General features: G+C 50.0%; 2 protein-coding genes and 1 long non-coding RNA gene across 3 annotated transcripts; 2 read left to right on the top strand and 1 right to left on the bottom strand.

Moving 5' to 3' along the window:
* The first annotated feature begins 43634 nt into the window (after positions 1-43634).
* On the top strand, positions 43635-126014 carry FBN3 (fibrillin 3). Its single transcript, XM_049875805.1, has 63 exons — positions 43635-43780; positions 43907-43989; positions 44813-44911; positions 45023-45118; positions 45325-45420; positions 47430-47627; positions 47757-47882; positions 50730-50882; positions 50957-51142; positions 51721-51864; positions 52121-52240; positions 52778-52903; positions 54106-54228; positions 56968-57243; positions 57493-57546; positions 59011-59136; positions 59222-59347; positions 61151-61270; positions 61409-61546; positions 61719-61769; positions 62075-62200; positions 65077-65301; positions 65723-65848; positions 66869-66997; positions 68595-68720; positions 69837-69962; positions 70132-70254; positions 70440-70565; positions 72214-72339; positions 73664-73786; positions 73951-74073; positions 74911-75036; positions 75119-75241; positions 76177-76299; positions 77046-77207; positions 78126-78194; positions 79084-79209; positions 81338-81463; positions 81784-81933; positions 84070-84141; positions 86986-87111; positions 87425-87550; positions 88737-88862; positions 89365-89481; positions 91838-91966; positions 92496-92615; positions 93672-93797; positions 95342-95494; positions 95757-95822; positions 96054-96179; positions 97056-97175; positions 97278-97400; positions 101982-102116; positions 102274-102399; positions 103349-103555; positions 113784-113909; positions 114951-115073; positions 115211-115327; positions 117356-117484; positions 117752-117871; positions 119259-119493; positions 120419-120579; positions 125606-126014. Exons 1-63 carry the CDS (start codon positions 43635-43637, stop codon positions 125932-125934), a joined length of 8409 nt encoding a protein of 2802 aa, XP_049731762.1. The 3' UTR covers positions 125935-126014.
* A 215-nt stretch (positions 126015-126229) lies between these two features.
* CCL25 (C-C motif chemokine ligand 25) lies at positions 126230-132815 on the bottom strand. Its single transcript, XM_049875212.1, has 6 exons — positions 132743-132815; positions 130420-130537; positions 130188-130324; positions 129731-129866; positions 129362-129490; positions 126230-126290 (listed from the first exon to the last, which is right to left on the bottom strand). Exons 1-6 carry the CDS (start codon positions 132813-132815, stop codon positions 126230-126232), a joined length of 654 nt encoding a protein of 217 aa, XP_049731169.1.
* A 2093-nt stretch (positions 132816-134908) lies between these two features.
* LOC126071599 (uncharacterized) lies at positions 134909-138649 on the top strand. Its single transcript, XR_007516362.1, has 3 exons — positions 134909-135267; positions 138123-138182; positions 138289-138649. It is a non-coding gene; the product is annotated as an uncharacterized LOC126071599 (long non-coding RNA).
* Positions 138650-141917: the final 3268 nt, after the last annotated feature.

The raw sequence follows: 141917 nt of genomic DNA, 5'->3' as shown, positions 1-141917 counted from the left end.
AGGTGCAGAGCATGAGCAGTAAAGATCAACGTGGCCTATGAACGACCTTCCACATGAGACGAACATGAACAGGGACCCCTCACCAGGACTCGAACCAAGATCTAGAGGCATCACACATACACAACATCCCAGAATAAGTCCTGTTTGACATCCCAACAGCCTTTGTGACAGACTCCATCTTGGTTCCAGCAACATCTGCGAAGAAGTCCCTCTTAAATTCTAACTGCGCACGCATTTGATTTTCCTAATCCCACCCCTTCTCCTGGAAATCTCCACCCATCTAATGAATAAAGATAATAACTTTCCCCCCTAAGAACTTTTATAAGCTCTAAGAAATCCTTTGTTTAGTGAGAGACTGGAGGCTAGCGTAGGTGGAAACCCCTCTCCCTCTCTCCCTTGCAAGCCTTATATTTTCTTTCTGTCCATAATAAACCTTTGTTCATGTGGAACCTATGAGCCTCTCCTGGTCATTCTTGATCAGAAGAGGGTAAGAACCTAGGCAGGGCTTAGTCTCGAGCTGGAAAGCCTTGCCCTGGAACAGTAGTGGTAGCTGGGCACCATCTAGTTCTTCTGGTGCTGGGGTCTTGTAGACTGTGGTTCATGTGGTTCTTTAGTCCTACGGACGAATTGCTCCCTTGAGTCTTTGGTTTTCTTCATTCTCCTTTGCTGTGGACAGTAAGAGACCAATAGTTTATCTTAGAAGGCTGCTCTCAAGCTTTTAAGATCCCAGACGTTACTCACCAAAGTAGAATGCAGAACTTTGTCTTTAAGGACTATGTTGTGCCAACTGACATAGATGTCCCCAAGTCTATGGTCCTTTGTCTTCGAGCCTAGGAACTTTGTCCCGTGAAGTGTTTGCTTATGTCTAAGAAGTTGCCTTGTGTTCTCTATTGCCTATACTAACATATAAGCAGCACCTGTATCTCCAGGTGGGTGTGTTTCCTAACACCCTCCCACAGCTCTTGGCATACCTGTCTATTTATGTATCCACTCGTAAATTAGAGTTTGTTAATAATCTTGTTGCAAGATTGTCTCTGCTATAGTAGTTACTGTAGTTGCCCTTTGTTCTTGCATTCCTGTCTGTGTCTTCCCACGCCTTGGTCATGTTTTGCTGATTTTCCCCATATTGTGTGTTGCCTTTCCCTTTACCAATATTAATAAACGTCTTTTATCTATCTGGTAATTTTCCCTCCCCCGCCCTCCTATCCTTGGCAACCATTGAATAATTTTTTTTCCCTGTAAACCTTTTCTTGTTTCTTTACAATAATAATGGCCCCATACGATATTTGCCCATTTGTGATTGACTTATTTCACTCAGTGTAATGTCCCCGAAATTCATCCATGTTGTGGGATGTTTTGTGAATTCACCATTATTCTTTATCATTGCGTAGTGTTCGTTTATCCATTCATCTGTTGACGAGCGCTTAGGTTGTCTCCATCTTTTTGCTACTGTGAATAATGCTGCAATGAGCATGGGCATGAATATGTCTATTCATGTCCTGGCTCTTATTTCTTTAGGGTGTATACCTAGGAGTGGGATTGCTGGATTGTACGGTATTTCTATATCTAGCTTTTTAAGGATGCGCCATACCATTTTCCACAGTGGTTGTAGTATTTTACACTCCCACCAGCAGTATATAAGAGATCCAATCGCCCCACAACCTCACCGAGATTTGTTATTTTCTGTTCTTTTTTTAATTTAAATCAGTGCCAGTACAGTCAGGGTGAGATTGTACCTCATTTTAGTTTTGATTTACATCTCTCCAGCTGCTAATGATCACAAACATTTCTTCATGTGTTTGTCAGCCATCTGTATGTCTTCTTTGGTGATGTATCTGTTCATATCATTTCCCCATTTTTTAATTGGATTGTCTGTCTTTTTGTCGTTGAGGTGTTGAAGTTTTTAAAATAAATTTTAGAGATTAGACCCTTGTTGAATATATCATTGTCAAATTTTTTTTTCCCAGTCTGTAGGTTCTCTTTTTACTCTTTTGGAGAAGTCTTTTGATAAGCATAAGTGTTTAATTTTTAGGAGATCCCATTGATTCAGTTCATCTTCTGCTGTTTACGCATTTTTAGTTATGTTTGGTATTCTGTTATGCCATATATTAGGGCCCCTAGCATTGTCAAAGAGCCCAAAGAGCTCAGCTGCCAACCAACACGTCAGCAGTTCAAATACACCAACCGCTCCTTGGAAACTCTATGGGGCAGTTCTACTCTGTCCTATAGTGTTGATACGGATTGGAATCAACTTGATGGCAATGGGTTTAGCATTGTCCCTATTTTTTTCTTCCATGATCTTTATTGTTTTAGGTTTTATATTTAGGTCTTTGATCTATTTTGAATTAGTTTTTGTGAATGGTGTGAGACATGGGTCCCGTTTCATTTTTTTTTACAGATGGACGTGCAGGTTTGCCAGTACCATTTATAAAGAGGCTGTCTCTTCCGCATTCAATGGAATTTGGCCTTTTGTTAAAGATCAGCTGTCCATAGGTGGATGAATTTACATCTGAATTCTCAATTCTGTTCCATTGGTCTATGTGTCTTTTGCTGTGCCAGTGCCAGGCTGATTTTGACTACCATGGCTGTATGGTTCTGAGATCAGGTAGAGTGAGGCCTCCTACTTTGTTCTTCTTCAAAAATGCTTTTCTTAACTGGGGCCTCTTTCCTTTCCATATAAATTTGGTGATTAGTTTTTCCATCTCATTAAAGAATGTTCGTGGAATTTGGATTGGGATTGCATTATATCTGTAGATTGTTCCAGGTAGTATTTATGTTTTCACAATGTTGAGTCTTCCTATCCATAAGCATGGTATGTTTTTCCACTTACATAGGTCTCTCTTGGTTTCTTGCAGTAGCGTTTTGTAGTGTTCTTTGTATAGGTCTGTTAAGTCCCTAGTTAGATTTAGTCCTAAGTATTTTATTTTTTGCGGGACTATTGTAAATGGTATTGTTTTCCTGATTTCCTTCTTGAAGTTCTCTTTGTTGGTGTAGAGGAACCCAACTGATTTTTGTGTGTCGATCTTGTATCCTGCTACATTGCTGAATCCTTCTTTTAGTTCCAGTAATTTTCTTGTGGAATCTTTGGGGTTTTCTATGTATAGGATCATATCATCTGCAAATAGGGATAGTTTTACTTCTTTCCTACCAATTTGGATGGATTTTATTTCTTTTTCTTGCCTTATTGCTCTGTCTAGGACTTCCAGCACAATATTGAATAAGAATGGTGATAAAGGGCATCCTCGTCTGGCTTGTGTTCTCAGGAGGAATGCTTTCATCCTCTCTCCATTGAGAATAATGTTGGCTGTTGGTTTTGTATAAATGCCCTCTTTTATGTTGAGGAATTTCCCTTCTATTATTTTCCTGAGAGTTTTTATCAGGATGGGTGTTGAACTTCATCAAATGCCTTTTCAGCATTGACTGAGATGATCATGTGATTCTTTTGTTTTATTTATGTGGTAGATTACACTGATTGATTTTCTAATGTTGGACCATCCTTGCATACCTGGTATGAGTCCCACTTGGTTGTGATGTATTTTTTTTTTTTTTTTGACATGTTATTGAATTCTATTGGTTAGAAATTTGTTGAGAGTATTTGTATCTATATTCATGAGAGATATTGGTCTGTAATTTTCTTTTTTGGGGGTGTCTTTGCCTGGGTTTGGTATCAGGGTAATGGTCGATTGTGGCATTTAGGTCTTCCATGTCTTTACTGAGTTTCTTTCTAGCTATTCTGTCATTCCCTGAAAGTGGTGTGTTGAAGCCTCTTATTATTATTGTGGAGCTTTATTTCTTTTTTCAAAGCTATTAGAGTTCATTTTATGTATTTTGGAGCTCTACATTGGATGCATAAATATTTATTACGGTTATGTCCTCCTGGTGTATTGACCCTTTAATCACTATGTAACACCCTTCCTTATCCTTTATGGTGGATTTTGCTTCGAAGCCTATTTTGTCAGAGATTAATATTGCCATTCCTGCTCTTTTTTGATTGCTGTTTGCTTAATATATTTTTTTCCATCCTTTGAGTTTTAGTTTCTTTGTGTCATTGAGTCTAAGGTGTGTCTCTTGTAGACAGCATATAGACAGATTTTTTTTTTTTTTATCCATTCTGCCGCTCTCTGTCTCTTTATTGGTGCATTTTGTCTATTTACATTCCGCGTAATTATTGATAGATATCAGTTTACTGCTGTCATTTTGATGTACTTTTTTGTGGTGTTGACGGTTTCTTTGCTCCACTTAATTTTCTGTGCCGAGTTGTTTTTCTTCATGTATTTTATTTTCATCTTTTCATTATTGTTAATTTTGTGTTTACCACATCTTTATGTTTTTCTTCTTTTTTTTTTTGATGGGTAAATTTGTTAGTTTTCTTTGTAGTTACCTTAAAATTTACCTCTATTTTTATATGTTTAAACTGATCTTTTATTTTTAAAATTGCTTTAACTTTCTCTTCATATGAAAGTTCTATAACTACATTATTTAATCTTTTTTTTTTTTTTTAATGTTGTCATCATTTACATACTGATGTCTCTGTTTCCTTATTCTCAGTGTTTTTGCTTTGACTTATTTTTGTGATTTCCCTATCTGGGTTGATATTTGGTTGTTCTGTCCTGTGTTGTGGGTTTGGCTTGTTGTCTGATGTTGGTTCTCTAGCTGAAGGACTCCCTTTAATATTTCTTGCAATTTTGGTTTGTTTTTTGCAAATTCCCTTAACTTCTGTTTATCAGGAAATGCCCTAATTTTGCCATCATATCTGAGAGACTGTTTTGCTGGATATATAATTCTTGGCAGGTATTTTTTTCCTTCGATGCTTTGTATATGTCATCTCATTGCCTTCTTGCCTGCATGGTTTCTGCTGAGTAGTCAGAGTTTAGTCTTATTGACTCTTCTTTTAGGTGACTTTTCATTTATCCCTAGGTGCTCTTAAAATTCTTTCTTTTTCTGTGGTTTTGGCAATTTGGATTATATAGACTTTCTTTTGGGATTTACCTAGTGTGGGGCTTGATGAGCTTCTTGAGTAGGCATCTTCTCATCTTTTATGCTATCAGGGAAGTTTTCTGCCAACAAATCTTCAACAATTCTCTCTGTATTTTCTACTATCCCCCCTGTTCTGGTACTCCAATCACTCGTAGGTTATTCTTCTTGATAGTGTCCCACATACTTCTTAGAGCTTCTTCATTTTTTTAAATTATTTTATCTGATTTTTCCTCATATAAGTTGGTGTCAAGTGCTTTATCTTCAATCTCACTAATTCTGATTTCCATTGCCTCAATTCTGCTACCACAACCTCCTACTAAGTTGTCTAATTCTCTAGTTTTATTGTTAATCTTTTGGATTTCTATTTCCTGTCTCCCTGTTGTTTCTAGCAGCCTGTTAAATTTGTTTTCCTGAATTCCTCTATTGCTTTGTCTGTGTGTTCCTTGGCTTGGTCTGAGTTTTTCCTGATCTCTTGAAGAGCTCTGTATATTAATCTTTTGAATTCTAACTCCAATAATTCCAAGATTTTCTCTTCCTCTGGAAGGTTTCTTGGTTTTGTTTTGGTTGCTTGCTGGAGCCATCTTGACCTGCTTCTTTATGTTATTTGATATTGACTGTTGTCTCCGAGTCATCAATAAATTATTACATTTATTTATAGTATGTTTGCTTACTGTGTTCTAGCTTTTTGTTTTGTTTTGATATGCCCAAGTAAGCTGGGCATGTGAGCTACTTTGGTTGTTGGCATCTTTGAAGCTCCACGTCCTGTGACCAGGTAGTTAGAGCTGGTACTAGGTGGAACTAGGTCTGTTTACTTTTCTTGTGTGGATTCAGCTCTGGCGTCTAGGTCATCAGTCACTGAGTGCATGGTGCAGGCTGTCACCTACTGTCCTAGATGGGCAGGGCTATGTAGGGGTGATTGGGGCAGGCACAGGTATCTGGCTGCAGCAGGTGGCTATGTGCTGAGCAAGGTAGGGAGCTGATGGCTGCCCCTGAGTGCCTGGGTGGAAGGCATGTTCCTATCTCCTAGACCAAGTAGGTGGGTGGGTTTTGCAGCTGGACTTTAGGCACCCAGTGGTGTTGGCTGTAAGACTTGGAGGCACCACTTATTCTTGTACTCCTGTCGAGCATGGCTAGGTGGAATGAGTGCAATTGCCAGTCCTCAGGCCACTGATGTGTGTGGGCGAGGACCCTACTTAATGAGCAGGGCAGTGTCAAATGTCACGAGTCTGCCACTTCCCCTTGGATGCTGCAATTGAAAATAGACTTTGGGTATATACCCTGTTGTACAATGCTAATGAGGGTCTATGCTGTTGAATCGGCAGGGGCACAGGGCGCTCAAAATACATGGACCCCTTATGCCAGTGCCTAGGCAAAGGGCAGTGCCTGCCCTGAGTTCCTGACTTAGGGAGTGTCTTAGGTTGGGTTCTCTAGAGAAGCAAAACCAGGAAAGTGTATAAACATATATAGAGAGAGAGAGATTTATATCAAGGAAACAGCTCATGCATTTGTAAAGGCTAAAATGTCCCAAGTCCATGGATCAGGATAGAGGCTTCTCTCAATTCACGTAGCCTCAGAGGCTGTTGAACCCAAGATCGGCAGGTTGGAGAGCAGGGCTCCTGCTATCAGGCTGTGAAGAGCCACGAATTCCAAGATCTGTAGATAATTGATAGCCCAAGCCTGAAGAGCCAGAGGCCAGACAAACAGGAGGTAGCTGGAGGCAGCTGTGGGATCCAAAGTGAGCAAAAAAGCCAGAATATCTGCTTGTATTCGGATGCATGCCACACCCCCCCAAAGAAACTCCCTTTCAACTGATTGTCTACTTACAGCAGATTCATTCATGGAAGTGATCCCGTATAAACACTGAGAATCATGGCCCAGCCAAGGTGACACACAATCTTAACCATCACAGGGGGCATGGTGTTTCTTTGAAACCACAAGACTGAGTTCTTTAGTTCCTGGCTTAGGCTACTTGGAGGTTTTATTATTTTTTTCTAAAGCTGCGAGACGGCTGGGGCACGATAGCCCTTATTTCTGGCTTAGGGGGCATGGCAATTGTTGAATACTGCCAGGCTGGTGTCAGAGCAGAATGAGGAGGGGGGTGGATGAGGGGAAAGTGGCACTTCTCTGCTGCGAAGTCCCTGAGGGGGAGGGGTTATTTTGATCCCACGTGTAGGTTAGACACTTGAATTTAACTTTCACAGATCTAGCACCGCTTCCCCCTGGCTCTGGAGGCTTGTGCAGACTCTCCACTGTCTGGTCTTTCCTAATGTGTTGGAATGCATCCCGAGCGCTACTGCTTGCCTCAGCCAATATGCCCCAGCTAACCCAGCCTGCGGGTGGCTGGCTGCCTCAAGACTGGCACTTCTTCACTGCTTTTGAATGGTCTCTCCCTCCCCCGCTCAGTCTGACTCCTCAACTTTGTCTTTGACGATCAGAGCCCCTAGGCTGTCATATATAATCTATTCGCTTGTTTTTTCTGGCCTTTGTTGTAAAAGGAATCACAGGAAGTGCCTGCCTATTCTGCCCTCTTGGCCCTGCTTCCTTGGCAATTTTTTTTCTCAACTCTTTAGTATGTCATCCCATTGCCTTCTTGCCTGCATGGTTTCTGCTGAGTAATCAGAGTTTGGTCTTACCGGTTCCCTTTGTAGATAACTTTTTGTTTTTTCCAAGCTGCTGTTGGGATTCTTCCTTTGTCTTTGGTTTTGGCAAGTTTGATTGTCATATGTCTTGGTGACTTTTTTTTTTTTTAGGTCTATCCTGTACAGAGTTCACTGATCTTCTTGGATGGATATCATCTCATCTTCCATGATATTAGGGAATTTTTCTGCCAGGAAAACTTCAACAATTCTTTGTGTTTTCTATTGCTTTTCCTTGTTCTAGAATTCTGATCACACACAAATTTTTCCTCTTGACAGTGTCACACATAATTTTTAGGCTTTCTTCATTCTTTTTCTGATTTTTCCTTGAACGAATTGGTGTCAAGGAGTTTGTCTTCAAAGTTGTTGATTCCACCTTCCTTTCGTTTCAATTCTTCTCCTGTATTCTTCTATTGAGTTTTCTATTTCTGAAATTTTATTTTTAATCTTCTGAATTTCTAGTTGCCGTTTTTGTGTTGTTTGTAATTGTCTCGTTTTTTTGTTCCTGTAGTGTTTTCCTGAATTATTCTTTTGCTTTCTCTGTGTTTTCCTTGATTTGGCCTATGTTTTCCTTGGTTTCATCTGTGTTTTCCTTGATCTCTTTCTTGATCCCTTTGAAAGGCCTCTATATTAGTCTTTTGAATTCCTTATCAGAGAGTTCCATTGCCATTTCTTCCTCCAGAATGTTTTCTGGTTCTTTGTTTTAGTTACTTGCTGGAGGCATCTTGTCCTGCTTCTTTATGTGATTTGATATTGTCTGTTGTCTCTGAGGCATCAAGAAGTTATTATATTTGTTTATTTATTTTACATTTTGGTGCACATTCTCCTTAACCATTTGAGTGGCAACTCTACCCTTAGAAACACCATAAGCCATAGCTCCACCCTTTGAAACCCCTGAGGCCATGGCTATACCTTTCGAGACTGAGGCAGCTCAGCTTCTTGTGTTCCTTGTCTCTTCAGCTTCTGTTTCCTGGTTTCTTGGCCTCTTGGTTCATCGGGTCTTGTGCCCACATCTGCCCTGCTGGGGCAAGTGTTCCAAAGCTCTGTAGCTCCACTGATAAGTGTCTAGAGGCACCCCACTCTGCCAGGAAGCCTCCTGCTCACAGGTAGTCAGCTCTCTGGCTCCATGGATCAGAAATCCTAGTTCTCCCAATAAGTGCCTGGAGGCACCCCACTCCATCAGGAAGCCTCTTGTACACAGGCACTCAGTTCTTTCGGTTCATGGGTCAGCTCCAGCACCATCTCGCACAGGCCTCCTGGTTCTGCTGCTGTTGGTTCTCTGCTGTTGCCTCTTTTCTGCCACAGCAGGTTCTCTGCTGCACTGGTCCTCTGCCGCTGTCACAATTCTATCCATTCATAGTTTCAAAACCACTTCCACATTTTAGGTATCTGTTAGAGTGGCATCCCCACTCCTGGTACCAAAATCTGTCTTAGTCATCTAGTGCTGCTATAATGGAAATACCACAAGTGGATAGCTTTAACAAAGGGAAGTTTATTTTTCCACAGTAAAGTAGGCTAAAAGTCCAAATTCATGGAGTCAGCTCCAGAGAAAGGGTTTCTCTCTCAGTCGGCTCTGGAGGAGGGTCTTTCTCATCAATCTTCCCCTGGACTAGAAGCTTCTCTGCACAGGAACCCTGAGTCTAAAAGATGCACTCTGCTCCCAGTGCTTCTTTCTTGGTGGTATGAGGCCCCAACACTCTACTTGCTCCTCATTCCTTTTATCTCTTGGGAGATAAAAGCTGGTGCAGGCCACACCCCAGGGAAACTCCCTTTACCTTGGAACAGGGAGGTGACCTGAGTAAAGGTGGTGTTACAATCCCACCCTAATCCTCTCAACATAAAATTACAATCACAAAATGTAGAACAACAGTACAATACTGGTAATCATGGGCTAACCAAGTTGACCATATTTTGGGGGGGACATAATTCAACCCATGACACATTTGTTTGGTGCTTCCTGAATTTTTGTTTTGCTTTGATATATCCAAGTAAGCCAGGTGTGTGTGCTACTGGTCACTACTCTGGCTGCATTGAAGCTCTTACCTCCTGTCTCTGGGCTGGTGGGGCAGCAACTGGGTATATGAGTACAGGTCTCTGTTTGCTAGTCTTGCAGGGCTGCTGAGGACATAGCTGGCATTTCTGGTGAGGTGATATATCTATTCGGCCCATCACCTGGCTGTGGGTGCACAGGGCTTTTTCCCTGGTTGTTGGGTTGGATGTTGTTTGTGCTGTGCCGATTGCTGGGTGTTCTTGGAGAGGGTACCCATTGTCAGTCACTTGGTGGGTAATGTGGAAACTTTAATCGATGGTCCGGGGGTGGGGACAGGGTGGCGTGGGGGTGTTTGGAGCAGGTATAAGTGTCCAGCTGCAGGGATAGGGGGAGCAATGCAGGGGCAAGGTAGGGGGGATGTCAGCTTTTCACCAGTGCCCAGTTGAGGGCATGCCCCTGTCCACCAGATTCTGTCACAGGGGAGGCTGTGCAGCCACTCTTTGAGCCGCTGGCGCAGGTGTCTGTAGGGGGTAGGAGGCACCACCAGTCCTCAGGCTAACAGTGCAGGTGGCTGGAGGAAGTAGGAGGCACTGCCAGCCCTCAGGCCCCTGGTATAGGTGGCTGGAGGGAGTGGGAAGCATTGTCGGCCCTCAGGTCCCCAGCTGGGATGGCAGGATGGGGTGGGAGGCTTTGCTAGTCCTCAGGCCACTGGATGGGATGGCTGAAGAGAATGGAAGGCACCCCCAGTCCTCAGGCCCCCAGCTGGGTTCGCTGGAGGGAGTAGGAGGCACCGGAGGGCCAGTGGAGGTGGCTGGAAGGAGTGGGAGGAACCACTGGTCTTCAGGCCTTCATCCTGGGTGGCTGGAGGGAGCAGGAGGTATCACTGGCCGTTAGGTCATCCGTGTGGGTGGCGGGATGGAGTGGGAAGCACTGCTGGCCTTCAGGCCCCCGGGCACAGGTGGCGGGAGGGGGTGGAAGACACAGGTCTTTGGGCTCCCATTGAGTGGCTGAGTGAAGTGGCTGTCAATTCCAGTCTGCGGGCTCCCAACATAGGGGGCCAGACAGTGATGGGTGCCACTGGAGGGTTCCATGTAAGGGGAGAAGAAATGGCCAAGGACAGTGGGGAAACCCCACAGGCCCAACGGCCTCCAGCACAGGGGGGCTAAGGTGGGTATGGTAGGTGGGGTGTGTGCACTAAACTTTCGCAGGGTGGGAAGCACTCCTGCCTGGTTCTGGGCATGAGTACAGAGCTGGCCCTGTTTGGCTGCACCAGGTGACAGGGATTTTGTTGGGAATGATACTTGCTTTGTCTCAGTGTGGCCGCGCTGAACATAGTAAAGGGCATTTATATAAAGCCAACAGCCAACATCATCCTAAATGGAGAGAGTCTGAAAGCATTCCACTTGAGAACAGGAACCAGACAAAGATGCCCTTTATCACTACTCTTATTCAACATTGTGCTGGAGGTTCTAGTCAGAGTAATTAGGCTAGAAAAAGAAATAAAGGGCATCCAAATTGGTAAGGAAGGAGTATTTGTAGATAATATGATCTTATTCACAGAAACCCCCCAAAAATCCACAAAAAAACCACTGAAACTAATAGAAGATTTCAGCAAAGTATAAAGATACAAGATAAACATACAAAAATCAGTTGGGTTCCTCTGCGCCAACAAAGAGAACTTCAAAGAGGAAATCACCAAATCAATACCATTTACAATAACCCCCAAGAAGACAAAATACTTAGGAACAAATCTAACCAGAGACGTAAAAGGCCTATACAAGGAAAACTACAAGACACTACTGCAAGAAACCAAATGAGGCCTACATAAGTGGAAAAACATACCTTGCTCATGGATAGGAAGACTTAACATTGTAAAAATGTCTATTCTACCAAAAGCGATCTATAGATACAATGCAATTCCGATCCAAATTCCAACAACATTTTTTAATGAAATGGAGAAACAAATCACCAACTTCATATGGAAGGGAAAGAGGCCTGGATAAGTGAAGCATTACTGAAAAAGAAGAACAAAGTGGGAGGCCTCACACTACCTGATTTTAGAAGCTATTATACCGCCACAGTAGTCAAAACAGACTGGTACTGGTACAACAGATACATAGACCAATGGAACAGCATTGGGAATCCAGACATAAATCCATCCACATATGAGCAAGTGATACTTGACAAAGGCCCCAAAGCAGTTAAATGGAGAAAAGGCAGTTTCTTTAACAAATGGTGTTGGCATAACTAGATATCGATCTGCAAAAAAAGTGAAAGAAGACCCATACTTCACACCATGCACAAAAACTAACTCAAAATGGATCGAAGACCTACATATAAAATCTAAAACAATGAAGATCATGGAATAAAAAATAGGGACAATGTTAGGAGCCCTAATACATGGCATAAACAGTATAGAAAACATTACTAACAATGCACAAACACCAGAAGAGAAACTAGATAACTGGGAGCTCCTAAAAATCAAACACCTATGCTCATCCAAAGACTTCACCAAAAGAGTAAAAAGACTACCTACAGATTGGGAAAAAGTTTTTAACAATGACATTTCTGATCAGCATCTGATCTCTAAAATCTACATGATACTGCAAAAACTCAACTGCAAAAAGAAAATAACCCAATTAAAAAATGGACAAAAGATATGAACGGGCTTCACTAAAGAAGACATTCAGGCAGCTAATAGATACATGAGGAAATGCTCACGATCATTAGCCATTAGAGAAATGCAAATCAAAACAATGAGATACCATCTCACTCCAGCAAGGCTAGCATTAATCCAAAAAACACAAAATAATGAATGTTGGAGAGGCTGTGGAGAGACTGGAACACTTATACACTGCTGGTGGGAGTGTAAAATGGTACAACTACTTTGAAAATCAATTTGGTCCTTCCTTAAAAAGCTAGGAATAGAACTACCATATGATCCAGCAATCCCACTCCTAGGAATATATCCTAAAGAAATAAGAGCCCTCACATGAATAGATATATGCACACCCATGTTCATTGCAGCACTGTTCACAACAGCAAAAAGATGGAAACATCCTAGGAGCCCACCAATGCATGAGTGGATAAACAAATTATGGTATATTCACACAGTGGGATACTAAGCAAAGATAAAGAACAACAATGAATCCGAGAAACATCTCATAACGTGGATGAACCTGGGAGGCATTACGCTGAAATTAGTCAGTCACAAAAGGACAAATATTGTATGAGAGAAGTATTATAAGAACTTAAGAAAAGGTTTAAACACAGAAGAAAACATTCTTTGATGGTTTTGAGGGTGGGGAGAGAAGGGTATTCACTAACTAGATAAAACCAAAAAAACCAAACCCGCTGTCACTGAGTCAATTCTGAGTCATAGCGACACTATAGGACAGAGTAGAACTGCCCCATAGTGTTTCCAAGGAGCACCTGGTGAATTTGAACTGCTGACCTTTGGTTAGCAGCTGTAACTCTTAACCACTATGCCACCAGGGTTTCCAACTAACTAGATATAAAAAAAAAAACAAACCCAGTGCCGTTGAGTCGATTCTGACTCATAGCAACCATATAGGACAGAGTAGAGCTGCCCCATAGAGTTTCCAAGGAGCCCCTGGTGGATTCGAACTGGCAACCTTTTGGTTAGCAGCCATAGCACTTAACCACTATGCAACCAGGGTTTCCACTAAATAGATAGTAGACAAGAATTATCTTAGGTAAAGGGAAGGATAACACACAGTATAGGGGAAATCAGCACAACCGGACTAAACCAAAAGCTAAGAAGTTTCCTGAATGCAACTAAACTCTTCACGGGACAGAGTAGTAGGGGTGGAGGCCTGGGGACCATGGTTTCAGGGGACATCTAGGTCAGTTAGCATACCCAAAACCAAAGTTTATTAAGAAAATGTTCTGCATCCCACTTTGGTCAGTGGTGTCTGGGGTCTTAAAAGCTATCCAGCAGCCATCTAAGATGCATCAATTGATCCCAACCCACCTGGAGCAAAGGAGAATGAAGAACACCAAAGACACAAGGAAAATATTTACCCAAGAGACAGAAAAGGCTGCATAAACCAGAGATTCCATCAGTCTGAGACCAGAAGAACTAGATGGTGCTTGGTCCAATTCTTCAGCCTTGTCTTTGATGCTTAGGGTTCCAAAGTTGTCATCTATGTCAGATTCACTTGTTTTCTCTCGTCTTTGTTGTAAGAGGGACGTTATGAAGTGCCTGACTACTCCACCATCTTGGACTGCCCTCCATCAGTGCTTTTTTCTTGCTTTTTGAACAAGAGCTCCCATGTTTTCCTTTTACACTGGGTTACCTAAATTATATATCTGGCCCTACATAGTACCTATTGTTGTTCAAACCACCCAGAGGCGCCTTGGAAGACAGGCCTGGAGATCTGTTTCTGAAGGGCCACAAGCCTTGAAAACCCTATGGCGCAGTCCTACTCTGCACACATGGGGTTACAGTGAGTCAAAATCAACTTGACGGCACCTAACAACAACAACAATGTGGATACCACATGGAAGAGGAGGGTCAAGTCGTGCTAATAAAAGCAACTTAAATATTGCCTGAGTTTCCTAGGGCTGCCATCACAAATTTCCACAAGCGTGTGGCTTAAAACAACAGAAATTTATCATCTCAGTTCCAGAGGCTGGGCGTCTGGATTCAGGGTGTAAGCTTCCAATGGTCCCAGGCGTTTCTCGGTTTATGGGAGTGTCACTCCAATCTCTGCCTGTGTTGTTATGTGGTCTTCTTCCCTCTGTGTCTCTTCTCTTTTATAGGACATCACTCATGATGGGGTTGGTGCCTGACTCATGGTGATCCCACGTACAACGGAACAAATGCTGCCCCGTCCTTCGCTGTCCCCATGATCGGCTGCCAAGAAGGAATGTTGCAGATGTGATTAACATTTACAAAGCTCTTTAAGTAAAAGAGATAATGTGATTGGGCCTCATCCAATCAGTTGAAGGCCTAAACGTGGAAAAAAATTGAGGCTCCCTGGAGAAGAAGAAACTCTGCCTCAAGACTGTAACATAGAAATCCTGCCAAATTCTTAGACTGCCACCAGCCCTACAGATTTTGGGACCCAAGACTGCAACAACGACTTTTGCCTGAGTTTCTGCCTGCCCTATAAGCTCAGACTTGCCAGCCCCCCGCAACTATGGGAGCCATTTCCCTAAAATACATATCTTTGCATCTGTCTGCCTGTCTGTGTGTCTATGTGTCTGTCTATCTAGGACAGACAGGTGGTACAGTGGTTAAGTATTCTGCTGCTGAACAAAAGGTTGGCAATTTGAACCCACAAGCCACCCCTCGGGAGAAAGATGTGGCAGTCTGCTTCCCTAAGATTTACAGCCTCGGAAGCTCTATGGGGCAGTTCTACTCTGTCCTATAGGGTTGCTAAGAGTTGGAATCGACTCAATGGCAATGGATTTTATCTGTCTGGAAACCCTAGTGATGTAGTGGTTAAGTGCTATGGCTGCTAACCAAGAGGTCAGCAGTTTGAATCCACCAGGTGCTCCTTGGAAACTCTATGGGGCAGTTCTACTCTGTCCTATAGGTCGCTATGAGTCAGAATCGACTCAACAGCAACCAGTTTGTTTTGGTTTGGTTTATGCAGTTATCTGTCTAAAACCTATTGCAATTGAGTCGATTCCAACTCATAGCGACCCTGTAGGAAAGAGGAGAACTGCCCCATAGGGTTTCCAGTGCCCTTGCGGCACAATGGTCAAAGTGCTAGGTTGATAACCGAAAGGTCAGTGGTTCAAATCCAACAGCCCCTCCGCAGGAGAAAGATGAGGTAGCCTGCTTCTGTAAAGGTTACAGCTTTAGAAACCCTATGGGGCAGTTCTCCTCCTACAGGGTGTCTATGAGTTGGAATTAACTTGATGGCAATGTGTTTGGTTTCGGAATCTTTATGGAAGCAGACTGCCAAATCTTTCTTCCACAGAGCAGCTGGTAGGTTTGAACCACCGACTTTTTGGTTAGCAACTGAGAGATTAACCACTGTGCCACAAGGGCTCCCTATCTATCTGTGTATCTCCTATTGGTTCCGTTTCTCTACAGAAACCCAACCGATACAAGGAGTCACAAGAAAATGTAATCTACACATTTAACTCTCCACAGAATTAATAAGTACTCGATTTCTAGCCAAAAGGTTGGCAGTTCTAACCCACCCAGAGGTGTCCCCTAAGACAGGCCTGGTGATCTTTTTCTGAAAGGTCACAGCCTTGAAAACCCTATGGGGCAGTTCTACTCTGCACACATGGTGTCACCATGAGCCGGAGCCAACTCAAAAGCAACCAACAACAGTATTAATAAAAAGTGTTTATCTACATGTGCTACATTAAAGTAAACTCACCTCCTCCAAGAAGTCCTACCTGATTTACCCTCTGGGCCAGGTGCTGCCTCTGGGCTTCCACAACCCTGTGCTTCCTTCCCACTCCCAGCCCTGGACACCCTGGTCACCCGTGCCCCCATTTCCTTTCTGTGTTCCCAGCTAGGCTGCCTGTCCTGCATAGGGACTGGCCAAGAGCCAGGCTTCTGCTCCCATGGCTTACTAGGGCTAAGAGGCAGAAGAATCCAAACTAGCCGCCCACCTGGTACACCTGGCCTCCCAGCAGGCCCAGCTGCAAGACCTGGCACCTGGACCCCTAGCAGTACCTACTCACATCCCAGTTCAGTCCCCAGGGCCTGTGCCCCCCCTTTTGTGACCTCCTTAATAGATGGTGAAACTAGCTCAAGGATGGTCCACCCGGTTTTCTTGGCTGTAATCTTTAAGGACCCAAATCACCAAGCCTTTCTTCTGAGGCACATCTGGGTGGACCTGAACCTCCAACCTCTCGATTAGCAGCCGAGCGCATTAACCGTTTGTACCAACCAGGGACTCCATTCAATCCATTGTTGTTGTTGTGTGCCGTCGAGTCAATTCTGGCACATGGCAACCCCATGTGACAGAGTAGAACTGCCCCATTGGGTTTTGGAGGCTGTAATCTTTTTTTTTTAATATAATTTTTATTGTGCTTTAAGTGAAAGTTTACAAATCAAGTCAGGCTCTCACACAAAAACCCATATACACCTTGCTATACACTCCCAGTTACTCTCCCCCTAATGAGACAGCCCACTCTCTCCCTCCACTCTCTCTTTTTCGTGTCCATTTCGCCAGCTTCTAACCCCCTCCACCCTTTCATCTCCCCTCCAGTCAGGAGATGCCAACATAGTCTCAAGTGTCCACCTGATCCAAGAAGCTCACTCCAAACCAGCGTCCCTCTCCAACCCATTGTCCAGTCCAATCCATGTCTGAAGAGTTGGCTTCGGGAATGGTTCCTGTCCTGGGCGAACAGAAGGTCTGGGGGCCATGACCACTGGGGTCCTTCTAGTCTCAATCAGACTATGAGAATTTGGGGTCTGCATCCCACTGCTCTCCTGCTCCCTCAGGGGTTCTCTGTTGTGTTCCCTGTCAGAGCAGTCATCGCTTGTAGCCGGGCACCATCTAGTTCTTCTGGTCTCAGGATGATGTAGTCTCTGGTTCGTGTGGCCCTTTCTGTCTCTTGGGCTTGTAATCGCCTTGTGTCCTTGGTGTTCTTCATTCTCCTTTGATCCAGGTGGGTTGAGACCAGTTGCTGCATCTTAGATGTCTGCTTGCTAGCGTTTAAGACCCCAGACTGTAGGCTGTAATCTTCGGGGGAGCAGATCGGCAGGTCTTTCCTCTAGGGAGCTGCTGAGTGAGTTTGAACCTTCAACCTTTCAGTTAGCAGCCAAGCACTTATCCATTGTGCCATCAGGGGTCCTTCCAATCCAAGCTAAAGCCCTACTTTTAGATAGCCCACCTCCTGCTGATTAAGTGAATGGTAGCCAATGATTTTAAATTTCCCTTTTGGAAAACCCCTGTCTTAGACATCTAGTGTTGCTAAAACAGAAATACCACAAGTGGATGGCTTTAACAAAGGGAAATTTATTCTGTCACAGTCTAGGAGGCTAGAAGTCTGAGTTCAGGGTGGCAGCTCCAGGGGAAGGCTATCTCTCTCTGTCGGCTCTGGGGGAAGGTCCTTGCCATCAATCTTCCCCCGCTGAGGAGCTTCTCGGCGCAGGGACCCGGGGTCCAAAAGACGCGCTATTCTCCTGCTTTCAGTGCAGATTAGACTTCTTCCTTTAGTACCATTGGTTCCCGATCATATGCTACCTCCTGAAATGGTTGAACATTCATCAATTCTTTTTGGTATAGTAACTCTTTGTATTCCTTCCATCTTCTTTTGATGCTTCCTGTGGCATTTAATATTTTCCCCATAGAATCCTTCACTATCGCAACTCGAGGCTTGAATTTTTTCTTCAGTTCTTTCAGCTTGAGAAATGCTGAGCGTGTTCTTCTCTTTTGGTTTTCTAATCTCCAGCTGTTTGTACATGTCATAATACTTTGTCTTCTTGAGCCACCCTTTGAAATCTTCTGTTCAGCTCTTTTACTTCATTTCTTCCTTTCGTTCTATGTTCAAGAGCAAGTTTCAGAGTCTCTCTGGACATCCATTTTGATCTTTTCTTTCTTTCTTGTCTTTTTAATGACTTCTTGCTTTCTTCATGTAAGATATCCTTGATGTCATTCCACAACTCATCTGGTATTTGGTTATTAGTGTTCAATGCATCAAATCTGGTGTGAAGATCGTCTCTAAATTCAGGTAGGATATACTCAAGGTCATACTTTGGCTCTCCTCTACTTGTCCTAATGTTCTTCAGTTTCAACTTGAACTTAGATATGAGCAATTGATAGTCAGTTCCACAGTTGGCCCTGGCCTTGTTCTGACTGATATATCAAGCTTTTCCGTCATCTCTTTCCACAGATGTGGCCGATTTGATTCCTGTATATTCCATCTGGCAAGGTCCACATGTATAGTCACCATTCATGTTGTTGAAAAAAGGTATTTGCAATGAAGTCGTTGGTCTTGCAAAATTCAATCATGTGATCTCCAGCATCCTTTCTGTCACCAAGGCCGTATTTTCCAACTACCGACCCTTCTTTGTTTCCATCTTTTGCATTCCAATTGCCAGCAATTATCAATGCATCTTTATTGCATGTTTGATGAATTTCAGACTGCAGAAGTTGGTAAAAATCTTCAATTTCTTCTTCTTTGGCCTTAGTGGTTGGTGTATAAATTTGAATAATAATTGTATTAACTGGTCTTCCTTGTAGGCATATGGATATTATCCTATCAGTAACAGTTTTGTACTTCAGGATAGATCTTGAAATGTTCTTTTTTCCAATGAATTCAGTGCCATTCCTCTTCAAGTTTTCATTCCTGGCATAGTAGGCCATATGATTGTCTGATTCAAAATGGCCAATATCATTTCAGCTCACTAATGCTCAGGATATCGATGTTTATGTGTTTCCTTTCATTTTTGACAATTTCCAATTTTCCTAGATTCACACTTCGTACATTCCTCATTCCTATTTTAATGGATGTTTGCAACTGTGTCTTCTCATTTTGAGTCATGCCACAGCAGCAAATGAAGGTCCAGAAAGCTTGACTCCATCCGTGTCATTAAGGTTGACTCTACTTTGCAGAGGCAGCTCTTGCCCAGTCATCTTTTGAGTGCCTTCCAACCTGGGGGGCTCATCTTCTAACACTATATCAGACAATGTTCTGCTGCTATTCATAAGGTTTTCACTGGCTAATGCTTTTCAGAAGTAGACTGCTGGGCTCTTCTTTCTTGTCTTAGTCTGGAAGCTCAGCTGAATCCTGTCCTCCATGGATGACCCTGCTGTCATCTGAATACCAGTGGCATAGCTTCCAGCATCACAGCAACACGCAAGCCCCCACAGTACAACAAACTGATAGACAAGTAGGGGAAAGAATATATATGTTGTAGGAAAAGAAAAAAAAAAAAGAGTGGCAAAGTTTCCAACTTCATGGAGAAGCATAGAGATGCCACCACTGAGATATTAAAGGTGGAATATTTCATGAACGACTTCTATGTAAGTCAAATCTTGGATTCTTTCTGCCTGAACAGATGTAATTAAAGTCATAGTTTTGATTTGCTGAGGGTGGGGTGGGGTGGAGAAAGGGACTCTCTCCTCTAGTTGACCCTTGTATGAAAGGAAGCCAAGAGGGAACTTGTAAGCTTGCTGGAAAACAATAAAAATGTTTCAGATCAAAATCCCTGAGGCACAGAGAAAACTGTACTTGGAGAAATATTCAGGGCCTTAATTATCCTAATAGTAATGAAAACAAAAACAACAAAAAAAATGGAATGAAATACTTGTCTTAACAAATTAGACAACCAAAAAATGTGGTTTTTTTTTTTTTTTTTTTTTTGAGTTTTATGGGGCAGTTCTACTCTGGGGTTGGTTTTTTGGTTCGGTTGAAAATCAGGTAATCACCTCCCCTCTGTCCCTGTCCTTTCAGAATTCATTTTAGCCAACTTGTCATTGTAAATTCCTTCTCTTTGAAAAGAACATAAATCAAGAAGGTTTCCTTAGGGACCAGGGAACCACCTCTTCCGAAAAATAATCATCAAGGAAGATCACACCCCTACCTCCCAGTTTCCTGGAAGGAGATTAGCATGACCTCAGGCATCCTACCATGAAAAAAAAAAAAAATTTTTTTTTTTATCTAGAAAATCAGCCATTTCATCTTGAATACCTGAATGCGATGGTTGTATCCTCTCAGCTCCTTAAAAAAAAAAAAAAGACTTTGCCACCTAGTCAATTCTGACCCTATAGGACAGGGTAGAACTGTCCCTACTGCCCCTACGGAAGCAGACTGCTGACCTTTCAGTTAGCAGAGGAGCACTTAACCTCTGTGCCACCAAGGCTACTCTCAGCTGTATAAAGGGCCCAATTCCCTTCCGTCTTTGCAATCTCTTAGCAGATTGCCTGTGATGCGTCACATTCTGGTTTAATCTCAGTGAGATGGATTGACACAGTGGCTGCAACAATGGGCTCAAACATAACGATTAGGAGGATGGCGCAGGGCTGGGCAGTGTTTCGTTCTGTGTACGCAGGGTTGCTATGAGTTGGAAATGACTCCACGGCTCCTAACAACAGTAATAAAACTTTTCTTTCTCTTCTGTTTTTGTGGAGAGGTCTACTGGGTTTGGAGTAGATATTGTTTTTTGTAACTTTCCCCCAACAGACTACATGTACAAGCTGAGGACAAAAGAGGCCCTTATAACCAATATGGGAAACTCAAAGCTCTAAGACAGAGAAAGATGTTTTCCTGTTAAAAACTCTGCATGAAGCAAGATGTCACAAGGTTTTGAAGTCAATAATTCAAATGACACTTGAGATAATCTTTAAACCTATCTTCTAAAGGCCTCTTTAAACCAAACAATGTTGTTGTTAGGTGCCCTGGAATCAGATGCGACTCATAGTGACCCTATACACAATGCAACGAAACATTGCCCAGTCCTGCACCATCCTCACAATTGTTAACGCTTGAGCCCATTGTTGTAGCCCCTGTGCCAATTCCTCTGCTTGAGGTCTTCTTTTTCACTAACCCTCTACTTTACCAAGCATGAAGTCCTTTTCCAGGGACTGATCCCTCCTGATACAAAAACCAAAAACCAGACCTGCTGCCTTCAAGTCGATTCCGACTCATAGTGACCCTATGGGACAGAGTAGAACTGCCCCATTGAGTTTCCAAGGAACGCCTGGCAGATTCGAACTGCTGACCTTTTGTTTAGCAGCTGTAGTGCTTAACCACTATGCCACCAGGGTTTCCCCCTCCTGATAACATGTCCAAAATACGTGAGATGAAGTCTGGCCATTCTCACTTTTAAGGAGCGTTCAGCTGAACTTCTTCCAAGACAGACCTTTCTTCTGGCAGTCGTGGTATAGTCAGTATTCTTCACCAACACCATAATTCAAAAGTGTTAATTCTTCTTTGGTCTTCCTTATTCATTGTCCAGCTTTTGCATGCATATGAGGTGATTGAAAATACCATGGCTTGGGTCAGGCCCGCCTTAGTCCTCAAAGTGACATCTTTGCTTAATTAGTAAACAGTGCCTACCCTGAGCGTTGTGCTCTTTTCAAGAATTATCTCTGTGGGATCAAATTGACAGCAGCAACTGGAAAGGTTAGATGAGACACAGGGCAGTGAGTTATGTTAATGGTGGTAGAATAATTTGGAAAAGGATAGGGAGAATGGTGGCACAACTTGAAAAATACAATCGATGTCACTGAATTGTACGTGTAGAAATTGTTGAATTGGTGTATGTTTTGCTGTGCCTATTTTCCCCCAAAAAATATAAATTATTTTTTAAAAATCCTGTTGCGATAGAGTCAATTCTGACTCATAGTGACCCTACAGAGATTTCTTAAAAGTACATCAATTCACATAACAAAGAAAGATTACAAATTGATAAGAAAAAGATCTCATCTCATAGAAAAAAAGAGAGAAAGAAGAAAAATAAGCAGTACATGGAGGAACAAATCCAAGTCACCCTAGACCAAATGAAAAGTCCATAGTATGTTCTGGGCATCAGCGAAACGCAAATTAATGCAAAGTGAGATATCATTTTTTTGTTGTTGTTAAAAAGAATAATAATATTCATTGCTGGTGGGGATGTGGGGAAAAGGGCATTTGCTTGAGACTGGTGGGAATATGTTCTCCAAAAAGACAGCTACTTCACCTGGGCAACATCTATTTTGAATGCAAGTCCTTTATTAGGTTTGTGTTTTGCAAATATTTTCTCCCAGTCTGTGGCTATCTTTTTATTTTCTTAAACACTGTTTTTCCACAGAGCAGAAGGTTTTAATTTTAATAAAGTTCAACATTAATTTTTTTCTTTCTTGGATCATACTTTTGGAATTTTAACCAAAAACTCATTTCCAAACCCAAGGTCACCTAGATAGATTTTTGCCTGTTTCCTTCTAGAAGTTTCATAGCTTTGCATTTTACATTTAGGACTATAATCCATTTTGAGTTAGTTTTTGTGAAAGGTAAAAGATGTCTATCTAGGTTTTTTTTTTTTTTTTTTTTTGCGTATTGTCCAATTGTCCCAGCACTATTTATGGAAAACACTATCCTTTCTCCAGTAAATTGCCTTCGTTTCTTTGTCAAACATCAGTTGACTATATATATTTGTGTGGGTCTATTTCTGGACTTTCTGCTCAGTTCTATTGATCTGTGTGTGTGTTCTTTTGCCAACACCAGGCTATCCTGGTTACTGTAGCTTTATAATAAGTCTTGAAATGGGTAGTGTCAATTCTCCAGCTTCTTTCTTCTTCAGCATGATATTGGCTATTCTAGGTCTTCTGTCCATGAAACTATAGAACTAGTTTGTTGATATTGACAACCTGGCAACAGCTATTAAAATTAAAAACACATACTCCTTCATTCAGCAGTCTCATTCCTAGCAATATATCCTTTAGAAATATAATATTCAGTACATATGGACATAGGTATGAAAATATTTATTACAGAGTTGTTTTTTTATAGTGGGAGAATGAAATCTGCAAACCAAGCCAAAAGGCATCATTGAAGGCATGGTTGAATAAATTATGGTTTTCCCCCACCATGGAAGATGATCTAGACTTTAAAAAGAACGAATTAGGACCTTAATGGGGGGATCAGTGATAGAATTCTCACCTCCTGTGCAGGAGACTCAGGTTCCATTCCCAGCCAACACGCCTCATGCACAGCTGCCACCCGTCTGCCCGTGGGGGCTTCTGCGTTCCTATGATGCCGAACAGGTTTCTTCAAGACTAAGACAGACTAGGAAGAGGGACCTGGTGATCTACTTTCAAAAATCAGCCAACAAAAACCGTATGTATCACAATGCTCCAATCTGCAACCGACTATGCGGATAGTGCAGGCCCAGGCAGTGTTTCCTTTCTTTGTACATGAGGTTGCCATGAGTCAGGGGCCAACTCGATGTCAGCTAACAACATGACCTAAACAGGTGGTCTGAGCAGTTTTCATTAGGCAAATTAAGTCAAAATGCAGTGATGCAAAGAGTATCCAATATGATTCCATATTTTTACTACAATGACCCAAACCCTCTACTTTTGTCTATACATTTTTGTACATCTATCTTTATCTAGGAAACAGTGGCGGCGCAGTGGTTAAGAGCTACGGCTGGTAACCAAAAGGTCGGCAGTTGGAATCTACCAGGCGCTCCTTGGAAACCCTATGGGGCAGTTCTACTCTGTCCTGTAGGGTTGCTATGAGTCGGAACAGACTTGACGGCCACAGGTTTTATTTTTATCTAATAAGTGAGGAGTAAAACCTGGTAGGAAACAATGTAGATTGTTAACTTGAAGGATGACCGATACAAGAGGAAACAAGAGAAAAAGAGGGGACTCTTTGCCCGTATATGACTGATGAAAATTAACCTCTCTCCAAACCAACTCTATCCAAGAGAAATGTAATGTGAGTCACATTACATATGTAATTACACATATGTAATCTTACCTTTTTTGAAGCCATATTAAAAAAAAGTAAAAACAAGCAGATGAAAAATTTTTATTGTAGTAAAAATATGCATAACAGAACATTTGCCAATTCAACAATTTATACACGTATAATTCAATGACATCGGTTACATTCTTCACGTTGTGCAATCATCATTATCCTTGTCTGAATTATTCCACCATCTTTAATGTAAACTCAGTCCTAAGCAAGGACTCCTTCTTTCTCCCACACAATAGAGGGTCCTGGACAGAGCTGGAGAAAAATGTAGAATGAAATTCTAACTCAGAAAGAAAGACCAGACTTGCTGGCCTGAAAGCGACTGGAAAACTCTGAGAGCATGGCCCCTGGAGACCCTTTCAGCTCAGTAATGAAGTCACTCCTAAGGTTCACCCTTCAGCCAATGATTGGACAGGCCCATAAAACAAAACGAGACTAAAGGGGTGCACCAGCCCAGGGGCAAGGACTAGAAGGCTGGAACAGGAAAGCTGGTAATAGGAAACCCAAGGTTGAAAAGGGAAGGTGTTGACATGTCATGGGGTTGTTAACCAGTGTCATAAAACATTATGTGTACTAACTGTTTAATGAGGAACTAGTTTGTTCTGTAAACCTTTACCTAAAGTACAATTTAAAAAAAAATGTCACAGCCTTGCAAAACCTATGGAACACCAACTCAATGGCAACTAGCAACAACAACAGCATGGTAGTAAAACAGATGTAATTTTAATAATACATTTTATTTAGCCCAATGTATCCAAAATGTTATCATTTCAACATGTAATCAATATTTGTAAAGGCGTTAATGAGATGTTACTTTTTTTTCTTTCACTAAGTGTTTGGAAGAGTTACAACCAGAAGGTTCCTTAGAAGCAAGGATGGCGAGACTATGTCTCACATACATTGGACACCATGCTTGGTGAAGTAGAGGGTCAGCAAAAAAGAGGAAGACCCTCAACGAGATGGATTCACACAGTGGCTGCAACAACGGGTTCAACGTAAGAACAATCACGAGGATGGCGCAGGACCAGGCAGCGTTTTGTTCCATTGTACACAGGGTCGCTATGAGACGGAAGCAACTTGGCGGTACCCAACAACAGCAAGATTCTTTGGAATCTGGTGGGTATTTTATACTTACATCTCAATTCAGACTGGCCATGTTTCAAGCACTCAATAGCCAAGGGCGGCCAGTGACCTCCTTACTGGACGGTGCAGCCCAGAAGACAATATCTGTGGGAAGACTTGAGCGCCCCCTAGTGATAGGCTCAATTAACTCGACCTTTCTTTGGTCCCTGGGTGCTGCAAACGTTTCAAGTGCTGGGCTGCTAACCACAAAGGCTGAAGGTTCAAGTCCACCCAGAAACATCTCAGAAGAAAGCCTCGGGAATCTACTCCCAACAAATCAGCCATTGAAAACCCTATGGAGCGCAGTTCTACTCTGACACGCATGGGGTCGCCAAGAATCAACTCAACCAATGGAAGTTGGTTTTTCTCTTGGTAACTCCATTCTCAAACATAGATCAGATTTCATGCCTCTTTGTCTAAAACCCCGCATGGCTTCCTGCTGCCACCAGGACATGGCTACCCTCTCCAGCTTGGCTTTCAAAGCTCCTCTCAGTCTGACTCTTACCCACCTATCCACAGGCAAATTCCATTCCTTCCCCAGCCATGCTGGACTTACCAACCATTCATTCATTCAGCAAGTGTTTACTGAGTACCCTGGGGGTGACCTGGCACACATGCCTCTGAAAGCCAGTAATGTCGTTGAGTGGAAAGATCTTGGGCTTGTGGGTTCAGCGGTCTGCACTTATTGAGTCTATCCTTTGATCTCCATCTTCTCATCTGACCCTGGGCTTCATGCCTTCCTCGTAGGGTTATTGGGGGAACTCAATATGATAACAAATGTAAAGCACGCAAAACAAAAAACCGAACCTGTTGGAGTCAATTCTGACTCGTGGCGACCCACGCGTTACAGAGTAGAACTGCTTCATGGGGTCTTATAAGGGTGGCAAGAGGGTGTCAGACCTCCTTGTCTAACTTCACCAAGGGGAGAGCAAATCAGCATCATCCCAAAGCTGCTTCCTATGAAACAGATACCGCCCCTCTCCAACCTTTTTACCAATTCTGACACCAGCCAGCCCTCCCATGGCAGTCTCCACTTCTCTGCTGGGTTCAAGAATTTGTTGCAATGGTCACACAGAACTCACAGACAGTACCCATGATTAAGAGGTTTATTAGGGAACTAACAGGGTACTATCTTGAAAGAAGTACAGCCAGAGTGCTCCTTGGAAGTAAGGATGGCAAGACTTCTTATCATGTACTTTGGACATGTTATCGGGAGGGACCAGTCCCTGGAGAAGGACGTCATGCTTGGTAAGGTAGAGGGTCAGCGAAAAAGAGGAAGATCCTTGACGAGATGAACTGACACAGTGGCTCCAACAATAGGCTCAAAAATAACAACAACTGTGAGGATGGCACAGGACTGGGCAGTGTTTTGTTCAGTTGTACGTAGGGTTGCTATGAGTCGGAACCGACTCGATGGCACCTAACAACAACAAGAGGGTACAACTTAGGAACAGGAATGACTCAGAAGTAACAGGAACAACTCAGGATTCAGCTTTTGATCAGGATAGCTTCTTGTCCTCTGCTACTGGTCCCTGCTCAGGGCCTTGTCGGGCAAGTGTTACAGCTCTTAGCTCTGTGAGTCGGCAAGCTCCACTGTAGCCATCTTGTGATGGTCTCCTGGTTCCTACCGTCTTGCACCGCTATTGCTCTTGTTACTGCTTTGCTGCTGTCTCTCACTGTCTTCCAATTTACAGCTCCTCTGCTTTCCCCTGGGTCTAGGAAGTTCTCAGTGCAGGGACTCCAGGTCCAAAGGATGTGCTCCTTTCTCAGCTCTTCTTTCTTGGTGGTAGTAGGGTCCCCCTTTCTGCTTCTGGGGTGGCTTATTTTAAGTCTCGTGGGGTGGCAAAACTGACCAATCCCCTTGTTAGGGTTCCATACACCTTATTTGCATGGTCCCACCCCGACAAGCATTCCATACACTTTATTTGCATTCGCAGCAAACTTCCAATCTCCTTTGTGGGCCACAAGCACCTTATTTGCATAGTCTTACCCAATCCTTGTGTGGGAGTCACAAAGATTATGACTAGAAGGGCCATATTAAGTAATTCACTGCACCACAGCTTTTCTTCCTTTCTTCTTCTTTTTTAAATATTTTATTGTATTTTCGGTGAAAGTGTTTACAGAAAAACAGGTTCCCATTCGACAATTTCTACACATGTTGTTCGGTGGCATTGGTTACATTCTTTACATTGTGATGAATATAACTGCATTCATATCCTCATTATTTCCGTTCTAGCTGTAACCTTTATGGAAGCAGATTGCCAGTCCTTTCTTCCACAGTACCTACCGCTGGGTGGGTTCAAACTGCCAACCTTTAGGTTCGTTGTTGAGCGCAAACTGTTTGTGTCACCTAGGGACCTCACTTGGCACAAGTAGGTGCTTAATAATGTCAAAGGAACTAATGGCAGACTCAAGGTTTGGGGGCAGGGTAGGAAGTTGGAAATGAGCCTCAACCAGCAGGTGGGAGGATGAACAGGACCATGAGGAGAGAGAGACTGGGCAGATACTGAGTAACAGGAGCAGACAGCAGGGCTGGGATGAGGGCCAGCTCCTCCTTCCCCCAGCAAGAGTAATCCACACGTGACTCAGTGGTCCCAATCTTTGCAGAACACGCTTGCAATCACTCCTTGCAAAAACAGCTTCCAGTGGCTCCCCAGTGCTCTTAAAACAGTGAAGGGATCCCCCAGCCTCGCCCCTCAGTCATCTCTCGCTTTGTTCCTTGTGCTCCAGCCTCAAGGGTCTCAAACCCATACACTCCCTCCCACACGGGCCCTTTGCACATGCTGTTCCCTCTCCTGGACTGCTCTCCTCTCCATTGCCTCAGTTTAGGGCTTCTGTATCGGGCCAAGTTCAGAGCACGTGTCCCCACCTGGGAGAGGCCTTTCCTGACCCCCCAGCCTAAGTCAGGTCTACAGCACCAGGAGCCACCCTTCCATGGTGCTTACCCACCCGCCCAGGACGTGAGCTCCAGGGACCTCTGCTTTGTTTGCTGCTGCATCCCTCCAACATCTACAACAGTGCCTAGTATACGTAAAAAAATCAAACCAAACCTGTTGCCATTGGAGTCGATTCCAACTCATAGCAACCCTACAGGACAGAGTAGAACTGCCCCATAGAGTTTCCAAGGCGCGCCTGGTGGATTCGAACTGCCGACCTTTTTGTTAGTGGCCATAGCACTTAACCACTTCACCACTGGGGTTTCATAGTATACTCTAGGTTCTCAATAAATGTTGGTTACATAAATGTCCCCTAGACCATAATATACTGCAGCGGGCAGGACCCAAGTCTGTTTCTGCTCACCTTTCTGTACCCTGGTGCCTGGTATACATTAGGTGCTCAATAAGTGTTGGTTGCATGAATGTCCCACTGGATTCTGACATGTTTGTTGCAGGAGGGCAGGGCCCGAGTCTGTTCCTGCTTACCTTCCTGTCTCCAGTGCCTGGGACACAGCAGGCACTCAATACATGTTGGTTGCATAAATGTCTCCCTGGATTGTGATATGCTGCAGGAAGACAGGGTCTGAGTCTGTTTCCGCTCACCTTCCTGTCCCTGGTGCCTCATATACAGTAGGTGCTCAATAAATGGTTAAATGACTGTTTACCTAGATTGCGAAACATTACAGGAGAGTAAGGTCCAAGTTTGTTTCTGCTCACCTTCCTGTCCCCGGTGCCTGGTATACAGCAGGTGTTCAATAAATGGTTGCTGTAGAAGTGGATGCCGACCCCAGGCCTGGGTCACTGGGTGCCTATCTCTTCAGTTTTCAGGTAAAACTGACCACTGAACATTTCTGTCAGCCTGACATCCTACCCGTTTCTCCCCAGAACCATGCCTGAGGAGAGATTGTCTTTCTCATTTTGAAGATGAGGGAACTGAGGTGTGGAGGTTGAGAGGCACAGTCTCACTCAGGCTCTGTGTCTTGCTCATTCCTTTGCAGCTGATGGTGGGGCTTCTTCTCCATCAGAGAAACCCTCTGTGGTAGGCTGACTAATAGCCCCTCCTTCTCAAAGATGTCTGCATCCTCATCCTCGGGACCTGCCAATGTGGTACCTTACACAGCAAAAGGGACTTTGCAAATGTGATTAAGTTAAGAACCTGGGGATGGAGAGGAAATCTTGCATTATCCGGGCAGTCCAATGCCATCACAAGAATCATTTTAAGACACAGGCGGGAGAGTCAGAATAAGAGAAGGAGATTAGACGATGGAAGCAGAGGTTGGAGTGAGGTCATTGTTGGCTTTGATGGAGGAAGGGACCACAAGCCAAGGGATGTGGACAGCCTCTAGAATTTGGAAAAGGCAAAGAAACAGATGGATTCTTTCCTGGAGCCTCCAGAAGGAATGCAGCCCTGCCTCCATCTTGATTTTAGCCCAGTTAAAACCATTACCCACCACCTGTCTACCAGTCTGTTGTACTGTGGAAGCTGCGCATGAGGTACGTTGGCCAAGAAGCGACCTAGGTCTCCCGCACAGAAGGCAAGAATTCCACCACTGAACCACTGTACTGTGTGCGTATTTTCTCCTCTTATTATGTAATTTTTCATAGCAAAAGAATTTTACAAGGCTGGCACTAATCCAAAAAACACAAAATAATAAATGTTGGAGAGGTTTTGGAGAGACTGGAACGCTTATGCACCGGTGGTGGGAACGTAAAATGGTACAACCACTTTGGAAATCGATTTGGAGATTCCTTAAAAAGCTAGAAATAGAAGTTCCATGTGATCCAGCAATCCCACTCGTTGAACTATATCCTAGAGAAATAAGAGCCATCATGCCAATAGATATATGCACACCCATGTTCATTGCAGCACTGTTCACAATAAGTGGAAATAGATGGAAACAACCTAGGTGCCCATCAACAGACAAACAGATAAACAAATTATGGTATATTCGCACAATAGAATACCACACAATGATAAAGAACAATGATGAATTCTCAAAACATCTCATGACATGGATGAATCTGGAGGGCATTATGCTGAGTGAAATTGTTGTTGTTAGGTGCCATTGAGTCAGTTTTGACTCATAGTGACCCTGTGTACAACAAAACAAAACCCTGCCAGATCCTGCGCCATCCTCACAATCGTTGTTATGCTTGAGCCCATTGTTGCAGCCACTGTGTCAATCCATCTCATTGAGGGTCTTCCTCTTTTTTGCTGACCCTCTACTTTACCAAGCATGATGTCCTTCTCCAGGGACTGATCCCTCCCGATAACATGTCCAAAGCATGTGAGGCAAAGTCTTGCCATCCTTGCATCTAAGGAGCATTCTGGCTGTACTTCTTCCAGAACAGCTTTGTTCGTTCTTCTGGCAGTCCACGATATATTCAATATCCTTCGCCAACACCAAAATTCAAAGGCGTCAATTCTTCTTTGGTCTTCCTCATTCACTGTTCAGCTTTCACACGTATACGAGGCCACTGAAAATACCATGGCTTGGGTCAGGAGCACCTTAGTTCTTAAAGTGATATCTTTGCTTTTTAACACTTGGAAGAGTCTTTTGCAGCAAATTTGCCTAATGTCAGATGTATTATGAGGTAAAAAGAGCCAAGTACATTCGTAACAGTACTATTCACAACAACCAAAGGTGGAAACAACCCAAGTGTCCATCAGTGAATGAATGGGTAAACACAACGTGGTCCATCTGTACAGGGAACATTATTCAGCCGTAAAAAGGAATGAAGTATTGAGACATGCTACCATGTAGGTAAGTCTCACGTTACGCATTGAATTGTGTTTCCTGAAAAAATATGTCGAATTTCTAACTCCTTGGTACCTGTGAATGTGACCCTGTCTGGGGAAATAGGATCTCTCCTTGAAGATGCTGTCAGTCAGGTTCACATGAGGTCACGCTGAAGTAGGGTGAGTCCTGACCCCATATGAGTTAACAAAAAGCCATTGAGCTGATTCCAACTTCTGATGACTCCATGTACGTCAGAGTAGAACTGTGCTCCATAGAGTTTTCAGTGGCTGACGTTTCAGAAGTAGATTGCCAGGCCTTTCTTCTGAGGCATCTCTGGGTAGACTCAAACCACCAACCTTCCACTTAGCTGCCAAGCTCATTAACCATTTGCACAACCCGGGGACTTTTCCCATAGGAGTGCCCCCTCCCTCCCACACACACACATTGCAGTCAAGTCGATTCCAACTCGTATTGACCCTATAAGACAGAGTAGAACTGCCCCATAGGGTTTCCAAGGAGCGGCTGGTGGATTCGAACTGCTGACCTTTTGGTTAGCAGCTGAATGCTTAACCACTGCGGCACCAGGGTTCCCTCATACGAGTGGTGTCTTATAAAAGAGGAAAACAGACACAGAGAGAGACACACAGGGAAATATACCATGTGAAGGTACATGTACACGCCAAGGAATGCCAAGGATTGCCAGAAGCTACCAGAAGCTGAGAGAGAGGCACAGAACAGTTTCTCTCTCCGAGCCCTCAGAAGGAATCAACATGGCTGATACTCTGATTGGAACTTCTGGCTTTCAGAACTGTGAGACAATACATTTCTGCTCTTTAAAGCCACTCACTTGGTGGTGTTTGGTTACCTTAGCACTAGGAAATGTAGATAGCTCAAGACCATTATGCTAAGTGGACAAACCAAGCACAAAAGGTCACGTATTGTACGATTCTGCTTACATACAATGTTCAGAATAAGCAAATCCATAGAGACAGAAAGCAGATTAGCTGTTGCCAGGGGCTGGTGGGAGGAGGAACGGGAAGTGATTACTTACTAGACAAGGGGTTTCTTTTTGGGGTGATGAAGATGTCTTGGAACTAGATAAAGGTGATAGTTGGCCAACATTGTGGATGCACTAAATATCACCAAATTGTGTGCTTTAATATGGGTCATTTTATGCTATGTGAACTTGACCTCAAAAATACCCATTGCCATTGAGCTGATTTTGACTCACACAAAAGACAGCAAAAAAAAAAAAAAAATAGCCATTTAGAGATAGATAGGCAGATAGCTGCCATTCTATCGACTCTGACTCATGGGGGCCTTGTGGACAACAGAACAAAACATTGCCTCATCCTGCGTCATCCTCCCAATCACCAGCACGTAGGAGTCCATCGTTTCGGCTACTGTGTCCGTCCACCTCACCGAGGGTTCTCCCTCACCCTTGCTTGCCCTCTACTTCACCAAACATAATGCCCTCCTCCAGCGATGGCTCTCTCTTGATGACGCGTCCAAAGCAAGTATGTCGGACTGCACTCTGTTGTGAACCATAACGTTTTCATTAGCTAATTTTCAGAAGTAGATCTCCAGGCCTTTCTTCCTAGTCTGTCTTAGTCTGGAAGCTCTGCCAAAACCTGTCCACCATGAGTGACTCTGCTGGTATTTGAAATACTGGTGGCATGGTGTCCTGCATCACAGCAACACGTAAGCCATCACAACACGACAGACAGTAAACTGACAAAGCAAGGAAAAGTATTACAAAGTGAGGGGTAGGGGGGTGGGAGAACACAAGCACAGCACAATGCATATAAACCCACCCGTGTAAGTGCTAATATTTGTGTTTAGTTTTAAATGAAAAAGGATATACGTGTGTGTCTGTCAGAGCTGGGCGGGATTCCTCCACCTTCCCCTGCCAGGGGAGACGATGGTGTGGGTGGGGGTCCCAGGAACACGGGGGAGGCCTCAGGCTTCACGGCCTGGTTCAGATCTGCCTGTGCTCTTTACTGACTGTGGAGCAGTAAGTGACTTGGCAGCTCGGTGCCTCAGTTTCCCCATCTGTATAATGGGGACTATGGCACAGCCTGCCTCTGGAGTCTGTTAAGAGTATCCAGCTCCATAAATAGGCTGCCATTTCCAGAGAATGGGGACGGAGAAGCTCCCAAGACCCAGGCTCATGTTGGGGCAACCTTCTCTCCCAGCCCCTCCCGGGCTCCGGCCTGACCTTCCCAGGCCCTCCACCTCTCCAGACCAGCCACTCCCCCGTCTCATTCCCAGGCATCCGGCCAGACTCCTCACCATGTGCTCCATCGTCCCCGCACCAGCTGCCTCCTGTGCTCAGACAAAGAGGGCTCTGTCCCTGGGGCCATCCCGGCCTAGGAGGGCGGGTGCCCCCACACCCCATAGACTGCAGGCACCTCCCCCTCCGGCCCTTGTCGCTTTGTCCGCAGCCCTGCCCTGTGCTCCCAGCCAAGACCTGCCCGCCTGATGCCATCCCTTCCTCTTTGTTGTTGCTGGTGATGTTGTTGTTGTGTTGGCGTTAGGTGCCATGGAGTCAGCTCTGACACATGGCAACCCCATGCACAATGGAACGAAACACTGCCCAGTCCTGCACCACCTCCTCAGTCATCCGTATGCCCAAGTCCAGTGCTGTGGCCGCTGTGTATTCTGAGTGCCTTCCACCCTAGAGGCCGCATCTTCCAGCACTATACCGGACAACGTTCTGTTGTGATCCATAGGATGGCTGATTTTTGGAAGTAGGTCATCAAGCCTTTCTTCCTAGTCCCTTAGTCTGGAAGCTCTGCCGAAACCTGTCCACCATAGGTCACCCTGCTGGTATTTGAAATACTGCTGGCATAGCTTCCAGCATCATAGCAGCACGGAGGCCACCACAGTAGGACACCATGTGGGACACGGGGGGGCAAGTCCCTTCCTCAAGCACATAGAATGGGCATTTGGGGATCTCTTGCCCCTGGACACACACAGTCGAGTCCTGTCCACAAGAGTGGGCTCTGAGACAGCACAGAGAGTTAGATGGGGGCTACATGGGGGTGGGGGGAAAGGGTGGAATGACTCAGTGTGACCTTAACAAGATGACAGCAGTGGGGGACTCAGGATGACATTAATGGTGTGACAATGTGACAGTGATGGGTGACAATTAATAGGAACTAGTCCCCAGGTGGTGCAAACAGTTAAGTGCTCAACTACTAATCAAAAATTTGGTGGTTTGAACCAGCCTGTATGCACCTTGGAAGAAAGGCCTGGTGATTTGCTTCTGAAAGGTCATGGCCTTGAAATTCCTGTGGAGCACAGCTCTACACCGACACGCACGGGGTTGCCATGAGCCAGAATTGACTGGACGACAACAGGTTTTGTTTTGTTTTTAGGGATGACGGGGGACGGGTGTTAGTGATTCAGTGGTAGAATTCTCGGGTTTCGTGTGGGAGACGGGGGTTTGATTCCCAGCCAACGCACCTCACGCACAGTCACCAGCCATCTGTCAGTAGAGGCTTGTGTGTTGTTATGATTGCTGAACAGGTTCGAGTGGTGTTTCCAGACTAAGACAGGCTAGGAAGAAAGGCCTGGCGATCTCCTTCGAAAATCAGCCAGTGAAAACCGCATGGATCACGATGGTCAGATCTGCAACCTATCATGGGGAGGGTGCCGCACCAGGCAGCATTCTGTTCTGTGGTGGTGCACGGGGTCGCCATGAGTTGGGGACCAGTGCAAAGGCAGCTAACTATAAGGGTGATGGGGAGACACCGTGGACGGTGTGACAGCGACAGGTGACAAAAAGCAGACATGACAGTGACAGGTGACAATAGAAGCTAGGGTGCTGAAGAGACTGCTTGATAGCAACAGGTGCCAATGAGGAAAGTGTGGAAGTGACAGATGATAATGTAATAGGAACTGGAGGGATTGAGAGACAGTGTGACAGCAGCAGGTGACGGCTAACAAAAACTAAGGGCTGGTGTAAGAATGGTGAGGAGACTCATCATGGTGACAAAGAAAAATAAGTGGGCAGTGTTGGAAAGTGACAGGTGAGAGCAAGGAGACAGTTGCATGACAAGGAGACAGTCTGTGATGGGGGTGGGTGGCAGGTGAGGGATAATGTGACAGGGATGGTACCTGGTGACAAGATGACAAAGCATAAAGGACCTATACCATCTTTTCTGGCCATTGGGTGACTTAATCCTCCCCTAGGTCTGGAATCCCCCTTCCACGAGGCAGAACCTCAAGTCACCAGGCCCCTGTTTTCCCAGTCCCACTTGCAGCAAGGTGAGGCATGCTCCACCAACCAGACACCCCTGCCCGGACCTTGAGAGATGCTGGGTTGGAAGAAGGGGGCCCGTGGGACCCCATTTTGCTGAAGACGGCCCCCGTGTTCAGGATCAGCAGGCGGCACCTAGGCCTGAGATGTGGGGGGCGTCTGCGTCTGCTGGAGCTGCCACAACGAAACTTCACAAACCAGGCAGCTTATAGGAACAGAAATGTCTTGTCTCACAGTTTTGGGGGCTGGGAGTTCAAATCCAGGTTGTTGGCAGGGCCGCGCTCTCTCTGGAGGCCTGCCTGAGGGGAGGATCCTTTCCTGTCTCTCCCAGCTTCTGGCAGCTCCAGGTGGTCCGGCTCATGGCTAGCTAGCATCGTCACTCTATTTCTGCTTCCTTTGTCACACGGCCATCTTCCCTCAGTGTGTCTGTGTGTCTGCGCACTTTTGTAAGGATACAATAAGGACCCACCCTAGCCGGGTATAATCTTCTTAGCTAATTACAAGAGACTCTGTTTCCAAGCAGGGTCATGTTCACAAGTGCCAAGGGTTAAGGCTTCAACATCTTTTTGGAAACACCAATCCACTACAAGTGGTATCTTTGTGGGACCAGATCTGGGGTTACTTGGGGCAACTTGATCAGCTGCAGAACCTCCAGGCTTGGTTCTCCAGACTTGTGAGGAGTCTGCAAGCGACCAAGTGTCCTTTCTGCTGAGATTGGCCAGTGCTGATTCCTGTCACTCACAGTTTAACGATCTGAGAGACACTCTCAGTAATGATACCATAGCCAACAGTGACAATGTCACAACAACAAGCCATAAAGGTGATAGGAGACAACATGAATGTCACAGGCAATGGGGTAACTGGATAACAGCAAAGCGTCACTCTGACAGGTGACGATGAGTAGGGGGTGACAGCAACAGGTGATGGTGACAAGTGACCACGTAAGAGGAGCTTGGTGATGGTGCAGTGTTGACAGGGAGACTGTGACGTGGCCTGTCCTTGCAACAGTCGTGGAGTTACACTGATGCTGGAGGGGGGCTGAGAACCTAAATGTCCCTTCATGACAATGTAACAGAATGGGGTGACACACAGTCACATGATGTCTTAGTCATCTAGTGCTGCTGTAACAGGAATACCACAAGTGGATGGCTTTAACGAAGAGAAATTTATTCTCTCTCACAGTCTAGTAGGTTATGGGTCCGCATTCAGGGTGTCAGCTCCAGGGGAAGGCTTTCTCTCTCTGTCGGCTCTGGAGGAAGGTCCTTGTGATGCATCAGTCTTCCCCTGGTTGAGGAGCTTCTCAGGCGCAGGACCCCAGGTCCAAAGGATGCGCTCTGCTCCTGATACTGCTTTCTTGGTGGTATGAGGTCCCCCACTCTCTGCTTGCTTCCCTTTCCTTTTATCTCTTGAGAGATAAAACGTGGTGCAGGCCACATCCCATGGAAACTCCATTTATATTGGCTCAGGGATGTGACCTGGTAAGGATGTTAGATCCTGCCCTAATCCTCTTTAACATAAAATTACAATCACAAAATGGAGGACAAACACAGAATACTGGCAATCCTGACCCAGCCAAATTGAAACACACATTTTTGGGGGGACATAATTCAATCTATGCCACATGACCACATCTGTAATGAGCAGCGATGTAAGAGGCCAGGGTGGTGGTACTATCGGAATGCAGACACCACGTGATGTGATCAGACTAGATGATGTGACAGTATTGAGGGTGAAGTGAAAATAAGAAGTCCCCACTCTCTGCTGTCATCGACAACTTCTGGGGTCAGGGACTTTCAACAGCTCCTCACCTCCTTTATCCTTTTTTTTTTTTTTTTCCTATACCAATGCAACACTTTGTTTTTGGTGAAACTATATGCAACTTGTCATGGATTGAATTATGTCTTCCCAAAAACGTGTGTATCAATTTGCCTGGGCCATGATTTCCAGTATTGTGTGGTTGTCCTCCATTTTGTGATTGTAATTTTACTTTAAAGAGGATTAGGGTGGGATTGTAATGTACTTACCCAGGTCACATTCCTGATCCAATGTAAAGGGATTTCCCTGGGGTGTGGCCTGTACCACCTTTTATCTCTCAAGAGATGAAAGGGAAGCAAGCAGAGAGGGGGACCTCGCACCACCAGGAAAGAAGCACCTGGAGCTAAGTGCATCCTTTAGGCCCGGGGTTCTTGGGCAGACAAGCTCCTAGGCCAGGGGAAGATTGACGAAAGAGACCTTCCTCCAGAGCTGACAGAGAGAGAAAGCCTTCTCCTGAAGCTGACTCTCGGAATTTGGACTTCTAGCCTACTAGACTGTGAGAAAATAAATATCTCTTTGTTAAAGCCATCCACTTGTGGTATTTCTCTTACAGCAGCACTAGATAACTAAGACACTACTGTTACAGACTGAATTGTATCCCCCCAAAATGTGTGTCAACCCTCATTACCAGCAAGCAAGAAGAGCCAGGAGTGCGTGAGGCCTTTCGACCCAGAATCCCTGCACTGAGAAGCTCCTAGACCAGGGGAAGACTGATGACAAGGACATTTTCCCAGAACTGTCAGAAAGAGAAAGCCTTTCCCTGATGCTGGCACCCTGAATTTGGACTTCTAGCATCCTAAACAGTGAGAGATTAAATTTCTGTTTGTTAAAGCTATCTGCTGTGGTATTTCTGTTATAGCAGCACGAGGTAACTAAGACAGCGACAAAACATTCACCGCTTCAACAATTTCTACATGTGCAATTCAGGAACATTGGTTACCGTCTTCAATTGGGCCACCTTTCTTGACAACCATTTTAAAATTATTTCACCATCTTTGTCACAAACTCACTGCCCCCTAAGCTTCTCATCTATCCTTTCAAGTTGTTGTTATCAATTTAGTGCAGACATTCTTTTCTAATTAGGCAAAACTATTTTTTATTGTTTGGTTCAAGGAGCCCTGGTGGCTCAGTGGTTAAAGTACTTGGCTATTAACCAAAAGTTTGGTGGTTCAAACCCACCAGCTGCTCCGTGGGAGAAAGATGTGGCAGTCTGCTCTGGTAAAGATTATAGCCTTGGAAACCTTATGGGGCAGTTCTACTCTCTATGAGTCAGAATCAACTTGAAGGCAAGAGATATTATTTAGGCCAAAGACAACTTCAGGGGATAATTTCGGTTCAGGGTTTAAAGATTATCTCAGGGCCATAGTTTTGGCTGGGATCATCTAGCCTCAAATGGCTGCAGAAAGTCTGGATTCCATGAGAATTTGAAATTGTGTTCTCCATTTTACCCCTTTTGATCAGGATTCTTATTTAGACTCTTTGGTCAAAGTGTTCAGTAATGGTAGCAGGTACCATCCACTTCTGGTCTCATGGCAAAGGAGGCAGATGTTTATGGAGGCAACTGGACACGTATCCTCCTTTATCTTGCCCCATCCTACTGAGCCTCCCCCGGCACTTAGGGAGAACAGGCATGGAAACTTCTAGAACTGTATCACCACCTGATCCACCTCTCCTCCTGGAAAGCCTTCTTCCTGCTTTGCCATCACACCCTCAGCTATGCTGTGCCCCTGGTGTGGGACCATCCCTCCCCACCTTCCACATGCTGGGTCGCCTCTGGGCCCCGTGGTGTCTGCACTGGTGCCCGTATGAGATGCACTTGTTGGCTGATGACCTGGCCAGGGTGGACCCAGGCAAAGTCTAGCGGATGGAGGAGGCAGTACGAGAGTTGGCCCAGGAGCCTAGGAAGGAGTGGCAGAGATATCCCAAGAAGCTGGCCCATCCACAACAGCCCCTAAACCTCCCCCCAACTTGAACCGCACCCCTGACACTGCTGAGCCAACTTGGCCCTGGGGTTCCTTCCCCACCCACACCGCCTCCTGACCCTTCTTACAGGCCTCAAGGACCCCCTTCCCTCAGCCAGGCTGACCCGTTCTCTCCCCCTGGTCTTTCCCCAAAGTCTCCCTTTACCTCACAGGCCCCCAGCCTAGCCCTGGAGCCTTGATGCGCCCCCAACCCCAGCCCCCGCACTGCAGCCTCCGGGGTGACTCCCCTTCCTAGGAGCCCACTCATAGCTCCCCTCAGTGGTTAGGGGAGCCTACTGTGGTCTCCTGGTTGCTTCTGGCCTCTGCTAACCCCTCCATCCTCCTTCTTGGCCCTCTCCTCTTTTCCCCCTCTCAAACATAAAAAAACAAAAACAAAAAACCTGGTTGTTGTACAGTTGATTCCGCCTCATGGTGACCCCATGTGTTACAGAGTAGAACTGCTCCACAGAGTTCTTGGCTGTGATCTTTACAGAAGCAGGCTGTCAGGCCTTTCTTCCTTGGCACCACCGTGTGGGTGAACCACCAGCCTTTAGGTTAGCAGTCAAGCACGAACCATTTGTGCCACCCAGGGACTTTTCCAAAGCTCCAGCCCCACTCATTTCCAGCATCTTTCTTTGCTTGAGCTATTTCCTCTGTCTGCCCTTCCCTCTTCTTTTCTGGTTTGTTCCCTTCTACTGAGACTTCCTGAATCTCTAGGTGGTGCAAACAGTGAATGCACTTGGCTGAAAACTGAAAAGTTTAAGATTTGAGTCCACTCAGAGGCACCTTGGAAGAAAGGCCGCCTGGCAATCTACTTCTAAAAGGTCATGGTCACTAAAGACCCTATGGAGCAGTTTTACTCTGACACACATGGGGTTGCCATGAGTTGAAATTGACTTGATGGCAACTAGTTAACTGGTACTGAGCCTTCTAGATCAATCCCCAGACACAATGCTCCTTGTCTTCCCCCCTCCTGGGGTCCCGGCCTGTGGGCTGGCCTGGGAGGGTCCAGCTTTGCCCCCTAGGCTGGATCTGACTTCTACAAGGTTGGGGGTATGCTGGGCAGAAGGTTAGAGACATCTGTCTGGGGAGGGCACCTCCCTCCCTCACCCCTCCCCAGCAAAATCCACAGTGCTGCTCCCCAGGGACCACCTGTCTCCTCTAAAAGATGGAGATGAGCCTGCAGACCTATGGGGACCATCCAGGGGGGGTTACAGCCCTAGACACATCTGGGCTGGAATCCTAGCTCCACCACTTACAAGCTTTGTGATGTTGGACAAGCTACATGACTTCTGTGTGCCTCAGTTCACTCACCAGTAAAATAGGGATTATGAGAGTATCTTCCTCACAGGGTTGTCTGGGGAGTGAATGAGATAACGCGTGTGAAACCCTTAGCACGAAGCCTGGCACATTTTGGGTGCCCAATAAATATTAGATCTAATAGTTATTTGCTATTTATTTATTAACTACACTATAGAAGTTCTACAACGGAGGCATGATCAGCACAATCAGCTTTCGATAGGGAAGACTAACAATTTGGGTGTGGTGAGGGGATTTTTGAACTGGGCTTCACTGTATGCATAGGAGTTTGCTGGGTGGAGTAACAGCTTCAGGCCCAGCAAACATTTTCTGACAGATTCCCACATTAAGGGTCACCTGGTGTGTCAGTTTTCAAAGGTGGGCAAGTGGTGGGGGAGCCTAGAAATTTTGCTTGAGGTGTAAGCCCCAGACCAAAAAAAAAAAAAAAAAAAAACCAAACCCACTGCAGTGGAGTCGATTCTGACTCATAGAGACTCTATAGACCCCAGACAGGGAGCTGAAATTCTGAAGCCCAACTCCTTTAATAGGTGAAAAAACTGAGGCCCAGAGAGATTTAAAAGTCTAGACTTTTTGGATTCTTACATTTGTCATTCTCAGAATCAGATGAAAAATTGTGGGCCTTCTCCCCAGGAAACTCATCTCTGCTCAAAGTTTTCTTTTCTTTCTTTTTTTTTTTACTGTTGTTGAGAATATACACAATAAAACCTACATCTTTGCAACAGTTTCTACGTGTATAATTCAGTGACATTGAGTACATTCTTCAAGTTGTGCAGCCATTCTCATCCTCCTTTTCCGAATCGTTCCTCCTCCATTAACGTAAGCTCACCGGCCGCCAAGCTTCCTATCTAATCTTTTGGGTTGCTGTCGTCAATTTGATCCCATATAGATATTCTTCAAAACGGCACGCTGCTCAAGTTTACGCAAAGTTTTGCCTGCATTTTTAGGGAAATCTGGATTAAGAATCTTAGTCTGGTTAAGAATCCAGGGTCCAGACTCCAGTCGCCAGGTGAGTTTCCAACTTCACTCTCTGAACTCTCCTCACCCAAGGCAGAGGGTGCCGTGTGGCCGTGGGAGGGTCTCCCAGGTGAGTCCAGGCCACCCCAAATCCGGGAGCCCCACTTCGGAGCCACCTCCATCTCAACTCCAGGCCCCTGCAGCCCCCCGCTCCACGCGCCCCCCAAGCCCAGTCTCAGTCCCTGCGCTGGCTGTGCACCCCGCTCCATCTCTCCAGCCGCTCGGAGTCGCACCCGGAGCCCCAGGCTCTTCCCCAGCTCCAGCCCCTCCCTCGGCCCCGAGCCCCCCGCCTCCGCCCCGAAGCTTGGAGGTGCAAACGCGCCCTCCCCCAACTCCTCCCGTCCCCACCTCCCCCCAAGTGGCAGCTCCGGGCTCGGAACGCGGCGAGGTGGGCCTCTAGCCTTCGCGCTCCTGTCCCGGGCCCCGGCGCGGCGCCGAGCCTGCCCTCCCGCGCGGCTTCTCGCCGTGCCGCCTCCACGCGCGCCGGCTCGCAGGTAGGTGAAGGCGCGAGCGCGGTGGGGCAGGAGGGCGCGCGGGGCGGGGGACCCAGGAGGAGGAGGAGAGAGGGGGAAGGGACTCCTTTGTTTGCAGCCGCAGCCCCGGGCCCGGCCCCCTCCCCTCTTGGCGCCAGAGTGGGGCGCCGGATTCCGGCGACCGGCGTCGGGCTCGGCCCGGGTGCGGGGCGGCGGGACGCACACGCGGCCCAGACCCGCAGGTGAGGGCGGAGCCGAGCGCGGTCGGGGCCCCGGGGCCTGCGCCTTCGTTCTGTCCGGCGGAGAGCGCGGCCCGCGGGTCCCCGGGGCGCCCGTCCCGGCTTGCCGAGCCCCGAAGCCCTCTCCCGGCCCCGCCGCGCGCGCCACCCGCGCTCATTCATTCGACCCACTCCCAGGCGCAGCCACCGAGGCAGGGAGGGGGGCCGGGAGGGCCGGCCGGGGACCCCGAAGCGGGAATGGAAAAAAAGGGAGTTCCGAGGGCCCGGAGGCTGCCTGGAGAAGGCGCCCTCTCAGCCCAGATCGGCCTGTACATCTCGGGGACAAGAAGAGGGCACCCCTTCGCAGCCGGGCCCACCCTCTCCCCACTCCCTGGCAGGGTCTCTGCCTTCTCCGGCGGATCTTGGGACCACCCGGTCAGTCCCTCCTGCTCCCGCCGATTCCCCACCAAAGCCAGACCTCGCAGACCACTTGGTGTGGCTTCTTCCCGCTCCTCACCCCCCTCCCCCAAGTATTCTGCTTCCACCTTGCAAACCTTTGCCTGGGTCATGGCCTCCACCTGAGGTGGCCCTGTCCTCATCTCCTTCCTTCCTGGCCCAGGAGAAAGGCCGGTCACCTCCTGAGAGATGGAGGAGCTGCCCAATCCTCTTCCCTCCCTCCCTGCTGCCTGGGGTTCCAAAAAAACAAAATCCGCTGCCATCTAGTTATAGTCATTCTGACTCAGGGCAACCCCATCTGTTACAGAGCAAAAGTGTGCTCCATAGGGTTTTCTTGGCAGATTGCCAGGCCTTTCTTCCTAGGTGCTACTGGGTGGGTTCCAATCCTCAACCTTTAGGCTAGCATTCAGGGGAAAGCCTTTTGTGCCACCCAGGGACCTCAGCTCCTGCTCAGCCCCTTGACCTTGATTTGCTCATCTGTGAAGTGGGTGGGTGGGTGCACTCTGGGTTGGGAAGCTCCTGCCTCTCCCCAACAACCCTGCTCCTGCCCAGCATGTCTTCAGCCTCCCATAGACTGACCACCGACCCCCAACCCTTCCCTCACCAGGTACCAGGGAAATCCCTCCCCTTCCCCCTTGCCAGAGCTCTGGGAGTCTCCCCTCCACCTCCCTCTCACTTCCCGTCCAATCAGTCAACACCTGCTGATTCCAGCTCCTCATTATCCCTGGAATCCTCTCTTCCTTTCCTCCCTCTCATCTGGACGCCTGCCCCAGCCTCCTTACCTGCTTGCCTCCCCTTGGGCCCCAAAAGCCCTTCTCCACTCCACCTAACACTTGTTTCTGACCTTGTCCCTCTAACTTAAAGCCCTTCAAGCCCCCTCCATCTCTCTCGAGATAAGCTCCATTACACAATCACAATTTCCAGCAAAACCTGGCCCACCAGTCCCTCTCACCCCTCCATTCAACACCCAGCCCCTTCTTGCTTCTGCTTTTTCTCTTCACCCTCTGTCCTGGCATCTTCTCCTGGCTAACTCCATCTTTGAGACATCACACGTCCTCCAAGGAGCCTCCTTGGATTGTTCACCTGCTCCCAGGTCAGGGGTGGTGCCTCCCTGGGCCATCCCAGACACTGTTTTCCTCATCCCGGCAACCATTCCTTTGCTCCTGGTTCTGCCCTGTGGCCAGGGTGCTTATGAGAGCTGGGTTTGCCTGGGCCTGACTCCCACTTCCTCTCCACAGCCTCTAGGGACACTTCATGGCTCCAGGGGGGCTGTGCTTGGCAAGGAGAGGGGTCAGTGCCCTCACCATGGCTCCTGGCCCCCTGGCTCAGCTCCTGCTGGCCTGGATGGTGCTGTCGTGCGTGGCGGGTGGCCATGGCCGCTGGGATGGGGCTGCGGAGACTCCAGGTCCTGGACGGGTGCGGAGGCGAGGCAGCCCAGGCATCTTGCAGGGGTGCGTGGTTCCCTGGGATGCTGAGAAACCCCTGGGGGGTGAACTGGGCTGGGCTGTCCTGAAGGACGGGATGCCCATCTGACGCCCACTAGTCAGGGTCTCACCCACCCACATGCTCTCCTGAAGGCCCAATGTGTGTGGCTCTCGCTTCTACACCTACTGCTGTCCGGGATGGAGGACACTGCCCGGCGGGAACCAGTGCGTCGTGCGTGAGTGCTCTGGAGGTGGGGGGTGGGGCCCAGGGAGGGGACACTGGGCAGCTGGCTCTCTTACCTGCTGGAAAATCTAGCCCCCCTTTTTTTCTAATAGACTTTTTTTTGATAGAGCAGTGTTAGGTTTATGGAAAATTGTGCGGAAAGTCTGGAAAGTTTCCATGTACCCTTCACCACTGCACATCGTTTTTTTTATTGTCATTGGCTGCTTGCTATGGAGTCAGCCCCCAACTCATGGCAACCCCGTGCACAACAGAAGGGAACCCTGTTTGGTCCTGCACCATCCCCATGATCAGTTGTGGGTCAGACCGTTGTGATACATAGGATCTTCACTGGCTGATTTTCACAAGTAGATTGCCAGGCCTTTCTTCCTGGTCTGTCTTAATCTGAAAGCTCTGCTGAAACCTGTTCAGCATCCTTGCAACAAGCTTCCATGCATTGGCTGGGAATCGAACCCAGGTCTCCCACATGGAAAGAGAGAATTCTACCACTGAACCACTACTGCCTTCTTGCTTCTATCATCAGCCCGGTTATGAAGTGGAATGTAGTCGGGGGTGAGGGGGTGCTGAACCGGTAGAATGGCCCCTGCCTCCGTCCCAGGCTCCCAGGCCACCTTGCCACATTTGCTTCTTTTGCCATCTCTCTGGAACCTGACTGCACTCAGGCCCTCCGTTCTCTGCCAGCAACCCAGCGCCTCTAGCTGCTGTCCTGAGGCTCTGTAGTAGGGCGTGGTCCTGGAGCTTCCCGAGTACCAATGGAGCGGGGATGGTGCAGTATCCCAGGGCCTGGCCCTGACTGCTGCCCACTCTGCCCATTCCAGCTGTCTGCCGCCACTCCTGCGGCAAGGGCTTCTGCTCCCGGCCCAACCTGTGCACCTGTTCAGATGGAACGCTGGCCCCCAGCTGCGGGGCAAGCCGAGGTGAGTGGACCATGGCCCCCAAGGCAGGAGGAGAAGATTCCAGGCTTCTGGATGCACTAGGGGCCCAGGCTGGTTCCCCATCACCACCTGACAGTGTGTCCCTGTCCCCAGGGGCAGGGTGCAGTGTGAGCTGCCTGAACGGGGGCAGCTGCAGAGGGGAGTCCTGCCTGTGCCAGAGGGGCTACATGGGTACTGTGTGCGGGCAGCGTGAGTACTCCCAGGAGGCCTTCACCCCGTCCATGCATGCATGCATCTACCTGCTGTCCATGGGGGCTCTTCCATGACTGGGGTGGAGGGGACACCTTCTTCATCACAGTCTTGTTGGGGCTGGGCCAGGTCTCTGGGATTCTTGCTCTGGCCCCAGCTGCTCTGCCGCTTGGAGACCTCATGCCCCGTCCCTACTCCCTCCACAGCCATCTGTGACCACGGCTGTCACAACAGGGGCCGCTGTGTGGGGCCCAACCTCTGCGCCTGTGTGTATGGCTTCATGGGGCCACAGTGTGAGAGAGGTACCAAGGAGGGGGAGGGAGAACAGGGAGGGGGTGAGGAGGTTGGGGAGGGAGCCCTTGAGATACGACCAGGTCCTAGAACATCTGGCTGGCCTCCTTCCTGCCACCGCAGCTGCTGGGGCGGTCTCCAGATGTTGCTCTCATTTGCTCATCCTTTCAATTGTATCCCCCATAAATACGCATTGGAATCCTAACCCCTATATCTGAAGGAAGGAGCCCTGGTGAAGCAGTGGTTAAACACTCAGCTGCTAACCATAAGGTCAGCCACTGGAACCCACCAGCCTGTTTCACAGCTGTTCAACTCCACCAGCTGCTCCTTGGAAATCCTAAGGGGCAGTTCTACTCTGTCCTGTAGGGTTGCTATGAGTGGGACTCGACTTGACGGCAATGAGTTTAGTTTGGTTTAACCTTTAGGGAAGCCGACTGCCACATCTTCTCCCTCAGAGTGGCTGGTGGATTTGGACCGCCAACCTTTTGGTCAGCAGCCGAGTGCTTAAGCACTGTGCCACCAGGGCTCTTTCCCCCAGAGTTAAAAAACAAACAAACAAAATCCATTGCCTCAAGTGGATTCTGACTCATATTGACCCTATAGGACAGAGTAGAACTGCCCCATAGGGTTTCCAAGGCTGTAATCGTCACAGAAACAAACAGAATGCCACATCTTTCTCCTGAGGAGCAGCTGGTGGGTTTGAACTGCTGACCTTTTGGTTAGTAGCTGAGTGCTTAACCACTGCACCACCAGGGCCCCTGTCTCCTGTCTCATTCATAGGGACTGATAAAGGGGGGAGGGGAGGGGTTGAGGGGCGAAAAGAGAAGGGGTCTGGGCATTAAGCATGGGCAGAAAAAAATGGAGCCCACAGGAGGCTGAGACGGAGAACGAATGGGCCAGTAATGTTGGGAATGCCCAGGTTGCAAGGGCCTGGGATGCCCTGGGAGTGCCCTTCAAGATCCAGGAGCCCAAGAAGGCTAAGCGGGTGGAGCCCTGGGACTGATGGGGGTGGTCAGTGCTGGGGGCTGGGGTGTAGTGATGAACCAGAAGCTGGGATGACCTGGGAGGTTACCTGGGATCGAAGGTGGGCTTTTGGAAATGGAGTTTGACAAGAAAAAGGAATTGGAATTTGTGTCGTCAGAGGTGGAACAAGCTGGGGAGGCTGAGGGGGAAGTGAGGGTCAGTGAGGAGGGGCAGGAGAGGAGGCCTGGGGAGGGGGGTGGATAGTGAAGGCTCCAGGAAAGAGGCCAGGCTGGGTGTCCTGGATTCTAGGTGCTGAGTGAATTAGGTGATGTTCTGGGCAAGTTGGAACCAGCAGGGGTCTTTCTGAGGCCCCTCTTCCATACAAACCCTGGAGGGGCTGGGGGCTGCCTTTGCTTCTTCTGGGAGGGGCTTCCCTTGGTCGAGTTCCAGCCCCATTATTGGAAACATCTGGAGAGAGGAGACAGGAAGTCACATCTGGGCCCTGGCCCCCTTGCGCAGCATTGATGGGCGGGGCAGCAACATAGCCACCTTTGGCCCATGTGGAGGTTGGGGATGTGATGTTCTGAGCCCCGGGCATTAGGGCACATGCTGGGTCCCTCCCGAAGTCTGGGAGATCTGGTAGGGTCAGGTGTGTGGTTCGGGGTGGGGCAAGCTCCCCGGCCAGACATCCATGATTTCCTGCCCAGGCCCAAAAGGAGAAGTGTGCCTGGGGGAGCTCCATACATACCCTGGACTTTGTGGACTGGGTGGTCCTGGTCTCCCTTGGAGGTTGTTTGGGGAATGCTGTGGAGAGAAAGGGTTTTGCAGGGTGAATAGGAGTTTGTCAGAGAAGAGGAGGAAAGGCATTTTAAGAAGGGGCACACAGCATGAGGAAAGGCTTGTTGTCAGGAAGAACCCTGGTGTGTTTGGCGCAAGGAGGCTGGGAGGGAGGCGGGGGAGGTAGAGGCCTGAGCTGGGGCTGCAGGGATGGAGATGCAGAGGGTTCTGGGGCTGAGGAGGCCTCAGACCAGCTGCCCACACCCACTCTACCCCTCAGACTACCGAATGGGGCCCTGCTTTGGCCACATGGGCCCTGAGGGGTGCCAGCACCAGCTGACGGGCCTCGTCTGCACCAAGGCGCTCTGCTGTGCTACTGTGGGCCATGCCTGGGGCCTCCCTTGTGCACTCTGCCCTCCCCAGCCGCACCCCTGCCGTCGTGGTTTCATCCCCAATGTCCGAACAGGGGCCTGCCAAGGTGGGTGGTGGGGTTAGGGAGTGGGGTCGATGGCCCTGGGGTGTCAGGGCTGAGTGGGAGCTCTGGGCAGCCTTGGTTCCTCCCTCTGATGGACCTCTCTCATCCCCTTGGTGACCTTCACCCCTGCAGATGTGGATGAGTGCCAGGCTGTCCCAGGCCTGTGCCAGGGGGGCAGCTGCGTCAACACAGTGGGCTCTTTCGAGTGCCGTTGCCCAGTGGGACACCGGCTCAGCAAGGGTAGTGCCAAGTGTGAAGGTGGGTGATGGTGAGGGGGACCTCCTCTGTGTCCTGGGTGGCTCAGGGCCCTGCAGGGAGGAGGAGCGGCAGGGCTGGAGGAGGCCCCTGGCCTGACCGGCTGTTGTGCCTCCGATGTGGACGAGTGTCTCAGTGTGCCAGGCCTCTGCTCCGGGGGCAACTGCGCCAACACAGTTGGGAGCTACATGTGCACCTGTCCCCCTGGCTTTGCCGGCAGCCTGGACAGCACCCACTGCCTGGGTGAGCTGGAGCCAAGGGGCTGGCAGGGTAGAAGACCAATAGGAGACAAGCTCCTCCATCATCTATCTCCACAATGGATACCCCTCCTTTGGGCCCCTCTAGCCTTCCAATCTCTATGATCATCTGTCTTTCTAGGCCCCAGTCTCTGTCCCCTCTGCTTCTGTGCTCTCATAGACTCCTGCTCCTGCCTGTGAACGTCCCTGGCCTTTTAGCTCCTTACCCTTTAGCTCTCGGGTCCCCTGTCAACCTCTGGCTTCACTGCCACGTACCCCTTAGCCTCTATGCCCCTCTGGCCCTCCAACTTCCATCTCCATGCCCCTTTGACCCTCTAGCCTCCATCTCTGTGCCCCCCCTGGGCCCCTCTGGCCCCCTGTCTCTATGCCCCTCTCCCTATCCACAAAGACTATCCAAAAGTAAATACTTCCTCCCTCCCCTGGTTTTTGAGATGGGGAAACTGAGGCCCAGAGAGGGAAGGGGATTTGCTTGAGCCAACTCAACCAGTCCGGGGCAAGTGGATGGATACTCACACATAGGTTCCTGGACCCCTGGTCAGGGTGGACATCTCTGGTTGTGCCCCTTACTCCTGTGTGCCCACCCTCCTCTCTGAGGCTCGGCTCCCAGGCAGGGGGGCTCCTGGGCTGATGCTCCTGTCCACTGTCTTGATGAGCTGGTCCATGGGCATTAGATATTGCTTGTCAGCAGGGTTGGCAGGGAATACAGGATCCTAGGGGTGGGCAGAGTCCTAGTTTGGGGACAGGGGAGGGGGCTGGGCAGTTTGCCAGCACCACCCTGGCCCCTCAGGCAGGGCCTCTCTAAGGCAGAGCTGGGAATATTGTGTTTGGAGTTCTGCCAGCGTGCTGTGACCAACTACAGAGATTCTAGGCCTCCACCTCTGAGACCCATCGTGGCCAGCATGGAGGTTTCTCTGGACGAGCACCTCCCAGCTACTAACCAGCGGAGCCTGGATTTGAACCAAGGTCAGGTTGCTGCTGAGCTTCGGTTTTGGAGTCAGGCCTGCGTTCGAATTGCCAGCTGAGCTGGTTGAAAACTATGTGACCTTGGTCAAGTGGCTTCACCTGTCTGGGCCTCAGTTTCCTCATCTGTAAACTGGGGGTAATAACAGTACCTGGTGGAAGAAAGGCCTGGCGATCTGTTTCCGTAAAGTTAACACGTGGGGTTACCATGAGTTGGAATTGACGGCAATGGGTTTGGTTTTGGTTTAACAGTACCCACCTCGTGGAGTTGTGGTGAGGGTTCAACAAGGTAAAAGTGGTGAGGTGACTTGCACAAGGCTGGTTCATAGTAGGTACTCAGCACAGATCACGGAGATAAGGATAGCAGTGAGGTTGGAGCTGTGACATCTTCTCAAGGCCTGCTGTGGTTGCATTGTTGCCTTGGTTCTGACATTCCCTCTCTGTCTTGTCTTTGAGAGGCAGCTGCTTGGGTCAGATCACCCGGGGTTGGTGATGGGGAGGGGGGGCTGGTTTCCTGTCATTCTCCCCCTTCTGCAGCTGTGTGACCTTGAGCAAGTCTGTTGACCTCTCCAGCCCTGGCTCCTATCCAGGCCTGCAATGATGCTGAAATCTAAAGTCCCAACTCCCACACAGGCTCCTGGGGGGTCCCCAGGTGCACAGGGCGGGGGAGGTGGCATGTTGGCATCTTTTCCCAGCCTAGGGCAGAGAAAGGATGGCTGTCAGCGGCCCTCCTGACTGGCGGACGGGGTTTCTCAACTCTGGGCCCCCAGCCAAGGTTTGTGGGTTTTTAAATCTAAAAATATGCTGTTTGAGTCAGAGCCCGAGAAATTTGATCCCTGTGTAAAGCCTTTGGACTTGAGGGCACAGTGGGAAACCATAGAGTATCTGTGTTTCTCACACCTAGAAAGCCTCAGCCTCAGTTTCCCCAGGGACCCCCTCACATTCGCAGCCTGGTGCTGCAGTGGTTAAAGCAATTGACTAATAACCGAAAGGTCGGCAGTTCGAAACTACCAGTGGCTGTTTGGGAGAAAGATGTGGCAGTCTGCTTCCATAGAGATTTACAGCCTTGGAAACCCTATGAGGTTGCCGTGAGTCGGAATCGACTCCATGTCAGTGGGTTTGTTTTTTTGGGGGAGGCGGGGGAGTTCCCTGAAATGCGCAGGTTTGGCAGGTGAGGACATGTAGCCCCAGATCCTGGCATCCCAGTTCAACATCCAGTCTAATCTCCCACCAGGGCACCACCCTCATTAAGGTGTGTGCTAACTGTGGTTGGAGACCTGTGATGATGAGCTCACTTCCAGTGCCAGCTTGGGTGTTGGGACCATCTTGCTTGGAATGAGCCCGTATTTATCTCCTGTGATAATTAGGAGATCTTAGTTATAAGAGCTGGCAGTCCACAGACATTAGCCATTTGGCAGGCCCTGGGTGTTGCCCTTTACATCCTTGCAACAAGCTTCTAAGGTGAGGTGGGGGCTTCACGCATCCCCGTTTGGTGGATGGGGAAACTGAGGCATGGAGAGGCAGAGACCTGTCTTCCAGGCAGTGCTGGGGGGCTGGGATTTCAATCCAGGTCTGGTAGCCGTTGCTGCCTCCACCCCTCTGCTCACTGACCCTGGCCACCACCCTCTTGCAGACCACCGGGCTGGCACCTGCTTCTCAGCGCTGATTGGGGGTCGCTGTGTCAGGGACCTCGCTGGCCACCACACTCGCAGGCAGTGCTGCTGTGACATGGGCAGGTGCTGGGCAGCTGGCCCGGCACCGGAGCTGTGTCCTCCGCGGGGCTCTGGTGAGTGTCTGGGGGTCGCCTCCCTGCCCTCCTGCTCCTGAGTTCCAACTTGAACCCTGCTTCTGCCCTCACAGATGAGTTCCAGCGACTGTGCGCCCAGGGGCTCCCACTGCTGCCCTCCTACCCTGGCCCCTTCCCCAGCCTCCCTGGCTTTGGGTCCACCGGCAGGGGTCCTGGCCCTGGGGGGCCGGCGCGACACAGCCAGCCCGGCTCCAATGGGCGTGGGGTCCCCAGCCTGGGACCCCGTGACTCCAACATTGGTGAGGCCTGGGATTTGGGAGGAGGGGTCCAAGACAGGGATTGGTCTGGGCTGGAGGTGGAGGGCAGGCCACAGAGGGCGGGTCAGGGCTTTTGAGTGAGGGTCCTGGCCTGTATAGTGGGCATGAAAATACTGACAATGGTCTAGGGGTGGTAATAGATTGGGGATCTGGGCCTCAAAGTCAGGGTTTGGGTCTTGGATGGGGAGCTGTGCTTCTCTGAGTTTAAGATGGGGGATCTAAGCCTGGGGAGAGTGTCTGGGCTCCTCTGAGCCTGGGGTGGGGGTCTGGGCCCAGGGTGGGGTGTCTGGGTTTCTCTGAGCTTAGAGTGGGCCCCGGGTTGAGATCTAGACCTGGAGAGAGTTCTGGGCTTTTGTGAGCTTGGAGTGAGGGCCTGGGCCTGGGGTAGAAGTCTGAACCTAGGGCAGGATTTGGGCCTCGGGGGAGAGCCTGCACATAGGGCGGAGTCTGAGCAGGAGCAGGCTCTCAGCCTCAAAGTGGGGGTCTGGGCCCAGAGGCAGGGCTCCTACTGGGGACTGGGTCATCCCGTGCTTGGGCCCCTGCGCCGACCCCGCCCGCAGGCACCGCCACACTGAACCAGACCATTGACATCTGCCGCCACTTCACCAACCTGTGCCTCAATGGCCGCTGCCGGCCCACCCCCTCTAGCTACCAGTGCGAGTGCAACATGGGCTTCACGCAGGATGTGCGGGGGGAATGCATTGGTGAGGGGGGTGCATGGGTAAGGGGGCAGGGGTGCATTGGTGGGGGTGTGCATGGATGAGGGGGTGGTATGCATTGGTGGAGGCGCACAGGTGAGGGGGCGGGGTGCATTGGTGGAGGTGTGCATGGATGAGAGAGGGTGGGGTGCATGGATGGGGGGCAGGGGCTCGTGGGCAAGGAGGTGGGGGTGCATCAGTGAAGGGTGGTCTGGGGGGGCTGCACCCCACCGGGCCGGGGCTCAGTGTCTTGTGCACGCAGATGTGGACGAGTGTTCCAGCAGCCCCTGCCACCATGGCGATTGTGTCAACACCCCTGGCTCCTACCACTGTCGCTGCTATGGGGGCTTCCAGACCACCATCATCAAGCAGGAGTGTGTGGGTACGGTTCGTGCAAGGAGAGGGGCATGCGAGGGGTCCTGGCTAGGGATGCCTGCACCTGATACAGCCAGGCATGCAGCGGAGTTGTTGGGAGGTCCTGGCAGGGGGTGCTTCCATCTGTTACAGCCATGCACGGGGCGAGGGGGTGTGATGGGGGCCCTGGCCAGAGGCTCCTCCATCTGGTACGGCCAAGCATGGGGGGTGACAGGGATCCTGGCAGGGGGGGCCCTCCATCTGGTACAACCATGCATGGAGGGTGATGCGGGTCCTGGCCAGGGGCTCATCCATCTGGTACAGCCATGCATGGAGGGTGATGGGGGTCCTGGCCAGGGGCTTCTCCATCTGGTACAGCCATGCATGTGGGTGATAGGGATCCTGGCAGGGGGTGCCTCCATTTGGTACAGCTGTGCATGGTGATGACTGGGATGCTAGCTGCAGGTGCCTCCATCTGGTATGGTTGTGCATGGGGTGAGGGTGATGGCAGGTCCTGGCTGGGGGTGCCTGCATCCACAGTCTGGCTGCCCAACTCCCTCCCCAGATGTGGATGAGTGTATCATCAGCGGGGGCCTCTGCCACCATGGCCGCTGCGTCAACACCGAGGGCAGCTTCCAGTGTGTCTGCAATGTGGGCTTCGAGCTCACACCCGATGGCAAGAACTGTGTGGGTGAGTTGCGGGGGGGGGGGGGGTGGGCAAGGGCCCCCTGGCTGACCACCTTGGATCTTCACTCCTGCTGCATTGTCCACCACCCTCCCTACCACACATCCTCTGCTCACCTCCCAGAGCCCAGCAGCCCCCGCCCCCATCCACTCCCCCACTCCTTCCTCCCTTCCTTCATGAGTTCATCCCACGAGCCTGGAGAGGGAGCCTTGGGGGCCAGACCATGCTGCTAGCTGGCTCCAGGAGCTGCGTCACCCTGGGCCTGCAGCACCGCCCCTCACTTGTCCTAGGAGATCTGCCCAGGAGGGGCTGGCTGTGGAATAGGGCAGGATCAGGACCTTGGAGAGCGCACCCCCGCCTGCAGGCTTCCCCTGGAGTATGGATGTATTATCAAAGCTCTGCCCAGGACAGCTCAGTGGGGACCAGTGAGGGGGAAAAATAAAACCAGGGTTGATGCTGACTCCTGGTGACCCCATGTGTGTCAGAGCAGAACTGTGCTCCAGAGGGTTTTCAATCGCTGATTTTTCAGAAGTAGACCACCAGGTCTTTGTTCAGATGCACCTCTGGGTGGACTTGAACCGCCAACCTTTCAGTTAGCAGCTGAGCAGTTTACCTGTTTGCACCACTCTGGGAATCCCTTGTTCTCTTCTGTCACCTGTCTGAGGAGAACTGCCGAAAGACCTTCCTCCTCAGAGAAGTTTTCCTCCTTTTTACATTTGTTCGTTATTCATTCATTCATTCATTCTTTCAACTTCTAGCAAAATATTTATTGAGTACGTATCCTGTACCCATAACTAAAGTTGCAGACGTGAGCAAAACAGGAGACATATCTAAAAGGCCTCCTTCCTCAGGAAAAATTTCCTCCCTTTTGTATTTGCTGATCATTCTTCTATTCGTTCGTTGTTTCAACTTTTAACACATGTTTATTGAGCACCTACTGTGTGCTGAAACCAAAGATGTAGACGTGAGCATGATCCTGCCCCAATGGACCTCTTGTGCCTGCAGACAGGTTAATGCACCACCAAACATCACAGATAACCACATCTTGTCTGATCCCTACACACCAGGGAGGGGACCCTCAGAGGCTCAGCCCTCAGCCCAGGGAGGTGTGTTTGTGAGAGAGTGGCTGGTCAGCAGGGCAGGGCTGCCCAGGGTGGGCCTGGTGCCTGGCCTCACCTGCTGGCCCCAGCCCCTCCTGGTGCCCCCAGATCACGATGAGTGTGCCACCACCAGCATGTGCCTCAATGGGGTGTGTCTCAACGAGGACGGCAGCTTCAAGTGTCTCTGCAAAGCCGGCTTCCTGCTGGCACCCAGTGGCCGCTACTGCCTGGGTGAGGCCGAGGACGTGGAGCCAGGGAAGGAGAGATGCAAGAGGTTCAGAGGAGGAAAGGGGGGAGGAGATGAGCGATGGGGAGGAATGTGGGGAAGACAGGAGGAATAAGAGGAGCAGGGAAGAGATGGGGAGAGAAGAAGAAAGGATGCGATGGAAAGGGGAAGAAAGAAGGAGAAAAGGAGAAGAGAAAGAGATGGGGTGTATTTGTTTCCTGAGGCTGCTGTAACAAAGGACCACAAACTGGGGAGCTTAAAACACCAGAAATGTATTCTCTCACAGTTCCTGGAGGTTAGAAGTTCAAAATCAAGGTGTCAGCAGGGCTCTGCTCCCCGTCCGCTCTCAGGGAGGGTCCTTCCCTGCCTCTTCCAGCTTCTGGTGGCTACCCCGGTATTTGTGGGCTTGTGGCTGCATCCTTCCAGTCTCTGCCTCCGCCTCCACGTGGCTGTCTTCCCTCTTTGTGTATCTGTATCCAGACAAATTTCCCGCTTCTCACAGGACACTGGTCATTGGATTAGGGCCCACCCTGCTCCAGCATGACCCCATCTTTACGAGATTACATCTGTGTCTTAGCTACCTACTGCTGCTGTTTAACACAGATACCACAAGGGGGGCTTCAAAGACAGAAATCTGTTTTCTCATAGCTTTGGAGGCTAAAGGTCCAAATCAGGGTCTTGGCCGTGTCAATTTCTTCCTTGTCGGTTCCACAGTTCCTTGGCTTGTAGATGATTGTCTTAGTTATGTAGTGCTGCTATAACAAGTAAACACAAGTGGGTGGCCTTAACAAACAGAAATTTATTTTCTCACAGTTTAGGAGGCTAGAAGTCCAAATTCAGAGCGCCAGCTTTAGGGGAAGGCTTTCTGTTTGTTGGCTCTGGAGGAAGGTCCTTGTCTCTTTGGAGCTTCTGCTTCTGGGTGATTTTCATGTGGCTTGGCATTTCTCTTTCCCCTCCTCAGCTTTTGTCTCTTGCTTATTTAATCTCTTTTATATCTTAAAAAAGATTGGCTCAAGATACACCCTACAATAATCCTGCCTTGTTAACATAACAAGGGCAACTCATTCCCAAATGGGATCATAACCACGGGCATGTTGTTGTTGTTGTTAGGAACTGTCAGGTCGGTTCTGACTCATAGCAACCCTATGCACAATAGAACAAAATACTGCCCATCCTGCGCCATCCTCAAAATTGTTGCTACACTTGAGCCAATTGTTGAAGCAACTGTGTCAATCCATCTTGTTGAGGGTCTTCCTCTTTTTCACTGACCCTCTATTTTACCAAGCATCATGTTTTTTTCCAGGGACTGATCCCTCCTGATAATATGTCCTAAGTATGTGAGACGAAGTCTTGCTATCCTTGCTTTTAAGGAGCATTCTGGCTGCACTTCTTCCAAGACAGACTTGTTCGTTCTTTTGGTAGCCCATGGTATATTCAATATTCTTGGCCAAAACCACAATTCAAAAGCTGTCAATTCGTCAGTCTTCCTTATCCGTTGTCCAGCTTTTGCATGCGTATGAGGCGATTGAAAACACTGTGGCTTGAGTCAGGCGCACCTGAGTCTTCAAGGTGACGTCTTTGGCTTTTCAAAACTTTAAAGAGGTCTTTCGCAGCAGATTTGCCCAATGCAATGTGTCTTTTGATTTCTCGACTGCTGCTTCCATGGGTGCTCATTGTGGATCCAGGTAAAATGAAATCCTTGACAACTTCGATCTTTTCTCCGATTGTCATGATGTTGCTCATTGGTCCAGTTGTAAGGATTTTTGTTTTCTTTATGTTGAGATGTAATCCATACTGAAGGCTGTGGTTTTTGATCTTCATCAGTAACAAGCAAGGTTGTGTCATCTGCATAATACAGGTTATTAATGAGTCTTCCTCCAACCCTGATGCCCCATTCTTCTTCATATAGTCCTGTGGGATTATAACCACAGGCATAGAGGTTAGGAATAACAACACGTATTTTGGGGGGACATAATTCAATCCACAACAAAGATCCTCACATGATACCTGTCTTCCCTTGTGTGTGTCTCTGTATCTAACCTGCTGTTTTCATAACTCAGAAGTAATTAGGTTTAGGACCCACCCTACACTGATGTGGCCTCATTAACATAACAGAGAAAATCCTATTTCCGAACAGGATTTCATCCACAGGTATAGGGATTAGGATTCCAACATATTTTGAAGGGACACAATTCAATCCAGGTTTTTTCTTTCCAAAAAAAATTTCCAGTTGCCGTTAAATCAACTCCAACTGACAATGACCCCATGTGTGTCAGAGCAGAGCTGTGCTCCACAGGGCTTTCAATGACTGATTATTTGGAAGTAGATTGCCAGGCTTTTCTTCTGAGGCACTTCTGGGTAGATGCGAACCTCCAACCTTTCTGGCTCTCAGTCAAGCGTGTTCACTGCTTGTACCACCTAGGGACTCCGGTTTAATCAATAACAATCTGCAAAGACTGTATTTCCAATAAGGTTGCCTTCACAGGTTCCAGGTGGACATGAGTTTTGGGGGAACACTATTTGACCTAGTACATGGGGTAAAGAGAAGGATGAAGGGGATGGGCTGAGGAAAGAGGGCAGAGAGGAGGAGGAGGGAAAGAGGAAGGAGGAGGAAGACCAGGGAAAGGAGAAGGTGCAGAAGAAGAGAGGAGGAGAAGGAAAGGGCTGGGGTGAAAACCAAGAGATGGAGAGGGTGGGGGGCTGAGTGAGAAAGGGACCCATTGCAGTGCCTCCCTGCCCTGCAGACATCGACGAGTGCCAGAAGCCCGGGATCTGCATGAACGGCCACTGCACCAACACTGAGGGCTCCTTCCACTGCCAGTGCCTGGGTGGGCTGGCAGTGGGTGCAGATGGGCGTGTCTGCGTGGACACCCACATGCGCAGCACATGCTACGGGGCTGTTGAGAAGGGCTCCTGTGCCCGCCCCTTCCCTGGTGCCGTCACCAAGTCTGAGTGCTGCTGCGCCAGCCCAGACCATGGGTTTGGGGAGCCCTGTCAGCTGTGTCCTGCCAAAAACTCTGGTGAGTTCTGAGCTCCTGGCTCCTCCTTGGTTTGGCTTCCAGGTCATCCCCCTTTGGGGCAGAAGGTAGCAGGATCTCAACCTCCGTGGAGTGGGGACTTCTCTCTCCAAGAAGAGACTGCATGAGGGGAACATTGTGGTCCCAGGGTCTTGTCCAAGGTCCAGAGCCGTGTCCTAGGGCAGGGTGCAGGATCACCGTGGCATGGTGCCCTGACCCCTCTCACCCTGCTTCCTCCTCCCTCCACTGCAGCCGAGTTCCAGGCCCTCTGCAGCAGCGGTCTGGGCATCACCACAGATGGCAGAGGTGAGTGTTCCCAGCCCCTCGAGCAGCCCGCAGGGCCATTCCCCAGGGTGAGGAGGGGCGAGACGAGCTGTGCTCAGTCCCACATGTCATCTCCCTCCTCAGTCCCCTTCCTACTGAGCCCTGTGTCTGGCGGTACACACTCTGCAGCCTCCTGTGTGGTTTTCCTAGCTCCCCAGGTTCTCTGGCCAATCTTTGGCCACCCGGTCTCAGCCCAAAGTTGAAGCTTCAAAAGGAAAGGAAATTGCACACGTCTGCGCTTCTTGTCATTTGTTTGCTGATCAGACACAGACAGACGTGCACACACATGCATGCACACCCATGCATGCATACATACAAATATACATGCAAACATGCATGTGTACACAGGGCACACATGCGTGTGCAGCACACGTGTACATGCAACATACACGTACAGATGCACACAGAGACATGCATGCACACATGCACAAGTACAATGTACACACTGAGCATATGCAGATAAGCACACGTGCAACACATGCACATGCAGACAGACACAGTGAAACATGTCTGCACACTCACATGCACACACGCGCACACACATGTACACCCCCTCCCTTCTTGTTCAGTCTTTCTGCCCAAGTTTTTCACCGATTTCAGATCTCTCACCCCATTGTTTAAGGCACAGACCCTGGAGCCAGGCTACACGGGTTTGAATCCCAGCCCCGCCGTTTACTAATTGAATACCTTGGGCAAGTTAGTTACTCTCTCTGTGCCTCCGTTTTCTTGTTTATAAAACAGAACTGTTAATAGGACCCGTTTCGGGGATGTTGGGAAAATCAAATGAGTTAACATACTTAACGTACTCAGGAGAGTGCTTGGCCCAAAATAGTAAGTGCCCTGTAAGTGCTAACAATTATGAGTTGTTTTTTTTTTAAACTATGTTTCTGCTGAATAAATGTCCATCCCACTGGTTCTCAGTTTTCTCCCCAGGGGACACTTGGCCATGTCTGGAGATATTTTTCATTGTCACAACTGGGGGCGGGTGCTACCAGGAGTGAGTGGGTTTTGGCCTGGGATGTTGGTCAACATCCTGCAATGCACAGAACCCAAACTGGTAGGTGTGGAGTCGACTCCAGTTTATGGCCCCCTGTGTTCAGAGTACAACTGTGCCCCATAGAGTTTTCTATGGCTGGTTTTTTGGAAGTAGGTCATCAGGCCTTTCTTTCAAGGCATCTCTGGGTGGACTTGAACCTCCAACCTCCAACTGTTTGGTTAGCAGCTGAGTGTGTTAACCATTTGCATCACCCAGGAATTCCATGGCCAGGATGGCTCCCTGGAAAAAGGAATGGCTGGGCCTCAAATGCCAGCAGTGCCGAGGTTGGAAAACCTTGGCTTAGAGGGAAAGGGGGCAGAGCCTGAGCTGGAACTCTGACCTGGGGAACCCCTGGCCTCTAGCGGGCCCTGGTGGACTAGGGCAGCTCCTGACCCCTCCTTCTGCTACAGACATCAACGAGTGTGCCCTGAACCCCGACATCTGTGCCAACGGCATGTGCGAGAATCTGCGGGGCAGCTACCGCTGCGTCTGCAACGTGGGTTATGAAGCAGGCGTGGCAGGCAAGGACTGCGTGGGTGAGTGTCCTGCAGATGGGCAGACGGATGGACAGACGGGGCATCCCTGCTGCAGATCTCACCTCTTCTCCACCCCCACCTGCAGACGTGGATGAGTGTGCTCTCAACAGCCTCCTATGTGACAACGGATGGTGCCGGAACAGCCCTGGCAGCTACAGCTGCTCCTGTCCCCAGGGCTTCAGATTCCGGCAGGACACAGAGACCTGTGAAGGTACAGGACCCTGGGCATGCCACAGGTGTTGTGAACACACAGACATGCACACCTATGCCTGCATCACACACACTCATGCTTTCACACTTGGTTACACAGACTCAAAGACACACATACACTCACACTTAGGTGCTCCCACACAGATATACACACTCAGCACATGTATATGGACATTCACATACTCATTCTTGCACATTTACACATGTGTGCTCACAGCCACACAGTTATAACACTCAGGCTCTTACACACTTATATGCACCTTCACACACACTCATACATTTGCGCACATGTAGTCACTCACACACATACATTCCATACTCACACCCAGTTACACACTCATATACAAATACACTTAGACATATATTCATATTCACAGATGTGACCGCACAGTTATACACATTCACAGGTACACGCTCAAACACACATATACCCATATGTGCACACTCCCCCATTCTCATACTTTCACACACTTCTGCTAATAAACATCCACTCAGAGGCACTCACACTTACACACATTCACACACATTCATACCTTCACGTGCTTGTACTTATTTGTACTCACATAGTTATACAAACTCTCACAATTTCAAATATACTTACACAAATGTACTCAGACACTTCCACAGTTACATACATGTACACACACTTGCACACATATACCTACATTCACACACTCATTCTCACTTACATATGCTCGCAGCCACACACTCAAATACATTTATACACACTTACATGTACATTCACACATTCACATGCCTGTGCAGTCACACTCACATAGTTACAAGCTCACCGTATTCAAATCCACTCACACGTGCTCCCACTCATAGATGCTTCCACACAGTTATACGTACATGTACACACACAGTCACACACACACTTGCACACATGTACTTGCACTGACACTCCCATGCAGTTACACACTCACATGTACACATACTCAGACACACCCACATTCCCACTCACTCACACGCTCACACTTATGCTCAATCACATACTTATATGTACACTCACACACTCCTACCCCCATGTGTGTACTCACACTCACACATACAGAAACACTTGCCCATCCCGTCACTCACACTTGCACACAGTGACACACTTGGACCCACCACCCTCTGGCTCACACACTGATGTACACTCACACTCAGGCACACATTTGTGGTGAGGTCCTTGCCCATAGTGCAGCCCCGTCACAGACGTGTGCTCACGGATCAGAAACCACGCACCCTCTCTCTCTGCCTCCCACCCCAGCCCTGGGTCCTCACTCCCTGCTCCCTTCACCCCACACTTCTATCCAGTTCGCCATCCTCACCCCCCTCACCTCACTCTAGTGCCACTCTGTCCCCAGGTCACCAGTGCCCTCCATGTGTCCCCTCTCGGACCCCTTCCCCTTCACCCTCTGTCAATCACCTCCAGGCTCCACCCTCTCTGGTCCCCCTGCCGCCTCCATTCTACCCTCATCCTCTCTTGTGACAAGCCCCCCAGAGTGTCACTGCTCCCCACCATGACCAACCCTCTGTACTTTTTTTTCACCAGGCATGCACATGAGACTCTCTGTGTCGGCAGACAGGCATGGGCACACATGGCCCAGTGTGAACACACATGCATGCACACGTGTGCCCGGGAGAGCCACCCCCACTCGCTGGCACACGCATTAGGTTCCCTTGAGCTCTGTGCACACACATGTGCCTTGTCTACTCACACATACATGTGAACATGAGTCTCTAGGAAGAGGGCGGCCCTGGCCTGGTCGGGGTCCCCTTCCCACAGCTGAGAACCAGTTTTGGTGGGCTGTCCCCACAGACATCGATGAGTGCCTCTCCGTCCCCTGTGTGAATGGTGTGTGCCGGAACCTTGCTGGCTCTTACGCCTGTGAGTGCGCCCCCGGCAGCCGGCTGGGGCCCTCCGGTACCACGTGTCTAGGTGAGAGGCCCCCATCCCCGCGGGGCTCTGGTGACACCCCCGCTCCCCCCCCGCATCCTGTCCCAGGTTGGGTTGGCACACAGGTGTGGGACCAGGTGGCACCTGACAGGCGAGACAGGTGATCCCCTGCCTCCCCAGACAGCACCAAGGGCACCTGCTGGCTGCGGGTACAGGACAACCGCTGTGAGGCAAATCTCCACGGAGCCACCCTGCGGGCTGAGTGCTGTGCCACCCTGGGGGCTGCTTGGGGCAGCCCCTGCGAGCCCTGTGAGATCGGTAATGCCCTGGGAGCCCCCGGAGCCCGGCCACACCCATCAGGGCCTCTCAGGCATGGCCACGGCCTGCTTGGGTGACGATCGTCAGAATGGGGCTGAGGTGGGGGCAGAGGAGGTCCCTGGGGCTGGATGGAGAGTCACAGCTGTCCCCACTCGCGTTTTCCCCAACACAGACCCCACCTGTGCCCGGGGTTTTGCACACACAGAGGGCCTCACCTGCACAGGTAACACCCTGCCCCCTCTAGCTCACTCCCTGTGCCCCAACATGGGCAAGCGCCTATCACGAGTGCTGCCTGGGCTCTTCCTTGAAGCTCCTGAGATTGAGACTGAGATTCCTCTCCCCACCTTGGTACTGGGGCCTCCCCAGTCCCCCTTTCCAGCCTCTGAGAGTGACCATGTCCCCTCCTCGCCCCCATGAACCCCTGAGGACAACTAGGGTTTCCCGAGCCCCGGGAGGTGGGGCAGCCAGTACCTCCCACTCCTGGCCATCCCCAGCCCTCCCGTCTCCCCCTTGCCTGCTGCTCCCCAGATGTGAACGAGTGTGAAGCCTTCCCTGGGGTCTGTCCCAACGGACGCTGTCTCAACTCCCCCGGCTCCTTCCGCTGTGACTGCCCCCAGGGCCTGACGCTGGATGCCACGGGCCGGCTGTGTGTGGGTGAGTCCATGCGGTCTCCAGGTGGGGCCAGGTGTCCGTCCTTTGTTACCTCGTCCCCTTCTACTCCCAGCCACTGGAGACCCCATTTAGGAAGAGGAGAGATTTAGGGGTCATCTGGGACCCTCCACCTCCTGCCTCCTGCTGACATGTCTGAGAAGATGTTTGTGTTGGCTGTTCATTCCCTTCTGGGGTGCCCTTCCTCTCCTCCCACCCCCCGAGAATTTCATTGCAAACAAGAAAAATCTTGTATAATAATACAGTAAAGCCTGCAAAAGCTGGAGCCTGTGTAAGGCAGGAACTTCTCGGAAAAGGAAAACTCAAATATTTTCCACTAACAGAGAGCGATAGAAAAATGCTGAGACTGCACCCTTCAAGGACGGAAAGCTTGTGAGACCCAGAAAACCAAGGCAGTGCCGTTGTGCTCTGGCTCTCACAGGTTTCACTGTATCTGCAACTTTGGCTTATTCTCTCTTTGCCAAATAAGCTGTGTTTCTCCATTTGACGTTGAGTAAACTCCAACTCATGGCAACCCCGTGTCAGCAGAACTCTGCTCCATAGGGTTTTCAATGTCTGATTTTTCAGAAGTAGATTGCCAGGCCTTTCTTCCAAGGTGTCTCTGGGTGGATTCAAACTTCTAACCTTTCGGTGAGCAGCTGAGCACATTAACCATTTGTATCATCCCAAGCAATTGCCATTGAGTTGATTCCAACTCACGGCGAGCCCTGTGTGTCAGAGTAGGGTTTTCCATGGTTAATTTTTTTTGGACGATCACCAGGCCTTTCTTCTAAGGCACCTCTGGGAAGACTTGGCTCTCCAACTTTTCGGTTAGCAGCTGAGTGCGTTAACTGTTTGTACCACCCAGGGATTTCAAATAAGATTTACACTTCAGGGTGGATTTGAGGACAAAACCCCTTTAGTAGCAGTGCTAAGATGCATGCGGGGGCATTTGGCCTTGCCTGTGAATCTCACTTGGTCTCAAGGGGCCCAAAGTTCACCCTTAATGGCTTTCCCTCAAGGACAGAGACTTTGATATACTTTTTCTCTAGATCATGATTTCTTGACTTTGGCACTATTTTGACACCTTGAACTGAATCTTTCTTTGCTTTGGGGCTGTCCTCTGCACAGCATCCCTGGCCTCCACCCACTTGGTGGCAGGAGCAGCCTTGCCCCCCACCCCAGGTAGGACCATGACTGGTTCCGGTGGTCACTGGGGGTCAAAACTGCAGCTGGTTGGGAACCAGTCCTTTACATGTCAGCTGTTTCTTTCTTCTCTGGTTGGGGTCTTTTATCTTTCTGGCCGCTGTAGTTGTTCAGGCAGGGTCGCTGGCTTTCTCCAGCCTTTTCTTGGCCTCAGTGTTTCCTCCTACAGTTCCATCAACATATTTGTAGCCTCTCTGAGGGAGCGATGGAGATAATCCACCCTTGGCAGATGGGTTCCAATGACCCTCTCAACTTCAATTTCCTTCCAAACTGGGTTTCAGTGGGTCTTCTGACTGATCCCAAAATGTGGCCAAGGAAAGAGAAAAGAACCATTTCCTCACAGGAGACTCTGTGCTTAATTCAGGAGGTGGTCACTCCAGCATGTCTGGTCAGCTGTAAAGCTCAGCCCTGGACCAAGTCACTGGGTACAACAGGACCTAAAAAGGGTCCCTGTGTATGCCTTGGCACTTCCATTTATCCTAGAAATTCTATAACAAGATCTCATCCTCAAATTTATCCAGTTAAATATATGCTGTTTTTGTACTACTAGTAGTCCTAGACCAGGGGTTGGCAGACATTTTCTGTAAGGTGCCAGAGTAAATATTTTTGGCTCTGTGGGCTAGACAGTCTCCGTGGCAGTGATTCAGCTCTGCTGTGTAGTGCAAAAGCAGCCACAGACAACATATAGATGAATGAGCGTGAATGTGCCAATAAAGTTTTATTTACAAAAACAAGCGACTGGCCCACGGGTCATAAACTGCCAATTCCTATCCTATATCCTCATCTCTGGTGCCGAGGAAGACTTGGCTGTTGTCAGATTGTTCTGGGGGAGGTTAATGGATTAAGCACATGGAATCTGGAAACACACGGCCTGGGTTTGAACCCCATCTCTACCTCTTACTAACTGGGTGAACTAGGACAAGATACTTAACTTCTCTGTGCCTCAGCCTTGCCTGTAAAATGGGTATGATAATAGCGTTGTTCTCTTGGTGTGTTTTTGAGGATTAAGTGTTATTAATGAGCTGAAGAGCTTATAACAATGCCTGGTACACCGTAAACACCATAGCGGCGTGAGTTGCTGTTATTTAAGTGGCATTGTGTGATGACATTACACCACAGCAGGAAGTCCCTCCCATTTCAGTCTTCCCTTCTGCCTTAGCTGAAGGTTGCCATTACAAAATGCCACCAACTGGGTAGCTTTCAAGAACAGAAAATTATTTTGTGACACATCTGGAGGCTGAGAGTTCACATGAGGATCTCGGCCACATTGATTCCTTCTGTGAACCCCTTTCCTACTTTCTAGTGTCTGCCAGCAATCTGTGGTGTTCCTTTGCTGCTTATAGGCACCTTGGAAGAAAGGCCTGGCAATCTACTTCTGAAAAATCAGCCATTGAAAACCCTATGGAGCACAGTTCTACTCTGACACAGATGGGGGCGCCATGAGTCAGGATGGACTCAAGGGCAACTGGTTTTGACTCCAGTGTGGCTTCATTAACATAACAAAAGAAAACCCCTACTTCCAAACAGGGTCCCATTCACAGGTACAGGGGTTAGGACTTTGGGGGGACACAATTCAATCCAGCGCACACCCATCGGCTGTGGAGGAGGAAGTTTCAGGTGGGTGCCCTTGCATAGTCGTGTGGCGGCGGCACCAGTGACTGTGTCCCTCCGTGCAGACGTGCGCCTGGAGCCGTGTTTCCTGCACTGGGACGAGGATGAGTGTGGGGCTCCCCTGCCTGGCAAGTACCGCATGGACGTCTGCTGCTGCTCCGTCGGGGCCGCATGGGGCGCTGAGTGCAAGGCGTGCCCGGGGCCCGGCTCCCCGGAATTCACCCGTCTGTGCCCGCGGGGGCTGGGCTTTGCCAGCCGGGATTTCCTATCAGGCCGGCCCTTCTACAAAGGTGTGCGGGGGCGGGGCGGGGCGGTGGGGCGCTGGGAGGTGCAGGGAGCGGGGCCTCGGGGAGATGGGCGGGCCGGTCAAGGGGTCTGCAGGGGGTGGGCGGGGCCGCCGGGAGGTGGGCGGGGCCGCCGGGAGAGAGGTCTGCAGAGGAGGCCTACTGGAAGTGGGAGGGTCAAGAGGTCTGTGGGAAGGTTCGCTGGGAGGTGGAGGACAGGTCCGGGGGTCTGCACCGGGTGCGGCTGAGATGGGGAGAGCCAGTCTGATAAAGGCAGGAGGTGTGCGCGGGAGTCGACTGGCTGTCCTAGTCCTCAGAGGACATGAATGTTCTAGAAGAGGGGATGAGAGAGCTGGCAGCTAAGGACCGGGAAGGGCTTGGGGTCCGCTGGTGGCACAGCTGTCTGAGGTTCGTGCTCCGCCCCCAGACGTGAACGAGTGCAAAGCGTTCCCGGGCCTGTGCGCGCATGGCTCCTGCAGCAACACCGTGGGCAGCTTCCGCTGCTCCTGCGCTGGAGGCTTCGCCCTGGACTCCCATGAGCGGAACTGCACAGGTACACCCCACCTCGCCCGAAGAGTGGGGCCCTCGGGGCTCTCCTCATGTCCACATGCAGGCTGTGTGGCCCAGAGCAGGCCACTGCCCTCTCTGGGTCTCAGTGACCCTGGCTGTAAAAGGAGGGTTGCCAGAGGCGACCCCAGGGGCCTCTGGGCTCCAGGGGTCAGGGGCTGTGAGGACATTCAGGGCCCTTGGCCTCGTTTTCAGTTGAGGCACCTCTGTTTCTTGGCTCCAAAGCTTGGGGCTCCCATGCTGCCCCCTTGTATCTACAGGCATGGAGACCCCTGGCCCATGCCCCCTCATGTGCACAGACCCTTCCTCCCCTGGCCTGCACCCCCTGGTATGCAGATGAAGACTCCCTCCCTGGCCCATCCCCTCTTGTGTCCTCAGGCACAGACCCCTTGGCCCACACCCTCTGTGTCCACAGATACAGACCACCCGGCTGGTGCTACCTTGTCTGCAGGCAGACCTTGACTGCTCCTGTTCACTCATGTGCATAGATCACGCCCCCCCCCCCGGCTCGTGTCTCCTCATGTACACAGACCCGCCTCCTGTTCGTATCCCCTCGTGTACAGACAGAGCCCCCTCAGCTCATGTTCCCTCAAGTGCAGACAGACACCCTGGCTCATGTCCCTTCATGTACGCAGACCCCCCCGTTCGTATCCCCTCGTGTGCACAGAGCCCCCTCAGTTCATGTTTTCTCCTGTGTGAACAGACCCCCTGGCTCATGTCCCCTCATGTACACAGACCCCCCTCCAGTTCGTGCCCCCATGTGCACAGAACCCCCTCAGCTCATGTTCCCTTATGTGTAGACAGACATTCCCTGGGTCATGTCACCTCGTGTACACAGGCCCCCCCGTTCGTGTCCCCTCGTGTGCACAGAGCCCCCCCGCTCATGTCCCCTCATGTGCAGACGGACCCACCTCCAGCTCATGCTCCCACACATACACAGACCTCCCTCCTGTTTGTGTCCCCTCGTATGCAGACTGACCCCCCCCCCAATGTTTCTCTCCCACAGACATCGACGAGTGCCACATCTCCCCGGACCTCTGCGGCCAGGGCGCCTGCGTCAACACCCCGGGCAGCTTCAAGTGCGAGTGTTTCCACGGCTACGAGAGTGGCTTCATGCTGATGAAGAACTGCATGGGTAGGGGGCCACAGGGGAGGTGGGCGACCAGGGGAGGGATGTGCAAGAGGGACTGGAGGGCTGAGGGGGCGGACGCTGCTGTGATGGACTTGGGAGAAGCTGCGGTCTGGTTGGGTCTCAGCAAGTCAAGGAGGGAGGCCTGGGGACTAAGACCTGGGAGGGGCCAGTGCACTGCGAGTCGGGGGGGTCTCCCAGGGAGAGTGTGGTGGAAGGAGAGGAGAAAGCTTAGGAAAGTCCTAGAAGCCTGGGAAATGCTAGCCTCTGGTCACCCATCATTCACTGTTCCTTTTTTTCATCTTTTTAAATTAATTTTTGGGAATGTGAAAACATACATCACTTCAACAATTTCTCCATGTACAATTCAGTGACATTGGTTACATTCTTCAAGTTGCGCCACCATTCTCGACAATCTTTTCCAAACTGTTTCACCATCATTAACACAAACTTACTGCCCCCTAAGCTTCCCATCTATCTTTTTGAGTTGCTGTTGTCAGTTTGATCATATACAGATAAAAAAAACCCAGTATATACAGATAGCTCTTTAAAAAGCATCATGCTTAATACAGACATTCTTTTTCTAATTAGGCTAAACTACTTTTTTTTTTTTAATTCATTCAACAAACATTTTATGCGCATTGACTAAGCTTGGGCTCTGCAGAGAGCTCCAGAGGCAGGGCTCTGTCTTCTTGGTGCTCATGGCCTACTAGGGGAGACCAAAAAAAAAAAAAAAAAACCAAACCCAGTGCCGTCGAGTTGATTCCGACTCATGGCGACCCTACAGGACAGAGTAGAACTGCCCCGTAGAGTTTCCAAGGAGCGCCTGGTGGATTCGAACTGCTGACCCTTTGGTTAGCAGCCATAGCACTTAACCACTATGCCACCAGGGTTTCCAGGGGAGACCAGTGGTAGTAAAATGCAGCCCCAAAGAAATGAGGAGTTGCCTCTGCCAGAAGCGCTCAACAGGGCCACATGATTGGTGGAAATGTGAACCTGGGGCATGTATCCCATTCTGTGGGTCTTGAGAAGGTGACTGAGAAGAATGGGGTAAACAAGGTGAAGAGGAGCAGAAAGACTAGCCCTGAGAGGGAACAGCATGTGCAAAGGCCCTGGGGTTAGAGCTGGAGGGATGGAAGGAGCCACTCTGAGGAAAGCCAGACAGAGGGAAAAGCATGTGCAAAGACCCTGGGATGGGCCAGTGGGGTGGGGAGGAGCCACTCTGAGGAGAGCCAGGCATGTGCAAAGGCCTTAGGTGAGCCTGAGGGACAGAAGGCATAAGTGGCAGTCTGCTCCTTGCCCCGATGCCTGGCAGGACTGGGCCTTGGCTTCCCATGTGTTCTATGGGGGCTCCTGAGGACCTCCTCAGTGACAGTAGGAGTGTTGGCCTTGCAGCCCTGATTCTCCTAAGAATTCCTGCTTCCCTCCCCATCTGAACTGTCCCTGCTACTCCCAGCTCAGACTTGGCTCTCCTAGGTCATCCAGGCCCTGAGCTTCCAGATTCTCCTGGCTTCTTTGGGGGGGGGGGGCTTCCAGATGTCACATCATTCCACCTCAGGAAGGTTGGCATCTTCACCTCTGCTCTCTCTGTCCACATGCCCAGACGTGGACGAATGTGCACGGGACCCACTGCTCTGCCGGGGCGGCAGCTGCACCAATACGGATGGGAGCTATAAGTGCCACTGTCCACCTGGACACGAGCTGATGGCCAAGGGCACTGCCTGTGAGGGTGAGCGTGCAGCCAGTGTGTGTGCCCAGGAGGGTGCAGTTGGTGGGCATGAGAGTGGGGGTGTATGGTTGCGTGTCTGGGTGTGAGTACTTACCTGGGTGTGAGAGTACAAGTGGCTCTTAGTCTGTATCTGTGAGTATGTTGAATGGTTGCATGAGTGAAATGGGAGTGTGTGAGTGTGCAAATGAGAGAGCAAGTGTGCATCAGTGTGCGTGTGAACTATAACTATGCCTAGGAACAAAGTAGTGGGAGTATGTGTTTGTGTGAATGGGCATCCACACAAGGGCAAGTGTGTTTGCATGTGAGTGTGTATGCCAGCTCATGTGTATGTGAGTGGGTGTGAAGTGTTCGTGAGTCTGCGGGAGTGTGCAAGAGGGTATGACTATGCACCTGGATGTGAGTGTGGGTCTACACAGGATGAGTGTGTTCGTGTGAGGATGGGTTCAAGGTGTTGGTATGAGTCTCTGTGTGTGTAAAATATGTGTCTACACAAGGACAGGTGTGTTTGTGTGTGAGTGGGTGTTTGTGGGTCTCTGTGAACATGCATGTGGGTGTGGGTGTGAGTGTGTGCTTGGGGGTAAATTTGTGTCTACACAAGATGAATGTGTGTTGTGTGTGTGTGTGTGTTTATGTGAGTCTTTGTGAGTTGTGTACCTGGTGCGAATGTGCATCTACACAGGGCATATGTGTTCATATGGGACTGGGTGGAGGGTGTGTTTGTGAATGTATGCGTGTGCATGTGGGTGTGAGTGTGTATACCTACATGAGGTAAGTGTGTGGAGGGTGTGTTTGTCAGTCCGTGTGAGTACGTATCTGGGTGTGAATGTGTACATTTACACAAGGCAAGTGTTTTTGTGTGGGAGTGGGTGGAGGGTGTGATTGTGAGTGTGTATCTGAGTGTGAAGGTGTGTGTAAACAGGGCAAGTGTCTGCATGGGGGTGGTTGGAAGGTGTGATTGTGAGTGCGTGGACAGGCACCCATGGGGTGGGCATTCTTGTGGTTGATCTGAGTGGCTCTTGTGGTCACACGGAGGGCAGATGGGGGGAGGTGGACCCCCCTTCCTTTGGGCCCCCTCGCCCGTCTGGCATACTGGTCCCCAGCTGTGTGTCCCCACAGATGTCGATGAGTGTGCCCTGCAGGCTGGCCTGTGCCTTCACGGCCGGTGCGTCAACCTCATTGGAGCCTTCCAGTGCGCCTGCCACACTGGCTTCCAGAGCACACCCGACCGCCAGGGCTGTGTGGGTAAGACTGCATCGCTGGACCCCACCCTGACCACTGCCTCACCTCAGTTGCAATGGGCATTTGGCTCCAGACCTCACCCATGCCTCCAAATCAGCCCCTACCCAGTCACAACCCCAGCCCTGACCCCAGCTTCAGCCCCAGCCCTCCATCTCCACCCTGTCCCCTGCAGACATCGATGAATGCCGCATGGGGAATGGCGGGTGTGACGGGCAGTGCGTCAATACCGAGGGCAGCTACCAGTGCAGCTGTAGTCAGGGCTATTCACTGATGCCCAATGGGAGGACTTGTGCAGGTGGGTCAGCATGGCCCCCTCCCACCACCTGGGATGGGGAACAGGAGGAGGTGTCCCCTGGGCCCTAGCCTGACCTAGCTCTGCCCAGACCAGAGCCCAGGCACCCCAACTCAGCCTGCAGGAGGGACTTGGGGCTCTCCCTCCATCTGTGCCCACCTGTCCCTGCTCCTGTCCCTGTTCCCCAGATGTGGACGAATGTGAAGAGGACCCAGACATCTGTGACAGGGGCCAGTGCTCCAATGTGCCAGGCGGTCACCGCTGCCTGTGCTATGATGGCTTTGTGGCCACGCTGGACCAGAGGATGTGTGTTGGTGAGGACCAGGCAGGGGGCTGGGTAGGTGACAACATAACTCACACCCAGTCCTTCCTCCTGGGAGGACAGACAGACATCAGCAACACATGGAAACGTCTTTGGGTTTCTGGCTGGCGATCAGCTCCGGGAACTATTGGGGCCTGAGCCTGCACCCTAAAACCCATGGGATCTCGTTCACAGAAGTAGAGCTGCCCACACCTCTTCCCTTTTGAATTTGGTATTGAGCACTTTGGTTTCCTGGGGCTTCTGTAACACACTGTGCAAAGTGGGGGGCTTTAAGAAACAGATGCTTACTGTCTCACGGTTCTGGAGGCTGGGAGTCCAAGTCTGGGTGTCAGCCATGCCGATTGCTTCGGAGAGCTCTGAGAAAAGAACCAATCCCTGCCTCTCCCAGCTTCTCATGGCTTCTTTGGCATTCCTTGACTTGTAGACACATCTTCACATGGTATCTTCAGTCTTTCTCCCCACATCCATTCTCCCTTTTTATAAGACACTGCTCGGAAGGGGTTAGGACCCACCCTGCTCTGTACGACCTCACATGAACCTAACCAAAAATATCTTCAGAGAAAACCCCTGTTTTCCCAAACAAGGTCTCATTCAGAGGTACAGCAGTTAAGACTTCAACATCTTTTTCTGGGGGACACCATTCAATCTGTCACAAGCACACACCATTACCCAACATGTGTCAGAGGGTCGTCCTTGTTCGGGGGCTGCACTGTGAGATCAGTGCAGAGGAGGGGGCTCTATGTCCCTTCCCACTGCCTGGACTTAGGAAGGAGGAGGTATCTGCCAGGCCAGAACGTGGCTGAGCCCAGGCACCCCCTGTCTTTAGATCAGCGTAGGTGAAGGGGTTTTATGTAGAGGAGGGTCGGCAAGGTGGGGAACAGACTTGGAACTGTGTTCTCTGAGCTCTGGTTGAAGACCCTGGGCTGTTTGGGCAGGTAGTCACTGCCCGCACCTGGCGACAGGTGTTCACGGGGCAGGTGGTTGCCAGGCCTTCTGGTGGCAGGTCATCACAGGGTGGGTGGTCATCTGCGGGTAGGCCGTCACGGGACAGGTGGGGTGGGTGGTCACCATCCTCACCTAGGGGCAGGTTGTCACAGAGGCGTGGGAAACGGATGTGTCCTGAGTGCCCCCATCAGGGTAGAGTTGAGACCAGAAAGTCAAATTTTAACTTCCTGGAAAGAATTGTCCAGCCCAATGTATCATAGAGGGTTCCATCCAGCTCACAGGGGTCTCTGGAAGCAGTTAGGGGAAGGGCCCTGTGACTGCATACACTTAGGAAATGTCGTCTACCCCACATGCCTCTTGCAACTTCAATGGGCACATTGGCATCAAGGCTCTGACAAGTCCTGCAGTAGAAAAACCCAATTAGTTTTGTTTAACCTAGTATTCCCAAAACTAATTTGACCGTAAAGTCCTTTCTGGAGCACACACATAGTGCATACTATGTGGCATGCTGACAATCTTCACAGCTGCCTACAGGTGGGACAGAGGTAGCTGCCACCTCTGGGGACACGCGTGTAAAACCCCAGCAGAAGGCTCCGTGGGGCCAGGACACTCGACAGGGCTGATGCCCCCTCCTGCCATCTACCCCTTCAGCCCAGCACCAAGCCCTCTCCCACTTGCCCTCTCTCCCCCAACAGATGTGAATGAATGTGACCTAAACCCCCACGTCTGCCTCCATGGGAACTGCGAGAACACAAAGGGTTCTTTCATCTGCCACTGCCAGCTGGGTTATGTCGTCAGGAAGGGGGCCGCAGGCTGTTCCGGTGAGCTGGCGGGCATCAGAAGTGCAGGTGCAAGGTTTGGAAACGCTGGTTTAGAGGGGGCACGTTAGGCTAGAGTTCCCTTTATAGTCTACCCAAAGTCTCTCTACCCCTGGGGTCAGAGCATGGCCAGACACTACCCTTGTTGATCTCCACCGATGGTGCCTCAAGTTAAGGGAACAGGGACCAGATAAATACCCCTGAGCGTCCTTGTCCCTGGCTAGTGCAAACAGTGAAGTGTCCAACTACTAACTGAAGGTTGAGGGTTTAAACCTACCCAGAGGCATCTCGGAAGAAAGGCCCGGCTATCTGCCTCTGAAAGGTCACAGCCTTAAAAACCCCATGGTGCACAGTTCTACTCTGACACGTATGAGGCCACCAGAAATCAGAATGGACTCCATGACAACTGGTTTGGTTTTTCTGGAAGAAGGGAGTCTCCTCACTGCTAGGAGGAGCTCCGGAGCCTGAAGGACCCACATCAGCATTAGCAGAGCATGCAAACACAAAAACAAAAAGTTGTTGAGTCTGTTCCATCTCATGGCACCCCACGTGTGTCGGAGTAGAACCATGCTCCATAGGTTTCTCAGTGGCTCATTTTTCAGAAGTAGATCACCAGCCCTTTCTTCCAAGGTACCTCTGAGCGGACTTGAAGCGCCAACCTTGCTGTTAGCAGCCGAGCACCTTAACCATTTGCAACACCCAGGGACTTGCAAACCTGGTGATTTTAACCGATTCAGGAAGAACAAGTGGTTCTTTTAACGTGGACTAGAAACAAATGTTGCAAAACAGATGATCAGATTTTTGGTTTCTGAGGTATTGTAGCTATTGATATAAAATATTCTTTAAAAATACTCTAAGTGAAAACAGGAGGCGATTCAGTGAATGAATGCTCAGTAAGTAGTAGCCCACAGAGGCGCTGTATGAAAATTACAGAAGCGATAAGGGTAGAGGAGTGTTGACACAGGATTTGGAAACGCTGATTTAGAGGGGGCACGTTAGGATAGAGTTCCTCTTATCGTCTACCCTAAGTCTCTCATGCTGCCGTTTCAGACCATTTCCTGAGGGCTGCCAGGAGTTATGGCTGTTGAGTTTTGGGATTTTGCTCCTGGGCTCCCAGGGTGGGGTGGGGGGCTCTCTGGTCAGCCCCTTGCTAGGAAGGGTCCTTAATCTTCCCACTGCCACTGCACCAAGCCTCCCCACCCCTACCCGAAACCTTATTTCTTCTAGACCCAGGGCTCATGGGAGTGCGGTGTGTTCTCCCACCCCCTGCCCTGGTCCTGCCCCTCCTGTGACAGGTTCCTCCACCCAGCTGTCCCTCTCCCCTCAGATGTGGACGAGTGTGAGCTGGGGGATCACAGCTGTGACAGTCATGCCTCCTGCCTCAATGTCCCCGGGAGTTTCAGCTGCAGGTGCCAGCCAGGCTGGGTGGGGGATGGCTTCGAATGCCACGGTGAGTGCCTAAGGCATGGGGTGTGGGCAAAGCTGAGGAGGCAGGTAGGGGGCAGGATTGGGAGGATGGCTGGGCCCAGGGCTGTTGGCAGCTACGGTCGGGGTTGGGGAGGGCGGGTCTGCATCCCTGCAGCCTCCTGATGTTCCTGCCTGCATCTCCCGCAGACCTGGATGAATGTACTCTCCAGGAGCACCAGTGTAGCCCACACGCCACATGCCTCAACACCCCCGGCTCCTACCGCTGCACCTGCCGCGAGGGCTTCGCTGGGGATGGCTTCTTCTGCAGTGGTGAGACCTAGGCAGGGGACAGGGGCCCCAGAGGGACGGCCTAGGGGGCCTGGTTATGCTGTGGGCACGGTGGCCAGCGTGCTTCCCAAATCACCCTCACCCACCTGCCGCCCCATGGTGCTAGAGGGAGAGGATGCAGCTTCAGCCCACGGGGCCAGTGCTGAGCCACTGGGGTTGTCTCCTCCCTGGACTCTAAATGCCTGGAGCCTTCTGGGGTGGGGAGCAGGACCACTGTGACTCCCCAGTAATCGGAGTGGCCAGGGCTGCCCTGAGTCACCAGCTCTCCTGTCTCCCCACTGGCTGGAGTCAGAGCAAGCAGGACCATTCACTTGCTCCTTGGGACCTGGAGTGGCCAGGCCACCTGTCAGCTCACTCGAGGGAATCTGAGTGTCTAGGGCCACCTGCCCACCCACTAGTGCCCTGACTCTGTCACATGCCCACCAGACGGGAGTCCGAGTTCACAGGCTACCTGCCTGCCCCCTGGGGCCCTGATTCTGTCACCTGCCCAGCAGGGGAGCCTGAGTGTCCAGGGCTACCTGCCTGTTCCCTGAGGACCTGACTTTGTCACCTGCCTACTGGAGTGGGTCTGAGTGTCCAGAGCCACCTCCCTGCCTCCCGGTGCCCTGACTCTATCACCTGCCCACCAGAGGGAATCTGAGTCTTCAGGGCCTCCTGCCTGCTCCCTGGGGCCCTGATTCCATCACCTGCCCACTGGAGAGGTCTGAGTGTCCAGAGCCACCTGCCCACCCCCTGGCACCAGGGTGATGGTGTAGAGCCCTCAGGGCCCACTGTCCACCCAGCGTGGGTCCTGGCCCGGCTGATCCTTGGGCCCCTCAGACAGGGACGAGTGTGCGGATGATGTGGACCTCTGTGAGAATGGGCAGTGCCTCAATGCCCCCGGCGGGTACCGCTGCGAGTGTGAGATGGGCTTTCAGCCCACTAAGGACCACCGGGCCTGCCAGGGTGAGGGCTGGGGCCAGCAGGGTGGGACCGGGTGGGCAGGGGCAGGCTGTGGGTACCGCAGGCTGACCTGTGCTCCCCATAGACGTGGACGAGTGTGCTCTCGGGAACTTCTGTGTGTTGGGAAGCTGTGAGAACCTGCCCGGAATGTTCCACTGCATCTGTGATGACGGCTATGAGCTGGATCGAAGCGGCGGCAACTGCACAGGTGTGAGGCCGGCTGGGCTGGGGGGCGAAGGAGCGGGGGTGGGGCACAGCCCCTCTCTCTCAGACCTCTTCTCCTGTGTGTCGCCTCCTCGGGAGGCCTTCCCTGACCACCCGACCCCTGTTCCCCTTCCTGTTTTACCTGCTTTGCTTGCCTCTTATCATCATCTGAAAAGACGTCCTAGAATGAATGTGGAAGTGTGCTCCCTCAGCCACCAGTAAACCACTTGCCATCAAGTTGATTCTGACGCATGGCGATCCCATGTGCGTCAGAGCAGAACTGCACTCCCTAGGGTTTTCCATGGCTGGTTTTTCAGAAAAAGATTAACAGGCTTTTTTTCCGAGGTGACCCTGAGTGGACCTGAACCTCCAACCTTTTGGTCCGCAGCCGAGTGCGTTAACCATTTGCTCCACTCAGAGACTTTGCTCTGACCCACAATGGCACCCTATCTGTTTGTTTCAAACGGAAGTGGGCCAACTTTTCTGTAAAAGGCCAGACAGTAAATATTTTTGGCTTTGAGGGCCAGACAGTCTCTGTCGCAACTGCTTAACTTGGGTGTTGTACCTTGGAGCCAGCCGTAGACAGTACGTAAACAAATGGGTGTGATTGTGTGCCAATAAAACTTTTATCAACAGAATCAAGCGATGGGCCGGATTTGGTCCCTGGGTTGTGATTTGCTGACCCCTGGTTTAGAAGCATTTTCTAAACATTGGTTTCATAGGCTGGGTCTATGGAACCTGGGGCAGGGTGAGCTTTATAAGGCGCAAATCTTCATGTCAAGTGGAACAGAGTTGGGGAGGAATAGGGTTGGATGAGTGCAGGGAAGGTTCCAGAGAGTCCTGTCGTCTCAGGCTTTCTTCCCAAAGAAGGACTCAGTCTCGCCAAATGTGGAGGGAGGTAGGCCGAGGGAGGGTTCCAGCTAACACTGCTACTTGCAGATGTCAACGAGTGTGCAGACCCCGTGAACTGCATCAACGGCCTATGTGTCAACACCCCCGGCAGCTACCTCTGCAACTGCCCCCCGGACTTCGAGCTGAACCCCAGTGGGGTGGGCTGTGTGGGTGAGTCCTTGCTTGACTCTGGGCCGGGGCTCTGAAGTCAAGTGGACTTGGGCAGGGCCGCAGCCTGTCCAAATACGCCTGCTCCTGACAGACAGGAGTCTGCTGGCACCAGCTGGAGTAGTTGCCCCTGCCACCTGCTCAGATGCACCTTCTACCCCTGAAACACACATACATCTGCCTTGACTGGTGCCTGGGTGAGCGTTCTAGTCCACGTGTTCAGAAACACCCGTGTACCACACACACACACACAGTCACATGCATGCAGAGTCACACACATGTGGTTGTACGCACAGTTGCACCCATGCACAATCAACATACAGTCACATGTAGGCACATAGTCACACATGACCACACACAATTACATGCACACAGTCACATGCGTGTACACAGTCACACACACGGTCACATGCATGCAGTCACACACAGTCACAGAGTCCCACAGGCAGTCACACATGCAGTCACACTCATGTAGGGTCACGCATATGCACAGTCACACACACAATTGCACACATGTAGTGACATGCACACACAGCCACACTCATGCATGGTACACGTACACACACACAGGCATACACCATCACACAGTCGCACATGCAGAGTCACACACTAAGAGTCATGTGCACTCAGTCACATGCACTCACCGTCATATACACATGTAGTCACGCATACAGAAGCTTGCTCACACATGCAGAGTCACACACACTGTTTCCCCCTGCCCCTGGCTAAGCACCTTTCTGCCTGCTTAGACACCCGGGTTGGTAACTGCTTCCTGGACACGCATGACCGAGGGGACGGGGGCATCTCCTGCGCTGCTGAGATAGGGGTTGGCGTCACTCGAGCCTCCTGCTGTTGCTCCCTGGGCCGGGCCTGGGGCAACCCCTGCGAGCCGTGTCCGATGGCCAACACCAGTAAGTCCCTGCGGGGAGCGTGGGGCAGGGGTCATCTCTGCTAGAGGGACTTTGGTGGCAGAGACACCGAGAAGGGAGGGAGAGGGGCTCTTCCTGGGTCACACAGTGCATTCTCTCAGGTAATCGTCTGGCCTCTCTCCAGGGTCTTCCTGCAAATTCTTCTCTGTGTGTTTGTGTGTTCACTTGCTCACTCAGTCAGTCAACAAACACTCTGCGGCTTCCTCTGAGCCATATGCTAGGAGCTGGGCACCCAGGGAAGGATGTGCCACAGCCACTGCACACTGCAGCTCACCCACAAGCCAGTGGCTCCAGGACTGTGAGGGTGGAGTCTCCCGTGTGTCTGTTTGAGACACAGCAATGATGCAGGACAAAGCTGCAGAGAGGAGGGGGCTGAGGAAGGGGGTTTTGAAGGATGAGTAGGAGTTTTCCAGGGAGTAGGAAGAAGGATGCCTGGTACAGTGGAAACAGCATATGCAAAAGCCTGAAGTATGAAACAAGGAGGCACTGTATCCACCCCTTCAGGAGTGTGTATGTGTGAACGGTGGGCGTCTGCCTTTCATGGGGAAACTTACAGTCACACTAGAGTCTGGTTTTGGATCAGAGAGAATGGCCCTCCCCGTTCCACTCTTGGCCACTACCACACGATTCATCTGCTCACAGGTTGTATGTAAGCACACGCTCGCGCACACACACACACAGATGCCAGATCCCCAGGCAGCCCCAGGACTGGGCAAGGCCTCTTGGTCCCAAGAGGCCAGGGAGAAAAGTGGGGAAGGATGAGGATGTTGCAGGTGCAGTAGAGGGATATGGGGCCCACCCTTGGACCCTTCTTGGGAGTCCTCCCCTCCCTTGCTTCCCCTGGGCTCTGTCCAAAGGCCCCACCCCACAGCCCCTCACAAAAGCCTATTTCCCTTGCAGCCGAGTACAGAACCTTGTGCCCTGGTGGTGAGGGCTTCCGGCCCAACCCCGTCACTGTCATTCTGGAAGGTGAGTTCTGGCAGGTCATCCATCTCTCCACCCACTTGTTGGGCTTTCTCTCATCCCCAACCTTTCTCTTATCAGCACACCGACATGCAGAATTGGACCCCTTTGTGGAGGCCAAGATCCTCCTGCCTGGGGCTGGGTAGAAAGACTGGACTGTATTTTGAGTTTGTGGTGAATTTTTTGTCTGTTCTTTCAGCTATCTCTTTTTCCACTTGTTGGATTATTGATCCATCCTTCCATCCATCAATCTACTCATTTATCTTCTCCTCCGTTCACCCACTTGTTCATTTATCCATCTGTGACTTTTAATATCCACTCATCCATCCACTCACCACCCATCCATCCATCCTTCCATTCAACTCCTCTAATCATCCACTTGGTTATTCACCTATCTACTACTTATCATATCCATCCATCCACCCATTCACCTATCCATCCATCCACTCATCTGTCCATCCACCCATTTATCCATCCACCGATCCATCCATCTACCCACTCGTCCATCCATCCATCCGTCCATCCACCCATCCACCCATCTATCCACCCACCCAGACACCCAGACATCCATCTTTCTATTCACAGGAGATTATGAGATTGGAGAAGACATTTCATCAGAGGGAACTATATGATAGATGGATAACAATCAGATAAGGGCAAAGGGGATGAAATCAGGGTAACATTGCCCCAACAGAGTCTGGGTCCAGCTTTCAAGGGAGACCCTGGTCTGAGCCCTCCAGATGCCCAGCAGCTATGGGGTAGCCCTCTCAGGGATCTTTGAAGGAGCAAGGCTGGCTCCTGCAGGGCCCTCAAGAGTCCAGGGCAGGGTGCAGGTGTCCCCTGAGTCCTCTGCTTGGGTTTAGCCTCCGATCACAGCTTTCTCACTTCCTGATAGACATCGTTGAGTGCCAGGAGCTGCCAGGCCTATGCCAGGGAGGCGACTGTGTCAACACCTTCGGCAGCTTCCAATGCGAATGCCCGCCTGGATTCCACCTGAATGAGGACACCCGCATCTGTGAGGGTGAGTATGGATCCTCCCCAGGCTAAGCCAGCCTCTTCCCTCACTCCCTGCCTCCCTTCCCTTCTCACCCTCACCTCCTTCTCAGTTACTGGGGTTTGAAATACCCCTGGAGCCTGCTCACCTACCTTGCTCTCTGGAGCCTATTAGAAGGATTGGGAGGGGGAAGCTGTCTTAGTTACCTAGTGCTTCTGTAACACAAATACCGCAATGGGTGGCTTTAAGAACAGAAATTTATTTTCTCACAGTTTTGGAGGCTAAAACTTCAAGTCAGTATCTTGGCCGTGTTGATTCTGCCCGTGAGCCTCTCTTCTAGTTTCCAGTGACTGCCAACAGTCCTTGGAGTTCCTTTCCTTGTAGACAATTCTCACGTGTTGTCTGTCTTTGTCTATGTGTGCATCTCTGTGTGTATTCTGGTCTTTTTACAACTCAGAAGTGATTAGGTTTAGGATCTACCCTACACTGGTATGACCTCAACTGACCGATTAATTAGATTACATTATGGAAAGTGATTACATTATATTACATTAGATTGAAATGGGGAAGGTCATTACATTACATTACATTACATTACATTACATTACATTACATTACATTACATTACATTACATTACATTACATTACATTACATTACATTACAGAAGGTCACTATATCACATCACAACATATCGTATCACATCACAAAGGTAATCGGCTCTACCTAAGGCCAACTGATTTAATCAGATGTCACTACTCCATGACAACATCTACACTAGCATTTGGCCAAACCACTGGGAACCATAGCCCCACCAAGTTGACACATAAAATTAACCATCACAGAAGGCTTCATCAGAATGCCCCTGTATTCTGTCTGCTCTGCTGCCTTCTCCTCCCCTTGCCTTACCTCTGCCCTCCTACCTGCTCAGAAGTGACCTGGCTTTACAACAGAAGCCACACTTTCCTCCCTTGGCCAAAGGCTGACCCTGACCCAGAGCTCAGGATGGGAAGGTAAAGACAAGAGAAGAAACCGGCCCAGCTTTCTTTTACCTGTTTACTTGTGTTCTCATTTAAGTATAACAGTAACGGGCAACAATTCTAGTACTAACGGGTATTTATCGAGAGCCCCCTGTGTGTCAGCGCTGTGCTGAACACACCCCACCGGTCATTCATTTGATCAGCATAGCAGCCCCATGAGGGAGGTGTTCCTACTATCCCCGTTTTTCAGATGCAGAAACTGAGGCTCAGTGGGGTTAAAGGGCTTTTCCAGAGGCCTCAGCTAGTGAATGATGGAAACTGGTTTTGGCCCAGCTATTCTAATTCTGAGCTCTTTTGGCCCATTATAACAAACGCATTAATTCATTCAACCATCCATTCATCTATCCACTCACCCCTCTCTCCACTCACCTATCCATCCATCCACCCATCATCCACTCATCCATCCATCTTAAACAAACACCCATCCATTCCTTTTTAAAATTTATTGTGGTAAAAATATATGTAACAAGACATTTTCCATCTCAAGCTTTTTTACACGTACATTCAGTGACTTTAAATATATTTCTCATGTTGTGCAGCCATCACCACTATGTTTCCAGCTTTTCCATCGCCCTTAACGGAAGCTCAGTGACCCCTAAGCAGTGACTCCCACTTTCCTCCTCCCTCTATCCCTAGTAGCCACTAATAACCCTTGGTCTCTATGTACTTGCCTACCCTCGATATTTCACATAAGAGAGATCATATACTGTTTGTCCCTTAGTGACTGACTTATTTCACTCAGCATAATGTTTTCAAGGCTCATCCATGTCGTAGCATGTTTCAGGACTTCATTTCTCTTCATGAATGAATAATTTTCCATTGTGTGTATATACCACATTTTGTTTATCCATTTATTTGTTGATGGACACTTGCGTTGTTTCCACACCTTTTGGCTACCGTGAGTAATGTTGCAATGAACTATTGGTGTACAAGTATCTGTTTGCGTTCCTGCTTTCAGTTCTTTGGGTTGTATACCTAGGAGTTGAATGTCTGTGCATTTTAAGCTGATCTTGAAACCAAACTCCAGCTCGTGGTGAAGTGGTTCCCCTGGATTTGGAGTGGGAGGGGGGATTTATCCAGACAATTCCCAGACGCCCCCTTCCCCCCCCCCCCGCAGACATCGATGAATGCTCCACACACTCGGGCATCTGTGGCCCTGGCACCTGCTACAACACCCTGGGGAACTACACCTGCGTCTGCCCTGCGGAGTACCTGCAAGTTAATGGTGGCAACAACTGCATGGGTAGGAAGTGTGATGACTGGGAGCGGGATGTGGGTGCGGGAGGGAGTACTGAGAGTCTCTGAGCCTTGGAAGCATGTGCAGAGGTGTGTTTGGGGAGCGGGGGGAGGGAGGGCTTGGGTGTATTTGAGGCACTGAGACGTAGCAGAGAATGAGACAGATGAGACTGCAGGACTCAGGGCTGCCATGAATGGTTGCCCGGGTTGTGCACTACCCAATGAAAACTACAATATGAATGGTGGCCTCAAGTCTGCGGGCAGAGAATCATCAAGCCGGTAATTTCTAAACAGATTCATGACCCCTCTCCCCGACCCCAACCACAGACATGAGGAAGAGCGTCTGCTTCCGGCACTACAATGGCACGTGTCGGAATGAGCTGGCCTTCAACGTGACCCACAAGATGTGCTGCTGCTCCTACAACATCGGCCGGGCCTGGAACAGACCCTGTGAGGCCTGCCCCACCCCGACCAGCCGTGAGTGCCTTCTTCCCACCTGGCCCTTCTTAGTGCCCTGCTTAAGGAGGCGCAGGAGTCCCAGGGTGGCACAAACGGTTAAACACTAGACTACTAACCAAGAGGTGCCTCAGAAGAAAGGCCTGGTGATCTGCTTCCACAAGGCCAGAGCCTCGAACACCCTGTGCAGCACAGTTCTATTCTGTAACAGGTGTGGTTGCCATGAGTTGGAATCAACTCGACGGGCAGCTGGTTTGGTGTTTGGTTTTCACAGAGGCACAGACCATTTTGGGCCCCTGGATTAGCCCACCTTGTTCTCATGACAGCTGAAGAGCCAAAGTTACATCACAGTGTACAGAAATGAATAATTTTAGGGGGGAGGGCAAGGCATCTTCCACAGAGCATTTGGGGGCTCACTGAGTGACTGGGCTAGGAAGAAGGCACAGCTGGTTACAGGAACCAGGGCCCCCGGGGCTGGGGGAAGGGCAGATTCAGGGAAGCTCTGAGCAGGACTGCGGCCCTGATGAGGAGGTAGGTCAGGGTGAGGAAGGGTGTTCCAGGCAGGGGAACAGCCTGAGCAAAGGCCCAGAGGCAGGACGAAGCAGAATAGGCTAGCAACTGGGTCGATACCTGACAGAATGATCTAGCAGCCAGGCCAGGCCATCTGAGAGCTGCAGGAGTGGGCACGATGAGAAGGGGCAGCTAGCAGTTTACATCCAATGGGCAGGGTCATTGTTCAGCATCTCTGGGTGCCAGGCCCTATGCTAGTCCTAGGAAGCAAGAATAAGAAAGACTATTGCCCCTCCCAGGTTGTGCAGGCTGGAAGGAAGATGCACACAACCAAAGCTGACTGTGGGATTGTCAAGACAGTGCACATGTGGTACCGCAGTTGCCTGCTGGGACCTAGGTGTTTGCTCTTGAACTTATGCACCTGGAGCTAGGTGGCAGGTAGAATAGGACAAGGTGGAAGTCCATGCCAACAGAGGGGCTGGCTGCGATTGGCCCGTTCTTCTCATGATGTGGGCAGGGGACCAGACAGGACCTGGGGACAGGTGGCCAGGAGGCTCGGTCCCAACACCTGCATCCAGGTATACCTGCTCCTCCTGGGGAGTGAGGGCTGGTAGGCTACATCTCAGCATCAGCAGGATATAATGGGAGAGTGGGTTGCTCAGGGACCCCAAGGGTGGTGCCGTCAACTGCCTGGAGTCAGGGTGGAGGGTCAGGGGCCCTTCCTGGTTGGCTGCCCGTAGTCCTCAGGGTTGGAGCGTGGTCACGGGGGCACTCTTGCAAAAGTGTGGTGGCCTGACGGAGCATGACATGTCCAGATGTGTAAATAAATCAATGTAGATGGAGTGGAGAGTAATGGTTGGAGGAAAGACGGGGGCAGGGGCTGAGGGCCTTGAGGTCCGTACTGAAGATTTCATCGTGAGGGTGGTGGGGAGTGGTTGATGGCACTCACTTAGGGAAGGGGTGGGGAAGGGCGGTCTGCACTTTGGAAGAGCACACTGCACAGGGCCCATTCTTTAACCCTCCTAGTGCCGGTCAAAGTGGAGGCAGGGAAGGGGCAGGGGGGAGACTGGTTAGAGGAGGCTGGGTGAGAGCTGGACTATAGAGATAGAGGGATGGCATGATTGCAGAAACATGGTGGAGGAGGCGATGGGCAGGGCAGGGGTTTCCTTGGCAGGGCCTGGCCTGCCGTCCCCATTCATCCATTCAGCCATCCACCCATCTATCCACCTATCCATCAGTTTACCCATCCATACATACATCCACTCCTCCATGCATGCATACATGCATGCGTCCGTCCACTCATCCATCCATCCACCCATCCATCCATTCACTCATACAGCCATCCACCCATCCATTCATCCACTCCTCAATCCATCCACCCACTCATGCATCCATCCATCCACCTTCCCTCCATTTAGCCACCCATCTACCCACGCACTACTCCATCTGTCCACCCCCCATGCATCCATCCATCTACCCATTCACCCACTCCTCCATCTGTCCACCCAGCCACCCATCCAACCATCCACTTATCCATCCATTCTCCATCTATTCATCCATCCACCTAACCATCCATGCATCCATCCACCCATCCATTCATCATCCATCCTTCCCATAACCCATTCCACCCTGTTTTCCTTTGTCCAGTGGATTATCAGATCCTGTGTGGGAACCAGGTCCCTGGCTTTGTCATGGATGTCCACACAGGGAAGCCTGTTGGTGAGTGACCACCGCTCCCCACTGATAGTCCTGGGTCCCTCTGCCGCTTTCCTACTCCCAGCTCTGAGCTCCTCTCCACCTGGCCCCCACCTGCTCTGTCCTCTCCTGGGTCTCTGGCCATGCCCACTCTCCTTTTCTTCCACACATCCCCCACCCCCAGCACCCCTGACTCTCTAGTAATCCTGCCATAGAAACGCTTCCTCTGTGTTAAACAAGGTTTTGGATAGTTTAATACCTGAGTGTCCCATTTCAGTTGTGCAGTGTTTAATCGATGAACCCATTTTTACTCGTTCTACTCACATAGATGTGTCCTCGCTATTTAAAAAGTTGGTAAACCACGCAGTATCCCCTTGTTCTGTTTGAACGACTGCCTCTTGGTCTATGTACAGGTTCTGCATGAGCACAATTAAGTGTTTTAGAATTCTCATTCTTTGCAATGTTATCCATAATTTGTTATGATCCACAGTCTAATGCCTTTATGTAGTCAATAAACAGGTAAACAACAACAAAATTGGAACATGGCAGATAAGACTCACTTCCCCTCTACTCACCACCCCACACCTGCTCCCTTCTCACTTCCCCAGGGTTCCTATTGTTTCATGCTCAGAGCACTTTTTCCTAGTTCTTTCCTCATGCATTTGGAAACCCTGGTGGTGTAGTGGTTAAGTGCTACACGGCTGTTAACCAAGAGGTCGGCAGTTCGAATCTGCCAGGTGCTCCTTGGAAACTCTATGGGGCAGTTCTGCTCTGTCCCATGGAGTGGCTATGAGTCAGAATCGACTCGATGGCAGTGGGTTTGCGTTCCTCAAGCATTTAAAGGCACATATAAGTCCCCCATTGAAAATGTATGGTCTTGTTTTCTGGGGGATTTTTACATAAATTATATCTTATGTATGGGTCCGCGACTGGTTTTCTTTTAGCCAGCGATGTGTCTTGAAAAGGAGCCCCGCTAGCACAGTGGTTAAGTGCTCTGTTGCTAACTGGAAAGGCTGGCAGTTCAAACCCACCCAGCAGCTTTGTGGGAGGAAAGACCTGGTGATTGGCTCCTATAAAGATTAAAAAAAAAATTGCCTAGAAAATCCTATGTGGCAGTTCTACTCTGTCACATGGGGTTGCCATGATTGGAAATTGACTTGACAGCAGCACCTAACAACAACAGTGTGTCTTGAAGAACCAGCCCTGTTAGTATATGTAGCGCTGTCTCCTGTCTGTTGCCCTGCGTCAGAGTATTCCATGAGCTGGTTCATCCCGGGCCATAAGCCGGTTCCCCTGCTAGGAATACTGAGCTTGATTCCAGGGTTTTTTTTTTTTTTTTAATGGAGCTTTATTAAGATTATTTCTGTCTTCTTCCCCAGTGCTGCTGTTACTCAAATACCACAAGTGGGTGGCTTTAAAGAACAGAAGTTTATTTTCTCACAGTTCAGAAGTCCAAATTCAGGGTGCTGGCTCCAGGGAGAGGTTCTTCCTTGTCTATTTCAGCTTCTAGTCGCTGCTGCGATCCTTGGCATTCATGGGCTTGTAAATACATCTGTCTCTGTCATCCCTCTTCCTCTTCCCTGTGTGTGTGTGTGTGCACGCGCGCGTGCGTGCACGTGTGTGTGTGCACGTGTGTGTGTGTGTGTTTCTGTTTCTATTCTGCTGTTTTTATAACTCAGAAGGGTTTAGGTTTAGTACCCACCCTACTCAAGTATGGCCTAATTAACATACTTCAGAAAACCCAAACAGGGTCACATTTACAGGAATGTCGTCAGGAGCCTTGGAGTCGGTTCCCACTCATAGCGACCCTCTGTAAACAGAATGAAACACTGCCTGGTCCTGGGCCATCCTCATGCTACGCTGGAGCCCATTGTTGCAGCTACCGTGTCAATCCATCTCATTGAAGGTCTTCCTCTTTTTCACTGACCCGCTACTTTACCAAGCATGATGTCCCTCTCCAGGGACTGGTCCCTCCTGAGAACACGTCCAAAGTATGTGCGATGAAGTTTCACCATCCTTGTTTCTAAGGAGCATTCTGGCTGTACTTCTTCCAAGACAAATTGGTTTGTTTTTCTGGTATATTCAGTATTCTTCGCCAGCACCATAAATTCAAAGCCATCAATTCTTCTTCGGCCTTCCTTATTCATTGTCTAGCTTTCACGTGCATATGAGGCGATTGAAAACACCAGGGCTTGGGTCAGGCACCTCTTAGTTTCAGTGTGACATCTTTGCTTTTTAACACTTTTAAAGAGGCCTGTTGCAGCAGATTTGCGCAGTACAACTCTATGGGGCAGTTCTACTCTGTCCTATAGGGTCGCTATGAGTCCGAATTGACTCGACGGCAGTGGGTTGTTTTTTTTTTTGGTACATCCTTTGATTTCTTGACTGCTGCTTGCAAGGCGTTGATTGTGGATCCAAGTAAAATGAAATCCTTGTCAACTTCAATCTTTCCTCCGTTTATCATATGTTGCTTATTGATCCAGTTGTGAGGATTTTTCTTTATGTTGAGGTGTAATCCATTCTCAATTCTTCTTTAGTCTTCTTTATTTATGGTCCAATTTTTGCATGCATGTGAGGCGATTGAAAATACCGTTTCTTGGGTCCAACAAACAAACAGACAGGTTCTAGGTAGGGTTCCTAAGTCACAGGAAATGTGTTTTCTAGTGAAAACACTCATTCTCCCTCTTCCTGTATTTCTTCCCACATCCTAATTTCTCTCTGGTGTGAGCGGGTTTATTTTGACCACAGCAGGCTTTTTAAGTATGTGCTGGTTGGAGACCCCATGTTTTCTACCCAGAGGAACCTTAGCTCAGGGTCCCCAGAATGTCCTGGGGGCCAGGCTCACCTGATGGCTGATGCCCTCCCCAGACATCGACGAGTGTGGAGAGATCCCCGCCATCTGTGCCTACGGCGTTTGCATCAATCAGATCGGGAGTTTCCGCTGCGAGTGCCCCATGGGTTTTGATTACAACAGCGTCCTACTGGTCTGCGAAGGTGCTGACCTATCCCTCTGTCTTAGCCCTGCTCCCACCCACCCACCCCCGCCGAGGGATCTGTCCCAGCCCCTGTGGGGGTCTGGGTTGGTTGCTGGTCCCCCACTGTGCTCTCTGGGCAAGTCACTTAAATTCTATGAGCCTCAGTTTCCCCATCTGTATAATGGGGAAATGATCCTCAGTCTAGTTCTGGCTGTTTCTGTTTTTTTCACCCTCATAAATTTTTAATTTTTACTTTGAAATCAGGGGGCTGGGGGTGGGGTGGAGCAAGGCTTCTCCTTCACCCCCTCTCCCCCATTTGCCGTATTCTCCAGACATGGATGAGTGTGCCGGCAGGGAGAGTCCCTGCCAGCAGAATGCCGACTGTATTAACACCCCGGGCAGCTACCGATGCGAATGTACCCGCGGATACAGGCTGTCACCTGGCGGGGCTTGTGTGGGTGAGTGGGGTCCCAGGGAGGGCGCGGGGTGGGGAAGCGAGGGGACAGGATACAGGTAAGAGCCCAACTCTGCCACCTGTTGTGACTTGGGGAGGCACTGCTCTACCCAGGCTCACTGCTTGCTGCCTTGCTGCACTGTGGAGTGTTGCCAAGAGCTCCTGCTCGTACGGCAGAGGGGAGGATGGCCTGAGATGGACGTGGGTCAGCACGTGTGCAAACTAGTCCAGGGAGGCTGAGCTCACCCACCTCTGATGCCAGATGTGGTAGATGATAAATCCCTTCCACACACCACATCGTCCTATGGAAATCTCAGCTTCCCTTCCCTGGTCTGCCAGACCCCAGCTGCCGGCACAGCCCTTTTTCTCATTCTGTTCACCTGGGGCCAGGTCAGCGGGCACCAGCCCCTTCTCTCTCTCATCCCCATTTACCTGGGGCTAGATCAGCCAGCACCTAGCCCCTTCTCTCTCTCACCCCTGTTCACTGGGACTGGGTCAGCAAGCGCTCCCCCCACCATCCCCATTCACCTGGGGTCAGGTCAGTGGGCACTGCATCTGCCATCCGCATTCGCCAGGGGCCAGGTCAGCGGGCACCGGCCCCTTCTCTCTCTCATCTCCATTCACGTGGGGCCAGGTCAGTGGCACCAGCCCCTTCTCTGTTTCTTAGGTCCGATATTCCATTGCAATGATTCACAAATTCCAGGGAAAGGGCTATATTTAATAGAGCAGGAAAAAGGATACACACAGGGGAAGGCCCAGGAGGGATCTCAGTGCAGAGCTTCCATACCTCCAGGGGACACGCTTTTCCTCCCGAGAACATATGTTTGCTCTCTCCACCCAGGAAGCTCTACTGAGCCTCCTCTTCCAAGGCCTTTATTGGCCCCCCTACATGGCCATGATAGATGACATCATGCCTCCTGAAGCTTAGATCCTGCAGGTGATCTCTCCTGGCCTGGTCAGCCCCCATTCGCTGGCCTCAGGTGTGGTCGGCTGTCAGGAACCAGGACCAAAGGCCAAACCGTTGACGGCAGGGGGTTCCACACCTCGTGGCATGGTGCAGCCTGGAGCCCCAGCAGCAGCTTTAGTGGAGGTCTCCAGGCAGGCTCTCGCTTCCCCTGCCGCAGTGTGGGAGGGTACAGAGCAACACCAGGGGGCGGGGGTCTGGTGACACCACACTGCCTGCCCCCCAGGGCGGAACGAATGTCGGGAGATCTCCAGTGTCTGTAGCCATGGTGACTGTGTGGACACAGAGGGCAGCTACGTGTGCCTGTGTCACCGCGGCTTCCGGGCCTCAGCGGACCAGACCATGTGCATGGGTGAGCACCCTTCCAGCTCCATCCTTTCAGGCCAGGCACCCCTGGGTGAGGGGTCTGGGGCCTGCACTTCCCTGGCAGGGGGTAGGAAGACTGCTTCCATCATCCCAGTGGATAAACAGACCTCGGTTTGAGTTCTGGCCCTGAGACCTTGGGTATTATCAACTAATTCTCCTCTTTCTGCCTCAGTTTTCCCATCTGTAAAATAAGGGTGATAAATTATACTAGAGATAAAACAGACCCTGTTTTGTATCCAGTCACTAAGACCTTGCGTATAAATGACTAATTAGCTTCCTTGTGCATCAGTTTCCTCATCTATAAAATGGGGGTGATAAATAGTACCAGGGGCACTTCCCAGGCATTACACCCAGGGGTCACTACCCATCCATGTGGATGGGGCTAGATGCAGGGAGGTGGGCTGGGTCCAGCCAGCCCCTGGCTCCCTGAGCCCTACCCCTGATGCTTTTGGTGGGCTGAGTGGGGTCCGGGGGCTTTGCTCGGGTAGACATCGACGAGTGTGACCAGCAGCCGTGTGGAAATGGGACCTGCAAGAACAGCGTCGGCTCCTACAACTGCCTCTGCTTCCCCGGCTTCGTGGCAACACACCGTGGTGATTGCCTGGGTGAGCTGGCTGGGCTGGCGGCCGGGCCTCAGTGGTCCCCACTGGGAAGTGAGTCCATGGCCTGAGGGCACCCCTCTGCAATAAAGGCATTCATCCCAGGTTTTCCTTCAGAGAAATAGCCACAGAGGCCGGGCTTCCCTCTGAAAAATGAGTCAGCCACAAAGTCCTTCAGTTGCCAGGGGCCAGCAAGGGAATGTGGGCGGGTCATTGCCAGAGCTTACACTGAGGTTGATGGGAGGTGATGACAGTGGAGAGAGGGAGGTGACAAAATGAAGCGAGAGCTGAGTGATATGATGCTGCAGTTTGCTATGATGGTTAAAAGCATGGCCTCTTAGGCAGCAGAGGTTCAAATCCCAGTTCTGCCACCTACCAGCTATGTGACCCTAGACAAGTCATTTAACCTCTCAGTGCCTCAGTGTCCTCATCTGTAAAAAGGGGGTTAATGGTAATACCTATCCTATATAATGTAGAGGGTCAGTGAAAAAGAGGAAGACCCTGAACGAAATGGACTGACACAGTCAGTGGCTGCAACAATGGGCTCAAGCATAAAAACGATTGTGAGGATGGCACAGGACTGGGCAGTGTTTCGTTCTGTTGTACACAGGGTTGCTATGAGTCGGAACCGACTCAACGGCACCTAACAACAACAACGTCGTATGTTGAAGGAGACCTGGTGGCGCAGTGGTTAAAACATTCAGCTATTAACGGAAAGGTTGGTGGTTTGAACCCATCAGCTGCTCCATGGGAGAAAGATGTGGCAGTCTGCTTCCATAAAGATTACACCTTGGAAACCTATGGGATAGTTCTATTCTGTTGTATAGAGTTGCTGTGGGTCGGAATCAACTTGTCGGCAATGGATTTTGGTTATCTTATATTGTGGGTGGAGCGCTGGTGGTGCAGTGGTTAAGAACTCTGAGGCTAACCAAAAGGTCGGTTGACAGTTCAAAACCACCAGCCACTCCTTGGAAACCCTATGAGGCAGTTCTACTCTGTCCTATAGGGTCCCTATGATTCGGAATCGACTCAACGGCAATCATTTACATAGACAGAGAGGACAGTGGTGGTTCAGTTGTAGAATTCTTGCCTTTCATGCAGGAGACAGATGTTTGATTCCCGGCAGTGCACTTCACGTGCAGCCATCCCCCTTCTGTCAGTGGAGGCCTGCATGTTGCTCTAATGCCAAACAGGTTTCAGCAGAGCTTCCAGACTAAGACAGACTAGGGAGAAAGGCCTGGTGGTTGACTTCCGAAAACCAGCTAAAAAAAACCCACAACACTTTGATGGGCATGGCACGGGACAAGGCAGCATTTTATTCCATTTTGCATGGGGTCTCTGTGAGTCCGGGGCTGGCTTGATAACAGCTAATAGCAGCAACCTTATATTAACAGCAGACCAAGTAGACTTATGAACAAGGAATATTACCAGGGATAAAGAGAGACGTTATATAATGATTAAGGGGTCAGTTCTCCAGGAAGACATAACAATCATCAATGCATATGCACCTAACAACAGTTTCAAAATATATAATGCAAAAACTAACAGAAATGGTAAGAGAAATAGACACACAATTATAGCTGAAGTCCTCAACACTCTTATCTCAATAATAGAGTAAACAAGTAGAAAGAACATCAGTAAGGATATTGAAGACCCGAACAACACTGTTGACCATCTAGACTCCATTGAATATTTATAGAACATTCCACCCAACAACAGCAGAATATATATTCTTGTCATGTGCACATGGACATTCCCCAATAAAGAGCATATTCTGGGCCAGAAAATAGACCTTAACAAATTTAAAAGAACTAAAGTCAATCACAGGAAGATATCCAGAAAAATCTACAACTATTTAGAAATTAAATCATCGCTCTCAAGTCACCTCCAACTCATAGTGACCCCATGTGTGTCAGAGTAGAACTGTGCTCCATAACGTTTTCCATGGCTGACCCTTGGGATGTAGATGGCCAAGCCTTTCTTCTGAGGTGCTTCTAGGTAGACTTGAACTTCCAACCTCTCAGCAGGTGAGAGCATTAACTGTTTGCACCACCCAGGGGCCCTGGAAATTAAACAACATATTTCTAAATAACCCATAGGGCAAAGAGGAAATCACAAGGGAAATTAGAAAATATTATTAATTAAATGAAACTGAAAACAACCTTTGAAAATTTATAGGATGCAAGCTAAGGGAGTACTTATAGGCAAATTCATAGCATTAAATGCTTGTATTAGAAAATATCAATGCTTAGATAGTTGGAAAACTAAATAACATAATATACAGAGCCTGGCACATGAGTGCCCAGTCTGCTCAGGCTCTGTGGGTGGTAGGTGACCCCAGGCTGCCCATCCCCTTTTGCAGATGTGGATGAGTGCACCACCCTGGTAGGGCAGGTATGCCGATTTGGGCAGTGCTTCAACACGGCTGGCTCCTTCCACTGCCTCTGCCAGGATGGCTTTGAACTTAAGGCTGATGGGAAGAACTGCATTGGTGAGTCTCTGCATGGTGCTGGGAGGCCATCCCACCTAGCCCCTGCTCCAGGCTGACCTGTGGTTGGTGCTTCTGAGTAAGTATGGTTCAGTTTAAGAACCATGTGTTCATTTGAAAGTGTAAGAGGAAAACAGAAAGTCAGCACATCACACCCATGGTTTGTGGTTTCATGGCTTAGGGTGAGGCTGTCTTGAAAATCTTATTTTCTGGAGTAAGGAATAGTCAGTGCTAAGTGGATACCAGGGAAACTGCAAAAGGGTCTATAAATGGCTTGAGATTAACACCCTTGTTTCCTCTTCTCCCTGTACACCACCTGCCTCCACCTATAACTCCTACCAGGGTCCAGATAATTCTCCCCCAGCTGTCCCTGCTTTCCTGCATCTCAGCCCTTCCCCTGGAGCCAGACCTGCTACTGGGAGGGCTTGTCCTGGGGCCCTCGGCTGACCCACAGTGCCCACAGGTGCTGGTCCCAGTCCAAGAACCCCCTGCCCCCTGGCTGGTTCTGGGACTCTCTCCTTCTCCTCCACAGACATCAATGAATGTCACAGCCTGGCCGGGACCTGCCTGCCAGGAACTTGCCAGAACCTTGAGGGCTCCTTCCGCTGCATCTGCCCCCCTGGCTTCCAGGGGCAAAGGGACCATTGTGTTGGTGAGTGTCTCTGGGGTCATGGAGAGGGTGGAGATGCACTCAGACACAGCTCCACATGCTGTTATTGCTATTGTGATTACTTTTGGACTCCCAGGTCAGTGCTCTCTCTCCGAGGCCACAAATGTCCTCATGAACCCTGTAAAATGGGTGTGAGTGGGGTCTCACCTCACCTCCGCGCATCCAAACATAGAACTCCTCACTCAGTCAGTGGTGGTCGAGGTTTTGAGAGATGCAGTCAAGAGAAGCATCTCTCCTACTCCCAGCTGTGTGACCTTGGGCCAGTCTGAGCCTCGGATTCTGCCTCTGTACAGTGGGGAGGCTGATAACAGGTTGGTGATGACATGAATCAGCATGAGGTAGCACAGTCCAGGGTCCTGCACACAAGAAGTGCTTAGTCATTGTTTGTGTGGCTACTTGTCACAGTACTGAGAGTCAGAGGAGCCACTGGGGGAATCCGAGTCTTTGAAAAACATCTGCATAGAGTGAACTGCCCCCTTTCTTCCTGGTCTTTGAGTTCCTGTCATGATGTGGTTAAGGTCTGTGGACAGAAGATCCTGGAGAGACACTAGTGTCACAGGGACTCCTGCTGGGGTCCTGGCCAAAGGCTGGCCCGTCAGCTTTGCAGAGCCAGGCACACTAACTGGGAAGTGGTCACACTGAATTGACAGACCCCACACAGCAGACCCTCAAGCAGCACTTCTCCCAGGCTAGCCTTGTATGATTGTACCAATCTGGGCCAGTCACCAGTTTAGGCTAACTACGCATCTGGGCTAATCTAGTACAATCTGGGCTAACCTCATCCAGTATATAAAAAAAATAGGTTACATTTATCCAGTCTCAGTTAGCTTGGTACAATTTTAATCTCTGGGGATGGACTTTTCCTGACCATGGCCCCAGACCTTGTAGGAAAGACCCCCCCCACACCCAACTGCCCATCCAGTGCTCTGTCTCTGGGGACCCCTGCCCTCCCTGGTTGGGCCCCCTACCGGCAGAGGCCCTGCTTTACCTGCTGAGGAAGCTGTGTGCCCCACCCAGCTCCCGTCCCTGCCCCTACAGACATCGACGAGTGCTCAGAGGAGCCCAACCTTTGCCTCTTTGGTACCTGCACCAACAGCCCCGGAAGCTTCCAGTGCCACTGCCCGGCCGGCTTTGTCCTCTCTGACAACAGGCACCGTTGCTTTGGTGAGTCTGGGGCCCAGGGAGCACACAGTACCTGGGGAAGAGGGTGGGAGGTGGGGCAGAAAGTCAGGGTTGTAATCACCCAGGAAAGGAGGCTGAGGTTTCTTGCTTGGAACTCCAGGAGTCTGACCCAAGAGCAGTGTTTCTCTGCATTGGTGGTGGTTATGCTAGTCCGGGAGTCCCTGGGTGATGCAAAGTGTTAACATGCTCAGCTGCTAACCAAAGAGTTGGCTGTTTGAGACCACCCAGAGGTACCTCGGAAGAAAGGCCTAGCAGTCTGCTTCCAAATAATCAGCCATTGAAGGCCCTATGGAGCACGGTTCTACTCTGACATACGTGGGGGCGCCAAGAGTGGGGGTTGGCTCGACAGCAACTGGTTTTTTTAATGCTGGTCCAGGCACCCTTTTGCCCAGACAGGTCACTTCTACAGAGGGCTAACCTGGTCCATCCTGGTTGGCCTTGTCCACTGACTTAGGTTGTCCTGTAGGGACCATCGTTGCCCTGTCCAGGCTGGTCTTGTCCAGTCCGAGCTAGCCTAGGCCACTCTGGGCTGGCTTCTTCTCAACCGGGCTAGCCTTGTCCAGAGGGGGCTAGCCTCGGGTAATCTGAGCCAGCCTCTTCTGTCATAGGTTAGAGACATCGAGGGTGAGGGCAAGGGCCTATAGGTCAGTTCAGCCTATATTTGTTGCTAGGAGAAACCCTGGTGGCGTAATGGTTAAGTGCTATGGCTGCTCACCAACGGGTTGGCAGTTCAAATCCGCCAGGCGCTCCCTGGAAACTCTGTGGGGCAGTTCTACCCTGTCCTATGAGTCAGAATCGACTCCACGGCACTGGGTTTGGTTTTTGTTTTTTTTTTTGGTTGTTGCTTGGGGGGCCAGTGTGGGAGCCAGGGTGAGGCAAATGTCAGCCTGCCTACAAGGATATCTCAGGCTGAAGGGAGTCTGGGGCTGGGGGTCAGCAAGGAGGATTTGGGGTCTGAAGTCCAGGATCCTCTGGATCTCCGGAATCTGTCGCTTTGCCTCCCCAGGAAGGGGCTTCTGATCTAAGAATGAAGTGGCCAAGTTTGACCCATTCTCCCTGGCCCCCTGGGGGCACTCCCATAGCTGTGAAGGTGGGCAGGACATGGCTGGGAGGGATTCCCAGGGGTCCAGCCAAAGCCCCAGGGCTGGCCCCCATTGGCCCAGTGTGGGTCACGCTTCCATCCCTGAACCAATCCCTGTAGCCAGGGGCATGGAGTGTTCTGATTGGCTGCTGGTGGGTCAGCACCACCCACTTTCTAGGACTGGGTTGGGGGAAGTGTGCCAGACAGGTGCCCCTGCTGATCACAGGTACAGAGTTTCTCTAGGGAGGTACTCATTCATTTGTTCACTCATTTATTCCTTCTTGTTCATTAATTTGCTCACTTATTCCTTCTCTCATTCATTCACTCCCTTATTTTCTCACTTAATTCATTCATTCACTAATGCATTTGCACCCTCATTTATTCATCCACTCATTCATTTGATCATTCATTCATTCATTCCCTCATTCATTCTCTCATCCCACAGACACACGGCAGAGCTTCTGCTTCACCCATTTCCAGGGTGGAAAGTGCTCAACGCCCAAAGCTTTCAACACCACCAAGGCCCGGTGCTGCTGCAGCATGCGGCCTGGAGAGGGCTGGGGGGACCCCTGTGAACTGTGTCCTCAGGAGGGCAGTGGTGAGCACCCCCATCAGGGCAGAGCTGACTGCGGCTCTCCCTGCTGGCCTCCATCATGCTCCCCTCTCCTAGCAGGCTGCACCTGAACCCTGACCACCACCCTGTTCCCTCCCCATGCCCATTGGTGCTTCCCTCCCCATGGGGGCTGCACCTGGCCCGTGAACACCACTCTGTCCCCTCCCCATGCCCATCAGTGCTCCCCGCCCCACAAGGCCTGCACCTGGCCCCTGACCACCACTACCCACCCCTCCCTTATGTCCAGCTACCTTCCAGGAGCTGTGCCCCTTTGGCCATGGGGCAGTGCCTGGCCCAGATGACTCTCGAGAAGGTGAGCGCCTCACCCATGTGTAAGAGCCAGCCCAGGCCGCCCACACCCTGTCCTTTCCCACTCTGCCTGGGTCCCCAAGTCCCAGGCACCCTCCAAGACTTATGGGTAGCTCTCCGGGTTGCCGGGGACCCCACTGGCTTGGGGCCTGGGCCCTCACTTCCTGGGAAGGAAAAGGCTTGACCCTTGTGTGCGACAGACACCCACCCTGCCCGCAACCCATGCTGCCCGCAGACGTGAACGAGTGTGCGGAGAGCCCCAGTATCTGTTCTAACGGCCTCTGTGTCAACACCGATGGCTCTTTCCGCTGTGAGTGCTCCTTCGGCTACAGCCTGGACTTCACGGGCATCAGCTGTGTGGGTGAGTAGCCTGCCCAGCCCCTCCGGGAGAGAGACCAACAGGGGATCAGGGCAGACAGCACTCAGGTCAGGAGCCTTTCCTTACCCTTGCTCACTCTTCCATTCACTCATTCCTTCCCTCCTTCATTCACTCACTCACTCTTTCACTCACTCATTCATACACTCATTTCTTTCATTCATTCACTCACATTCATTTACTGGTTCATTCATCCGTTTATTCACTCCTTCATTCACTCATACTAATTCATTCACTCATTTGTTTTCTCACTTGTTCATTCATTTACACATCGATTCACTCATTCATTCATCCCCTACTCATAACTCATTCATACACTAACTTATTCTTTTCTCATTCATTTATTCAGTCATTTATTCTTCCTTTAATTCATTCTGTCACACATTTATTCATTCACTCACTCATTTATTCCTTCTCTAATTCATCCATTTGGTGGATTGACACAGTGGCTGCAACAGTGAGCTCAAGCATAACAATGATTGTTTAAGGATGGCACAGGACCGGGCAGTGTTTCATTCTGTTGTGCACAGGGTCGCTATGAGTTGGAACTGACTCGATGGCATCTAACAGCAACAACAATTCATCCATTTACTCCTTAAGTCACCTCATTTGCTTGCTTGCTCATTCATTCACTCACCTACTCACTCATTCATTCATTGACTCATGTACACACTCACTCATTCAGTCGCGCACTCATCATTCATTCATTGAACATGTACCGGCATGCCTGCCCTTCGCCCCACCTAGAGATGACCCAGCTCTGGCCCAGTCCAGTCTGTGGAATCACTGGGGAAGTAGACAGGGTAGTAGTGGGGATGGGGGGAACTCTGTAGGCACTGACCACTCCTGCCCCCACCCCAGACACAGATGAGTGCTCTGTCGGGCACCCCTGTGGGGAAGGCACATGCACCAATGTCATCGGAGGCTTCGAGTGCGCCTGCGCTGACGGCTTTGAGCCCGGACCCACGATGACCTGCGAGGGTATGGCCTGTCTGCTAGCTCTGGGGTGCCAGGGATGCCTGGGGACAGAAGGAGTCTGGCAAGTAGATCTTGCTTAGCCAGCACTTCCACTGGCCTCCTCAGACATCGACGAGTGCGCCTTGAACCCTCTGCTCTGCGCCTTCCGCTGCCACAACACCAAGGGCTCCTACATGTGCACCTGCCCAGCTGGCTACTCCCTGCGGGAGGACGGAGCCATGTGCCGAGGTGGGCCCTAGATGGGCAGATGGGTGGGCAGGTGGGCAGGTGGGCAAGGGGCAGGGCCGGCCTGAGTTCCCCACCTTGGGCCTTGAGACCCCTGTGCAAACACCACATGTCAGCATAGTGGGCCCCAGAGTCACACAGACCTAGGGGTGATCCCAGCATCTCCGCCTCCTGTCTGTGACTCAGGGGATAAGAATCTGTGCCTCCAGGGGTGGCAACAAGCAGTCAATGAGGAGGGCACTGAGCTGAGTGAACCTGGGATAGTTGTTAGTTACCATTGAGTCAGCCCTCAACTCATGGCACCCCTGTGCACAATGCAACCAAACGAAGTGTTGCTCAGTCCTGCACCATCCCCATGATCAGTTGCCAATTGGACAGTTGTGCTCCACAGAGTTTTGTTCTTGTTGATAATATACACAGCAGAACATACACAGATTCAACAATTTCTGTGTGTACAGTTGAGTGACGTTAATTAGCTCCATAGGGTTTTCACTGGCAGATTGTCAGGAGTCAAGTGCCAGGCCTTTCTTAGTCCATGTTAGTCTAGAAGCTCTGCTGAAACCTGTTTAGCATGACAGCAATGCACAGGCCCCCACTGACAGACAGGTGGTGGCTATACATGAGGTGCCTTGGGCAGGAATTAAACCCAGGCCTTCTGCACGGAAAGCCAGAACTTCTACCACTCAACCACCGCTGCCCCCGTTGAGCCTACGGCAGATGCTCTGTTGTGAGTTGTGGTTCTGCTCTGTAGTGAGTTTGAGGGAATTTGAGGCTGATCAAGTGTCTTAGTCATCTAGTGCTGCTGTAACAGAAATACCACAAGTGGATGCCTTCAACAAAGAGAAATGTATTTCCTCACAGTAAGTAGGCTAAAAGTCCAAATTCAGGGCATCACCTCCAGGGGAAGGCTTTCTCTCTCTGTCAGCCTTCTCATCAATCTTCCCCCAGACTAGGAGCGTCTGCGTGCAGGGACCCTGGGTCCAAAGGACATGCTCTGCTCCCAGCACTGCTTTCTTGGTGGTATAAGGTCCCCCCACTCTCTGCTTGCTTCTCTTTCCTTTTATGTCTTGTAAGATAGAAGAGAAACTCTCTCTTTACATGGGATCAGGGATGTGACCTTTGTAAGGGTGTGTTACAATCCCACCTCTTCAAGTCCTCTTCACTTTCAGCAAGCAAGGTTGTGTAATCAGCATAATGCAGGTTGTTAATGAGTCTTCCTCCAATCCTGATGCCCTGTTCTTCTTCATATAGTCCAGCTTTTCAGCATATACATTGAAGATATATGGTGAAAGGATACAACCCTGACGCAAACCTTTCCTGACTTTAAACCATGAGGTATCCCCTTGTTCTGTTCAAACAACTGCCTTTTGATCCATGTACAGATTCCTCATGAGCACAATTAAGTGTTCTGGAACTCCCATTCTCTGCAGCGTTGTACATAATTTGCTATGGTCCAGACAGTCAAATGCCTTTTTCATAGTCGATAAAGCACAGGCACAAATCTTTCTGGTATTCTCTGCTTTCACCTGGGGTCCATCTGACATGAGCAATGATATCCCTGGTTCCACGTCCTCTTCTGAATCCAGCTTGAATTTCTGGCAGCTCCCTGTTGATATACTGCTGCAGCCACTTTTGAATGATCTTCAGCGAAATTTTGCTTGCATGTGCTATTAATGATATTGTTTAATAATTTCTGTATTCGTTGGATCACCTTTCTTGGGAATACGCGTAAATATGGATCTCTTCCAGTCAGTTGGCCAGGTAGCTGTCTTCCAAATTTCATGGCATAGACGAGTGAGTACTTCCAGCACTGCATCCGTTTGTTGAAACATCTCAATTGGTATCCCATCTATTCCTGGAGCTTTGTTTTTTGCCAATGCCTTCAGTGCAGCTTGGACTTCTTCCTTCAGTACCATCAGTTCCCGATCATATGTTACCTCTTGAAGTGGTTGAACATCTACAATTTTTTTTTTTTTTGGTACAGTGACTGTGTATTCCTTCCATCTTCTTTTGATGCTTACTGCGTCGTTTAATATTTTTTCCATAGAATCCTTCACTATTGCAACTTGAGGCTTGAATTTTTCCTTCAGTTCTTTAAACTTGAGAAATGCTGAGTGTGTTCTTCCTTTTGGTTTTGGTCTTTGCACATTTCATTGTAATACTTTACTTTGTCTTCTCAAGCTGCCCTTTGAAATCTTCTGTTCAGCTCTTTTACTTCACTTCTTCCATTTGCTTTAGCTATACTATGTTCAAGAGCAAATTTCAGAGTTTCTTCCGACATCCATTTTGGTCTTTTCTTTCTTTCCTGTTTTTTAATGACCTTTTGCTTTCTTCATGTATGATGTCCTTGATGTCATCCCACACATAGTTTGTCTGGTCTTCAGTCACTAGTATTCAATGCGTCAAATTTATTCTTGAGATGGTCTCCAAATTCAAGTGGAGTATACTCAGGGTCATATTTTGGCTCTCATGGACTTGTTTTAATTTAAGTTCAGCCTCAACTTAAACTTGCATATGAGCAATTGATGGTCTGTTCCGCAGTCAGTTACTGGCCTTGTTCTGACTGGTGATGTTGGGCTTTTCCACTGTCTCTTTCCACAGAAGTAGTAGATTTGATTCCTCTGTATTCTATCCGGTGAGGTTCTTGTGTATAGTCGCCATTCGTGTTGGTGAAAAAAAGTATTTGCAGTGAAGTCATTGGTCTTGCAAAATTCAGTCATGCAATATCGGGCATCGTTTTTATCACCAAGGCCGTATTTTCCAACTACCAATCCTTCTTTGTTTGCAACTTTCGCATTCCAATCTCCTGTGATTATCAGTGCATCTTGATTGCATGTTTGATCAATTTCAGACTGCAGAAGTTGGTAAAAATCTTCAGTTTCTTCATCTTTGACCTAAGCGGTTGGTGCGTAAATTAGAATAATAGTCATATTAATTGGTCTTCCTTGTAGGCATATGGATATCGTCCTATCAGTGACAGCGTTGTCCTTCGGGATGGATCATGAAACGTTCTTTTTGACAATGAACACGACGCCATTCCTCTTCAAGTTGTCATTCCGAGCATAGTAGACCATATGACCGTGTGATTCAAAATGGCCAATACCAGTCCATTTCAGTCCACTAATGACTAGGATATTGATTTTTATGCATTCCATTTCATTTTTGACAACTCCCAATTTTCCTCATAGGGAGGAAAATATAAGGTCGTTAAGAATCAGAATCGACTTGATGGCAACAGATTTGGTTTTAAGGAACCCTGGTGGTGCAGTGGTTAAAGCAATCAACTAGTAACTGAAAGGTTGGCGGTTCGAAACCACCAGAGGCGCCGTGGGAGAAAGATGTGATCGTCTGCTTCTGTAGAGATTTACAGCCTTGGAAACCCTATGGGGCTGCTATGAGTCAGAACCCAGTCGACAGCAGTTCATTTTTTTGGGGGGGGGGTCCAATTTTCCTAGATTCATACTTTGTACATTCCACATTCTGATTATTAGTGGATATTTGCAGCTGTTTCTTCCCGCTTTGAGTCATGCCACATTAGCAAATGAAGGTCCGGAAAGCTTGGCTCCATCCACATCATTAAGGTCAACTCTCAGGAGGCAGCTCTTCCCCAGGCATGTTTTGAGTGCCTTCCAACCTGAGGGGCTCATCTTCTGACACTATGTCAGGCAATGTTCTGCTGCCATTCATAAGGTTTTCACTGCTCAGTTTTTTCAGAAGTAGGCTGCCAAGTCCTTCTTCCTAATCTTAGTCTGGAAGCTCCATTGAAACCCATCCACCAAGGGTGACCCCGCTGGTAGTTGCAATATCAGTGGCATAGCTTCCAGCATTACAGCAACATGCAAGCCACCACAGTGCAACACACTGACAGACACGTGGGGGTCTTGACAGCAACAGGTTTGGTTTGGGTTTTATCATATCTGGGGCTAGCAGGGAGTCCCTGGTAGTTGGTGGTTCAAGTTCACCAAGAGGCACCTTGAAAGAAAGGCCTGGCAATCTGCTTCAGAAAATCAGCCACTGAAAACCCTGTGGAGCACAATTCCGTCCAGTGACCATTGAGCCAATTCTGACGCATAGCGACCCTGTAGGACAGAGTAGAACTGCCCCACAGAGTTTCCAAGGCTGTAAATCTTTATGGAAGCAGACTGCTGGTGAGTTTGAACTGCCAACCTTTCAGTTAGCAGCCGAGCACTTAGCCACTGCGCCACCAGGACTCCTTCCAAAATGTCACAGCCATGAAAACCCTGCAGAGCATAGTTCTACTCTGACACACATGGGGTCTCCATGAGTTGGAGCCAACTCAGCAGGTTTGGATGGCTGAGGCAGAGAAGTCCTGGTCTGGGACTTGGTTCCTCAAGGGCTGTTTCCAGTTCAATGTTCCAGGGACCCTGGGGAAGGCCAGACAGATTCAAGGATGACCCCAGACCCCAGCATGGGCAGGGGATGTGGTGTTTGGGTCAGTCCTGACCCCCTTGGCTTCTCAAAGCCTGAAACTGGCCTGGGCTGGGCGGAGGCTGGCAGCTTCCTTCCCAGGGGTAGGATCCAGTCCCCACATCCCAGGCCTCCATAGCTCATGGTTGTCTGCAGATGTGGACGAGTGTGCCAACGGCCAGCAGAACTGCCATGCCCACGGCATGATATGTAAGAACCTCATCGGCACTTTCACGTGTGTCTGCCCACCAGGCTCACGGCCCCAGCCCGGCTCCGAGGAGGGCTGCACAGGTACAGAGCAGGCACGTGTGGGGGCTCCAAGGGTGCAGGGATCCCCACAGAAAGGGGAGATCAGGGCGAGAGGGCCAGCGGTAGCCCCGAGGAAGACCTTTGTGAGCTCTGGCCTCCTGCCAGCTTGCCTCCCCCCTTCCCCACCCGCCTCCCCCAGATGAGGACGAATGCCACACCCAGCCTGGCCTCTGCGACCATGGCCGCTGCATCAACACTGCGGGAAGCTTCCGCTGCGACTGTGACGATGGCTTCCAGCCCAGCCCCTCCCTCACGGAATGCCAGGGTGAGCATGGCCAGGCTCAGGGTGCAGACAGGGATGGGGTCTGGGGCACCGTGGGGATGGAGAGGGGGTGCTGAGCCCATCGGGACAGAAGTCTCCACCCCCTACTCTCCCCTTCCATCCCTTCAGTCAAACACCTTGTAAAAGCTGACCGTGGCCCCTGCCCTGGCTTCCACAACTCCTCCAACCCTAGGAATGGCCCCTCCCCAGGCCCACGGCTTCCTGGGGGCTGAACCCGTGGGTGTCTCTTGGTGCTTGCCCGCTGGTATCATCTGCCCTGGAGACTTAACTACTTCCCGCACACACAAGCTTCAGTCCTTAGATGACGTCCACCCTCCTCACAGCCCCAGTGCAGCCTCCACCCCCACAGTTGCAGCCACCATGTCTGCCCCCAGGCCTGTGTGTCCAGCTGCCTCCTGGATACCCCCAGCCCCTAGACTCAGCTCACCCCAAAGTAAGCTCAGCGTAGACCCCAGCACCCCCCGGACATCTAAGCAGCCTCCTGGGAGTCACCAGTTGCCTCTTCTGCCTCGCCCCGAAGTCCGGTTTCCAAGTCTGTCCTCCCTACTCCCACGAATCCTTCCACATCACCCCTCTGCCTGGTCTCCACTGGCCCATCCAGGGCACCACCCCCTCTGGCCCCGCCCTGATGTGCCCTGGACCACCTGTTCTCTCTGGGGTCAAAGAGCAGACATACTTAGTCCTCGGGAAGACGTCAACCTCCGGGCCAGGGGCTTGCTTATCCCTTACCTCTGGGTCTGCACGTCACCCCATGTCCCAGCCCACAGAGGGTATTGAGCAGTATCAGACATGATGACTTGGACAGTTCTGTCCCATGCACATCCACAGGCGTGCCCAAGACATCTGAGAGCCCACGGGGTGTGGGTGCCCAATAACACGGTCCTACACACATACACACACCACCCCCGCTCCCCGGCCCATTTCTCTGCAGACACCCGGCGCGGCCCCTGCTTCTCCGAGGTGCTGCAGGCGGTGTGCCATGTGCCATCGAGCAATGGCGAGACAGTTAGCAGGACAGAATGCTGCTGCTTGGGGGCCCGCGGCTGGGGGCCACACTGTGAACTCTGCCCCCTGCCTGGCACCTCCGTCTACAGGAAGCTGTGTCCCCACGGCTTGGGCTACACTGCTGAGGGCCAAGGTAGGCACCACCCCTGCCCTGGAGCTGAGGACGGGGGAGTTTGGTCACAATTGCATGTCTGTGGCCTCCAGGTGTTAGAGCCGATGTGTGTGTGTGAGCTCACGATGAGTGTGTGTCTGTGTGCTAGCAGGGTTGTGAAGCAATAATGTGTTCTTTGTGTCTGTGTGGGCTTGGTAGTCAGTGTGGCCAGCTGTAGCGGGTATGCAAGCCAGTGGGTGTGTATTCTCCATGTGCAAGCTTGTTAATGAGAGTGCCTGTGTGGCAGTGAGCGTGACAGCATGTAAGGCAGTGTGTGTTCTCTATGTGTGAGCTTGTGAATCAGTGTGTCCGTGTGTCAGCATATGAAGGTATGTAAGCTGGTATCTGCTCTGTAAGGTTTTAATGAGCATGTGTGTGTATGCTAGTGAGTGTGTGAAAGTGAAGGAGCTGGTGTGTTCCCTATGTGCATACTTCCTGAGTATATGCTAGTGTGTACACACAAGCAAGTGTGTGCTCTTTTTGTGTGCAAAGTTGTTAATGAGTGTGATAGTGAGTACATAAAAACATGAGTTAAGATGTGTGAGCTTGTCAATGTGTGTGTGCTAGTGAGTGTGTGAGAATGTGCAAGCTGGTGTGTGTGCTGTGTATGTTAATAAGCATATGTCTCTGTGCCAGCAAGTGTGTGTAAGCATGTGAGCCAGTGTGTGTTCTGTGTGTGCAAGGTTGTCAATGAGTGTGTCAGTGAGCATGTGAGTGTGTGAGCTGGTGTGTTCTCTGTATGTGCATACCTATTGAGCCTATGCTAGCAAGTGTGTAAATGTGTGAGCTACAGTGTGCCCTGTATGTTTGTAAGCTTGTTAATGACTGTGTGCTAGTGAGCCTGTAAAAAGTGTGTCAATCAGTGTGTATTCTTGTGTGAGAGCTTGTTAATGAGCGTGTGCTGGCAAGCGTGTGAAGGCATGTGAACCAGTGTGTGTGCTCTGTGTGAACTTGTTAACGAGAATGTACCTGTGCCAGTAAGCACCTCTAGGCGTGTGAACTAGTATGTTCCCTGTGTGAATGTGTTTGTTAAGGACTATCGTGCTAGCAAGTGTGTGAAAGTGTGTGAGCCAGTGTGTTTTCTGTGTGCAAACTTGTTAATGAGTATTTGCTAGTGAGTGTGTAAAACTGTATGAGCTGGTGTGTGTTCTCTGCACAAGCTTGTTGAGTTGTGCTAGGGAATATGTAAAAGTGTGTGTTCTTTTTTTTCTTATGTGCTTTAAGTGAAAGTTTATAGTTCAAGATCGTTTCTCATACAAAAATTTATACACACATTGTTACATGACCCTAGTTGCTCTCTCTGTAATGTCACAGCACAGTCCACCTTCCCACCCCAGATTTACCCGTGTCCATTCAACCAGCTCCCGTCTCTTTCTACCGTCTCATCTCACCTTCGGACAGGAGCTGCCTATTTAGTGTCATGTATCTACTTGAACTAAGAAGCACACTCTTCACAAGTATCATTTTATGTCTTATAGTCCAGCCTAATCTTGGTCGGAAGAGTTGGCTTAGGAATGGTTTTAGTTCTGAGTTAACAGAGGGTTCAGGGGCCATGTCTTCCGGGGTTCCTCCAGTCTCAGGCAGACCATTAAGTCTGATCTTTTTACTAGAATTTGAGTTCTGCACCCCACTTTTCTCCTGCTCCATCAGGGACTGTCTGTTGTGTTCCCTGTCAGAGTGGTCATTGGTGGTAGCCAGGCACCGTCTAGTTCTTCTGGTCTCAGGCTGATGGAGTCTCTGGTTTATGTGGCTCTTTCTGTCTCTTGAGCTCGTATTTTCCTTGTGTCTTTGGTGTTCTTCATTCTTCTTTGAGGGGGGTTGGGACCAACTGATGCATCTTAGATGGCCGCTTGCTAGCTTTTACCGCCTCAGACGCCACTTACCAAAGTGAGATGCAGAACATTTTCTTAACAAACTTCCTTATGCCAGTTGACCTAGATGTCCCCTGAAACCGTGGTCCTCAGACCCCGGGTTCTGCTACTCTGTCCCTGAAAGTGTTTGATTGTATTCAGGCAACTTCTTAGCTTTTGGTTTAGGCCAGTTGTGCCGACTTCCCCTGTATTGTGTGTTGTCCTTCCCTTCACCTAAGATAATTCTTGTCTACTATCTGGTTAGTGGCTACCCCTCTCCCTCCCTCCCCATCCTCATAACCATCAAGGAATGTTTTCTTCTGTGTTTAAACCTTTTCTTGAGTTCTTATAATAGTGGTCTCATACAATAGCTGCCCTTTTGCAACTGACTAATTACACTCAGCATAATGCCTTCCAGATTCATCCACGTTATGAGATGTTTTGCAGATTCATCACTGTTCTTTATCATTGCGTACTGTTCCAGTGTGTGAATATACCATAATTTCGTTTATCCATTCGTCCGTTGATGGGCACCTAGGTTGTTTCCATGTTTTTGCTATTGTGAACAGTGCTGCAATGAACATGGGTATGCAAATATCTATTCTTGTGACAGTTCTTATTTCTCTAGGATATATTTCAAGGAGTGGAATTGCTGGATTGTATTTTTATGGTACTTCCATTCCTACCTTTTTAAGGAAGCGCCAAATCAATTTCCAAAGTGGTTGTACCATTTTACATTCCCACCAGCAGTGTATAAGTGTTCCAGTCTCTCCACAACCTCTCCAACATTTATTATTTTCTGTTTTTTGGATTAATGCCAGCCTTGTTGGGGTGACATGGTATCTCATTGTAGTTTTGATTTGCATTTCTCTAGTGGCTAATGATCCTGAGCATTTCCTCACGTGTCTGTTAGCTGCCTGAATGTCTTCTTTGGTGAAATGCCCGTTCATACCCTTTACCCATTTTTTAATTGAGTTATTTGTCTCTTTGTGGTTGAAGTTTCACAGTATCTTATAGATTTTAGAGATTAGACCCTAGTCAGATGTGTCATAGCCAAAACATTTTTTCCGGTCTGTAGGTTGTCTTTTTACTCTTTTGGTGAAGTCTTTTGATGAGCATAAGAGTTTGATTTTTAGGAGCTCCCAGTTATCTGTGGTTTCTCTTCTGGTGTTTGTGCATTGTTAGTTATGTTTTGTATTCTGTTTATGCCACGTATTAGGGCTCCTAGCATTGTCCCTATTTTTCCTTCGGGATCTTTATTGTTTTAGATTTTATATTTGGGTCTTTGATCCATTTTGAGTTAGTTTTTGTGCATGGTATGAGGTATGGGTCTCGTTTCATTTTTTGCAGATGGATATCCAGTTATGCCTGCACCATTTGTTAAAGAGGCTGTATTTTCCCCATTTAATGGACTTTGGGCCTTTGTCAAATATCAGCTGCGCATAGTTAGATGAATTTACATCTGAATTCTCAATTCTGTTCCATTGGTCTATGTATCTGTTGTTGTACCAGTACCAGGCTGTTTTGGCTACTGTGGCAGTGTAATAGTTTCTAAAACCAGGTAGTACGAGGCCTCCCACTTTAGTCTTCTTCTTCAGTAATGCTTTATTTATCCAGGGCCTCTTCCCTTTCCATATGAAGTTGGTGATTTGTTTCTCCATCTCATTAAAAAATGCCATTGGAATTTGGATCGGGGTTGCATTGTATTTGTAGATCACTTTGGGTAGAAAAAACATTTTCACGATGTTGAGTCTTCCGATCCATGAGCAACTTACGTTTTCCCACTTATGTAGGTCTATTTTGTTTTCTTGCAGTGGTGTCTTATAGCTTTCTTTGTATAGGTCTTTTATGTCTCAGGTTAAATTTATTCCTAAGTATTTTATCATCTTGGGGGCTATTGTAAGTGGTGTTGATTTGGTGATTTCCTCTTCAACGTTTTCTTTGTTGATGTAGAGGAATCCAGCTGATTTTTGTATGTTTATCTTGTATCTTGTTAGTTTGCTGGAATCTTGTATTAGTTCCAGTAATTTTGTTGTGGATTCTTAGGGGTTTTCTGTGTATAAGATTATATCATCTGCAAATAGAGATACTTCTTCCTTACCAATTTGGATGCTCTTTATTTCTTTTTCTAGCCTGATTGCTCTGACTAGGACCCCCAGCACAATGTTGAATAAGAGTGGTGATAAAGGGCACCCTTGCTGGGTTCCTGTTCTCAAGGGGAATACTTTCAGACTGTCTTCGTTTAGGATGATGTTGGCTGTTGGCTTTGTATAAATGCCCTTTGTTATGTTGAGGAATTTCCCTTCTGTTTCTGTTTTGCTGAGAGTTTTTATCATGAATGTGTGTTGGGCTTTGTCAAATGCCTTTTCTGCATCAATTGATAAAATCATGTGATTCTTGTCTTTTGTTTTATTTATGTGGTAGATTACATTAATTGTTTTTCTAATGTTGAACCATCCCTGCATACCTGGTATGAATCCCACTTGGTCATGGTGAATTAATTTTTTATATGTTGTTGAATTCTACTGGCTAGAATTTCGTTGAGGATCTTTGCATCGATGTTCATGAGGGATATTGGTCTGTATTTTCCCTTTTTTTTTGCAGTGTCTTTACCTGGTTTTGGTATCAGGGTTATGCTAGTTTCATAGAATGAGTTTAGGAGTATTCCATCTTTTTCTATGCTCTGAAATACCTTTCGTAGTACTAGTGTTAACTCTTCTCTGAAAGTTTGGTAGAATTCTCCAGTGAAACCATCAGGGCCATGGGTTTTTTTTTGTTGTTGTTGGAAGTTATTTAATTACCTTTTCAGTCTCTTCCTTATAGGTTTATTCAGTTGTTCTGCCTCTGTGTTAGTTTAGGTGGGTAGTGTGTTTCTGGAAATTTGTCCATTTCCTCTAGGTTTTCAAATTTGTTAGAGTACAATTTTTCATAATATTCTATTATGATTCTTTTAATTTCAGCTGGGTTTGTTGTGATATCACCCATCTCATTTCTTTTTCGGGTTATTTGCTTCTTCTGTTCTTCTTTTCTCAGTTTGGCTAATGGTTTATCAATTTTTTTGATCTTTTCAAATAACCAGCTTTTGGCCTTGTTAACTCTTTCAATTCTTTTTCTATTCTCTATTTTATTCAATTCTGCTCTAATTTTTATTATTTGCTTTCTTCTAGTGCCCAAGGGCTTCTTTTGCTGCTTCCTGTTTATTTGAGTTATAGGATTAATGTTTTGATTTTGGCCCTTTCTTTTTTTGGGATGTGTGCATTTATTGCTATAAATTGACCTCTGAGCACTGCTTTTGCCGTGTCCCAAAAGTTCTGATAGGTGTTTTTTCATTTTCATCTGTGAATTTCTTTATTCTGTCCTTAATTTCTTCTATAACACAGTAGTTTTTGAGCAAGGTGTTGTTCAGTTTTCAGGTGTTTAATATTTTTTCCTTGCTTTTTCTGGTATTGATTTCTACATTAATTGCTTTATGATCAGAAAAGATGCTTTGTAATATTTCAATGCTTTGTATTCTGTTAAGGCTTGCTTTATGGTTTAATACATGGTCTCCTCTGGAGAACGTTCCATGTGCGTTGGAAAAGGAAGTACACTTGGCTGTTATTGGGTGGAGTGTTCTGTATATGTCTGTGAGATCAAGTTGGTTGATCGTGGCATTTAGCTCTTTCGTGTCTTTATTGAGCTTCTTCCTGGGTGTTCTGACCTTCACCAAAAGTGGTGTGTTGAAGTCTCCTACTATTATCCTGGAGCTGTCTATTTCTCTTTTCAATGCCGTTAGAGTTTGTTTTATGTATTTTGGAAACTTGTAGTTGGGTGCCTAAATATTTATCATGGTTATGTCTCCTGGTGTATTGACCCTTTAATCATTATATAGTATCATTCGTGGTGGATTTTACTTTAAAGTCTATTTTGCCAGAGATTAATATTGCCACTCCTGCTCTTTTTTAATTGTTGTTTGCTTGAAATATTTTTTTTCCATCCTTTGACTTTTAGTTTGTTTGTGTCTTTAAGTCTAAGGTGTATCTCTTGTAGGCAGCATATAGATGGATTGTGGTTTTTAATCCATTCTGCCACTCTCTGTCTCTTTATTGGTGCATTTAGTCCATTTACATTCAGCGTAATTATTGATAAGCATGAATTTAGTGCTGTCATTTTTATTTTGTGTGTGTGTGTGTGTGTTATTGACAGCTTTTTTGTTACACTTAATTTTCTATGCTGAGTCAATTTTCTTTATATATTTTCTTTTCAACCTTTTCATTGTTGTTTTTGTATTTGCTGAGTCTTTATGTTTTTCTTGTATTTTATTTTGATGTGTAGGATTGTTAGTTTCCTTTGTGGTCACCTTAATATTTACCTCTATTTTCTAAGTTTAAACCAGTCTTTTATTTCTTGATATTACCTTGACTTCTTCTCCACATAAAAGATGTATAACTACATTATTTAGTCCCTCTTTTTTGTTTTAATGTTGTCATCTTTTACATATAGTGACATCTCTGTTTCCCTATTTTCAGTGTTTTGGCTTTGACTGATTTGTGACTTCCCTATCTGGGCTGATACCTGGTTGTTCTGTCCTGTGTTCTAGTCTTGGGTTGTTATCTGATGTTACTGATTTTATAATGGGAGGACTTCCTTTAGTATTTCTTGTAATTTTGGGTTTGGTTTTTACAAATTCCCTAAACTCCTGTTTATCTGGAAATGCCCTAATTTTACCATCATATTTAGGAGACACTTTTGCAGGATATATAATTCTTGGCTGACAATTTTTTTTTTCCTTCAAGGCTTTGTATATGTCATCCCATTGCTTTCTTGCCCTCATGGCTTCTGCTGAGTAGGCAGAGTTTAGTCTTATTGACTCTCCTTTTAGGTGACTTTTCATTTAGCCCTAGCCACTCTTAAAATTCTCTCTTTATCTTTGATTTTGGCAAGTTTGATTATAATATCTCTTGGTGACTTTCTTTCAGGATCTACCTCGTGTGGGGTTTGATGAGCTTCTTGAATAGGTATCTTCTAACCTTTCACGATATCAGGGAAGTTTTCTGCCAACAAATCTTCAACAATTCTCTCTGCATTTTCTGTTATTGCCCTCTGTTCTGATACTCCAATCATTCATAGGTTGTTCCTCTTGATAGAGTGTCACATAGTTCTTACAGTTTCTACATTTTTTTAAATACTTTTATCTGATTTTTCCTCAGATAAGTTGGTGTCAAGTGCTTTATCTTCAGTCTTGCTAATTCTGACTTCCGTTGCCTCAATTTTGCTCCTATGACTTTCTATTGAGTTGTCTAATTCTGATTTTATTGTTAATCTTTTGGATTTCTGTTTGCTGTCTCTCTTTGGTTTCTTGCAACCTGTTAAATTTGTCTTTATGCTCTTGTATAACCTTCTTAAGTTCCTCTCTTGCTTCGTCTGTGTGTTCCTTGGCTTGTTCTGTGTTTTGCCTGATCTCCTTCCTGATCTCTTGAAGAGCTCTTTATATTAATCTTTTGAATTCTACCTCTGGTAATTACAAAAAATTCTCTTCCTCTGAACGTTTCTTGATTATTTGTTTTTGGCACTTACTGAAGTTATCATGGTCTGCCTCTTTATGTGGTTTGCTATTGACTAGTGTGTCCGAGCCATCGGTAAGTTATTATATTTATGTATTTTATGTTTGCTTACTGTGTTCTGGCTTGTTTTGTTTTGATATGCCCAAATAGGCTGGTCATGTGAGCTACTTTGATTACTGACGCCTTTGAAGCTCTCATGTCCTGTCACTAGTGATTAGAGCTGTAACTAGGAATGTGAGCCCAGGAGTCCGTTTACTTTTCTTGTATGGGTTCAGCTCAGGTGTCCAGGAAGTTGGTCCCCAAGTGTGTGGTGCAGGTTTCTCACCTGTAGTCCTAGATGGACAAGGGTGGTTGCAATAGGCACAGGTATCTGGCTGCAGCAGGGGGTCATGTGCTGAGCAAGGCAGGGGGCTGACAACTGCCTGAGTGTCTGGGAGGAAAGCGTGTCCCTGTTACCTAGAGCACATGGTTGGGTGGATTTTACGGCTGGACTATGGGCACCCAATGCTGTTGTCTGTAAGGACTGGGAGGCACCACTTATTCCTGGACTCCAGTCCTTACAGCCAACAGCTAGGTGGTGTAGGTCCTCAGGCCCCTGATGTGGGTAGATGAGGACTCTGCTTAATGGGCAGAGAGGTGTCAAATGTCACGAATCGGTCACTGCACCTTATAACTGGTACAGTTGAAAATAGGCTTCAGGTTTATACCCTGTTGTACTATACTGTTAAAATGGGCCCACACAGCTCTATGCAGGGGTGAAAAGCATTCAAAGTCCATGGACCCCTTATGTCTATTCCTAGGCAAAGGGGCTGAGCCTGCTCTCTGAGTTCCCAGCTTAGGGGAGCTGGCAGATTATTTTTTCCTATTTGTTAATTTATTCTCTCTCCAAAACTGGGAGAAATGGCTCAGGATGCTCAACAGGTCCTATTTGTGGCCCGGGGGCAGGGCAATCACCGAAGCTGGCCCGGGACCTGGTGCAGAGTAGGGAGGGGGGCAGGTAAAGGGGAGAGAGGTTCTTCCCAAAGAGGGTGTTTTTTGATCCAAACGGTAGGATAGACACATTACTTATCTTTTGCTGAATGAGCGCTGCTTTTCACTGGTTCTGGAGGCTTGAGTAGACTCTCCACCTCTCAATCTCTCCTGATACAGAAAGCGCATCGCGAGCACCGCTGCTTGCCTCACCGTGCGTGCCAGCTGACCTAGCCTGCAGGGTGCCGGGTCCCCCCAGATCAGGTCTGGCACCTCCTTGCTGCTTCGGAACCATCTCTCCCTCCCCCTGCTGCTCATTCTGATTCCTCAACTTTGCCTTTGATGTTCAGGGCTCCTAGATTGTCATATACACTTTTTTGGGGGGTCTTTGTTGTAAGAGGGACCACGGAAAGCATCTGACTACACTGCCACCTTGGCCCCATGCCCAGTGTGTTCTTTTCGAGCTTGATGAGTGCATGCAGGTGGGCATGTAAAAGCATGTGAACCAGTGTGTTCTTTGTGAGCTTGTTGATGAGTGTGTGTGGTTGAGCACGTAAAAGCGTGTGAGCCACTTCGTGTTCTCTGCATGACTTTCCTAATGATCACGTGTCTGTGTTCTAGCAAGTGTTCGATAGCGTGTGAGCTGGTGTGTGTTCTCCATGTGTTAGCTTGTTAATGGGTGTGTGTGTGCTGGTGAGTGTGCTCTGCATGAACTTGTCAATGATCGTGTGTGTGCCAGCAAGCATGTATAAGCATATGAACTGGTATGTTCTGTATGTACGAGCTTGTTAAGGAGTGTGTGTCTGTGTGCCAGCGTGTACGTGTGACTTCATTTGAGCCTTGTGTGTTCTCTGTGTGAGCTGGGTCAGGAGTCCATGTCTGTCTGTCTGTCTGTGGACTAAAGGTGAGTGAGGGGTGTGAGCTGACGTATGTGTTCTGTATGGCTGAGCGTGTCTAAGATGTGCTTGTAAGCAAGTGTGAGCGTATCTGTGCATGTGAGTGCATGTGTTCTCCATGTCTGTGCAAGCTGCTAGTGAACATGTATCTGTGTGCTGAGCGTGTAAGCTGGTATGTACTGTCTGTGTGGATGTGAACTTGTATCAATGTGCTGAGCGTCTGAGCGGGTGTGTGCTCTGTGTGTGTGTGAGCTTGTTTAGTGAATGTGTGTGTGTGTGCTGAGTATGTGAGCCTGTGTGTACTCTGTGTGTGTGCAACCTTATTAATGAGCATGTGTCTGTGTGCTCAGTGTGTGAGCTGGTGTATGCTGTGTGTGTGTACAAGCTTGTTAGTGAGCGTGTATCTGTGTACTGAGCGTGTGAGCTGGTGTGTGCTCTGTGTGTGTGGAAACTTGTTAGTGAGTGTGTGTGTGCTGAGCATGTGAGCCGGTGTATGTTCTCCATGTCTGCAAACTCACGAGTGTGTCTCATTGAGTGTGTCAATGAGTAGGAGACAGGTCATCCCAGTGAGCAGCAGTGACATCAGTGGGGTTGGGGAGGATGTCCCTTTGCAACTGTGTGCCTGGGGAGCAGAGGACCTGTGAGTATGTGTATCCCTGTGATTCTGTAGGGGCACCTGAGCGTGTGGCTGGTGTGTAACACTGGGTGTCCCTGTCTGTGCTTCCACAGGTGTGTTGGTGCCCTGGGGTGGTGTGGCTGGAGAGGCAGTAGGGCAGGTGTTTGTCCCTCTGCTGCCCCCAGTCACGCTTAGTGCTCAGGAGGGGTGCTTCATTGGTCCACATGCAGCTGGGCTGCCTCTGGGCAGGAGGCTGGTGGGCAGAAGGGAGGAGACAGGCCTGGGTGGCCTGAGGCAGCCAGCAGGCCAGCCTCAGCAGACCCTGCTTGTCCCCAGATGTGGATGAGTGCCACGTGCTGGCCCGCCTCTGCCCCCACGGTGAGTGCATCAATAGCCTTGGCTCCTTCCATTGCCACTGCCAGGCCGGATACACGCCAGACACTGCCACCACAGCCTGCCTGGGTAAGCCCCAGCCCCTGTACCCTGGCTCTGCCCGACCCCTCCACACCCCAGCTGGCCTGCCCTTCTGTGGAGCCTCCCAGTTAGCAAAGCTTGGTTTTCCTTGGAAGTCCCTGAATGGCACAAACAGTTAATGCACTCGGCTGCTAACTGAAAGGTTAGTGGTTGGAACTTACCCAGAGGCACCCCAGAAGGAAGTCCTGGTGACTTGCTTCTGAAAGATCAGCCGTTGCAAACACTAGGGAGCAATTCTACTCTGATACACGTGGGGTTGCTGAGTTGGAGTCGACTCAATGTCAGCTGGTTTGGTTTTTGGTTTTTGTTTACCAAGTGGTGCCCACACCATAAAGAAAATTGAAAAACCAGAGACAAGAAGCAAAGCATCCCTTGGTCCTTACACACACACACACACACACACACGCACACAAACACACACACACACACCCCTTCCTGATTTTGGTTTCTTCCTTCCTGTTATTTTGTACATCCTGAGACTGACAGTTACATAATGTAAAACCAATTATCGTTGCGTCGACTCTGACTCACAGCCACCCCGTGAGTGTCAGAGTAGAGCTGCGCACCACGGGGTTGTCAATGGCTGATTTGTCTACAGTAAATCACCAGACCTTTCTTCCAAGGTACCTCTGGGTGGATTTGAACCTCCAATCTTTCAGTTAGTAGCCAGGCACGTTAACCATTTGTGCCACCCAGGGGTTCCTACATTGTGTAGCAGGTGGGTATTCGCAGCATTCGTCTAAGTCAGAGGTCAGCAAATAGAGCCCAAGGGCTGTTTTTGTAAATAAAGTTTTATTGGCACACAGCCATGCCCATTCTTTGACATACCACCTACGGCAGCTGAGTTGGGTAGTAGCAATAGATCATATGGCCCACAAAGCCAAAAATATTTTACCGTATGGCTGTTTACAAAAAGAGTTTGCCGGTCCCTGGTGTGAGTTCACAGATGCAGGATGGCCAGGGTCTGGGGTGACCCCAGTCCCTGGGGAGAATCCATCTGAGTCCCCTGCACACCGCCATCCCCTCTAGATGTGGATGAATGCAGCCAGACCCCCAAGCCATGTAGCTTCCTCTGCAAAAACACAGAGGGCAGCTTCCTGTGTGCCTGCCCCCGCGGCTACCTGCTGGAGGAGGACGGCAGGACCTGCAGAGGTGACGTGTTCCCCCCCAACACACCCCAAGAGGGCTCTCCCCTCCCCCTGCATGAAGGTGCTCTGGGAGTCGGGCGCCACCTCTCTGCCCAGCCCTAGCCTGGCCTGCCCTGAGCGGGCGGGCCGTCTGTGCCACAGACCTAGACGAGTGCTCCTCCAAGCAGCACAACTGCCAATTCCTCTGCATCAACACCGTCGGTGCCTTCACCTGCCGCTGCCCCCCTGGCTTCACCCAGCACCACCAGGCCTGCTTTGGTGAGTGCCCCAAACCCAGCGGCCAGCCCACAACCTGGTGTTCCCTCAGTTACTGAACAATCAAGCATCAAGTACCCCGTGTGCGTTACACACTGGGGACACGGGTGATTGGAACTGAATCCTTGCTTTCTCAGCACTGTCAGCCTGGTGGAGCCTAGAACCTCAGAGATCAGTCTGAGGGGCTGGGAGGCACACCCTCAGGAGTCCTCTGGCTCGGCCCAGGACACCTGCCCTCACCTATACCAAGTCTCTGTGGAGTCTCTGTCCTCGGGCCTCCCCACAGTGCTCAGAAAGCTCAGGGGCTTACACCATCCAAAGAGGAAGTTGGTTCCAAAGCCAACGCTGCAAGCCACCTGTCACTGCTTTTAAGTGTCTTGTGGCCCTGAGGGGACCAGACCTCCTCTGAGAGCTGAGTTCAGCTCCTATTCAGGGTCCTGCTCTTCTACTGAGCACCTACTGTGTACCAGGCAGTGCTCTACTTCAGGGGCAGGCAAACTCCAGCCCTTGGGCCACGTTCGGCCCCCTGTTTGCTTTTGTTAATAAAGCTTTATTGGCAAATGGCCGTGTCCATTTGTTTACATACTGTCTGTGACTGCTTTCTCACTACAACAGCAGAGATGTGTAGTTGCAACAGAGACCCACAAAATCAAGAATGTTTACCATCTGGCCCTTTACAGAGATTGTTTGCTGATCCATACTCTGGACTCAGGGGGTACCACAATGAGCAAGAGAGACTTTTACCTAATTACATTAATTTAATTCTCACAAAAACACAATGAGGAATGTAAGATGGTACAGCCACTGTGGCAAAGTTTGGTGGCTTCCAAAAAATTGAACGTAGAATTATCCTATGACCCAGCAATTCCACTCTTAGATATATACCCAAAAGACTTGAAAGCAAAGACTCAAACACACACGTGTTCATCCGTGTTCATTGCAAAACTATTCCCGATAGCCAAAAGGTGGAAACAACCCAAGTGTCCACCGACAGATGAATGAATAAATACAACGTGGTCCATTTGTGCAATGGAATATTACTCAGCCGTAGAGAGAAAGGAAGTTCTGACATATGCTACGACATAGATGAACCTCGAAAAATCATACTGAGTGAAATAAGTCAGACCCAAAAGGACAAATATTGTATGATTCCATTTGTATGAAGTATCTAAAATGGACAAATGTATAGAGACAGAAAGTAGATTATTGGTTACAAAGAGCTGGCGGGGGAGGGAAAATGGGAAGTTATTACTTAATGGGTGTAGAGTTTTTATTTGGGGTGATTGAAAACTTTTATAAACAAATAGTGGTGATGGTTGCACAACACTGGGAGTGTGATTAATGCCAGTGGATTGTACACTTGAAAATGGTTAAAATTGCAACTTTTATCTTGTGCTTATTTTTAGCACAATTAAAAACACTCACACACAGTGAGGTAGGCATTATCATCTCCATGTTATGTTACAGCTGAAGAAATGGAGGCACAGAGAGGATAAGTAAGTCACCCAGGATCACCCAGCTTTTAAGTGATGGAGCTGAGATTCAGATAAAGGCAATCTGGCTACAGAGTCTATATTTATAACTACTCTGTTATCCTGCTGTCTGCTATTAAAAAAACAAAAAAAAACCGTTGCCATCAAGTTGATTCTGACTCATGGTGAGCCTGTGTGTTGCAGAGTAGAACTGCCCCATAGAGTTTTCTTAGCTGTAACCTTTATAAAAGCAGGTTGCCAGGCCTTTCTTCCTTGGTGCCGCTGGGTGGGGTTGAACTGCCAACCTTTAGATGAACAGGCGAGCACAAACCGTTTGCACCATACCAACTCCTTTACGTACGTTATCTCAATAAATGTTGACATAAATGTGAAATGTCTATCATGAATCCCATTTCACAGAAGGGTGACACTGTGGCACAGAGAGGTTAAGGGACTTTCCTGAAGCCACACAGTGGATCCAGTGGTAGGAACAAAACTGGGATGCCCCACGTTAACCCCTAGCGACCAGGCTGCCCTGTCCATTCTCTGTCCTCTGCAGACAATGACGAGTGCTTGGCCCAGCCTGGTCCCTGTGGCACTCTTGGGCGCTGCCACAATGCCCCAGGCAGCTTCCGCTGTGAGTGCTATCAAGGCTTCACCCTGGACAGCTCTGGCCAAGGCTGTGAAGGTAGCTCCAGGCTGAGGGAGGGATCCAGAAGGGCTGGGAGGAGAGCCACTGGCGAGCAGTGAGGGCTGCAGAGTAAGGCTGGCCAAGTCCATTTCTCAGGGAGTGGTGGCCTGGAGTGCTCAGTTGAAAAAGATCCTGAGACCATGGCTCTGAGCTTTGGGAAAGAGTGCTGCACTCAATTAGTAATGTCTGCCAAGAGTGCAGCAATGGAGTGTGTAGACGTGTTGGCTACATCTTTGCCACCTTTGCCCTCTCTCCATTTTTCAGATATAGATGAGTGTGATGGGCCCCACCGGTGCCAACACGGCTGCCAGAACGAGCCAGGAGGCTACCGCTGTGGCTGCCCCCAGGGCTTCACCCAGCACTCCCGGTGGGACCAATGTGTGGGTGAGTGGTGGTGAGTGGGAGGAAGCTGGGTCCCCCATCAGAATCTGCCCGGAGCTGGAAACTAGGAACCACCCCTCTGCAGGACATTGTCACAAGCATAGCTATTAAAGATCAAACAGGCTGCCCTAGAAGGTAGTGAGTTCCCAGTCAATGGCAAGGCTGGGGTGTCAGGGGGCTGCAGAGTAAGGCTGGCCAAGTTCATTTCTCAGGGAGTGGTGGCCTGGAGTGCTCAGTTGAGAAAGATCCTGAGACCATGGCTCTAGACTTTGGGAGAGAGTGCTGTAATCTATTAGTTATATCTGCCATGGGTGCGGCACTGGAGTGTGTGGGTGTGTTTGCTACTTTTCCATGGCTGGTGTAGAGGGCCTCAGGTTGGGGGGCTAGCCTTCTGCCCTGCATCTCATGCTTCTCTTTGCTGCCCAGGCCCTCCTAACCTTCTACCCTTGTCAGGACCTATTCTCTCGCAATCTCTCCTCAGCCCTCACCCTCGACCTCCCCAGCTCTGGGCACCACTGCCAGCCCCTCCTGGACACTCTCTCCTCCCATGACCTCTGTAACATGCTGTTCCGTCTTTCCTGATGCCTTGCGGACACTGTCTTCTGTGCCTGCTCTCCAGCTCCTCCTCCTGCCCCCATGGTGGGTCTTCAGCTAAGTTCTTCTCTGTATTTTCCCACATGGCGTCTGTCCCTTTTGGATCTTGCAGACCTTTGACCTCTGCTGTCGATTTCTCAGGCTGACTCTTCTGCATACTTACCGATTCATTCCTTTAGCTGTTGCTTCTCAAGGGCCTGCCTTGCACTAGACCCAGGGGATACAGAAGAGAGAAGAGAAGCAGACATCATCTCTGCCCTTGAGTTGTCCAGTTGTTCAGGGGGACACAGGCATTCACTAGAGCAGCGGTTCTCATCAGAGTGATTCTGCCCCCCAGGGGACATTTGGAACACCTGAAGACATTTTTGGTTGTCACCTTGGGGCGGGGGGTACTACTGGTATCAAATGGGTGGAGGCCAGGAATGCTGTTTGACATTCTGTGATGCACAGCACAGCCCGCCCCCCGGCCCCACACACACAACCAAGAACTATCCACCCCGAAAGTCAATAGTGCTGAGAGTAAGAGCTTATGTTCTGCGTCATTCTGTAGTTCAGGATTTACATGAAGTTTTGAAAAGCGCTTTGACAGAGAACTGCAGGGTGAAGGGTGATGGGCAGGAGGTTGTCTAAAGGGGGGACCAGGTCAAGTCTGAGGTGAGGGGTCGCAGTGAACTTGTGAAGGCTTTGACATTGGACCTAGCTCTGAAGGCGGAATGGGGAGGGGGCGTGTTCCAGGTGGAGGGCACTGAGTGTGTGAAGACCACCGTGCGCCCCCGCCCTCTCCCCCTACCTGCAGATGAGAACGAGTGTTTGCAATCGCCTGTGGCCTGCGGGAGTGCTGTCTGCCACAACACGCTGGGCAGCTTCCGCTGCGTCTGCCCCTCGGGCTTCGACTTCGACCAGGCCCTCGGCGGCTGCCAGGATGTGGATGAGTGCGCCACGCGGGGTGGCCCCTGCAGCTACGGCTGTGCCAACACCCCCGGCGGCTTCCTCTGCGGCTGCCCCCGAGGCTACTTCCGGGCTGGGCAGGGGTGAGAGATGCGGACAGGGCAGGCAGACCCCTGGACCTCATGAGTGTACACACCTGGGCTGTGCACACGCTGAGCCCTCCCCCAGGAGAGCTGCCTCTGCCTGAGCACACAGGCATGGACACACGTTTGCTAGAGAAAACTGGACACACAGAGGCTCCAAGGCACCAGTATCTGTGCACATGGCTCCCAGTACTTGTGTGCATGCAGCTCACACCCCGCTGTTGTGCAGTTATCCTTACGGTGCTCCTGTAGGCTCACACATCCACTTAGGTGGGTACACACCTCCCTGTAGTACATGGGCATGTGCACACGAGCTCGCACATGCCCACATCCTCAAGTATACTCATGCGTATTGCTGTATCCCAGCATGCACAGGTGAGCATGAACACGTTTTCATCTCTGTGTGCATACTGATGCACACGTCCCTGGGTACACTCGCTTGCCTTCGTACATCCGTTGTGTACATGTACACACACATTATCCTTATGCGCATGCGGCCTTGCACCTATCACACATCCCTGGGCACACTCAGGTGTCACTCGTACCTCCCAGTGTGCAAACGTGCACACACACATCATCTCTGCACGTGGGTTTACACACATCCTCAGGTAGACTGATGTACATCACACCTCCCAGTGTGCAAACATGCATGCACACAACATCCTTGTGTGCACGCAGGCTCACACTTCTTCCCAGGCGTACCCAGCAACACACAGGCACACCTCCATGCAGACCCCTATGCACCTGCATACACATGGCTTATACATACAGAGCCAGTCAGGCAGATGTGCAGAGCCGCGAGTGCTGTGCACTCTCCATGGACAGCCTGGCTCAGAGTGGTGTAGAGGGGATGGCAGGTGGGGGGCTGGCTGGGGAGGCCCACCCAGGGTGCCCCTGAAAGCCCACCCATCCACGTCTGCCCCAGGCACTGTGTCTCCGGCCTGAGCTTCAGCTCTGGACCCCAGGATGCCCCAGACAAGAAGTTGCTGCTCTCACCCGAAGCCTGCTACGAGTGCAAGATCAATGGCCTCTCCCCACGGGACCGGCCACGGCGCAGCACCCACAGGGACCACCAGGTGCCACAGGGCTGCACTGGGTATGGAGGTAGGGGTAGGGCAGCGAGGGGACAGGCCAAGGGGTGGGAAAGAGGCTATGGGCCCGGCTGACCTGAACCACCCCAGAGGAGGTGCTATGAGTTGGCCAGGTAGCTGCCCTCCAAATTTCTTAGCATATACAAGTGAATACTTCCACCACTGCATCCATTTGTTGAAACATAGCAATTGATAATCTGTCAATTCCTGGAGCCTTGTTTTTCGCCAGTGACTTTAGTGCAGTTTGGACTTCTTCCTTCAGTAGCATCAGTTCCTGATCATATACTGCCTCCTGAGAAGGTTGAATCTTGACCAGTACTTTTTGGTACAGTGACTTTGTATTCCTTCCATCTTCTTTTGATGCTTTCTGCGTCATATAATATTTTCCCCATTGAATCATTTAATATTGCAACTCAAGGCTTGAATGTTTTCTTCAGTTCTTTCAGCTTGAGAAATGCCAAGCATGTTCTTCCCTTTTGATTTTCTATCTCCAGGTCTTTGCACATGTATGATACTTTGTCTTCTCCAGCCACCCTTTGAAATCTTCTGTTCAGCTCTTTTACTTCATCATTTCTTCCCTTTGCATTGGGTCACACGTGATGGTTGAGAATTCTACCACTAAACCACCACTGCCCTCCCTGGGAGGTGTAGATGCCACTATTATCCCCCATTTTATAGATGGGAATATTGAGGTTCAGAGAGATCAGATCCTGTGCCCATGTTGCAGGCATTGAAGGTGCTGGAATAGGGACCCCATGGCTACACCACATGGCCTTTTCTTTACGAGCAGCCTGGGCCTTCACAGCCTGGCATCTCAGACCCCTCTGCAGCCACGAACTTACAGGGTCAACACTTTACCAGTTGCCATCGAGTTGATTCCAGGCATGGTGACCCCGTGTGCTCCATAGCGTTCTCTGTTGTTGTTGTTAGGTGCCATCGAGTCAGCTCTGACTCATAGCGACCCTATGCACAACAGAACGAAACACTGCCCGGTCCTGAGCCATCCTTACAATCGTTGTTATGCTTGAGCTCATTGTTGCAGCCACTGTGTCAATCCACCTCGTTGAGGGTCTTCTGCTTTTCCACTGACCCTGTACTCTGCCAAGCATGATGTCCTTCTCCAGGGACTGATCCCTCCTGACAACACGTCCAAAGTATGTAAGATGCTGTCTCGCCATCCTTGCCTCTAAGGAGCATTCTGGTTGTACTTCTTCTGAGACAGATTTGTTCGTTCTTCTGGCAGTCCATGGTATATTCAGTATTCTTTGCCAACACCACAATTCAAAGGCATCAATTCTTCGGTCTTTCTTATTCACTGTCCAGCTTTCACATGCATATAATGCGATTGAAAATACCATGGCTTGAGTCAAGTGCATCTTAGTCTTCAAGGTGACATCTTTGCTTTTCAACACTTTAAAGAGGTCCTTTGCAGCAGATTTACCCAATGCAATGCATCTTTTGATTTCTTGACTGCTGCATCCTTGGGTGCTGATTGTGGATCCAAGTAAAATGAAATCCTTGACAACTTCAGTCTTTTCTCTGTTTATCATGATGTTGCTCATTGGTCCAGTTGTGAGGATTTTTGTTTTCTTTATATTGAGGTGCAATCCAAACTGAAGGCCGTGGTCTTTGATCTTCATTAGTAAGTGCTTCAAGTCCTCTTCACTTTCAGCAAGCAAGGTTGTGTCATCTGCGTAACGCAGATTGTTAACGAGTCTTCCTCCAATCCTGATGCCCCGTTCTTCTTCATATAGTCCAGCTTCTCGGATTATTTGTTCAGCATACAGATTGAATAGGTATGGTGAAAGGCTACAACCCTGACGCACACCTTTCCTGACTTTAAACCAATCAGTATCCCCTTGCTGTGTCCGAACAACTCCCTCTTGATCTATGTAAAGGTTCCTCATGAGCACTATTAAGTGTTCTGGAATTCCCGTTCTTCGCAATGTTATCCATAATTTGTTATGATCCACACAGTCGAATGCCTTTGCATAGTCAATACAACACAGGTAAACATCCTTCTGGTATTCTCTGCTTTCAGCCAGGATCCATCTGACATCAGCAATGATATTCCTGGTTCCATGTCCTCTTCTGAAACCAGCCTGAATTTCTGGCAGTTCCCTGTCGATATACTGCTGCAGCCACTTTTGAATGATCTTGAGCAAAATTTTGCTTGTGTGTGATATTGTTCTATAATTTCCACATTCGGTTAGATCGCCTTTCTTGGGAATAGACACAAATACGGATCTCTTCCAGTCAGCTGGCCAGGAAGCTGTCTTCCCTATTTCTTGGCATAGACGAGTGAGCACCTCCAGTTCTCAGTAACTGATTTTTTGGAAGTAGATCACCAGGCCTTTCTTCTGAGGCACCACTGGGTAGACTCGAACCACCAACCACCAACTTTTCAGCTAGCGACAGAGTACATTAACTGTTTGCACCACCCAGGGTCTAAAAATATCATCGCTGAGTACAGACGCCATCACCCCTAGCTCAGCCCTCTACAGACATCTCCTGAGACCAAATACCTTTGCTCTGTAGATTTTATTGAACACCTACTATGTGCTGGGCACTGTAATGGCCATGGGGGTTACAGCAGTGAGCAAGAAAGATGGAAGCCCCTGCCCTGATATTCTAGCAGACGGACAGACTTTTAAAAAACCCAACTTATTTTATAACATGATAAATACTGTGGGAGAAAATAAAGCCAGAAGTGGGAAAGGAGTTTTGAGCCTAGGAGGCTTGCTACATTAAATTAATTAAATGTGAGCATATCATTTTGCCCTCTCTCACCCTCTAGGCTTTTTTTTTTTAACCCTTGCTGGGAAAAACAATGGCTGTGTATATTACATGTTACTGTGTGCCGTCGAGTTGATTCCTACTCGTAGTGACTCTATAGGACAGAAGTAGACCTGCCCCATAGAATTTCCAAGGCTGTAATCTTTATGGAAGCAGACTGCCACATCTTTCTCTGGCTGAGCTGCTGACGGGTTTGAACTGCCAACCTTTCAGTCAGCAGCCGAGCACTTAACCATTGTGTCACCAGGGCCCCTGAATATTACTCCATAGCTGTCCCTATCTTCTGTAAGCTCTACAAAGGCAGAGTCCTGTCTGTCGGGCTTGTTGCTGTATCAACAGCCCTTGGTACTCAGCAAGAGTGAATGGACTAGTCGTCAGGAGACGGCTCCTGGGATTGGCACAAGCAGATCTGAGTGGAGGATGAGTATGCCATATGACTTTGCCTGCAATAACCACTGACTGCCAGCAGGTGTCAGTAAGAGCACATGTCTGAGCAACACTCCCTGAAAGAGTTGAAATCTCAGAACTGAGAACAGGAATAGCTTTCACTTTAATGCAACAGTAAAACTCTCCATTGGCATGTAAATTAGGCAAAATAAAGCACAGCACTGCCCAAAGCAAAGGAGAAGAAAACAAATTGCTGTGTGATTGTCTAGTTGCCCAGTGCTGGGACCCTGCCACTGGTGCTCACTGGCTTATTCAGGGCCCTGTCTAGGTGCCAGAATCAGGAAGGCACTCAGAGGAGCTCAGATAAAGAGGGGTTTGTCATCTGCACACAGGGGCCTCTCAGGGAACCCAGATCAGGAACTACAGCGGCCTCCTGGGAACCGGAAAGCTGTTAGGCAGCTCTTCTGTCTGGGGCTGGCTCTCCTCTCTGGGCAGCTCTGGAGTTTTTTTTAATGCCAGCCTCCTTGGGTACCTCTGAATGACCTCAGGGCTCCAGGACCAGAGGCCATCTGACTGACCGCCCCCTATCTGGGTCTCTGAGGCCAAATCCTCCATTCCCTCAGTCCACGCTGGCAGGGGCCAGACTGCCGTCCATTCAGCCGAGACAGGGGGTCCAGCACATCATCTTTGCCACAGGTGGGAAAGGTGTGCTTTCCCACCAGGGAATGAGCATTGGCCTTTATGCCAATCTGTCAAGACTGACCATTAGCCGTGCGGATAGAGGGCTAAAGGGAAGCCAAGGGCAGAGCTATGCTAGACATTTTTCTCCTCTTAAAAAAAAAACAAAAAACAGTTGCCATCAAGTCAAATCTGACTCATGGTGACCCCATGTGTGTCAGAGCAGAGCTGCACTCCATGGGGTTTTCAATGGCTGATTTATTTTTGGCAGCAGATCACCAGGCCTTTCTTCCAAGGTGCCTCTGGGTGGACTTGAACCCCCAACCTTTTAGTTAGCAGCCAAGTGCTTTAACCGTTTGTATCACCCAGGGTCATGTGTTAAGGATGCAAAGTATAAGTTTAACGTTATAAGAAACTGTCAAACTGTTTGCCTGAGTAGCTATCCCACGTTACATTCCCTGGTGGCACAAACAGTTAGGCACTTGTCTGCTTACCAAAAAGTTGGTGGTTCAAACCCACCCAGCAGCTCTGTGGGAGAAAGACCTGGTGATCTGCTTCATAAAGATTCACAGCCTAGAAAACCCAACGGGACAATTCTACTCTGTTACATGGGGTTGCTATGAATTGGAATTCGACAGCATACACCAACATGTATGTCTGTTGTTTTTTCCACAAACAAATTGCATCCTTTAGACCCTGCTCCACAAACTTGCTTTTTCACTTAACGAGACCTTGCAAGTGATTCCACCACCAGAATGTATAAATCTACTTTCTTCTTAACAGCTGCATACTATTCCACCCTGTTGATCAATGGTAATTCATTTCCTTTTTCCTATCATGGGCTTTTCAGTCATTTCCAATCTTTTGCTGTTATAAACACAGCTGGCTAATTTCCTACCAAAACCATCTGCCGTCATTGATCGACTCCGACTCATGGCCAACCCACGTGCGTCAGAGTAGAACTGTACTCCATAACACTTTCAAGGGATGTGACCTTTCGGAAGTAGATCGCCAGGCCTTTCTTCCAAGGCACCTCTGAGTGGACTCAAACTTCCAACCTTTTGGTTACCAGTTAAGTGTGTTCACCGTTTGTATCCACTGCATCCCACTTTTCCAGGTCTCTGACCAGCCACTTGATCTGTCTCCCTGGATGAGCCTAGCCAGCCTGGACTTGGAGGCCCCACTGGCCTTGGTCCTGAACCTCTCGCGCCTGGGCCTGGTTGAGCACATTGTGGAGCTGCGGCCAGCGCTGGAACTTCCCAGGGGCCAGGTCCGCTATGTCATTGCCAGGGGCAACGAGCAGGGCTTCTTCCATATGCATCATCTCCAGGGCCTTAGTGCTCTGCGGCTGGGCCATCGGAGACCAGCACCTGGAACCTACTGGCTGGAGGTGGTGAGCGTGGCGGGGCCCAGGGGCACCAGGCCCAAGGGGTGGCCAGGGCCAGGGGGCCGGGCTTTGCGCCTGAAGGTACAGCTGCAGCTGCTCTAGGTGGGAGGAACCCACACCTCCTGCCTGGTCCCAGGCCCCTCTCCAGCCACCACGTGGGCACTGCCCAAGCTGCCTCTTTCCATGCGGGTCTCGGGAGACACTTCTCATCACAGACCCTGGGTATGAGCCCTGCCTAGATGGGCCCCATGCTGTGGCCCTCTCCAGGGCTGAGACCTTCTGGCACTGGGAGGGATTGATCGCCAGCCACTGGGGCTGACCTGATCGGACCCCAGAACTCAGGAGGAGCTAGACTGTACGACCTCAGGCGAGCCCAGCCTCTGCCCAGCCCTCTGCATCAGCCCAGGGGACCCCAGCCCCCCATCTTCCCTGGAGATTGCTGGAAGACGGCCTGCACCCTGCAGCCCAACAAACACGCTCGACAACCAGGGCCCAGAGGGCCCTGTGTTCCCTATATCCCGGACAGGCTCAGTTTCAACTTCTGCACTGAACTATGGCTCACCCCAGTGGGCCAGCCAACAAGGGAGGGTGACTGGGAAGAGCAGGACACTTCCTTAGAAGCAGAAAGGCCTACAGAACCCTGACCAGTATAGGGGACACACATTGCACCCTGATTTGACCCCGGGGGAGGCTGGGCTGGGGTTCTAAGGATGATTTTATATCAAAAGAAAAGACAACAATAAAGTTATTTTGGGTTAAATCCGTGTCCTGGCAAGTGCTCGAAGTGTGTTGGTGATGTCCTTGGGCTGGCCAGGCATGGGAGAGCTGAGGCCCCAGTTGAGTCACTCGCAGCCCCTGAAGGGCCAAAGGTTCGGGAAGAGAGGAACTTCAACCCAGGGCTCCAAGGAGGAAGCTTGCAGGTGAGAGGAGGAGGAAGACATCTGCCACCTGGGGGTGGGGGAGAGTGAGCTCTGGTGACTTGTGAGTTGGGCACATGGCCAGAGCAGGCTGTGAGCGGTGACCACAGGGCCCCTCCTGGCTTCACTAATAATGATGATGGCTGCTGCTCCCTGACCACGGGGCACGTACCAGGCATCGTTCTGAGTGTTTCACAATTACTTTTTTGACCCTCATTACATCCCCACAGGAAACCCTGGTGACATAGTGGTTAAGTGCTATGGCTGCTAACCAAAGGGTCAGCAGTTTGAATCTGCCGGGCGCTTCTTGGAAACTATGGGGCAGTTCTCTGCCCTGTAGGGTCACTATGAGTCGGAATCAACTCGACGGCACTGGGTTTGGTTTTGTTGCTTATATTCCCAACAGGAATGCTTCTGGGTGTTGCAAATAGCACTTAACTGCTAACCAAAAGGTTGGCGGCTCAAACCCACCCAGAGGCACCTCGAAAGAAAGGCCTGGCGATCTACTTCCGAAAAATCAGCCATCGAAAACCCTATGGAACGCAGTTCTACTATGACACACATGGGGATGCCATGAGTCAGAGCGAACGGCAACTGGCACATGCCATGAGTCGGTGGTGGTTCAGTGGTAGAATTCTCACCTTCCATGTAGGACACCCGGGTTCCATTTTTGGCCAATGCGCTTCCTGCGCAGCCGCCACCTGTCTGTCAGTGGAGGCTTGCATGTTGCTAGGATGCTGAACGGGTTTCAGTAGAGCTTCCGGACTAGGAAGAAAGACCTGGTAATTGACTTCCGAAAATCAGCCAATGAAAACCTTATGGAGCACAGTAGTCAGATCCCCAACTGATCGTGAGGATGGTGTAGGACCAGGCAGCATTTTGTTCCATTGTCCCCATGGGGTCGCCACGAGTCAGGTCTGACTTGACAGCAGCTAACAACACACCTCCATAAAGTAGATGCTGTTATCCCCATTTTACAGATGGGAAAACTGAGTCTTTAGAGAGGTTAAGACAATTGCTCAAGGTCAGTCTAGCTGGTAGAGCAGGGTCTGTGGCTCAACCACCATACCATCCCCCCCGACTCCAGTTTGGACCAGATCTCACAAGCATCCTCCTGCATGGTCCCCAGCTCCGTGGCCAAGATGCTCATCCTCCTAACAGCTAACATTCGAGAAGTGTGTACTGTGTACTGTGCACGGCACAGATGGTAACACACTCCGTCTCCACAGAGCCCCTGTGAGGCAGGTGTTAACCGTCATTGCTCCCATTTTACAGGAGGGAAAACTGAGGCTTAGAGAGTTGATGGAATCTGCCCGTGTAGTGTGTGGTGGTGCTTGAATGTGACCCAGGCTTTTCTGAGTCTGCACTCTGGCCCCGAACTGTCCCTTGTTCTATAGAGGTGGTGCATTTGGTTTTTTGTTGTCTTTTTCCCCCCCTCTTTTTCAGAGTAAAAATGTATATAACAAAACATTTGCCAATTCAACCATTTTTAAAAATGTCCAGTTCAGTCACATTGGTTTCCTTCATCATGTTGTACAGGCATCACCACCATCCTTTTCCAAATTATTCCACCACCATTAACAGAAACTCAGTGTCCCCAAAACAATGACTCCCCCCTCCCCTCCCACCCACCATTGGTTATGCGAATAAGCCTTGGTCTCCATAAAACCAAAAACTCAACCTGTTGCCGTTAAGCCGACTCCAACTTATGGTGACCCCATGTGTGAGAGAGTAGAACTACTTCATAGGGTTTTCTTGGCTGTGATATTTATGGAAGCAGATTGCCAGGTCTTTCCTCGGAAGTACCCCTGAGCAGGTTCGAATCACAGACCTTTAGGTTAGCCGAGCCCAAACCATTTGCACTATACATTTTCCTATTTCATATAAGTGGGATCATACAGTATTCGTTCATTGCATTTGGCTTTCATCCAGAACACTCTCTGTTGGGGAAGCTGAGGTGTGTGAGGATGGGGGGGTTGCAAGTTTGGGTGAATGACTCTCCCAGAGGACCTACCTCAACCCACAGAGTGGTCTCTTGGGTCTGGCCACAGGGCTCTGTTCTTGGCCCAATCCTGGCCAACCTTCCTATCAGTAGGTCTGGGCAGCCTCTCAGAGCTGGGAAGGCCATTCCCTGGCCTCAGCACGGCCCTGGGATGGAGGCAGAGCAGCTCACTCCCATTTTACAGACAAGGAAAGAGACACCCAGGGAACAAGTGGCACCCCCACCAAAGATTTATTTAAAAACTCAAGCAAATGGGAAGTATTTCAGTTATCGGCAGGGCGGCTTCAGGTCCAGCTGTATCCTGGGGTTCAAAAAGTGTTGCTTCAGTTCTTATCTATTTCTGGAAAAGCACATCCTGGGAGGGAGTCTTTGGACTGACCAGAGCTTTGCAACAGTCCAGAGGGACACAGGCAGACGCGACCCTGGGTTGGTGGCAGACGCTGGTGGTAGGAGATCCATCCTTAAGATTTTTCTCTGCAAGACCCACTCCCCAGGGGTGACTCTGGTCCCTGGAGCAGGCAAGGAAGGGTCTTGAAACAAGGCCAGGTCCCTCCTTCCAGCCACCCAAGGAGCAGGAGGTGGTGGGGCGGAGGGGAGTGGACTGGCATACTGCAGGGGGCTGAGGTCTGGCCTGAAGGACTCAGAGGGCTGGGGCAGCTGGGGCCACAGGGTGGTGATGGTGGAGAAAGATCCAGCCCCTCTTGTGTGGCTGATCCTGGAGATGTGTGGGATCATGGTCCTGCAGGAGAGATCAGAGAAGCTGGGGACCAGAGTGGAATCAAGAACCCACCTGGCGTTTCATGTCAGCCCTTTCCTAAGCCCCTCCTGGTTGGGCACCTGGGTCAGGGTGGTGGATGCCCATACTTAGGACCCCAGTGCCCAGGCCTCCTTGGTCCTACGGGTGAATTCCTCACCCAGCCTGGGGTGAACATAAGCCCTCATCCCCCAGCAGAGGTGATAGGTGCAGAGAGGGGCACACGGGCAAGGGTCCTTGCCTAGATTAGTCGCTGTCAGCAAGGAGGGGTTCCTCTTGCTGCTTTTGCTGGGGTCACTAAGCTTGGAGACCAGGAGCTTGGAGGTTTCCGGTCTCAACTTCTTCACCTCAGAGTGAGAAACTGTCCAAGAAACGGAGACAGAAATAAACAAGAGTTCTAGCAACACCCTTTAAGCCCCTGGATCCAGCTGGACCTGAAGTCACTTTGCCAACCGATCTGACAATACTAATGAATTTACCATTTGCTTAAGTTTCCAACTCTGACAACTGCAAGTGTCCTGGCTGAAAGAGCTGGACAATTACTTGGTCACTCAGTCCCCCACTCACCAGCAACTGGCCCTCTTTGGGGAGGGGAGAGTGGACAGCATGCTGTGCTCTGATTCCCTCCATTGGGCTAAGAAGCACAGGGGCCCGTGGCCAGGGAGACTGGGGTCTCACACACCTCTGCGGGTTTTCAGGGGGCCCTTGTGGATCTTGGGGAGGGCCTTGTTCCGGGCGTCCAGGAGCTTCATGCCATTCTGCACCCACCTGTCCTGTGGGTTCCCACACACCTTCCTGTTTCTCCGGGGGAAGAAGAAACTGTGGCGGGTGGGGAGGGGAGTCCAGGTTAGCGATGTAAGGGGGATGCCAAGTGGTGTGTGAGCCCCCCGCCCAGCCTTCACAGCCCCACTCACATCACGGCAGGCAGGTTGCAGCTCCCGCTCACCTCCTGGCGCAGGTAACCCTGGGCACGTTGGACAATAGCCCGCCCGGCATGGCGGTGGTAAGCCAGGCAGCAGTCCTCAAAGGCGCCTGCAACCATACCGCCGCACCTCTTTTCATGTCTGCACATGCAGATGTGGCTGTGTGTGCCACCCACACGCAAGGCCACACACAGTTGCACCCTGGTTCAGGCACATACCAATACCCTCCCAGGCCCAGCAGAAGCAGAGTGGAAGCCCCAGCAATAAGGAAACCACCAGCTCACCCTTGGCCCTTGATTATCAGAACAGCTAGAAGGTTGGAGAGGCCCCTGGGCCCCGGATGGGAACAGCACAGTGTCACCAGAGGAACAGGAAACCGAGGCCACTTAAGCTCCCTCTCCAGGGCAGAGGGCAATGGACGGCAGGTGCAGCACCCTGAGATGGGACCACGTGGCCCCACCTTGTTGTTGTTGTTGATGGCCCTTGAGTCTATTCCAACTCATGGAGACCCCCCCCATGTGTTACAGAGCAGAACTGCTCCATAAGATTTTCTTGGCTATAATCTTTACAGAAGCAGGTTGCCAGGCCTTTCTTCCATGGCATGGTTGGGTGGATCTGAACTGTCAACAAACCATTTGCACCACCCAGGGACCTCTGAAAATCTCCCAGCCTGTGCCAAGTGTCTAGACAAACAGAAGAGCTGGACACAGTGCTGCCTTCGGGAGTGCCGGGACTTATGGGGAGACAGGGAAGTGGATTGCTACTGTGTGGGGCAAAACAGAGGCAGAAGCCAAGACAAGCTCCTCGGCCTGGCCTTCGAGGTCCTCTGCAACCTGCCCCTCCGCCAAACCCTCACCTCCAGGGCCACTTCTGATCTGGGACAGCCCAGCAGGAGGTGGTCAAGTTACTGAGGGGTGAGGCCCCGTGCATCTCCCAGCCTTGGCCCTGGAGGGCAAAGGAGTTGTGGGGTCCGCTGGCCCCTGGGCTTCAGTGCCAGGTGGGCAGTCCAGGGTCTAGAGCTACCCTTCCCCAAGATCAAAGGGCCAGGGCTGGGCCCTGTTCCTGGAAGCGACCTCTGATAGCAGGAAGATGGATACACAGCCCGCCCCCCTCCTGGGCAAAGGCTACATGCTCCTGGAGGCAGGGCTTGGGGCTCTCAGACCCAGCCAAGGGGCAGGTGGGGAAGCAGGTGGGACCCCAGGCCCCGGTCCTGGCCAGGGGTCCTGTGCTGACAGTTGCTGGGACTCAGTGACCTCCCCGGGCCCACAGATATGGAGGACACAGTGGTGGCTCCTGCTCACCCAAGTCTTGAGTCCCTGCTGCTTCAGAATGAGCTCTTCATGCAGGGAGATGTGGCAGTGGAAATCATCATAGTAATAGTAACAGTTATCATTGTTGTTGCCCAGTCCCGAGCAAAGAATTTTACAGACAGTTATGGATTGAATTATGTCCCCCAAAACATGTGTTGTAAATCCTAACCTCTACACCTGTGGTTATAATCCTGTTTGGGAATGGGCTGTCTTTGTTACTTTAGTGAGGCAGAATTTGTGTAGGGTGTCTTGAGTCAATCTCTTTTGAGATACAAGAGAGATTAAACAAGAGGAGAGATGGGGTAAGAAGATGCCAGGACACATGGAGATCTCCAAGGAACCAGGAAGGAGAAGCTGAAAAGACAAGGACTTTCTTCCAGAGCCGATGGAGAGAGAAAGCCTTCCGCTAGAGCCAGTGCTCTGAATTTGGACTTATAGCCTCCTCAACTGTGAGGAAGTAAATTTCTATTTGTTAAGCCATCTACTTGTGGTATTTCTGTTATGGCAGCATTAGATGACTAAGACAAACACCAGCTCATTAGATCCTCACTGGGAATTAGGATTTCTCATTTTGCAGACTAGGAAACTGAGGTTTATAGAGGTGGCATAGCAACGCTAGGCGGGACTACACAGGCGGCTGGGAGAAAGCCGGGATTGCAATCCACCTAGCTGCTTTCCAGAGCTCTGGTCTCTAATCCCAGCCCTGGTTCTGCAGGGTGAGACATGGCAATGTGTCCCCGGAGGTAAGGGGTTGATGCACAGCTGGGGGCCACCCTCTGTCCCCACAGTCCCTAGGCCAGCTTGCGTCCTCCCAGGGAGGCCTTGATTCATAGACTTGGAGGCAGCACAGTGCCTCTGGAAGAAGGGACTGGGGACCCTCTGCCCCTCCAGGTTCTCCCCTGTTCCCATCCCGCCCGGCAGACCAAGACCAGAATTAAGCTAGCAAAGAATCAGTGGAGGCTGGGGTGAGGGGGTGTGGACAGGGCCAATGATATAGATAGTACCTTGGGCGTGGACAGCAGGGACCCAGACCCCAATGAAGCAGGCCACCAGGCAGGCCAGTAGCCATGGGTTCATGGTGCAGACGGTCCCTTTCCCTGGGCGCCTCGAGGGATTCTGCAGCCACCTGGGGAGTTCAGTGGCTAGATGAGAGCCTGAGGAGGACAGAGGCAAGAACTGGGGCACTGCCATCTCATGCCAGGCCCAGGTGAGCCAGGACGGGGACACGCAAGGCTCAAGAAACCTGCTGCCGCCTTCAGCCATGCTCGGGGATAGACTCACCTGCTGGGCCCCTGGAGCTGGTGCCGCTGCCTGACCTTCTGAGGTGTCTGCTGAGCTCTCCTGGCCCCTGCCGAGCCAGTAAGCTGGGCTTCACCCTTTATAGACGGAGCCCCACCCTGCCACCACCTGCCCTCCTCCTCCTCCCCTCTTTTTCCACCCCCATCCCTCCTCCCCGACCCTTCTCTCTTCTCCCTGTTTCTCTTTCCAGCTCCTCTCTCCAATATCAGGGTGCACCTGGAAGGACAAGACGGTAGAAGCAAAGAGCAGGGCAGAAGAAACTGGCTACCTCAATGAGCTACTAAGACAGGGGACAGGGAGGGGTTCCTTTGGACCCCAGCCAACCAGGCCTGGAGAAGGCTGGCTGCTCCAGGACTCCTTCGCTGGTGCCTCCCCAATCCTAGCCTTCTTGGCCAGCAACCCTGCTTTCTTCCTAAACGGCTCTTGCTCCTCCCCACCCTTTTCCCTGCCCACAGACCTCAGGAGAGGGGTGTCCACTTCCCACTCCAAGCCACCTGGTCCCTGACTTTACTCCATTTTTCTCTCCTTGCAGACAATGGGGTGACTTAGCACTTCCCAGAATAGCCCTGGTTTTGAGAATAGACAAATCGTCAGAAACAGAAAGTAATTGAATGGTTGCCAGGGGTGGTGGTTGTTGGGTGCCATCGAGTTGATTCCCACTGATAGCGACTCCATGCTACAGAGCAGAACTGCCCCATGGGGTTTTCTTGGCTATAATCATTACGGGGGTGAAGAATGTTGAATATACCACGAGCTGCCAGAAGAACGAACAAATCTGTCTTGGAAGAAGTACAGCCTGAATGCTCCTTAGAAGCAAGGATGGCGAGACTAAGTCTCATATACTTTGGACATGTTATCAGGCAGGACCAGTCCCTGAAGGAGGACATCATGCTTGGTAAGGTAGAGCATCAGCGAAAAAGAGGAAGACCTTCAATAAGATGGATTGACACAGTGGCTGCAACAACGGGCTCAAGCATAGCAACGATTGTGAGGATGGCCCAGGACCTGACAGTGTTTCGTGTTGTTGTGCATAGGGTTGCTACCAGTCAGAACCCATCTGAGGGTACCTAACAACAACAATCTTTACGGGAGCAGATGGCCAGGTCTTTCTCCTGTGGAGCCACTGGGTGGTTTCCAACAGCCTTAACCATTGAGCCACCAGGGCTCCTTCCAGGGACAGGGAAATGGAGAGTGACCATCAATGGGTACAGGGTTTCTCGTGGGGGTGATGAAAATCTTCTGCAATTGGTTAGTGGTGATGGTCGCACAGCTCTGCGAATAAAATGACCAGCACAGAACTGCACGCTTTAAATAGGTGAAGTGTACAGCATGTGAGTTATACCTCTAATCAAGCTGTTATTTAAAAAAACAAATCATAAAGAAATGCCCTTGTTTGGAAAGAGAAGCAGGCAGTCCAAGGGACCCTTGAGAAGGCACCTCCGCCTCCGCTAGGCCAGAGCGGCCCACCTGGAACGGGGCGGGGGGGGGGCGCGGACGTGGGTGTTGCAGAGCGCACACCTGAGCGCTTTTAACTTTTGATTGCCGCATCCTTGGTTACATCAAATCGCACCCTGCACCGCTTTGTCTTCGCTCCAGCTCCCCTCTCTCGGGCCGGCCACCTGATCAGGGAAGGCGCGGTGGTGTGGTCGGGGTTGCCTGGGTAGGGCTTCGAGGCGGGGCGGGGTCTGGTGGGTGGGGCTTAGAACCAGGAGCCGCGGCATGTGGGTGTGGCTTAGTGCCGGGGCGGGGCTTACTAGCCCCACTCCGCCCGAGCCTCCGGCCCGCGCCGCGCGTAGGGTCGCCCGCGGTCCCCTGGCTGTGCCTGAGGCCGTGGTCGCCCCGGCACGGGCGCTGCTCCTGGTCCTCAGCCTCTTGCCCCTGGTGGTGACGCTGGGCCGGGACGCAGCTCCGCTTGGCCGCGAGCGCCGGCTTGGGGACGCAGCGTGGCGGGCCGGGCCAGCCTCCCGGCTGCGGCTCACTGAAGCTGTCTGCCCCAGGCCTGTTACCCTCTCTAGGCGAAGGTCACCGCAGCCTTAACGGGAGGAGGGGCTGAGCGAGGGGGCCCAGGAGGGACCAGGACGCAGGGTGGACAGGGGGCCTCTCGGGACGTCACAGGGATGTGTGGGCATGGGGACCCAGCTGGGGACTTCCGTGACCCGGCGGAAGACGCGGTGCTCAGGAGACGACGCCCTGAACTAAAGCCTGCAATTCTGAAGACCACAGTTGGAGTGTGAGGGCCAGATCTTTTGGTTTCAGGAGCTCAACACGGGGAGGCCGTGGTTGTTGTCGTTATCTGCGGTAGAGTTGATTCCGACTCATGGCGACCCCACGTGTTACCGAGTAGAACTGCCTCCAATGGTTTTCTTGGCTGTGAGCTTTATGAGCACAGATCACCAGGCCTTTCCTCCACAGAGTTTCTGGGTAGGTTCAAACCGCCAACCTTTTGGATAGCAGCTGAGCACTTAACCTTTGGCTCACCAGGGCTCCTTATAGGGGAGATGAGGCCTCTTAATTCACACAGCTGCTGGCAGGGTTAGGCTATCAGCTGGGGACCCTCTTCTGGCATCTAGGAAATGAGCTTAGCTGGGGTGTGGGGAGAATGGAAGAGTCCTTGGTGGTGCAGACATTAAGCACTTGACTACTAACTGAAAAGTTAGAGGTTCAAATCCACCCAGAGGCACCTCAGAAGAAAGGCCGGTGATCTGCTTCTGAAAGTCACAGCCTTGAAAACCCTACAGAGCACAGCTCTACTCTGACCCACATGGGGCTGCAATGGATCGGAGTCAACTTGATGGCAACAGATTTATTTATTTTTTTTTTGTGGGGACAGAAACCCGTCCTGGTCACTGGTCTCTTACCCAGCAGCCAGCCAAGCTCAGGGACTGACCACTCTGGGGCTGCAGGGTTGGAAGGGCAGTCACAGCCCTTCCTTCTGGGCGGTGGTCAGTGGCTTGGATTTTTACTGTGTTTGCTCATGCCTGACAGTGACAGGCAGTAGGAAGCTCTTGGAGAATCTTCTAGAAGCTCAGCTCTGGGATGCAGTGGAAGCAGCCCTCATGGAGGGCACGTGTCAGTGGGCAGGCACACACACACACACACACACACACACACACACAGCTCAAGATTGAATGGCGCCAGGGGTAGGTTTTATGAGGGCAAGCCCCTTGCTGTGCTGAGTTCCACAGGGGGGCCCTCCCAGGTTTGCAATGTTGGCCCACTTTCTACAGGAGGAGACTAGTGGTGCAGTGCTTAAAGTGCTTGGTTGCTAACTGAAAGGTGGGCAGTTCGAACCCACCAGCTGCTCTGTAGGAGAAAGATGTGGCAGTCAGCTTCCATAAAGATTACAGCCTTGAAAACCCTATGGGGCAGTTCTTCTTTGTCATTATAGCGTTGCTCTGAGTTGAAATCGACTTGATGGTTTCATTTTGGTTTTGACCTTTTGCTTTGGCCAAGGAAACCTGACTTTTCTTAAATACTGCAAAGGAAGAGGGGACAGTCCCCTGCTGGGGGAGGCCCTGAAGCAGAGGCTGGGGGTCATCAGTGGGGCCCAAGGACACGGATGCGAGCTGAAGTGGGGGGCCTCCTGCAGTCGCTTTGTTTATCTGACCCAGTTGCTGCCTGCAGCTCTCCTGAACCTCTGTGCCTCCAGTCCTGGCTTGGACTGTCGGGGGCTGAGGCTCCAGAAGGGTCTGAGAACCGCACCCCAAGTGTCCTAGTTGCCAGCCTGGATTCCTGGTGTGCCCAGCTGCCTCTTGCCCTGGTCCGGGTGCATGGTGGTTGCCAGGCAACTGGAAGGGGAAGGAAAAGGGCTTTCCTGGGATGCTTGGCAAAGCCTCTGGCCTGACATTCAGGGAACTGACCTAGGGACTGTCACCATGCAGCCAGCCCTTCTGCCTCCGTAGGCTGACCGGCAGCCTCTGGGTTGCCGAATGTGGCTGCAGCGATGGCCTGGGCTTGAGCTATGGGCAGGCAGTTCTGCAGCAACACCTCCTTGGAGGCCCTGGGAGTGCTGGCTGTGGCCTCGGCCGCATGCCTCGGGCTTCTGCTATGGCTGGGTGTGTGAGGGCAGGGCTGGCTGGACGGCCCCCTGCTGGACACGGTGAGGGCTTGATGCTGGCCCTGCCGGCCTGGGGCGAAGGTGGCTTGGGGAGGGAGGGTGCTGGGCCTTCAGGAGAGGCTCTCTCTTAACAGCTGCTGGACTCTGCTCAACCCTTCCATGCAGAGCTGTTGAGCCACTTCGTGTGCCAGTCTTGTGCTGGGCCCAGGGGTGATGGGAGTTAAGTGTACAGGTATGTCCCAGCCATCAAAGACACTGTGATGAGGAGCCCCTGGGTGGTGCAAATGGTTAACCACGGGACTATTAACTGAAAGGTTGGCAGTTCAAACCCACCCAGAGGCTCCTTGGAAGTAAGGCCTGGTGATCTGCTTCCGAAAGGTCGCAACCTTTTAGACCCTATGGTGCGCAGTTCTGCTCTGCCCATATGGGATCACCATGAGTCGGAATTACCTGGAGGGCAACTAACAACAACTCTAGTTAAAAGGAGTCCTGGTAATTTCATAGAAGCCAGGTGGGATTAAAAAAAAAAAAAAGATACTGTGGTGTCCTGAATCATCGAACACCTGTTTGAGGCCAAATGACTGGGGACAAAGAGGCAGATCATGCATGTGCCACGCCCCACGTGGGGTTCAAATCTGGGTGGGCCGTGTTCACTGGACGCTGCCATGCTGCCTGATCAGTGTTACAGCAGGAATATGTGTTGGTGAATTTTAAGTGACAGCTTGGCTAGGCTATGGTGCCCAGTTGGTTGGCCAAACACTAGTTGATGTCATGGAGAAGGTACATATGATTGATATCATTTGGCCTTCAGTAAAGGAGATTAGCTTCCGTAATGTAATCTAAGGCTGTTAGCTGCTGTCTAGTTGGCCCCTGACTCATGGCAACCCCACACGCAGTGAAGCAAAACACCGTCCAATCCTGCACCATCCCCACAGCTGGTCCCAGATCAGACTGTTGGGACCCGTGGGGTTTTCATGGGCTGATTTTCAGAAGTAGATCACCAGGCCTTTCTTTCTCATCCATCTTAGTCCGGAAGCTCCACTGAAACCCGTTCAGCCTCCTAGCAACAAGCAAGCCTCCACTGACAGGTGGGTGGTGGCTGCACTTGAGGTGTACTGGCTGGGAATTGAACCTGGGTCCTCCTCATGGAAGGTGAGAATTCTACCACTGAACCACCATTTCCTCATATACCAGTCACCATCAAGTGGACTTCAACTCATAGCGCCCCCATGTGCGTCACAGCAGAACTGTGCACTCTCAGGTTTTCAATGGTTGATTTTTCAGAAGTAGATCACCAGGCCCTTCTTCCGAGGCACCTCTGCATGGACTGGAATCCCTCCAACCTTTCCATTAACAGCTAAGTGCGTTAACTCTTTATACCACCCACGGATTCCAATGTAACATAATATAACGCGATGTCATGATTTTCCATAATGTAATCTAATCAATCAGTTGAAAAGCAAGTTTTCTACCTCCAGACTATAAATATTTTGGCTGAACTCTAAATCTTTCTGTCTGACCTATTGACCTATTGGGGTGAAAGCCTGTAGGAGTCTCCAGCCTGTGGCCTGATTTGGACTTGCCAGTCCCCCAAAATCATGAGCCAGTTCCTTGAAGTAAATCTCTCTTTCATTCTCTCTCTCTCTCTCTCTCTCAGAAGTACAGCCACAATATTCCTTAGAAGTGAGGATGGCAAGACTTCATCTCACTTTGGACACGTTTTCAGGAGGGAAAGGACCAGTCCCTGGAGAAGGATATCATGCTTGGCAAAGTAGAGAGTAAGTGCAAAAGAGGAAGACCCGCAAGGAGATGGAATGACACAGTGGCTGCAACAGTGGGCTCAAACATAACAATTGTAAGGATTGTGCAGGACTGAGCAGCGTTTTGTTCTGTTATGCATGGGGTTGCTATGAGTCAGAGCCAACTCAATGGCACCTAACGACAACTAACAACACCTGCCTCCACTTTGTGGCTGTTGGGTTTCATGGAACAGATGTACCTCCACCTTCTCCTTTACCTCTGCAAGTTTCTCTAGGGTGGCTGGGACTCCCCTCTGCCCAGCCCTGTTCCTGGCCCCTTCACTCAGTTTCCCCATTCCCCTGACGTTCCTCACGGTTGAGCTGAGCGCCTCCCTTGTTCTGTGTTAATATGATATGCATCCTCGCACTTGACCCTGACAGTGACCCCTTAAGGTAGGTGGTATGAAAACCAAAACCAAACCTGTTGCCGTCGAGTCAGTTCCGACTCATGGTGAACCCACGTGTTAGAGTAGAACTGAACTCCATAGGGTTTTCTTGGCTGTAATTTTTACGGAAGCAGATTGCCAGGGCTTTCTTCCGTGGTGCCGCTGGTGGTTTGAACTGCCAACCTTTTGGTTAGTAGCCAAGCACAAACCATTTGCACCACTCACTTATCTCCATTTTTGTTGTCAGTTGCCGTTGAGTAGGTGCCAACTCATGCACCCTGTGTACAACGGGACAAAATGTTGCTTGGTCGTATGCTGTCTTCACGATCGTTGGTATGCTCGAGTCCGTGGCTGCAGCCACTGTGTACTTCGAGTGCCTTCTAACCTAGGGGGCTCATCATCCAACACCATATTACACGATGTTTTGTAGTGACCCTGAAGTACAGTGAATTGCTTTTATATGGTCTTTCCCACCATGGTCTTCTGACTACTACAAAATGATTGGGTGGGACTAAGCAAATGAGGTGCTTGTGGCCCACCAAGGGGATTGGACAGCTTGCTAATAATGCAAGCCATTGCACCAGGTATTTCATCTGATTAGAGGAAAAATTTTAACCATAGGAATCTGATAATTCAGGCCTCACTTCAAATGTCACCTTCTCAGAGAGTGCCCCACCTCTCCACTCTGTTACTCCCAGTCATTTCTATGTTTAAATAGTTTCAGAATGAGGTAAGTCTATTTAGGTTGACCTTAACCTTCATCATGTAAATACAACCGAATTGAATTGAATGTGCAGTGCAGTGAATTACTTAATATGGCCCTTCTAGCCATAGTCTTTGTAACTCCTACCAAATGACTGAGTAGGGATTGTGAAAATGAGGTACTTGTGGCCCACCAAGGGTATTGGATAGCTTGCCAAGAATGTAAATAATGTGCATGGAAACCCTGTGGGGGTGGGTCCATGCAAATAAGGTATATGGAACACTAACGAGGGGATTGGTCAGTTTTGCCATCCTACTAGGCTTAAAAGAGAGCCAATCCCAGAGCAGAGAGGGAACCTCACTACCACCAAGAAAGAATAGCCAAGAGTGGAGAGCATCCTTTGGGTCTAGGGTCCCTGCACTGAGAACTTCCGAGACCCAGGAAACAAAGAGAGTTGTAACACTGGAGAGAGTGTGGATGGTGAGAAGCAGCAGCAGAGAAACAGTGGCAGCAGAACCAGGAGACTGGCACGAGATGATGCAGTGGGCTTCCTGGCCCATGGAGCAAGGTGGTTATGGTGGGGTGCCTTTGGGCACTTGGCAGAAATTCGCTGACCCACAGAGTGAGACAGCTGAGTGCCTTCAGGCAGGAGGCTTGCTGGTGGAGTAGGGTGCCTCTAGGCTCTTATCGGTGGGAGCTAAAGAGCTTTGTAACACTTGCCAGAGCAGGGCAGAGGCTGGGCCAGCCCAAGACGCCCGAGGGGCCTAGGTTCCAGGAGAGGCCTGCCTGTGAGCATGGTCAAGAAGCTCTCCTGACCAAAGAACTGTATGCTGAGTCATTCCTGATCCTGAATTCTCACCTGTTACTTCCCTCATAAATGCCATAACCCTGAGTATTGTCTGTGAGCTCTGGTGGCCATTTCAACAAATTATTGAACCCAGCAGAGGAGTAGAGAGTGCCATGGGAGGGATGGCTGGTGTTGGAATTGGTAAAAAGGTTGGAGGTAGGCGGTATCTATAACCTCCACGTTGTCTGCCTTCGGCTGTTGATGCTGACGGTGATTTTCTCTCCCACCCCTTGTGAGGAAACCCTGGCGGCCTAGTGATTAAGAGCTACAGATGTTAACCATAAAGGTTGGCAGTTTGAATCCACCAGGTGCTCCTTGGAAACTATGGGGCGATTCTACCCTGTCCTGTAAGGTCGCTATGAGTTGGAATCAACTTGACGGCAATGGGTTTGTTTTTTGTTTGTTTACACTTGTGAAGTTAGACTAGGAGGCCTGACACTGCCACCACACCATTTTTACAGACACATACGGTTTTCGTTGGCTGATTTTCAGAAATCGATCACCAGGCCTTTCTTCCTAGTCCATCTTAATCTGGGAGCTCTGCTGAAGTCTGTTCAGCATCATGGCAACACTCAAGCCTCCACTGACAGACAGGTGGTGGCTGCGTACGAGGTGTATTGGCCAGGAATGGACCCCAGGCTTTGTTGTGCAAAGCATTGGTTCTCACCCTGGGTTGATTTTGGCCCCCAGAGGACATTTTTTGGCAAGGTCTGGAGAGAGATTTGGCTGTCACAATTGGCTGGGGTGCTGCTAAACATCCTGTGGTGCACAGGACAGCCCCCTTTGACATCCCACTGAAAATCATCTACCCAGAGGTCAGCAGTGCTTAAAACAAGGCTGCGGATGGCTGCCTTCACACCCTTTTACATTCGGGCAACTTTTTTCCCCCCCTCCACAATTAAAGGTTTCTTACAAAGGATACAAATTACAACCAGCATGGAGAAGAGATGAACAGGGTGAGATCTGGGAGGGTCCCCAACGGGAAGTTTCCATGTTCCAGGGGATGTGTTACCCTCTGGAAGTGCGCCTGAGCTTCATTGTTGAGTGTTTACTGGGGTCTCATTATATGCTGTTGCCGTTGTTAGCTG

This window comes from Elephas maximus, chromosome 3 (genome assembly GCF_024166365.1).
Source record: "Elephas maximus indicus isolate mEleMax1 chromosome 3, mEleMax1 primary haplotype, whole genome shotgun sequence".
Classification (NCBI taxonomy): Eukaryota; Metazoa; Chordata; class Mammalia; order Proboscidea; family Elephantidae; genus Elephas; species Elephas maximus.
This window is presented reverse-complemented; position numbering and strand designations above follow the sequence as displayed.

What these genes read in the sequence shown, in the direction of transcription:
- FBN3 (XM_049875805.1), top strand. Translation starts at nt 43,635, where the DNA reads ATGGCTCCTGGCCCCCTGGCTCAGCTCCTGCTGGCCTGGATGGTGCTG. An exon ending in CCGAACAGGGGCCTGCCAAG is followed by an intron (nt 47,628 to 47,756) that starts GTGGGTGGTGGG and finishes TCACCCCTGCAG; the next exon opens with ATGTGGATGAGTGCCAGGCT. An exon ending in GGGTAGTGCCAAGTGTGAAG is followed by an intron (nt 47,883 to 50,729) that starts GTGGGTGATGGT and finishes ACCCTCTTGCAG; the next exon opens with ACCACCGGGCTGGCACCTGC.
- CCL25 (XM_049875212.1), bottom strand. Translation starts at nt 132,815, where the DNA reads ATGAACCCATGGCTACTGGCCTGCCTGGTGGCCTGCTTCATTGGGGTC. An exon ending in CTAGGCAAGGACCCTTGCCC is followed by an intron (nt 129,491 to 129,730) that starts GTGTGCCCCTCT and finishes TCTCTCCTGCAG; the next exon opens with GACCATGATCCCACACATCT. An exon ending in CCAGACCTCAGCCCCCTGCA is followed by an intron (nt 126,291 to 129,361) that starts GTATGCCAGTCC and finishes GTTGGGCTGCAG; the next exon opens with GGTGCAGGCCGTCTTCCAGC.